This window comes from Hippoglossus hippoglossus, chromosome 12 (genome assembly GCF_009819705.1).
Source record: "Hippoglossus hippoglossus isolate fHipHip1 chromosome 12, fHipHip1.pri, whole genome shotgun sequence".
Lineage (NCBI taxonomy): Eukaryota > Metazoa > Chordata > Actinopteri > Pleuronectiformes > Pleuronectidae > Hippoglossus > Hippoglossus hippoglossus.
Genome location: NC_047162.1, coordinates 6,630,817 through 6,770,000, shown reverse-complemented (window position 1 = coordinate 6,770,000; position 139,184 = coordinate 6,630,817). Strand labels below are relative to the sequence as shown.

The following is a 139,184-nucleotide window of genomic DNA, read 5'->3' as shown; positions in this document are numbered from 1 at the left end:
GTGCAAGATATTAAAATTGAAATATGTTTAATAGGTGAGAGAGAAATTATTCCAGTCTACACTTGGGAGAGATAATGCTGAGATAATACAGATTAAATTAAATTGTGGTCGTCATTAATCTGATTCATAATTAAACATGCATAACTACCAGTAAAAACATGTAAAATAACCTTTAACGTAACGTTAACACATCATCCACACGAGGAGGTCAGTCTCACAGGCACTGGATTAAAATTGTTTAATTCCCAAAATGTCAAACTTTAACTTAAAGCTCCTTTAACTTTGGTTCATAGTTTGTTGCATTTAAATTCATAGATGTGCTTCTTCCCTCTGCAGATGTGATTAATGACGCCAGACAGTCGTGGAAGACATGACTAATGATAAGAGACCGGGCGCCATTTTTTCTATTAGCGGTGACATTTCCAATCAGGCTGTATCAGTATTATGTCACATTCATCTCTAGTGCAATGGTTCACAGCTGCTGCAAAACACACCCACAGAAAGGCCGCGGCGACCTGTGATGAGTCCGAGTTCATTAGTGTTTAAAGAAAATAAATGGAGACAGAGTGAGAACACCTGAAGTGTCCTACAGGTGGAGTCTGGGGAGTGTGGAGGGACACATGGATAATTAGACGACAGAGCGAGGGGATGGAGGGGCCGGATGTGTCGCATGTTACGGACATCACTCAACCTTCAAAAATGTCCTTTGCAAGTTGAGCGTCTCTTCTATGCCATAGTGAATCTTAGTGTCATTTCAAAATTTGTTTACATTACTCTTCATCACTTAAAGAATTAACCACACTTAAGATCTAAAGTCTCTGAACAAACAACAAAATTAAAGGATTTCATACAATTTGAGGAATGGAAAACTTAAGATGGTCTGGATTTCTGTGATGAGATGATATTTTAAGAAGAGTTCTTCATGACCTGATATCCTTTTTCAGCTGTTGTTCTGATTTTTTTTCCCATTATTAATTAGATAATGATGGCACTCAGACTTGAAATGTGACATTACTTTCTGTTGTATAGTTTGGTCCTGATAATGTGTGACATTCTAGTATATACATAGATTTCTTCTATGAGACAAAGTGTTAATCAGTGGGTGCAATTACTTATACTGTAATTTGGGTTCTGATAAACTATAAATACTGCACTGCGGTTGTTTGCCTCCGCCAACCACTGCAGTTTCTGTGTACATAATATTTTTCCCAGACTCATAAAAGGTCATTGTGACCTTTCTCTTTAACCACTGAAATGTAATCACTTTATCTTTTAGTACAAGTGACAAATGACCAAAGGTTGAAGAAATTCACTCAAGGGCGGTCTTGAGACATCACATTCAAGAGGGCAAAACATGTGTTGTGAGGTCACCCTGACCTTTGGCTTCCAACATTTAATCAGTTAATCCTTGAGTCCAATTGAATTTTCCATTTGAAGAAGTTTCCTCGAGACGTTCTTAAGGTATCGCGTTCACGAGAGTGGGACGGACGGACGGACACACAAACCAAAAACATAGTGCCTTCAGCCACTGGATGTCGTCGGCTCGGAAAAATTAAAAAAAATTAAAAAGTTAAATAAAAAATAAAAAGCCAACACCATAGCAGTAGTAGGAAGTTTGTTTTAATTCACTAATTCATTACAGGATGAGGATTCACATCAGAACACACATTATACACAACCCTTACAGCAAAGGACACACAATACAATTCAAAACGGACAGGTGGGTGGACAGCTTTGGACAAAGAGAGCAGTGTTTTTACGTCTTATTAAACCGTGTAAGAGCGAATGTGTGTGTGTAGTGTCAGACTGTAGCATATCGCTGGTGTGTACTTGGTGTTTAACCTCTTGTGAGCACAAACATTTAAAATGTTTTTCCATTAGCTCTGGTAGGGTGATAAGTCACACTGGGTATCATATATCTATGATCATACGCCACTTTATTAACTGTATCTTTACGCTGTTCATTGTCGAAGTATGTCACCTGAGAGCTGGTGGTGATGTGCGAGCAATCCACCGAGTCACTGACCGGCCAGTAACAAGACATGAGCAGGAGACAGCTGTAAGAGGTATGTGTCCACACTTATTCCTTGTTATCGGCAATACAACAGAGGCAAGGCAACAAAACAACACGAACACAACCTGTATATTTGTCGGCCACTGTGTTACTCATTTGAATGACAAAGACAAGCTGTGGCTGTGAGGATCGGGTGGGATACACACCAATTAGTCCCTGAATCAACTCACTACCCCTCATTCAAATTTAATGGTCATTTAATGTACTAATTAAGACTCATAACAAAACACAAACAAATATTCAGGAACTGAATTGAAAAGGAAAGAAAAGTACGACACATTTTTATAAAAGCCAATGAAATAAGCGCACTTTCCTGTTTTTCAGACAAAATCTGCAGCCACATCCTGGCTACCGGCTACTCCGACACGAGCAACCGTTCGGAAACAAGGACCCATGCACTGAAAGCTCTTAATGAAATTCCCTCTTTTCAATGCTACCAAAGTTTAGTGCAGCGTTGCTTTAACTGAGCTTATACCAAAGGGGGGAAATAAACATACGAAAGCACAAAATAAAACTAAACTTTCAACTTTCTGTGTCTTTGGGTTTACCAGATACATTCCCTGATGTTCAAAACATCCCTAATGCCCGTATATGTTCATAAATAATTTGAAGCTGCAGTTCAGAGTTGTATGTGTGCAGGGGGTGTAACACTATAACACCAAAATCACTCGGTTTGTATTTAAACTTCAGAATTGTCATTTCTAAGATGCAACTCTCAGGCACATAGGGTGGAGTCTGCAGAGTAATTCCAAAGATGTTTAAGGAATCTAAAAACTGGTTTTTCGATGAAAGTGAATTCTACTCTACAAGTGTTACTAGTCTATATGCAGCTCTGAGTGTGTGTGTTTTTGTGTGATTCATAATTATAAAGCTCAGAGGAAATTCTTAAATCAATTATTTCGCTGTGATTTTGTGACTAAAAGTCATTTGTCAATCTGCAAAATTTAAAAAAACAAAACGTTGATTTCAACCAAACTGGTGATAAAGTCTTTTTGACATTATTCATAGATTCTAGAAATATACACTTCGATGCTATTTCTACTGGCTGCATAATCTGTGCTAAGATAGGTTTAAAAATACTACAATCCAAAATGGAAACAGATCATTTCTAGTAGTTGTCTTCATTGGGACCTCAACTAACTTTTAATACAAAAACAGTTTCTCTTCTATTAGGTCATTTTCACCAAAAGGAACATTCCCCTGGGACCATGAACCTTTTGAGGAACTCAGGGTCTAACTCTGCATTTCAACCACAAGACTTGGGGACGAAGGGCGCTTTCACACCCACCTTGTTTGTTCCAGACTTTTAGACTTTTAGTTTAGTCTGAACCCAAATAACAGGTGTGAGACGTACCTTGGACCATGGATCAGGACCAACAGACCATAATTTAGTCCGACAAAAAGAAGTGGTCCTGCACCAGATCAAACTGAACCATGGCTCAGATCATGTGATAACAATGTTTTGGGATAGTTTGGACTTTCAGACCAATTGAGACACCATTACACAATCAAAGATAAGAAAGAAGCAGAACCGGTTCACAGGTTTGCATAAAGTTTTCGCCTCAGACAATATAATACTTGAGTGAGGAGTACTGCACCTGAAGTTGGTGATGCTGGTAGTGAAACCATGATGACATTACAGTAGCAAGGAAATCAACCACATGAACCAGTTCATTCATTCTCAGAATTCAAACAGTGAGACTAAAACCTGCTAATTGGACAACACCCTGACATCAGGCGCTTGCCCATCTACAAACGCATCAATGTGAAGTGAAGGTGATGACAGAAAGTATGTATGTCATACAAAAGTCTGTAGCCCTAAATTACAATGCGAAATTAGACCTAACTGGATCAAATGTTAACGATGTAACAAAAGAATTGAACCATGGTTTTGTCTTTCAGGTTTGAAAGTGTCCTAAAAGTAGTTGCTGTACAATAGTACCAGGCATAACAATACACCTTTATGATTTGACATACATTAAACGCAGATGGCCCAGTTTGCTGGAAACCCCCCACGGTCCCCAACTCTTTGCGATGATAATAATGTTAGACAAGCTGGTATCAACATTTGGGTTGTGCTGCCAAAAACATGAATCGGAACATCTGTGGATTTTTGGCTTATCTTTACCCACCGTACATCTCGGACAACTCTGAATCACAGCCTCAAAGTCATAGTGAACAACCTGAAGTCAAATATTTACATTTTACAATCACATTAATTACTATTCAGATTTCCTAAAAGGCTCTTGGGCTACAAAGAAGTTACTCACGTTTCCTGAAAAGAGGGTTCACAACCAACAGCAGCAACAAAGGGACTAAGTAATAAATAAATTCAACCCATATGCAGGAATAGAAACATGAAAACAAAACTTTACATTTTAAGAGATTTGCACACCAGGTACCAAATAATGGACTGAATCCAACATCATCTTATTAGGTCCAGATAACAAGAATGCAGCAATTTTAAAGGGATTATATAAACTCAATACCTTTGTTATGCAGTGACAGAAATGATAGTGGGGGAGGGAGGAAGAATGGAGGGCAGGAGCTGAAGAAAAGAAGAGGGGGAGGTTGGGAAGGTAGATGCCTCACTCTGGAGCGCCGTTTTCCGTCCCTGCCATCCTCTCTTCGTCGCCCTGTTTCTGATGCTGCAGTCTGGCATAAGACACCGCATCTCCCCTGAGAGAGAGAAGGAGAGAAAGGGAGGGCGGGATGCGAGAGAAGGATGGTAATAGGAAGTTATGAGGAGGGAGAGATGAGTGCAAACAAAGGGAAAGCAGGTATGACAGGACAGGGCGACAATGTTAATCGTACGGGTATAACACCGCTGACCTTGTCAAAAGTTAATTTGCATGAATAAGGAGGCTCATTAGAATTGTTACAACTTTCATGGATACAATAAAAACCTTATTAGCTGATTTCAATGAAGCATGATGCCTTTTAATTAGGGAGTCTGTTATAATATCACATTTTAGAAGAGTGTTTTATGGGTGAGACATTAAGACGTATGAGTAATTTAAAAATGCACAACTTATATTCAAAATTATACTGTAAATAAGTTATATAAAATATCTGTGTTCTTTGATGCACGTCATCACAAGTTACGAACTAGTACCAGGCAGCTTACTTTTTGCCTAAAGATGCGAGGCCGTACAGAACTCCTGTAGCAAAGGCGATGGCGTTCCCAAACAAGGTTGTCATGGAGAATTTCAACACTACGGGAAACAGAGCCATCCTGAAAACAGGCGACCGAGGGGACAGCAACAAGAGACAAAAACAAAAATGAGTAAATCATATCAAGTACGTGCTGTAGATAAAAACAACCGCATTCTCTGTGCAGGATTTTCCCCACCTTTTATAAAGAACAGATTTTGTAAAACGCTTCAATAGCCCCTGCTTGTACTTAGATTTGCTCTGCTTGTGCTCAGACTGTGCACCTGCACTCAAAGTATTTTGTTGCGGGGACAGATTTCCTGCACTTCAGCTTCAGCTCATGTTAGATCTGTGTGCACACACGAAATGTCTGCTCTTCGATTTTTTTCATCTGTGCTTGGATGTTGTGTGCAACAAGTCTGTCAAAGCAAATCTAAGCACAAGCAGGGTATATTTGAGTGCAAGCACAAGGTTTTGCGTGACAGCTTTATGAAATCGGTCCTGCTCTAACAACAGTCTTTAATAAAGATAGGTACAAAAAAAAACATAATTCCCAAAAGTGTCCAACAGCTTATGCAATGTTAGGCACTGACGGAAACTCACATTCTAAAAATTGTACAGTTCATATCGTGCAGTAGAGTCTCCAGTGATATAAACCAAGTGCAATGAATAGTTGTTCTCACCCACAGTAGAAGAGGGCTTTCTGCCACGGTTTGAGTTTGTCTGCACGAGCTGCTATTGCATTAGCAAACTCTATGAACTGGCAGCAGAATGGCACTTCACACAGGAACAGCACAAAAGCGTTCAACCTAGAGAGGGGAGGAGAGGACAAGAGGAGTCATCCTGTGCACTTTCATCTCAACCACGGCACAGCTCAGGCTCAAACGATGGCGGTCAGGAGTTTAAACACAGTAGAGGAGCAGAGAAGGACCATTATACTGTTAGTGTCATGATTCAAGGTAACATCTTGATCTGTAGCCCGCACGTTCATGTTTGCTGTCAAAGAGAACCAGATAGAAAGTTTCTACTGTGGGTTGTTTTGTGAAATCAGGGCTGAGACTAACAATTATTTCTGACAAGTTGAAGGAATGTGAAGCACTCAACAAGGTGGTGAGTTACCAAAGTAGGTTTTTGATCAACATATATTGTTTCAGCTCTAAAAAAAAAAAATGTTTTACTCTAGTTTGATCTGGTGTAAAGAATAAACCTGAAAAAATGTCTGGATTGTAATTTCCATTTATCAAACATTTAAATTAGTCATTAAACTATTGATGCAAATATGTTTCTAGCTGCACAAAACCCCCCCAGACACTGCAACCTGTATCAAAACATGTTCACACCGAGAAGTTGTCTATGCCTTGACTTGAGCAGTGACGTAGGTGTGGCTGCATGGCAACATGAGACTACTGTTTACTATTGATGTAAGATAATACTGTACATACTAATAAATAAATGATCTCAATGAAATAAATAATCTAGATCTTTAAAAAGTGTTTATTACAAAACTGGAAATCTGGACGGTAAAGGTCTGATCAGTCATTTATGTTTAGGATAGTTTGTGCTTCAGAAAACTTTAACAGCTCATGAAAGGCAGGTTGACACCTTAATCAAACTGTAACAGAGACATTTTAAAGGATTGTCTTATTCATTTGATACAATTATCATCAACACTTTTCTGTAAATATATTCTAAAAGAAATATATTTTTTATATATATAGTATGTTGACTTACACCATCCACACTCCAGCAGCAATGTTCAAAGGGTTCACGGTGACGCAGTTCCACACTCCTGAGACGGCACAGGCTGCATGATTTGGACAAAACAAAAGACAAAAGATATTAGACCCACTAGCACCGTACAGACTGAAATTTCCCTCTAGGTTTAATAAAGTACTATCTCTCCCTCTCTTTCTTCATATTTGTCTGTCTGTCTACATTACATTGATGAAAAATCTAAGAGGACAGAATAGATCTTATGGATGTTGCTGCTACGTGACACAGTTCAATCACTTCTATTGTGAAAACTATGATAACTACATACTAACGTTTCATGTAGATTATATGCTGTGAGTGATTGGTGTGTTAACGCCTGTAAACTATAACCAACAATGAGGAACATGTGGATTTTTCTACATTTGAATGTAAATTAGGCATCTATATACTAACATGGAAATAGATGCACACAGGCATCACTGTCTTCACACTTTGGTTTTACATTGCCTAACAGAAAATCACTTTGCAACCACCTGAGAAACTTCAACAAAATAAGGTAATACATCACTGATATCTTGATTTATAAGCTGTAATGAAAGATGCGCTGACAGGAAATTAATTACCCACATCAAATCTGACACAAATTACCATCAAGGTAATTACAAGATAATTTGTTTCACATAAGCTTCTGCTAATGATAACTCTGGGTGTTTTCTACATAGGCATTTAGAGAATTTGCCATGGAGTTTTACTTTGATTAACAAACCAACAAAAAGTAAGTGTTAAATATAAACATTAGTATTTATGAGTCAACACCATACTGTACTACTGCTACAGGCAAGAAACCCCACAGTGAGAATGAAGGGTAAATGAGCCCGATGTGTGTATGAACTGTCACAGTGTCACAAACAGTGGAACAACTACATTGCACACCCTGCTCCTTTAGACCTTCCAGCCTCCTCAATAATACAGAGCCCATTGGATATGCAGTCACCCGGGTGGTTAACGTGATCCAGGCTCTGGTGTCACTGTGAAGGGGAGACGGGTGGGATGGGGGGGAGGCAGGATGGGTGGCAACGCTGCTGGATCACTGCACAGCAGCAGTCAAAGTACCTGCTGGGGGACACGGTGTGTGCATATCACCCTGTTAATCCAGGAATGACAAGCTGTTGTGGTATGAGACAGACACACACACACAGAGGCACAGGCAGGGCTGGGTGGTGGCTGCTGCAGTGATGGGGACAATGGGCTGGAACAAAGCTTTTGTGGAGCATGGCTGAGCAGAGGAAATGCAGCATGTACACAAGAAATAACCTGATTTCCAAAACAGCAATCTGATCCTGATCTGTCCTGTTTATGATTTGACTCTTATTTTAACACAAGGGCTGAAAAGTCAACACAGTGCACAGTGTGAGGTGTGCAGGCAGGAGAGGACATGCACTGGCAGGTCCCAGAAAACACCCCAAATTAAACCTATATCATTGGAAACTGGTGCACAACACATTCAATACTTGGATTCACTGCACATATTTGGCACATACACCGTTTAAACTCCTCATATGACTGAATAAATGGACTTTTCCAAGTACTTACAGATTCCTCCCAGAACCCCAGCTATTTTACACAGCCATCGGTACCACCACGTCATGCCGTCATCGTCCGGGGCGGCTTTCGTGGCCGCTGCGGCCGCTTCGGAGCTCATTGTGCTTGTTTGGCTAAAGCTACACACACAGCCAGTGTTTACAGATGTCAGCTAACAATGGCTAAGCTGAAGTTAGCTAGCCCGAAACTAACTGCTAACTCGCTAGAAACAAAGCGACACTCGCTTTCGGTGATGTATTTTCACTTTTAAGGATTTGTTTTGATCAAATACAAAGTCTTTCCTTTCGTCTGCTGCAGTTGGGTCCAGCTGCCCGATGCTACCAGCGGCGCCCCCGTCAGTCAGCCTCAGCTAACCAGCTAGCTGATGCTAACAGCACCGCCCCCCGGCTGCCGCTAGGAGCAGATGTCAGCCAGCATCCGTCCTCCACTCGTAAAGAAATGAAGCACATGAACTTAAACGCTTTTATTATTTAAAGTTAAATCTATAAAACTCCCGATCGCTTTGTTTGGGTTCAAGCCTTTTTTTTTTTTTTTAATAAAGAGTCTATGGTCTATGGTTTTAAACAATCACAGAGCTGCTCTCCTCCCCAGCTGCTCAGCTGGTGTGGGCGGTGCATTGTGGGAGAGAGTTCCTGCGCGTCAGGGTTTGTTTACATCTGCAGCTGTGGGGGTGTCAACTTCATACTTTGTTGTTATCATCCCACTTAAATCACAGAGCAAAACGATCATCACTCAGCAAAACGCACAACCTGCTAAAGCTGTTTAATAACCTTTAAACCGACCTGAAAGTTTCAAGTCAAATATCATACAAGTCAAAATATATCTGATATTAATGATAGTTATATATTTGTAAAAAAGAAATATTTGGTTAAAAACATAATAAAACTTTTGAGTCTTTTCCCCTTTACCAACAATTATATTTAAACTGAAGAACTAATTTCTGAGTACAATAACCTCATATATCATACATATTACTGCTATTTATACTATCTCCTTTTATACTGCACACTTCGTGAAGAGCAGATTTTCGCTGTCTTTAACAATGACAATAAAGAGCTATTCTGTTCTATTCATCACACGTCATCAGGCTTCGAAACTCATTATTTAATTCATGTCCAATAATCCTCTGCATATCTGTTACCTGCCTGTTGTTTACTTACCTGCTAAATTAATAATTATTACTGATCCAGTAATTATATAGTAAACACTTTGGTTTTAAACTTGAATCCTCAAATGTATTTCACATTTTATTTGATTTTCTAGGTCATGTAGTTTGAAGGTTTCTAAAGGAAATTGATATATTTGATGTTGAGGAGAAATGAATGGATGCTGAGGGAAGGGGTCGAGCTGAAGATGAGTCTGATAAGGTGGTCTGGGGGGGGGGGGGGGGGGGGGGGGGGGGGGGGGGGGGGGGGGGGGGGGGGGGGGGGGGGGGGCACTAGTGACAGAGGGAGACTCAGTGTGTCTCAGGCATCACTAAACTTGAGCTTATTACCCCCAGCCAGTGACTAGAATGAGACATGCAAGAGGTATGCACCAAACTGGATATGAAGGGATAAGGGAGGGAGAGGGAAAGAGGATGATGGGGGGGATGTGGGTTGGGATGAGGTAGAAGGGTGTATGATGAAGGGAAGGGAAAGGGTGGGTGAGGAAATCTGAGCCAGAGCCTGATGGGTTGGTTGGGTATATGGAGACTGAAAGCTATTTACAGGTGTGGTTGAGGAATGTCCCTGCTCCTGAAACTTGGTTAACCTCATTTTAAACTAAATTAAATTTTTTATTTATCTTTCTTCAGCCCCATTTTTTGTATTTGGTCCTGGCACACATTAATAATTTATCTCTTGTCCCAACACAACATTGGGTATTTTTCCAGAATCCTTCCCCTCTTCCCTACCTACCTAGCTGACAAAAAAATCCTTTGTTTGCCAAGCTGCAAGTGAGACATGTCCTATCAAGTATCTTAAAATTACATTCTCATTGATTTGTGCAAGATCTAGACATTTTTTATATAAAATACAAAACACTGTACTGTGACAGTAGGAAAGATAAATATAACTGAAAATAAAACTTAAAATATGTTCGATGTCATACAAATTAAGATTCTATATGTAACTTCTGGCTACCTTTTGTTTGGCACAATTTAATAAAACTGTATAAACTTCTGTACCGCTGTGAAGCAGATGTGATTTGTTCCCTCTCGTTATTTAGAAGAGTCTTTGATTGTTCAGAAAATACCTTCAGGGCTTTGTACGCTAATATTTAAGAACATTCTTTGTTTATCAATGGCTACCAGGTATTTATTTTACGGAGAAAAGATGACTGGCTCTGTGACTCGACTGTGATTTGTAATATATGAGAGGCACAAACTGGTGGCTGCTACCATGCAGGTTAGATAAAGCATTTATATCAAAAGCAGAACAAATTATGTATTTTTTTTATTAAATATCCGTTTCATCTTTAACACTCATTCACACTTTTATATACAACATATTCTTACTAAATCACTCACGTTATCCATATCAGATCCTGAAAGGAAAAGTCATTAAGATGTTGTTTTTCTTAAATGCCTGCTGCACAAACCTGGACTGTGACCTTTTTCGTTAAATGTAGGATAGGGACAAAAAGTAGGAACAAAGTCCAATCTGCAGATTGTCGACTGTATCTGTGTTTAGGAGGTAGATCATCTCGACAAAGTCATCTCTGTGGTCAGATGATTGATAATAGTGAAAGCAGGCGTCTCATTCTGACAGCAGGGTGGACTGAAGTGGCCTCAGAGTCCTTCTGCTGAACCTCCTCTCCTCCATTATTGGCGCTGGTTTCCTCTTCCCTGTGGGCGTGTGGCACAGCATGTCGTCGACGGTCTGCTGAGTCACCTGACCGGCTCGTTCAAGCCGAGTCACTATCTGCTCCACTTCCCTCATGTGTGATCCGCCTTTAGTCCGCAAGCGCAGCAAATCCACCTGAGAAAGGCGTAATGAGAGACTCCTTATGAGCAGTTTGTTTTTTTACAAATCTATCTCTGTAGCTTGCACAAGATATTTTGAGTATCCTTTCCTGATCATTCTAATCAAAAATCAAGTGAAGGAGCCTTAGGTTTTATACTATTCTGTTCAAATGATAAATTGTATAGGTTGTAAAAACTCCTCCACCAGCATACAAGCACTAATTACCACACATTTATGTTTTTGTCAACATTTGTCCATTTATTCAGATGGATTATGCAAAATCTTTGTGGACGGATTCCCACGAAACCTGGTGGAACAATGTGGTATGGGTCCAGGGAGAACCCCACCCAATTTAGGTTTCCCCACTTTCTTTAACATTTTGTATTGCCACATTTTCATTGAGAATAATTCATGGATCTTGATGAAAAAAATAATAACACACATGTGCCTGAGTGTGCAATTTGGTGCAAATCCAAATAAAAATCTGTATCTAGTGGATTTAAATGTGGTTTCATTAGGGGACTGTGAAGGGATACAGAGGTATGTGCTCTCCGAGTGGCCTTCAAGCTATTTACTATTTTGCTACTATGACTGAAGATACAGTGACTATGTGACTATGTCACTGTATCTTTAGCTATCGCTTCATTGTTGTAGCATCTGTGTCATTGAGCAAACATTAAGGAGTTGAACTCACCACCTCCTGTGAAAATTCAGGCTTCTTGACAAAAGAAGGGCTTTTAGGTAACACGGCTGCACACAGGCTGGAAATGGCACTTTTCACTGCTCCTGACATGGCTAATATCACAACCTAAAGCACAATAAGAAAACATTAACAAATAAAAAAATTATAATAATTATAAATGTACAACACAACCATAACATGCACACTTACTTTCAAATTTTGACACAATCTGCTATCTGTGCTCATGATTTGTGAATACAGTGACTGTGCTTTCTCAACGTCACTCTGGAAGAAAAAAGAAAGAGAGAACAGATGAGTGATGATAGTTAAATATTTTCCATGTGTTATTGAATGATAAAAGGTAAAAGAAAGAGATAGAACTCACCTGCCTGAGTGCTAATGCTACAGCGAAGCAGTAAGCATGTCTGGGGATGAAGTGTCCTTTGGTCTGTCCCTCCTCTATCAGAGACTTGCAGATTCTGTAGGACTCTGTAGTGTTCTGAGCAACATAAAGCAGGACATAAGTCTACAGCAAACACATGATCCATACAAAAAATAAATTATCCCATTTATTTAAATTGTAGATAAAATAATTCAAATGTTACCAGTTTATAGCAGGTGCCGGTTGCCAGTGTATGTGTGTCTTTGTTGAATGGTATACCTTGGTTCCTCATGGTTCTTAATACCTCCAGAGCATCTGTGACAGGCAGCGTTTACAAAATTATGAACATGTAGAAACAATTTTAGAAAAAACACTAGAAGGTTAAATTGTCACTTACTTTCATAAGAGCCTTTTGTGAACAACATGTCTACGGCGATGTTAAAGGACGTTGCATCGTTGAAAAACCCTTTCATGCTCTGTTTAGAAAAAGTTGGAGAAAATATATATGTTTATGTATAAAATTCACACACAACTTACAACTAAAACAGTTTGTGAAAAACCAGTGTAGTGGCTGATATAATATTTGACCTTATCTGTAAGTGCAGCAGCAGCCATGTCCTCCAGACCCATTTCATAACACAGTCTAACGAAGAGAGGACCAAACTTAAACTCCCCATACGCCATGTTTCGGTTCTCTGTGTGATACCTTGTGAGAGAAAAATAAAGGCACGGCACTTTTATTTATGAGGCACATTTCATACACGGAGGTGGATTCAAGGAGCTGAGCAGGGAAGTTAAAATTCAAAAATTCAAAGAGCACATGTCAGTTAGTTAAAGGAGCACAATAAAAGAGATTAATGTGAGCAGAGGAAGACATAGAGATTTAAAAAATATATAACAAGTAAAAAAGATATATCTGTATAAATATGTAGTTTAAAGAGTAATATGTTAAAAGTAAAATAGATAGAAGAATACAAAAATAAAGGATCATCTGTATTGAATTAAGATACTTGACATCCTGACAGTCAAAGCCACATTGGAGACATATTTTAAAAATGTCTTGCGCAGCTTGTTTGTGTGTTACAAAACTTTCAATAAAGGTTGTCTTTACCTATAGATTGCATCTCTGGCTATCACCAAGTCGTCCCCAGACTGGCACAGGTGAAGGAGAAGCTTCAGCTCATCTTTCAGTATCAACTCGTTCCTTTGTAGCTTCTCACTGAACAGCTCAACATAATTCCCTTAAAAAAAAAAAAAAGTTGTATTATGATATGAGACAATTTACAGCAGCTTAGAGCTAATGACAGGAACTACTTTACCTTTGGATCCAGTGGCGAGGTGAGCCACGGTCAGCTTCTTTTCCTGAAAGTCCTGAAGCTTGATGACATCTTCTGACAACAGGTGCCTCTTGGCTGCAGAGACAACAGTTTGTAAGATGTCAGTAGATATAAAAAAAAGAAGCAGCTGAGTTGTGCAGTACTAGAAATGAGGGTGGTATCATTTTTAGTCAGTGTCATCACTGGCTAAACAACCATCATAAATAAACAAAAATCAAATCAACGTGAGAGAAGCTTTCTCCCTTGACAGACCGTGATATCATATCATGGACAAGTCTGCAGAGCAGCTTAATGCCCAGGGGCCACAGAGCCCAAGCCTTATTTGATATCGTTTAAGTGTATACTGAGCATAATTGGATTAATCTCAACACGATCTAAATCTTTACTACTGTAAGAACAATATCTAATATGTTGCATCTGAAGAAGAAATTATTTCATTTTATTTCTTGCTCTTGATATTTTCTTCTTAGCCCTTAAGGAGGTTTATGACCTTATATTTAGCCAGGTAGCTTAAATGTTCACAGCTTTTACAAACTTTACTGTAAAGCAACAGAGCAAATTATATATATATATATAAACTGTTACAGCAGCGAGAGCCTGGTGATCATCATTAATGTGACATTATTACACAGTTGGTGTCAGATTAGTTTAAACTTGTGGACGTTGTAGGTTAATAACAACATGCTAACGGAGCTCGTCTCTGAGAGGGAACCAGACACTTCTAATGGGGATCTGAGTGTCAGACCTGGAGAACGACAGGAGCTCGAGTTGGTCTTTACCTCCTGAACATGTTTCCAACCATCCGGACGGTAAAACACGGAATAATCCTCCTTTACCGGACTCGTGTGCTAACGACCGACAACATCTACCGAGTCTCCTCAGCGCCATACTGCCACCGACTGCACCATTACGATGCAAACAGGGGGGGTGTTCTCAGAGATATTATAGAAGTTTAAAAGTCGAATTGACGCCACGAATAGCTCAACAAAGTTTTAAATGAACTTTAATCATACCAATATTTGTTTTTTACATTCTACAAGGACGGTCTGTTTAGATTTTGGAATTAAAGTCGTAATACCCGGTTTGCAGTTGATATCGTCCAACATGGCGGCCCCCAGCAGGACAAGTTGATTAATCTAAAAAACTAAACACATTTCAGATTTATGACTTTTATCTTTCCACAGAATGACTTAGATCACGTTTTAACATTAATGACAACAAGTGTTTAATTTGTGCAAATGACATTGAATCGACTGGACATATATTCTTGTATATATATGTAGTGTGATACATTCAATCTGGGCTGATATTCACAAATGGATACACGTTTTTTTTTGCAATACATATATTCTATATCTAAAGATAATATTACATTTTAGTTTAATTTTACAAAACAAAAACGATGAACTCTGTTGTAATGCAATTCTATGTCTGGCAAAGCTTTTCATACACAAGGAATAGGAGTCACAACTCTGAAATGTTTTGGTTGGTATATAAATCATTGTTTTTAGCTCACGAATTGAATGTTGATCAAATTCGTGTAAGATGTTATTTTTGTTTTTTGTTTTTCCTGCGAAAAATCATTTTAAGTAAGACAATTCCTTTTAAAATAATTATTACATTTGTTGTCCATGATGAAGATTCTTTGATTATGAGAGTGGGGCCATTTGTACTTCTATGGGATGGTTTGCCAATATATTTTTTGTCAGGAACACATATTCATGGGGAAGTGCTTTATGTAATTTAATAAAGTCTAATTAACAAAGGTTTAAATTATGTATGGTGCAGAATAGCTCATAATCTAACAAATTACCATTATCATCTTTTAAGTCAATGATAAAATAGGGATTTATTCCTGTGTAATTCATCTATTCTGCATTTCTACAGCTAACCAACCTTTTATATCTTGTCCAGCAGGTAGAGCTGTCTCCCTGCTTTTTAAACAGGTCTGGTGAAGACTTTGGAACTCACTTTAATTGTTTAATAAATATGACTCCTCAGTGCTTTGTACGTCCCTCAGGAATATGTTTTAGCTCTGAATGAATCTGTTTGTTTGTAAAATAAATTAAAATAATACTTGATTATCAAAAAATTTGGAAGTAAATTCTATAAAAATCAACCAATCAGTTAATCAACAATTTGTTTGGTAAAGCTCTTTCCACAGAATAACACCAGACTGGTGTTTCCATTATTTTGTCAACTCCATGGATAAAATAAATATAAAACAATATTTAATAATATATAATAAAATAACAAACACCTGAAATTATAACTCAGTGCAGTTCAACAGCACCAAACATTGCATCCTCCAAAATAGACATGAAAATGACTCATAACCTTTTTAAAATAAATAGTGTGGGATATTATAACCTTCATGATTATATGATTTATTGCAGGAATGTTGTTTTACAATGCATACATTTTAGCGTACTATATCTAGTAGACTGACGACCTATTAAAATGAATGTGCAAGTAATTATTATACTAATTTTGTTGTTATTGCTGGAGCTTTTAAAATCTAAATTTTAAGTTTAAGCATTTTATTTTAAGTAAGTTGTATTGACTCCTCTACTTCATTATGGTAGGCCTCAGTGAGAGCTGAACCCTGCCACTAGTTAGTGAACCCTCTGACCTCCACGGCATTATGTAACCAAGCTCTGACATCTTTAGAAAGGACTGCTGCTGCATTTTCTCCTTAAAGGACATACATTTGAAATTTACCATTAAATATTAAAGTATTCAAGAAAAAAAGGAAGCAACTATATAATAAAATATAAATACAAGCAAAATTAGTATAAAATAAAGTTTTTCAATGAGCAAACACAAGTCAAGAGAGTTCAGTGCCTGAAATAGTTTGATAAACAATATAAATGGTATGAATATTCTACATTGGTATGATAAATCAATATGGAACATAATACCTGATATTATAGATTCATCTTGAACTCTTGAAAATGCTCTTCATGTTTAGATTTATTGGGTCAGAGTCTTGATTATAAAAAGTGTTTGAAAGACAAATGTGTCATTATTATTGTTTCCTCACACAGGATTTAATAGTAAGATGTGAGTTATCACCAGCTACAGGATGTACTGGCTTATATGTGAAACAGAACTGCTGGACCTGCAGACATCTGGAGAAACAAGGTGGAAAAAAATCTTTCAAATGATTAAGGTGCTTCTTAAATTAATCAAGTCAGATCATCTTGCAGGAAGAAAATAGGGCTGGGACAGGGAGGTGCCCCACTGTTGCCTTAGCAACAAGACCTCAGCCCATCCAGCTGAGATTGCTTGCTCAGCCAATCAAAGGCAGGGCCCTGGATAATTTATGGTATCTTACAAGGTGTATGCATCTCTGAGGGGTTCTCTCCTCCTCTCTGCATATATGTATGTTTGCATGCATCTAAAAACAGTATTTCCTACATTCAGCACCTGTATATCGACAGGTTGATCGCTTAGTGTGGTGACAGCTCGTGGCAACTTGCTTACATAATGCAGTGCTGGTCTTTTTTTAGCATTTGGACTCAGCCAGGTTCTGCCCACAGATAGTAGCTCTTACATCTTCTTTGATTTATCCCTGCATGCCCTTCCTTTTAGTATTGGAAAGTGCCTGGGGTGTCCCATCATCATTAATAAATGTCCCTGCTGAAAGAGGTTTGGCACAGGAATAAAAAAAACAAACAGCTGGTAGTGATCACTGCGTCAGCCAGCGTGCCAGTTATAAAGGCACTGTCCTCGAAAGACAATTAAATAGGTTTGCTTCCATCTTTCCCAAGACATATGACATTCATTTATATTCATGCCTCTTCAATTCAGGGACTGATTTCCCACTAAATCATAAACGTCTGTGGCTGCGTGTTCGGTTCGGAAAAGTAATAGGGATGTTGTCTCATTTGCATAACTTGTGTATAATACTATAATTCTACATGGAAGGAAATGCAAACACTTTCCAGTTACCGCTGAAAACCTCTGAGAGTCTGGTTCAGCCGCTGATTGTTCCCTTGCTGAGAGACATCAAAGATGTGGACTTGTGGTCGTCCCACTGTACAACAAAAGGATGCTGTGGAGACATGTCCTCTTATCCTGCTCGGCTCCCATCCTCCTCTGCCTTCTCACTTAGTATCCCCGGGGCCTCAGATCCAAGCCACATTTCAATTGACTGCGGACTGGAGGAGATAATATGCTTTCAATTATTATTTCGCTCATATGCATTTGGCATTATCCATATTCTAGATATACTTATAGATAATCAGAGCTACAAATATTCTATTAATTTGTTATTTTCACCTCCACCAAGGAGGTTGTGTTTCCATCTGCGTTTTTTTGTTGTCTGTGTCTTATTTAGCAGCATTGTGCAAAAACTACTGGACAGATCTCCAAGAAACTTGGAGGAAGGATGTAGTATGGGTCAGAAAAATCCCTTAAAATTATTGCCTATCCAGGATTTTTACCCCCAACATAAGGCCTTTTTCAACATTATCCTTGATTTCTCAAAGAAAAATTCATGGATCTTGATGAAAATCACACGTTTAAGGGACTGATATTTAGGAGTGTGTGTAATATGGTGCCGATCCGTATAAAAATCCAGATGCAGTAAATTCAAATGTGGTTTCATAAGAGGTTGTTTTTTTCCCCTGTTGCAGTAGAAGGGGAGGCTCAGCACTGCTGCTTCACTCCATGCTCCTGCTGACTGCAGCTATTACATGTTCTTCCACTGCAGGTGCTGTATCTGCACTACAAAGGATATGCATGTTAGGCACTATGATAATACTTTTTTTTATTATTGAGTCGTTCCAAAGATGCCAAGCTGTGACCACACCCTACTGTTTTATTGATGGGATGAGTCAGGGCAAATTACCTACAGGATTTAATCAGGAAATTAGGCTTAAGTACACTCCATGGTAGTTTGATTAGTCTGCTCTTGTCATTGCCTCTGTCCACACCACACACATCTCTCCATGCAAACATACATCCCCCCATCTGTCCTGTCTGGCTCTCGGGGACACTTGTAACCAAGGAGACCAAAAAGAATGACTTCCCTCCTGGGCCACGATGACACTAACAGCCAATCATCTGTGAGCATATCACATTAGAGCTACAGTTATGTTCTCTTTCATTATCATTTTCATAGAGGAATTTGTTTGTTGCCAGTTTGGGATGTCTATCTAATTAGCACCCATAGGTCATACAATATTTCACTACAATACCAGTCACTACAATATTGTAAATGGATTGAGTTTTTAACGAGGATACAAAATAAACATAGGCTTAAAATACCAACAAACAGATGAGATAAGAAGTCAAATATTGAGTCTATAAAGTATTTGTAGCCAGATGACAAGCTCAGTTATATCTCTCTGTTGCTCCATTACGTTTACAAGCAATAAAAAGCAATGTGTAGAAGCACTTTCACCTATAATGAGAACACACTACCTTACTGTTATACTACCATAATATAGTACACAATAACACAACTGAGCTGTATGAATTGTTTAGAGAAGACAGACACATCCTTCTTGTTCACGTCAGATTTTATTGTGGTTGTTTTTGAGTGTTTGTTCTTCAGCAGTAGCTCCTCTTACATCAGATTCGCCATCGAGGGAATATTGCACACAAATATTAGAAAGCACTAAGGAATACTCACTTGAAACTAATTGCTATTGGGGGGTTATATGAGTTTTTTGGGGGGAAAAGGGTGGGAGAGGATGCATGACCACAAGACAAATATACCACACAGCTGCAGACAGACATTAGTAAAGTTCTCCCGAGAGAAAGATAAGGAGAAAAAGGCAGAGATAAATAGACGGAGAGAAGGAGTGTAGAGAAAGGAGACGGAGAAAAGGAGAAATGTCAATTCAAGAGAAATGTCAGTCCGGAGTTTTGTAGGTTTGACAGCTATTACTGTAGTGTTGTTCTGAGGTTCCCCTGCAGGAGAAGTCATCCGTAGTGGTTTAATGAACACCTGACATCATTTCAGAAATATCTGGTGAGTTTGGTGATTGGTTGATTTAATAACCCGAAGTACCAAAGCCTGTATGTGCGTCGATTTGTTGTATATTTCTACAGAAGTTGGCCGGTCATGGTTGATCTCTGGCCTCTGTTACAGTTAGTTTGTGTCACGTTTGTGTTTAAAGTGTCTAGTTTTTTTTGTGTTGTACATACTTTCATCTGAAACACACAAGTCACTCACTCTCATCTCTGTGTGCTGCCCCTCTCAAAAGCTTTGCCTCATTCCAGTTCCAGAGGAGAAACTCCATAAATGCTCCCGTTAACCTGGAAATCAATCTTTGATTGTGATACAATGCCACAGGCAACCGCTTTACTTCCTGTTCTATACAATGTCATGGCACAACTTGCAAAATAAATAACTAAATCATGTAGCCCTGTTGTTCTTAATGCAAGTTAGAGAAAAATCCCAATTAAAAGAAGAAGAGAAAAACCCTAACACATCATAACTCATGCACGTCTTTCAACCATCCCGTCGGCTTCAAAGCTATTTATAATTATAGTACAATGCTTTAGAAAAACAAGACATTTTAAGGTTTAGGAAAATATCCTGCCTCACCAGCTATACATTGGGGAAAGGCTTGCTCCCCCATAGCTAAACGATTACATACAAAAACAAGTGAAGGAAATAAAATATTCAAATATGCAAATAAAACAGGCGATCTGAAATGAACGACAGTCCTCTAAACTGCATGAAAATGATTTTACAAATGTGTCAAAGGCAAGGGGAGAGATTTCTGAAGCAACGTTCTGCTGCACACTGTAAAATCTAGACAATCACAATAAATTTAATTAGAAATAATAAATAAATATTCATTAGCAGAAACAGAAAGCAGACCAAAAAGACATATTCATGCTATTCACCCCTAATTCATATTTGCCATCATTCAACTATCATTTAACAGTCCTTTTAATGAGAGTTACCTCCAGTGTGTAGAGTTTCCCTACTCTTCCGCTACTTGCACCAGTTCTTGTACATTCATTGGAACTTCCTAAGGCAATAACAGAAAACATACTGTTTCATCCTTTGGTGTGGATAACAGCCATTACTTAAGAATGCACCATATGCAGGGATGTTGTGATCTCACTTGTTCTCCTATATTTTGATCTGGGGATTTAGAAGAAACTCGGGACATAAACAACAACATTATACTTGAGCTCTTAGCATAATTGGACAATCATGGCTATAGGCTGCTTTTTATTTCTTGTTCCCTTCAAGTAAAATTCATTCATACCTAAAACTCAGATAACACCTTAAGGATGTCAAGGGTCTATTACTTTATCGTGAAATCATTGTACTTTGCATCGAGCCCCTCAACGTTAATTTCTATTAGGTTATCCTCAGTTCAGATATTTAAGGTTCAATGATTTAGGGCACAAGAAGTATCATTCTAGCATATGCTGTATGTTAAGTGTCTGCTTGGGTTTTTATGCTACATAGATTTCTCATTATCACTTGGTCTCCTGCTCCACAGATCTCGTGCAGAGCAGGTCTTACATCTCTATCTTACAAGCCGGGAAGGACTCATCCTGCATGACGACGGTGCTGCTGCTGGCCAGGACCATGATGTTCAGCTCCTGCTGCTTGTCGTGGGTCTCCTGGTACCACTCCCTCATCACATCAGTGTCGTGGGTTGGAATTAGGGTGACCTGACATTAGGAGAGGAGGGAGGTTTCTGAGCTCAAGCATTAAACAAAAATGATCTCTGCATGTGCATCTTCCTCTACGTCCGTTGTATCAGGTTATGCCACATAATGTGAACCGACTATTGCAGAGTGTCTGACCCACTATCCCCTTTTAAAATGTCCATTATTTAAGCAATTTTAAGTAATAACTTTTTTAGCAGGGTTAAGTAAAATGCAATCTCTGTGTACACTATTTAATTGTCATATCAATACTTGAAAGCCTACCTGCATACTGTTTCCCCACTGGGCCTTTCCTTCCAGCAGAGCATCAAGGACAGCCCTACTGGGCTCCTGAGCAGTCTGATCATTGCCACTGACCACATAGTAAGAGGAGCGCACCCGCTTAAAGAACTCAGCATCCACATTCTTGGCATTGCAGTGGTTGGGTATGTAAACCAAATCCATGAACATTGGAGGACAGCTTGGCTGAGATGCCGCACCTGATGCCTTTCCACTGCCAGCACCTGAAAGGGGCAAAAACAAAACATTTCTCAGATAGGTAAGTTCTTAGAAAAAATTAAAAAGTAGCAAAGTGATATATGATGACGATGGGTAAATTGTATTTACCTGACGTGGCACTTTTCACACCTCTGGACGCAGAGGTGTTTGTTGCATTTTTGGCATCTTTTCCCTCTCCGACACACTTCTTTGGAGAGGCAGTCTTGGTGTCCTTGATTTTTGTCAGAGTAGTCTTCCTGGCTGGTGATGAAGACTTTTTTGTGAGTTTTTTCTTCTTGGCTTTTTCGCCTCCCTCTGTGTTAGCATTGTGGAGATTTTCTTCAGCCTTGAGGGCTTCTGGGTCCACCATACAGACATCATGTTGGCCCGAGGATGGAGCGGAGTCCCTGAAAGCCACTGGAGGAGGATCGGGATGTCTGTAGGTCAGGGTTCTGTCAGTAGGCAATGTCTCAGAATCATCTTCAGAGTCAATGTTAGCATCTGCTGTAATAGAGGGGCACTCCTCTGTCCCTGGTGGAACATCTGAATCTGTCTGGGAGGGGGCAGATTCACTGATGGATGTTGGTGGGGTCTCCTCACATTGCTTGGTGGGAAGCTTATCCCCTGGAGGTGGGGGCCCTTCTCCTGACTTGGCCAAAGGCTTCTCCTCATCTGAGACGTTCTCTTCATTAATGAAGTACTCCACAGGGTTAGGGTTGATAAAAGATGGGGATAGTTCTGTCTTGGGGTGACGGTATTCACATGAAGTGACTAGGCAGAGGTCAACATCTGTCTTAGATGGAGCGGAGGGGCTTCTCTTTGTGGTGTTGGGGTCCCTTGACCCACAGGCTGAGTTATAATTATACAGATCGGAGGAGAGTGGTAGGTATGATGGGGTAGGAACTTTGGGGCCAACAGGGGATTTTGCCTCGTGTATGGAATCATCACATTTAAAGGGATTTGTCTCCTTTGCTGGGGAAGGTGTCTCCTCTTTTGGGAGGGAAAATGATGAAGATGGAGAACCAGCTTTGGGAGGTGAGGGTGACTTGTCGTATTTCTGCTGTGTGTCAGATCTAACAGAAATGCTCTCCACAGATGGTGAAATTGGGCTGGTGCTGTCCTTAGCAGGGGGACCTCCTAGTACTGGGGACGGCTCAGTGGAATGGGGAGACTGGGTGAGAGAGGATGCCTTGGGGGTGAGTGGAGACCTGTCTGTCTGCTCAGCCATGGTATGTAGTATCTCAGCCATTTGACATGGGGTTGCAACAGAGGGTGTGGACTGAGATCCATCTGATGGGGTTGCAGAAGTGGCACGGACATCAACGTCATCAAAAAGTAAAGGCTGCTCCACTGGGGAGCCAGGTTCTCCAGGTGGTCTCACATCTGTGCCCTCTGAGGGGCTGTAGTCAACCTCAGTTGGGCCATTCTCTGTAGCACGTGTGCTGCTGCCCAGAGATGGGTGCTCTGGGGATTGCTTGCTAAAGTCCAGGGCTAAGGAGTGGTCAGGGGATTCCTGGCCAAACTCTATGGACATGGTAGAGTGCTCTGGGGATTTCATATCCTGATTTTGTGTTCTGCTTTTTGACTTCGGTGAGATGTCTGGGGAGATTGACATGGGCCTGGGGCTATGTTCCTTGGATGGAGACCCCTCAGCCTCATGGAAGGGGGTTGGTGTCTGAACCACAGAGACAGACAGTGAGTCATCCACTTCTGTCGAATGAGGAGAGCCTACCTCAGCATGAAGGGAAGGAGAGTCGGTGGTCGGCTCTGGAAAGGAGCTGGTGGCCAGCGAGGCAGTGGATGCTGAAGCTAAATGTGAGAACAAGTCTTCTGCTACCACTTCTTCCATAGGGGATCCTGATTTGTCTGATGTGGTGCCCTCTGAAATAGACATTTTGCTCTCTTCTTTGGCCGCGGTAAATGGATTGGTGTCTAAATCATGTTTGGTCACCGGTGCCGAGGTCAAGATTGAATAGCTGTTTTCTCCAATCTTCTTATGGTCTAAATCAGATGGTGATGTTTCCTTCTTTGTTGGGGAATCGGGTTCAGTTTGGTCATGTTTGGTCACCGGTGCCGAGGTCAAGATTGAATAGCTGTTTTCTCCAATCTTCTTATGGTCTAAATCAGATGGTGATGTTTCCTTCTTTGTTGGGGAATCGGGTTCAGTTGGAGATTGGCTTTTTGGAGATGACGCCACCCTCTCTACAGGAGAGCACATTTCTTGTTCTGGCTCATAAGGCTCTGGGGTAGCTCTGTTGGAGGAATCTTCTTTATCACTTGTGAGCTCCACAATTATTGGACCCTGTGCTTTGTCTTCTGAGACAGGTGGTACACCTGCTGCTTTTTCATCTACTGGTGACTGATAGTAAGGAGTGTGACCAGAGGACTGAGGCGAGTTAGCTCCTTCCAGTGTCTTGTCATCTGGGCTGACAGATTCTGCTGTTGCTCGGGTGCACCCTGTCAGTGTGCTGGACAATTCGATTGGAGCAGCAAAAAGTGACAGGGAATCCAATGTATCCTTGCGGTCGACTGAGGGAGAGCGAACAAGAGGTGTTGTTGTGGAGGTTGAACTGAGTCCTGTTAGATCTGCATCATGCTTCTCAAATGACTCTTGAACTGTGTCATACCGCTCATCTTTCCCTGCTGAGGCAAAGCCCTTGCAGAATTTATCCTCCTCTAGTGGTGAAGGTGGAGATATCGTGGAAGCAGAGTGGTTGTAGTCCTGGCCTTCTGTGGCATCACTATGAGAGCGATCTGATCCTGGCATATCCTGGAGTGGAGAAATATTCTTCCTATCATACTGTCCAGTTACGGAAGTCACAAACCTGTCGCTATCCTGTGGAGGAGATTCAGCCTCCTTATTGGCGGTTTCGTTGCTCATAATGTCCCTAGGAGTCAACATCTCATCCATGGTAGTAGGCACACTGGAGATCTTGATGGTGGACTGAGTGACGGTGTAATCCTCGGGGGCTTCATCTTGGTTCTCATCGTCTGAGGCCGTTGAGCTCTCGAAGCCAACTGGAGGTATTTCATCATGGATTGATGCGGCTGGAGAAACAGGCGAGGACACTTTGGGTAAGGCTGATTCAAACAGATTCGGTTTCTCTGTTTGTCTTTCACTCATGAGTGAATCCTCTATATTTTTATTCATCACACCATCATTGTCTTGAACACCGTCCCCTGGTTTGACTTCATCGGGTCTGTCTCTGTGTTCCTCTTCACTGGGAGTAAGTTTATCTTTATCCATTTCCATTCTCTGGGGTTCATGAACTTCCTCTGTCTCTCCCTTCTCTTCATAATCTCCTCCTTCAGACGTCTCCTCCATCACAGTGCCCTCATCTTCAAACTTCTCAATTGGACTTTCGTTGAGTTTTACCTTGAGAACTTGTTCCTCTGGGGTCACTCCACTGTCTCCCTCAGCCTCTGTTGTGGTTATACCCTCGTCCAAAGACTCCAAGGCCTCAGGTGACTCTTTGGTCTGTATTATTTCTTCATGGTGGATCATCACAGCCTCTTCTTTCTGATTTTGTTGCACCGTTGCATCGTCTGTTGTCAACTCTTCAGTTTGGAGCTCCTCAAAGTCCTTGGTAAGGTCCTCTGGTGTGGACATCAGAGATCTTTCTGCTTCAGGATCATCTGCAACAGCAACAGCAGCAACAGCAGGAACAGCAGCAACAGCAGCAACAGCAGCAACAGCAGGAACAGCAGCAGCAGCAGCGCTGGCTGCAAGTTTGCCACTACCAACCTTTGTCTCTTTCTTTGAAACCTTAGGCTTCCCTTTCTCTTTTGACTTTGACGGTGTCCCTGCAAATTTGTTTGAGGCATCGTCTTTTTTCAGGGGCTTTGGTTTAGGTGCTGCAATCCTTTCTTCAGGCTTTTTTATGTCTTTTGAGGGCCTTTTGACATCTTTCTTTAGCTCTTTCTTTTCTTCCTTCTTCTCCTTCATAGGTGACTCTTTTCTGAAGTCTTTTTTTAGAACTTTCTTTGCGTCCTCTTTCTTCACTTTTTCTTCTTTTTTACTTTCTTGTTTGTGAATATCATCTTTCTTTGCCACTTCTTTCTTGACCTCCTTTTTCTTTTCCACTGAAATTTTGGCCTCCTTCTTAATGGTCTTTTCCTTTTCAGCCTTGGGCTTTATTTCAGGCTTCTTCTTTTCAGGAGTTTCATTCTGTGCTGATTGCTCTATCTTTGCTTTTGATTCTTTCTCAGGTGCCTTTGCTTTTTCCTTTTTCAGGGGGACCTTTTCTTTTTTCTCTGTCTTTTGTGTTTTTTCATGAGTGGATTCTGCATCTGTCTTTGCTTTCTCTGGTGTTTCCTCCTTTGAATCCTTTCGGATGCTCCTGCTTGGTGATGGCTTTGGGGTAGACTTCAGGCTCTCTTTGCTGTCTGTTCTGTATTTCATCTTTGCTTGCTTTAGCGTCGGCGTTGAAGGCATATTAGAAGACATTGCTTTTTGAGTGACAACTGGCTGCTTCAAGAACTCCAAGTGCTTTAGCTTCTCTAAACCTTCAAAGACGTGGTGCTGGGTGGTATTTCCCGGAAAGAGAACACGCACAACCTTATCTGAGGGATTAGCAGGGTGCCACACAATGAGCGAAGAGATAGACGTCAAATTATTGACAGGGAACTGAGATTCTTTTCCGTTTGGCAGTAAAATAGAAGCTGTGTCTTTTTCACTACCTGTCCACTGCTTCATAAAGTGCTGCATCTCCTTGCTATTCTTTGAAGGATTAAGCACATACATCTCAAGCTTCCCGACACCCATTTTCTGAAACAGTATGATTGGTTCTATTGTGTTTCCGACAGGACTTTGCAAAGGCTCTATCCTCAAATTTAGCTTGGTGAGGAACTGTTGGGTCGACGCTGCCTCCTCAACGTTCCTCCGCATTCTGTAATTAGGTGCAGGGTTATCCAGGTTCTCAGGGAGATTCACAAACACAACGCCGATATCTGGGGAAATCATGTTCTTCACCCAGTCACTGGTAGCTGTGGAACCCTGCGACTGTTCCTCCTCGGCCTCTACAATTTTCCTCTGCAGCATACTGTTGATGCCGGGCAGGTTGTCGTCACCGATGTGGGTGAGGAGGATGGAGTCCACCCGGTCCAGATGTCTCACCAGTTTCCAGAAGCACGACTTCCTGTCCGAGCCGCCATTAATGAGCATGTTGAAGCCATTTACAGCAAAGAGAGCCGAGTCACCGCGACCGCCGGGGAAAATGTAACAGCACGGTTTGGAGAGTTTGAGGAATCCACCAGAGGTCGGTGGTTCTAACATGTCGAACGGAGACGGGATCTCTACTGACTCGGACAAATACTCGGTGAATTCTGAGAGGCCCTCCATTTCAGGGAGTATGAGAGTGGAGTTTAGTTTCATGTTAATGAAATCCTGCAGGTTGTGTTTGTCCAAGTTGGAGTTTTTCCAGTCGCCTTGTTCGGGGCAGAAGAGTGTAAGGACAGCTTTGTTCGCCGGGTGAATGGTGCTGAGCAATTCACCAATCTAGACATGAGAAAAATGAATTGACTTTTAAATATTGACATACTGGAATCAGACAAATTAAAAGAATAATGCTGTACAATGCAGTCTGTGTCAGTACAATACAGTAAGTCTATTACATAATGATGATGATGAAGAACTCGAATAAACACTGAAACCTGGCCTATATATATATATATATATATATATATATAAACACAAACATTTAATTAAAATGATATTAGAATGTTATAATTCATATTGTGCTTATATTTGCTCACCTCTTGGTCGGTGAATATGTCAATGAAATTGGAGAAAGAGAAAGATCCAGACTGAAGAATCAGCTCTCCTGTCTTTTCAAGGCATTGGCCTGAGAGAACCAGCAGCTTGTGTCTGGAAGTGTCTGAGATCATCAGACGAACCTGGGAGGAAAAAGAGGAAAGTAGGTTACATGGTTTTCTATGATTGCGCTGAAAGCAGAGGGGAAAAGAACTGAAAGAAGTGATGAGGAAAGCATTTATGACCCTTTAATAAATAAAGTGTATTACTTATTCATTGCAAAAGCTTTATAAAGAGAAGAACACTGCTTACTGCTGCAGCAATCAGCTCAGCGAATCTATTGTATTTGAAATATCTCCAGTTTCACATTATCCAAATCCATTAGCTAATTAACTGATCTGTTTTCTTGCTGCCCACTCTGCTAAGTTCCCTTTCATCCCTCCATCTCTCTCTGCCTCTCTTTTCTGTTGGGCTTTCTTTTTTCATCTCCTGCACCATCAGCTGTTCTGGGCAGCAGGCCAGTTCCATCCTGCTGTGCCCTGAGATATTATCAATGCACAGTTTGACTAGAAAACGTGGCTGGAGGTCGAGGCAGCGCTGAAAAGGAGCAGTGACACGGGAGAAAATCTTGCGCCATCTGTACTCCCCCCCGCTCTGTTTCGTCTTTCCCATTAAAAATGTTAGCATAAGAAAAAAGGTAAAGTGCTGCGCTTGTTATTCTAGATGTAAATGAGATATTAGTGTCGTCCCCTGAGCTTCTAATTGCTCCTTTTCTCCAATTAACAGCAACAAACAGCAGTTGATATTATCAGAGTGGATAATTGGCCCAACATGGGTGAATAATAATCATCCTTGTCGAGCTGTATTTGTTTTATAAATGGGATATTTTTGTATCGATTTTTTGCATCATCCCTCTTTGACAGGAGGATAGAAGATCAAATATGATGTTTGAGATAAATAAGGAAAAGGATATAACAATATGATAGATTGTCAATAACAGTTATAGCTCATTTTACCTCAGTACTGACTGCTTCGTCTGACGGGTTGATGAGTACCACTGTTTCCAGGACATTACTTTTATGGTGAAGAATTCTCTGGCCTGCAACACAATAGAAAATAGTTGCAAATGTTAATACAAAAAAATCGTAATCACATAATTTGATCATACCAAGAAATTGGATTTTTAACGTTATCATGTTATCATGTCGATTGTGTCTTCTACAAATGCCAAGATCCCTCTGTCAAGTTAAAAACAATAATAAATTAATAAAATTAATCAGCAACATTTCTCATAATTCACAAATGTTATTTTTCTTACAAAACTCCCAGCTTCTCAGTTATGAAAATTTGCTGTTTTACTTAGTTTTATGGGATATTTAATTGGAAATATCTTTTTTACAAAAAGAGACATTTAAAATATCATCTTAGGACCAGAGAAGCATTAGAGAGAGTATTCTCTGTTTTCTAAGGTTTTTTCAGAAATAGGAAGGAAATAATAAAAAATAAAAATAATCATAAATAACAGAAACATTTTCAAAATCTCTCTAAAATCATGATGCAGTGGATCAAATTTACTTCTACAGATGTAGAAGAGTAGAGTCTGAGTCTCCTCAGGAAGGACGATCTTATGTCCTTTATTAGAAATATCGTCTCCTGGGGTTCATATGAGGGGCAGGGCTCAACTAATTCATCAACTAATTCATCAAACACAGACGGTCTGACAGATCCAATATGGCTGTGTAAATGTTAATAGTCTCTGCAGAACAGAGCTCTTCATCACTAAGATGGATGAAATCTCTGGAGATGGAAGTACGACATATATCCTGAATCCCACTGCTCAGCATCAGAAGGATATAATTCCTCCTCCATCATCCGTTGTTGTAAAACATCCTCTGCAAACTTAATAGTGCTTTATTTTGAGTGACAATAATATGGTTTATTGGAGTGTGGTCAAACAAAAGCATTATTTTTCATCATATTAATTATTCTTTGGTAACCCTTTTTCATCAACACATCAAATATTTTTCCAGGAAAATTGTGAAACAACTTAACTTGAAGCAGCGGTAATTGACCTTTTGGCCACATGGGGGCAGCTCTGTACACAACGTTGACATTCATTCTTGTCACTTGTTGTGAATTTGTTTCATATTTACACATCCAGCAGATATGAAGTGATATTATATTCAGCTGAGTCATGTTTCCGTCCACCACAAAAATCTAAGTCCAATATTCACTTTCATTTTGGTTCTGCTTTGGTCTCCACCAACTCCTGCGCGAAATATCAGGCTCTTCAGCGGCTAAATGCTCCACTAGTATAATCAGTAATCATGATTAATCATCAAACTATTAAGATTAAGATAAGATTAAGATACATTAATTCATTTTATTATTTTATTATTGGTCTATATAATGTTACAAATAGTAAAAATGTCCGACCAACAACCCTAAGGCTGAAGATGTACGTAAGAAACCATTAACAATTCATATTTCAAGTTCTGGAAGGAGGACAATTCTTGAATGTAGTCTTTTTTTTATTATTGCAACTTAATTTTCTTACAATTAACAAATCAATTAATAAACAAGTCATTACACCTCAACTTGACTTCTCTAGTTGAACTTTGATGATAAACAATACAGAACATATAATTGTTTGGTCTTTATATAATGAGGATTCTCTATATTTGCCCCTGATAAGACAGAGCAATCAATCATCCTGGGTTTTGGATCGATCTTGATCGATCAATTGATTGATCGTGATAATGACTTTGATCCCACAGTGTCTCTCTGCGTGATCCTCTGGTCCACCTGACTATACATTCACATCTTTAGCAACATCATGCATTCTACACATCAGGCTTTACTCACTCAGCGACACTATCTGTCCTTTTTTCTTCTTCTTGTCATTTCATTTCTTTTCAAATAAACAAATGAATTCCCTCGAGGCAACTGACAAAAGACATTTAGTTTTATTTTATTATTCTGCAAGTTCCCCTGGTAACAGCAAAAAGAAATCCTGCAACCCCGAAGATTTAGAGAAACAAGAATATGTTCCCTGTGAGGTTCACTGAGGTGTTGCAATAACAGCTTTAAATTCAGAGGAATATACGAGTGAAGACCGAGCGTGCCTCGTCCCTGGAGACGTGATACTGCAGCAGTTATCTGACTGCAGAGCCGACTCCTCCATACATATTTCATATAGCAGATTCTCATCATAGAGCACAGAGCCATTAACCCTTTGCCTCCTCCCAAAGGGCTGTCACTCCATATGGAAAAACTCCTGCATTCACTGTTAATAGTCTGGTTTCTTCTGTGCAGTGTGTGACGGTGAAAGTAGAAATAATGACTCTGGGTTCAATTATTTCTCAGGTGCTGGTCAACCCTGTAGCAGCTCCAGTATCGCACTCCATTCGTTTTATAGTCAGTTGTCTGGAGGGAAAAAATATTCTTAATATGACTTGAATTTTGAGCTTTCCCATGAATTCAATATCAGGACAGATACTTAAATGGCAAAAGAGGCATCACTTTCTTTGAATGTTTTGATGTTTTCTTTGTTTTACTCTTTTCTATGCACTTGTAGCACAATCTCTCATTATCTTATTTTCCCTTTTCACGTGAATGTCATTATTTAATCTGTTTAATTAATGCCAGTAACATGAAAATTCACATATCACAAACATACCACTGACTCTAACTTGATTAAAAAGTGAAGGTATCACATGCTAATGCAGCAGATATCTGAGGTAAAACAGTGGTGGCTGATATCTTTTTGTTATTTCCTGCTATTAGTTATAATATATATAATATACATACTGTAAAGAAATATAAATAATTATGTTTAAAAGCTATTTGAATGTATTTGTTTTCCTTTTAAATAAACACATTTGAGCTACAAGTAATGATGATGTTTTCTTGTTTTCAAGATGTTTACTTTGGCTATGGATGGTGATGTCTCTCCCTTGAATGGATGGCCATGAAATCTCACATTCTTGATTCCCAGACGATGAATCCTAATGACGTTTCTTGCCACATTCAAGATGACATTTTAGTTTTTTGTTGAGACATCCTGATCTGCACTGAAAGCACTGATTCAGACATTTTTGTTCCACTCAGGATGAATTGAAATCGCTCATGAATGTTTCTTCTGGAGCCTTCATCCGGTCAATTTGTGGAATACAAAATCACTGTCTGTATGAGCTGGCTCCAGACTGAAAGGACATTGCCATTCTGTTTAACAGAAAAAATAGATAATAACGGTGAACTGCACTTTTGCGTTGATTGATTTAGATTTTGTACATCTCTTTTTTATTTCAGGAAGGGAACATCGTGTCTGTGATTTAATTACCAATGTACTAGAGAAGCTGTAAGAACAAAATGTCATTACATGATCAGATTTTTAATATATCTTTAATAGGTCCTGAGGGTTATTCCCTTTGCGTGAGCCTTTTATTAGCTTTACGATGTAGAGAGCTATGTTGGTCTTATACCAGAATGATTAAAACTACAGTTGATTCTGGTAGAAACCAGTTTTACTGAGCTTTAAACCCAAAAGCAGAAGTTTGACACATAACCGGAGCTCTGAGAAGAACAAGTGACGGAGGAAACAGTTTTCAGTCTGTGAAATGAGTCAATCATGAACATATCCTGCTCGCTGTACATATTGTTAATAGAAATCCTGCAATGATGATGTAGCATACAATGTAAATTTCCATCCCCTGTCCACATATTTATACAGTATATATTATATTTTTTACTTGCATTGTTTACATGCAACATATGGAACCAGTTGACTTGTATATATACTGTCATGGTGTATGCTGTTATGTGTTGGTCATCAGTGTTTCCAATACACTGCATATTCTCCTAGTGGTGCAGTACACTGAGAGCAATGTAAAACTGGAGCCAAATACCTTGTTTGTGTACATGTACTTGGCCCACGAAGCTGAATCTGATTCTGAATGTCTGTTGTTCATCCTGCTTGTACACGAGTCACATGTGAAACTGTAATAGGAAAGCATCTTGTTCTTTGTTTCTCCCTGTGGGTAACGCCCCTGCTCACACTGGCCTTTTGTGTGATTAAACTGTCGTCTTTACGGCAGTCCCTACACTTTACGGACTGGTGGAGCACAAGGAAACCACCATCACCACCACCATCAACCAGCAATCACTGCGTGTTCAATCCAACTTGTCAAAATAAATTTTTTTAAAAAAATGACAGATGCACTGGTGCTTGCTTGACCCTGACAATTCCCTCGATCGATATAAAAATCCTTAGTGCAGCTCTGTCTCAGTGGGAGGGCGTCGGTAATGCGGCATGCATCACCGAGCATTCTCCTTCTGGCTGAATAGAGTACAAGACTGGGATAGCCTGCCTCCCTGCCACAGACTGAACCAGACAGGGGAACATCAATGTGGATGGCACCGCACCAAAAATAGATCAGTGGAACAACTACTTTCAGTGCCGCCTTCCTTTTTGCACCGCTGAAACCAAAAGGAAGGAAAAACCTTGCATGTATAGATTAGAATTGAATCAGCTGAGGTGGTTTCCGCCTGTAAGTGTCAGCACCGTTCACTTTCCAGTCATCTCATTTTCCATCACAACACAATAATTGACCCTGGTGACTTTCAGCAGCAAAGATGGGGGGCCGCCCTGAGCCCAGTTCTCAATGTCACATGTCCCCACACCACTGGAATAACAAGGGAATTAGAACACACAACATCTTTGGTGTATGCACTGAATGACACTGCGACTGCATTAAGCCTATTCACCCACAGACCAGTCACGTGTGTCCTAGTATTGATGCCTATCAATAACACTGGGATTTAGAGTCGTTACACTGTCAATCCGAATGACTGAACATGATCCAACAAAGACAATGATCTCTAAACAACAATGTCTTCCTATAGTCTGTTTCCCGACCAGCTTGACAAAATTATGACTAATCAATCAAATCTGCTGATTTACAGTCAGGATCGATTATTTAATCGACATCTTGATCCATCTATCCAGTTTTTATACAGGTTATCCTTTCATGCCTCAAGGTCTTTATCTCTGTTTAGAAATATATACGTGTAAAAGAATCTTTGAAGGTTATGGCTGTTGAGGTCGTCCTAAGTCCACAGAGATGTGAGATCAAACACCTCATGGAACGAGAAACCTTTTAGATTTTCCAATTTACGGCCAAGGTGTATTCTCGGGTTTAACTGAGAAAATTATTATTCTCCATCCCTATATCTTGATTTGTTAGGATTTGTATATGTCTGTACAGATTTTACTGGATCTTTCAAAGTATTTTTTCTCTGCAGTCCAATTGGGATTGTTTTTCTCTCATTTGAGGGACCTGCTCTGACTATTGTGATAAAAAGCTATGATGTCAATTATTGAAATCCCCCAGGCCTATAGATAATTTGTTCATTGTTCACTTGCGGTGAGAAGGCCAGCGTGCCGCAATGCATATAGGTGCTTTTCCGTCTATCTTTGCCATGCATTAGTCACTCTAATAAAAGCTTTTTCATTTTCCACAGCAAAAGTGCCCTAGTTTACTTTCCTTTCTTCCTTTTTGAGTCAACACAGTGAATTGATCACAAACTGCAGTGTGGTCTTCAGCAATCTCATAAGCGAGGGTCTAGATTTGCGGTCTGGCAGCCTTTCAACTCTCCAGTCGCCTTTAAAGCTTCAGCGTGGTGGAGTGCTGGGAAATCCATACATAATCCGATTCATCAAACGTCTATCAGGGACTCGTGGGGGTCTCCTGTCCTGCCCCTTTTTTCCCCCTCCCTCCTCCTCCTCCTCCTCCGCCCTGTTGGGTCCAGACTTCCTGTGCGCTAACATGTGATGGATGGCGAGTCATCCACCAGCAGACAGATAATTGCATTCGTCCTCCTCCAGTACCACCTGCTGGTTTGTTTGTTACAGCGTGATTGATGTTTTGTGCAAAAATTCCCAGATTTAAAAGAATAGTTTCCCATTTTAGGAGATGGGCGTTTTTTTGTTGTTGTTGCAAGAGTTAGAGGGTAAATGGAAGGATACATTAAGCAGCTGATTGGATTAGCTTAGCATAAATCTTTTTTTCCCCAGAATTAACGAGACAGCCTTCCTTAACATCCCAAGAGACGCTCTCGTTTAGCCAAGAGCGTTAAAGCACAACACGCCCCGCCTCGGTTGTTTGATCCAGTTTTATTTGACACATTTTTAGATACTTCTGTCTTGAAGTAATATATATGGTATTGTTATTAGTTTGTCTGCTTTGCACAGGCACCTCAGGACTTAGTGTTATTTTGAGTTCTCGTTAATTTTGAAAACGAGGGCAGATTCTTTTTTGTCAAGTGGACATTACCACAAAGTATCATTTGTGCATTTTTAACATCTGTATTTCTGCATTTCTGCTGTTTCTCCATTACACAAAATGATCGACACTGTGATATCAGGGTAATTTAGCATTTTTCGGATTTTCAGTGCCAAGTAAAAATCGTGACTCAGTGCAGGATGAAGGTCCTTTGAGAACATAAAAGCTCTGCCACTGTCAAAGCAAACACTGTAGTATTCTAGGGAGCTCTTCATAACGCAGTTCATTTATTAAAACTTCAACAGACATCAAAATCATCCCCTTGAGGCTTGGAAAAACCCAAGGGCAAACGAATATTAGAAAATGAAAGAGTTTTACTGTTATTCAGCATTAACTCTTAAAGTCTCTGCTGTATAAACTGTATTTCTATCTCTATGCTTATCTACGCCTCCTCATCATCCTCCCTTGCTCACTCCCTTGTTTGCCTTTCCCACCATCCTCCTTCTTTTTCTCCAGTCATTCCCCACATCACGCTCTCTGCTCCCCTCACTCCCTCTGTTCCCCTCCCTTCTTTATTTTCACCAACACACACTTGCCACGGGGGAGCCGACACTGCTAATTACTCCCAAATCAACTGTGCATCTCACACTGTGTTGCAAGGCAACAGCACACAGGAGGAAGGACGAGAGAGAGAGAGAGAGAGAGAGAGAGAGAGAGAGAGAGAGAGAGAGAGAGAGAGAGAGGGAGGGGATGGGAAAATGGCACAAACAAGAAAGGGAGAGGGGATTTGGAGTCTCTTTGAATGCCATTGTCAAAAAAAGGCAGTGTTTTAGAGGGAGTCCACTGAGGAGTATTCCACTTGCACGTCTGAGGTGTGATACAGGTATTTAAATAAACCTGCTGATTCAGTCGACAGTAGCAGTTGTTCAAGATGGATTCTTGCCTCAGTGTGACCGGCCCTGCTGCTCGCATCCAATATGGAGCCGAGCCAAGCAGAGGCTTTGTCTGCTGCTGACCGTCAAGGCCACACTGCCCACTGACACACCACGTGTCCTGCACGTCCTGACACACTGGCCCTGCTCCATCTTTACAGGGCCACTCCCTTACCTTGCGTACGATACAGTGATAAAAGCGACAAAATGCTGAGAGGATGAATCCAGGGATATAGGCAGTAAACCCCCACTGCTTACTGCAGGGGAGTTATAGCTGACGAGATATGACAGTGTTAGGTTACCTGAAAGTGCTGCTCCACTGCACTTCAGAGATAAATACTGCGCTTTATACTCAACTACACTTTCCTGACAGTAGTTACATTTATATTTTACAGGTTATGTTTCATATAAAATATATACTTTTTCTTTTACAGACAATCATGACTCCCTTTAAATCTTTATAAGATGACATTTAAAACGTACTTTGGTATCAACAGTGAACAAGACAGAAGGAATAGTTCAACTAATTTTACGATATTCAAATATAATTTTTTTTCTTATTTTGTCTCGTTTAGATAAAACACTAACCTTTCCAAATTTTTATAAAAATGGTGAAAATCTTCAGGCTGCACTACAAAATTATGTTTTCAAGATTCAGTTATAAACCAAAATGTCTATATGCCTTTTAATTATTTCAGGACATTTGGCTATTAATGCTTATTCTTAAAATTTGGAATACTTGACATATCTTTACAGTGTTGCAGTTTTACTCTACTTCAGTAAATCTGTTTATCTCAGGTGTTATTTGATGGAACCAAAGCAATAAGAACCATCAAGGCCTTAATCATTATCCTATTTCCAGTTTACCTCTGACGTCTGCGGAGAAACGAGCCGAGTGTCTGGAGACAAACAGCTTGAGCTCCTGGTCCAGGTTGCAGTCGATGAGGTTGGTGTCCCATGAGCGGATCCCTGCAAGATAAGTTAAGTTAATAAGAAAGAGCAAGAAAAAGGAAAGACACCAGTGTATAAAAGTGTGTTGGTTCCACTGAAAATGAACACATAAACAGAGTTAAGACACGGCAGAGAACTTGGGAATTGATTTTTACCAAAGGTGAGAAGGTCTCACCCCCACATCACGTTCACTGATCCTTTATCTCCAGCTCATGGAATAAATCTCTGCGCGAACATGTATCGATTTGTTACTTGGTTGTTATCAGGCATCTGTAATAGGAAATCTATGGCCCTTTTTGGGTTTTGCCATGGGCCACTCCACTGAGCTGAGTCATGGTGGCATCATCCTCTCATCCACTATGATGCAGCATGGAGGTCTAATGAAGGCCTCAGCAGCGTTGCTGATGAAAGGTACTTAAAACTAAGAATAAAGGGTTCGAAACCGCACATTTCATTTCACTCTAATGCAATAATGATCGATGAACAGTGGTGAAGATGATAAAATGTAGCTATTTTTGTCTCCAATCAATTATCGACTGAACAAACAACAGTAATGTTACATGAATAATTCAAATTCAAAACAGGACAAAAAAGATTTGATGATGGAAATTGAAAAACAAAATACAACTTTTTAACTTTATTTTAAAGGATAAACATTTATCCTCAACTTTCAAGTCAATGTGGATGAGAAGCTAAATTATGAACAAAATAGCATCTAATTACAGAAAGGTTTTAACCTACATCTGTTGTGCAGCGTCATAGATACAATTAAAAGCACCAGACCAGCTACTAAATGAAACTGTGGTTCCAACAGGTTAAAGACGGTTGGTTATTGGTTATTCTTTAATGAAGTGATACACAAAAGTAAACAATGTAAACAGAATGTATCTTTTTCAAATCTCTGTATAGAAACTTTTAAAACCTTTAAATGTCACATTTTCTGTTCGGTTTTTTTCATTAGGGCAGAAAACTGAAAGAAAAGACATTCCCCTGTATACACGCTCTCCTTCTTCCTGTATTACAAACAATGTAACTGCGCCATTCTCTCCTTTCTACCTCTCCCCCTCTCTCTCTCTCTCTCTCACACACTCACACACACACTCACACACACACACACACACACACATACACACACACACACACACACACACACAGTGCACCATGCAGGCCTGGGAGGCAGGCCTCTATTCAGCAGCTGCACTGTACTTTGAAGATCGGTCCTTGTGGCTTTCCGTAGGGACCGCAGTGCGGACAGAGCCACGCCCACCAGCCGGTGTGGGGATGAGAGCTGGATGCAGGATGATGATGATGATGATGTTGATGATGATGATGATGATGGAGACATCTTCCCACAAGATTGACGGGGACTTTATTTATGACTATTCATAATGTTTACAGTCTCAAAACACAGAGCGGATTGAACCCGCTTGAGTCGGGAGAAACAAAATGTCTTCCACGACATCACGGACCTATAACCTCATTGTCTTTCCCTGACAGGGAATCGACGTGCGGGATTCCTCGCTCCACAGAAACAAAAGCCGGACGCACCCGGTTAAAGGCTGCGTGGCAGAGATGCTGCGGGGGAAAAACGCCACCAGAGAAATACGAGACGATGCGTAAATGACGCATAGCCCATGGTTAAATGCTGAATCACTGCTGTCAGGTTATTCATAGGAGCTGGCCCACGTGTGTTGATGACAACAATTGGGCCCAAAGTGGTATTTATATATAAATATAAAACAATCAGAATGAGATAAACCGCTCATAAACAAAGTGGGTGGGTGGCGGGGATGGGAAGGGACCTGTGGGCGGAAAGATGTGGCGAGTGTGACTGTTGGGCAACAGCTGATGGGGATGATACTGGGAGGGGCTGCTCAGCAGTCCTGTTATGGTCTACATCTCTAATAGTTATATTTACCCAATACATACCGGAGCTTCTGATATATTAATATGCGTAATCTGCTTAAAAATATCGTGCGTAAAGTTCAGCTCGAGGTGCATCCACAGCCTACATGGGTTCTAAAGCTTCACCATGAACTACCAAGATAAACATCTTTGTTCAACTTGCTATGAAGGTGTTAAGTTCGGCTCTCGGCGGCCTACACCCACCTCCCACAGCCCCATCTCACCTTTCTCTATGTCCGCAATGGCACACTTGAGGTGATCCTCCCCTACGATCTCCCCGATCACCACCAGCAGGTAGAATTTGCCGTCGTTGAAGTGCGGCGAGGAGCCGGCGGGTGTCGGGGACGTCCCGGTGTTGCTCTGACCGCCTAAGGTCTCCATTTCTGCGGGTTGAACCAGCGTGGCCATCCTCTCCTCTCTCCTCTTCTCCTTCTCTCTATGTGTCTGTCTCCAGATGCGCACAGGCAGGATCCCAGCAGCAGCAGCAGCCTCCTCCCTTTATTCTCAGCAGAGCGCCGGGGAGCTCTCTCCAGACATACAAGTGGAGACCTGGTAGGAGTGGCACTAGCTTTTTATACCAGCAGACATTGTGTCATCTTCGGTAACCGGGGAGAGAAGAGGGCGCCGGCTTTTTTTTTTTTCGCAAACTCACTCCGCAGCTGATGTCATCCGCAACGAATCAGACGCCTCCGGAAGTCACTGAGATTAGATGCTCGGTGCTGAACATATTCATCAGGTTGCTACAAATGCAAATAGAATAACAATGTAGGTTTAATGGGTTTAATTTGAAGGTTGTCTTCTAGATCATTTTCTGTTGAGGGTGTCAACGGGTCCATTGTTAAATCAAACATGCTACTGAAAAGCTTTCCGAACTGGATTTGAACCCCAGAACTCACATTTCTCTTTTCTCTGTCAGGGTTTAAGAGGATTAAAGCTGTTGAGGAGCAGACTTCCATAGATTAACTTTGCATGCAACATTTGGACTTTGAAATTATACATCTGTTATTAAAGGGAAAATCTGCTTTGACATTTACATTCACTGAATTATAATTGTGTGTTTATCAGTAGCTGTTCAGATTTATTACAGCGAGTAGAGACTGTCCCCCTTTTATGAATGAGGCCACTAAAGACTGTAAATAAAGATGGAGGACATGACTGTTCCAAAAAAGTGAAGCCAACACGTCTCAATCGCCACCTGGTGGCTGGCTGCAGTATAATTCATAAATCCCACCTCCTGAATGTGCCATGGGCCAAACTCAAAAGTCAAAGTACACATCAAATATCTAAATGATGGTTTTAGTCATTTTAGGTTTAGTTCTTAGACTGACTCGTGATTGGTCGAGCATGTGTACTGACAGGACCCCGCCCCTGTGGCTCCATCCCTTGATTTCTACTGCACAGACTCTAGCATTTGTATCAGGGATACTTTGATGTTTTCATTTCTGGATAGTGGGAGGAAGTGAAGACAATTCGGCCATCTTTATATAGAGTCTATGGAGACAACACAGGTAGCAGTTTATAACAAACTGAATAGCTAAATAGTCAGATGACCTCTAGTGGCTGTAGTAAGTATGTCCCATTTTAAACCGTCATTCATGTTTCTTTCCTCCATGACATTTCACAACCATAACTACATCTTTATTTATGTAACCACGACAAAGTTAACCCACTTATTTGAATTCAAACAATCAAACATTCTGTCTTTTTCTTTTTTAATGTAACTTTGTATTTTTGGGGCCTAAACTTTATTAACTCCTGTGCATTCAGCCATTGAGTTTTCTTGAAGTCGTGGAGCCTCTGTCAAGTATCACAAGCTCACGCAGTTGATATATACAATTATTGTCCACACACTGTTTCTGCTTTATCAATTTACCTGTTTACACACAAAGTGTTTGGTCTCTAACCTGACCCGTACTCTTCAGATGTAAACGTAAACATGAAGGTCTGATCACAGCGTTCATCTTTGATTTGACTGGTTCCTCACAGTCGAACGGGGAGTTTTGAGAGATTTATTAGAAAATAAAAATCTCTTTGATTGTGCAAAGCCTCCATATGAAAGAAAGATCTGATCAGAGTGGGGGTTAAATTTGGGCAACTACAAATGAATAGCAAATGAAAGAAATGGAGATCACAGCATCACAGACTGTCATATTTTACCAGAGAGGAAACAGTGCGTATAGAGAATGTAGATGTTAAGTATAGCTGGCAGTGAATTGTGAGCCATCCTGTGTTATGATAGGAACATTAAAGATGCCCAGTTTTCCCAGGAGAATAATTTAGCGGCTGAGATTTTGGCCTGTGTGAGAACAGACAGACTTCAGAGCTGCAGCCAAGAACAAACATCACAGATCTGAGAGGATGCACAGATACAAAATGTGCGCGCACGCACGCACACGCACACACACACACACACACACACACACACACACACACACACACACACACACACACACACACACACACACACACACACACACACACACACACACACATCATGCTGGTGTTCCCCGATGTGATGCACTCACTGCAGGTGCGTTACTGACTTCAAAAACCAGGCCATCAGGAACAGGAGTACACTCAGCAGCTCCTCAATGTGAATATTTCAGGGCCTTTGTGGCCTGGTGGGCTGGGATTGGTCATATTCTCCTACGGCCATAGGGGGACGTATCAAACATTCATCATTCACTGCTGGGAAAGACACAAGACATTAAAAATACAACAGGCTGCAACGAAATGTCTCCGAGACACAGACATGGGTGAGATGGACGTGTATGTATGGGGGTGACTGTTTGTGTGCTGTTTTTGGGCAAGAGGATTGATTGAAAGGACTGCCAGGACTTTTTTTGCACATATCTCAGTATGTGACAGTTTGTAGACAGGCCGTTCAAAAAGGAACATGGATGGATTTTAATAATTCAAAACTCTTAAAACCTTATGGGATCAAATCCTGTGATGCCTCAGGTCACAAACAACAAAGAAGCGGTGCTCTGACTGTGACTGTAAACCAAAGCGATCTATTCAGTGCAGAAACAAAACCTTTTTCAATATCCAAATATAAATTTTCAACCCATCTATATACTACATATATCTTTCACATGATTGTTTATGTGCCTGTTTGTCCTTTAAATATGTAATAACCTTGCAGCTTTTTTCCTCCTCTGTCAGAATTCTCTGTATTCTCTTACATTGTTTATAACATCCATCCATCCATCCAACCATTTTTCTCCCATCCTGGCTAGATTGTCTATATCTAATATTGTCAGAATCTCCTCAAATCTTGGTTGTACATGGTAATCTGACTCATCATTTGACAACCAAATTTGCAGGGTAGTACAATCACTCTTTCTTCTCCTTAAAACAGTTGCTAAAATCATTTTGAACAGTTACCGATTTTGAGAAAGTAATCGATGCTTTTATTTCCTCTCTCTTTTACTCCAGCCTGAAGTCAATATCTCGCCTCCTGTGCTTCAAAATAGACAAGCTCAGGGAAATCCTATCACATTGGCTTCACAACAGATTTTGATAATTTGCCATTATAACATTTAGGTCTTTGTCAAAGTCAAGGACATGGTGACATTGCTCAATTATTCATTTCTCTACGAGCAGCAGTGCAGCCTGACATCCTGGGGGCAGGGGTCTCCTGGTGGTTCACACCCTTTGCTTTGTTACTCATTGTGCTCTTCAGTCCAGCCCCCTCACTTTTAATGTCTTCCTTCATATTACATTTTATTACTGTTTAAGTGTTTTATTCTTTATGTTCTCCCTTTAAAATGAAAGGGTTTATTTCGGTGATTTGTTGGCATGGAGACAGTCATCCGCCCTGAATTGGTATGAGGCTATAATTAAGACCTTATTGCCATGGTGTTGCTCAGGGGAGAGTGGGCTTGTAAAAAACTATTGGCACTCCATATGTGCAATAATTGCATTATATACATTTTTTGCTATGAATCAATGTATATATTTAACATAGGAAGTGTAATATATTTAATTGAGATGTCACATGAGAGCCAGGATGCACAATACCAAGGCCCAGCAGTGACACAGCCAACAGCCACCATGTGTAGTTCACCTTGAGGAAAGTCTGTTTTTATTAGAGAGATATCTGTTTGAATTATAATTGTTCGTTAAACTTTGTAAAAATTATTATATTTGTTATTCAGTGAAGGAAATTAAGGCAGTAGACCACTATTTGTGATTCTACTACATCTCAGAGGGAAATGGCACTTTCTACTCCACTGCTTTTATTTGTTCGCTATTGTTACAGTGGAGATAAAAATTTCAGATGTAAAATATTCAAGTTATAGATTATACTACCCAACCGTGTTTTGGCATTGGGATCGAACCGGTTCACCAGCCAGGCCTTTCTGCAAACATACATCTGCTGCTCTAGATATTAGGACAAAGGCATTCAGCCTGGGTTAATTCGAGACCCCCTGATTGCCTGATGGTGTGAATGTGAGCATGAATGGCTGTTTGTGATACGCTGGCAACCTGTCCAGTGTGCACCCTGCCTGGGATTGGCTCCAGCACTCAATGACCCTCAAAGGATAAGCGCTGCATATAATGGATGGATGCTCACATGTCAGTGTATCACTTATAATAACAAAATATAACACATGATGATATAATCCTGACAGAGGCGTTTCGCATCATGTGTACTTTTACATTTGACAAAGTGTATTTTGCTGAAGACATAAAACTCACTTTAGTAACGTGATCTTACCACTGACATGGACTCCTCCATCACGTCTGTGTTCCTCTTTGTAACAGCTAGTCTTTTCCCTTTTGTGGTACACATGGTTCATAATCTGAAAACACATGCACACAGATACCATGACTGCAAAATTCAGTGGAAAAACGGTCAAATCTAAAATAGGATAATAAACTGGTCTTCTTCACTTATGAATGGCTATGAAACAAGCAAATCATTTTTTATTATCTCCATCACTGAAGGGTCTATCACCCTTGACCCTGTCTGGTATCTCTGTAGTATTTCTCTGGGCTAGTCAGCACCCTGCTGAACTGACAACACCAATGTGTCACCCCAGTGTGAGAGTGTGTGCGTGTGTGTGTGTGTGTGTGTGTGTGTGTGTGTGTCTATGTCTGAACACACAATTGACTGACAGAAACAGGGAAGCAGAGGGGAAGTGATTCAGAGAGTTTCATCAATCAAAGGTCATATGAGCGCACTGGGAGTTTTATACGCTCTTTCCCCATGTGTAGAATGCTGCTTATGTGAATGGTATACACATATACAGCATTCAGTATATCACAACTATAATATACCTTTCACTGAGTCTCAGAGATTATTCCGTCCAGTATTGAATCGATGGCGTTGAATTATTTATTGTATTATATATTCCGGTACCCAGCTGATGTCTCCCAGTTACTTTGTTGTTCTCTGTTAATGCAACTATGAGGTTGACATTTGTGATTTTGAGTGAAATATCTCAACATTTAGGCGACATTAGTATTTACCTTAAAGCACCACTGTGCCTTTCATAGACTGTATGTAAAGATGGACGACATGACTGCTGCTCAAAAGTGAGGCCAAAGTGTCTAAATTTCCCCCTGGTGGCCGGCTGCAACACAAGTCATAAACCCTGCCTCCTCTATGTTAATGGCTGGGACATGGACCTACAAAAAAGTCAAAGTACACTTTAGAGGTTCAGTGTGTAAGATTTAGTGACATCTAGTGGTGAAGTTGCATGTTGCAGCTGAATACCCCTCCCCTTTCAAACATGAAAGAGAACCTGCGGTAGCCTTCAGTTGTGATAAAAACTCAAAAGCATGGCAGCCTCCATAGAGAGGACCCACTCCTGGTGTAAATATAAAGTATTCAAATATAAAGAGCCCATTCTAGGGTAAAGAAAAAAACAGCAATTAGTACATCGAGATGATTACACATTAGTGAAAACATTACTAGGATTATTTTATATTCAATTTCTGCCAATAGATCCCTTTCACCTAAATCTAACACACTGAACCGTATTATTCTAAATGATGTTTTTTGTCATTTTAGGTCATTCGTATCACAGATTTATGTTCGATCCTGAATTTTCCAGCAAGTTAGGTTTTGGGTTAGGGTTAGGGGTTAGCTGTAACTGACTCACGATTGGTGTAGTGCATGTGTCAGCAGGACCTCACAACCGTAGCTCAATCTCTCGCTTTTACAGACTCCTAATGGACAAGATGGCAGCGTTGTATCCAATAAATTTTGGCTTCATTTCTGAATAGTGGGAGGGAATATACAGTCATCCTATCCTGTCCTCCTATCCTCCCATCCTCACAGAGCCTGTACTCATTCTGTCGAGTCATAGTTCTTAATAAATCATAGCATTTGCGGTAAAATGTACAGGTTGAGGTCGCTGACTTTAAACTTTAGAACAGCTTGTCAGCATACTGACATCTATCCTTCGGTCTATCTAATCTGCTTTTATATTCAGTAGCACATGTCTGATACTCAATCTTTTCTCTAACCCTTTCATATATAAAGCCAACCATATTTTTTTAATGCTGCACCCACAGATGGGGAGAGTGAGGAGTAAACACACTCCCTCCATGACCCACTAATCTGAACTGTACTAAGTGATCTCCTGCTGAGACACAAAGCAAAAGGTGTTATTGGCTGCTGCCAGGTTGGATTGCTTTTTGGTAACAATCCCAGGAGCCATTAGCTCTCGTCTTGACCAACACCCAAATGTCACAGAGGTTTCACAACTAAGATTAACAACCCAAGGTTAAAAAAAAAGTGGTGCAACATTCTCTGAGGACTCAGCGAAAAAAAACTAAGAGTAATGTTTTATAACGTCACCTGTTTTTAATATATAGAGTTTAGTTTAGTCCATGAGGCAGCTGTTCATTCTAGAGAGCACAGGAGAGGCTTTGCTGTGCTTGGACTGATAGCGCCCTCTTGTGGTGATCCTAGTTACAAAGAATCCCACTCTTCTGGTACAGTCACTCCAAATGATTTCAAGTGCAGTTTTTTTCCACAGTAGGTGAATATTCAGTTTTTCAGATAAACATAATACATTCTGGATTATACTATAAAGGTTCTCTTTACTTTAGCACAAGAAAGTGACAATAAACAACATATTGAATATTTCTGGGCCCATTCTTGTATTAGTTAGAATATTCAAATAATATTTTTATTGTAGCTACTTTTGCTTTGTCGGAATTATCTGGTAATAATGATTATAAGGGGGGGGGGGGACAGCTGACACAGATCCTGATGACTAAACTTTGGGTGAGCTGTTTACATTGTTATTCACTTTTCATCCTGCTGCCTCCTTCACAGATAAAAAGTTTCCTGTAACACATAGAGAACATTTCACAAGATCAACAAATTGACCCTGATAAAATGTTCATCACAACATGTACATCCACTCTGATTCTCTCTGTTTTGAACGTGTATTCACAAGCAGAGCAGAGATTTGGGTTATGACCTCTCCAGAAATTACAGAAAGCACAGAGTACAGAGTACAAACTGTGAGGTCTTGTTTTTCCTCTTTTGCTTTCATAATCTGCCAACTCCAAGTCAGCTATTTACTCTCAGTAGCAATTTAAGGGAGTCATACCTGCACAGTCAGCTTTGTAATTAAAATACAACCAGAGAGTGGAGCTGTGGTACCACGAGGTGGAGACACGACACCTGCAGGAGGAACGGAAATTACAATATCCTGCTCTCGTGTGTGGGTATCCACAATACCCACAAACTGTGGTATTTGAAGTGACTGTTTGTGTGCCAAATTCCTGGTAATTGCCACAGGGCCACGTGCCGGTTAAGGCCGCAAGTGTGTGTCAGACACAGTCAGAAGCTGAGAGGAGCAAGTAAATAAAGTGACGTAGGTCCACATAATATCATTTTGAATGATTTTTGAATGGTTTCTATCTGATGAATGTTGATTTTTGATTAAAAAAGGGATACAATGCTATTATTATGTTCAGTGTCAGATATTGAATAACAGAATTAATATTAATAAGGATGAATTAATAAGATAATCACCTGTGGAGGTTCTACTAGAACTTTAGCTTGTTTGGACATACATTTTGTGAATAAAACATGTCAAACATAAACTTTCTCCCTGTCTGCTGATTATTGTTGTTCCTAAAACCAGTCTATAGAAGTGCCACTGTCCATTACAGGGATGGGGCATTAAACTGTGGTGCATTGTGGGATTGACAACTCTGAATACATTTTCCAAGTGGTTTTACAAAAAGTGCACATGGAATGCAGACATGTGCTGTGTGTTGGATTTTTTCAGACGTAGGAGACACTTGTAATGCCTGGTGGTGGTGGATGTACCTAAGTGATCTAGATCACAAGTATGGGAGGATAATGGAGAAAAGGACCCCTGGGCACACACATACACAGGTTTGTGCAGCTATCCTTATAAAGACATTGCATTGACTTCCATTCATCCTTAAGCTTGACCATGACCAATTCATGCATAACCTTAACTTCACCTCAATTCCAATCTTAGCTCGAACCTTAATCAGCCCTTAGAAATGACGGCCCCATTAAGTCTACTGGTGACATGACATAGTCAGTGTTTCTGGCTAAAGCTACATATGTAGCATACATATATTAGAGTAGCTTTGATCTTTTTATCCAAAAAATGCATATTTCTTCAAATGTGGAACTATTTTATCCTCAAAGGAAAAGGTTGAGATAACATTTGGGCCTGAGTCAGTTCATGGATTTAGCGCTGATGATTAAGTTTTGGCTTAAGGAGGTGGGGGAATTAACATACTTGTGTGTGTGGACTTGAAAATACACGTTCGCTCTGCCGTCCAGTGCCAAGCGTTTCCATTTCAACGAGGGCATTAAGACAACATTGGGTTACATTAAGTTCACTGTCACCATTTAGTGGAAATACTTGGCACCTGCAGCACAATAACACGCATGGCGAGTGCCCTTCCCGACATCCTGCAGTGTGCTGGAGCGGTGGACAGAGCCAACTCTGCTTAGTGATCTAAGTAAACCGAACGAAAACACTGGGACAACATGTCACAGACGTTTCTCAACCAACACTACACCAAAGCACTGGCTGGTGCTCGTAGCCGGGCACCGCCATAAAACACATTTATGCAGAAAGACGTCTAGTTTACCATCAATCAGTGTAAGAGGTACAAGTGATGAAAACCTATCAGAAGTTTTGAGGGATGGCATGCAGTGAACCTTTCAATATTCTCTTATGAGCCAAACAAAGAGGCTTCAAAGGTAGAAGATCGACTCAGTGTCCTCCATTAAGGAAGTGGGGATAAACAGTCGACCTCGTTGTTGCACCATAGCTACTCATTCCCAGGGAAATCCAAAGGCTGCTTATTTATCAGCCAGTCCTTCCTGTGGTCAGCTCTGTACATTCTCAGCCTCAGGTTTTTTTTTTCATGGTGAAACATGTTGTTCTGTGTCAATCAGGGCAGAGGAAACTCTCTCCTGTCCACACCGAGCTGTTCTCTGCTCTGTGGCTCTTTGTTCTGGTTTCTCTCAGTTTACTGGCTTGATCACTGCTTATATAATAATGATAAACGTTATTTATACAGCACTTTTCAAAATCTTTTTTGAGTTTACAAAGTGCTTTGACAACAAAGCAAGAAAAGTAAATTACAGCTTGAATACGTAAAAGCAGTAAAACGACAATAAAAATAAGTGAACAAGTCAAATAAAAGGCGAAAGGAAATTGATAAAATCACCTTATCACATGAAAGGAAGTCTATAAAAATGGGTTTTAACAAGTGATTTAAAAGTGATTTATCTGGACTCTTAGCAGGACCTTTATCTACTGACGGGCAGACTGATTCATCCAATGCTCTTAAACACACCCACACGTCTACAAGACTTCAGATGTCATGTCTTCACGTTAAGAATTATTGGCATCTATAATCAGCTTCTTAACACTTCTTAAATGTGTAAAACCATAAAGTGTGGAACAGCTAAATAATCATCATGAACACAGTATGACATGTAGCTGTGATCATGTTTGATTAATAAACACCACTTAAGAGCCACTTACTGGCTTTCAGACATATGAAGGCCTTCATCATTCTCAGCTGTCAGTTAATCAGCACTGACAGCTTCACATATTATCAACATGTAAATATATATATATATATTTGACTACACATTTAATAAGTTGCCAGTCGTTAATTTAGACAATAGATTCGGAGGCGTCACATGAGGAGTTAATATACATTAATAGAGGCTTCACACAGCAATTAGGTCACAACTGTACTGAAAATATAAACAAAACTGACTGACTTAAATTGTATTTTATTTTTAGTAGGAAAAAGGTTCAAACTGCTCAATTAGTGGGTCCTAACGAGAGCAGCCAAGAGACCGAAAATATCTGCTTAAAAATGAGAGGGGAATGGTGGGATTTGGTGTTTGATGTGTGCACTCTGCGCAGACAGGGACATGTCTTTAACTCACATGACATGTTTCAAACACCCACACACACACAGACTGTATCGCACAGGCGGTGCTACGGCGGTAAATCAATTCGGCACAGTTTTTTTTTTGCAGCATGTGCGACGCATATGTCACACTGTACAGCCCGGGCAAGATACTACTGTACTTTGACTTGATATTCATGTGGCTGTAATCGGACCTCATAGAGCTAGTATTTAGCAAGCAGTTTTAACACCATGTATTTCTTAACATTCATATTCAGTATCTGGCCGGTCTTTTTTTTCAGACAACATGACTCTGTGTCTGTAGTGGTAGCTCTGATCCTCACGGTGTATGGTGCATGCATGGCTTTATTTGATGTTTGCACTGTATGTGGTTGTTATTAATATACCATAGTTGAAAGAGAAGTGCTTTAATGTGTCACATGGCCTTCCAGTCTCTCTACATATACATTTTTTAATGGTCTAAAGTCAATGTGTGTGTGTGTGTGTGCTCTCCAGCGTCTCAGCACAATCTGAACCAGACCTGCTGTGTCTGCTGAGTGTAATCTGCTCTGTGGTCAGACCTGGCCAGTGTTACTGTCTCTTGCCGACGGGGGTGCCAGCCTGTTACTGTACCGATCCTCCCTCCAAGCCCCAGGGTTTCGTTCTTTTTCTTTTTTGGGGCCGAGTGTTTACAAAACCAAGTAAGGCCAGCTTTGAAAAGGCCAAGGGACAGGCATCCTTGGGAATGTTTCTAGGAGATGCTTTCTGAAATCGTCGGGGCAAAAATCAAACGGGCACAACACGCTCATGGGAACAAGTGACCTGCTGTGTGCAGTTTGCCAAGTAGGTCCCCACAAGGAGCCACCACATCGCTTAATCTCACTTCTCATCGAGGCTCTTGGATACATCTGCGTGCAGCCACAAAGGAAATTACTTGTAATCTCCTGTGATGAACAACAGTTTTGCTATGCAGCTTGACCAGAATGTTTCATTTATTTATTCCTTAGGTGAGAAATGACAAGATTTATAAATTCAGACCAACTATGAAAACATTTCAGAAACAAATCTCTGAGTTGGTGCCTTTTTAAAAAAAAAGTCAAATACTTTTTTATTTATCCTGGTCACTGCTGCTTAGTATCTAAACATGAACATTAACTCTTGGTGCATTAATGCCGCACAGATCTCTGGATCTCTTCTTTGCAGGAGGTTTTAAAAGAACATTGCCTGTTAGACGCTCCATGTGTTCATGTTCATGCACTTCTCTCTTGTATTAAACAAAGCTGTTTGAGACTTAGAATTAAACATTAAGATATGAGAGTTACACAGGCAAACACACTCACTACGGTTTAGTGTTTAGTGTTTTCAGTGGACGGAGATAACAAACTATATGGTGGACAGTGGGGTTGTTTTTTAAAACCGATGCATCTGTGAGATAATGCAGCTGACTCCTGATCCATCATTCCAATGCCATTACTCAACAGCTCTTGACAACTGCAGGGATGGAATGAAATGCTCATCCGGCGATCCCAACCAGGGATCCCCCACAGATTTTCACTCCTCCGAGTGAATCCATCATCACCCGTGCCCACAAACATGCTCACCCCCCCCGTGGAATTAGAGAGGCATTAAATGTACTTGCTTTCTCTGGGAAAGCATTTGTCGTCAACAAATCACGCGTTAATTATTTTCCCAGTCCCTGTTCAGAGTGGGACACGGGAGCTCGCATCCCGATAACAGACGTAGTCCCACCAAGGGTCATTCAGAATGCCGCTTGGCTCCGGTTCCTTTCCCACGGAGACAAGTAACAGTCCATCGAGAAACAGCATGACTTTGACATCAGTCTTTTTATACACTACTGGTGACTCATTCACATTTTACCATCAAGTCTGTAAAAATATAAATATATAATACTGTTTGTATATTTATATAATATGTAAAACTGAACGGTTTGACATTTAGTTAGTAAGTTAGCTTTATTTAAAGGTTCAGTGTGAACGATTTAGGTGAAAGGGATCTATTGGCAGAAATTTAATATAAAATAATCCTAGTGATGTTTTTCACTAGTGTGATTTTCTTTTCTTGAGCCTTTCACATCGAAATACTTGATATCTACCTCTGGAGTGTGTCCTCTCTACAGTAGCCCAGACTGGACAAACTAAATAACCTTTTGAGTTTTTATGACAACTGAAGGCTACCACAGGTTCTCTTTCAGGTTTGGAAGGGGGAGGGTGAGGTGAGGGGTATTCAGCTGCAACATGCAACTTCACCACTAGATGTCACTAAATTCTACACACTGAACCTTTAAGACTCATAGGTCCATATCAGTATGAAAAATCTAATAATTTCATTATTGGCCACCTGCAGCTTTTTCAGTTTTGCACATGTGTACATTTCTGCAAATATGTGCTCATTCGCTTTGTTGTGAGATGAGAAGATTGATAATAAGCTCATGTCTGTACAAGGTACAGCCAACATCTGGTTAGTTTAGCTTAGCATAGTGTATTGATACAGAGGGAAACAGGTTGTTGCTCTCTAAAAGTCCCAAAATACACCTATAGGTGTAGTATACCAGCTCCACTAAAGCTCACTGATTAAAATGCCATATCTCCTTTGTTTATTTGTACAAAACCTGTATAAGTGAACTGGCTAGCTTAAGCTTTATTAATGATCATAACTATAAAGGCCTTTGCACATTAGTTTTTTTCTTGCAGTAAATCAGAATTTAGCTTTGCGACTTTTGGCTTTTCTTTCCTCGGAACAAGGTCGATTTTTCCAAGGTTTTGCTTCCGGCCATTTTCAAATCTAACCAGTGTTAGAGTGTTGCTGGCAAGTGAAGAAGTACAAGAAAAACATTGTCCTCTATCCAGTTTGATTTATTTGTTGTATATGTTTTTCCTCACATATTTCTGTCTTTCAAACAATGTGATGTAGCAGACTTAAAGCTGTCGGATCAAGCCACAGGCGACACACATCCTGTCGAAGAAATGGAATGAACCGAATGCACACAGCTGGGACTGACAGGACGTCCATCAAGTTAGATTCTCAAGAAGAAACTATGAACTTGGTGCCAGCTGTTACAGCAGTTCTCCAAACTGTCTGACGGACATCCTGAACTACGTCCTGGAGCGGCTGTGGCAGAGTTTAAGCTCTTGGACCGAGCAGTGACACTCAGCATGTTCTCCTCTCTCCATACATTTCATCAGTTTTCTTTTTACTAAGTAAAAGGAGCTCATCATCGCTCAATGTAGATTCCAATGATTTTAGTATCGTTAGAAATTTAATAGCTAAAACGCGCTGCGCTTAATGAAAATGATGTAAATACGTGTCGAAGGTTGTCTCCAAATTTTCCCAATTTTGTTCCGTTTATTCGCAATTTTCCTTTAAATTCGCAACTGTTTAAACTTTGAGAACTTATGACTCCTTTACGTTTATAACAGTTGCCTGTAAATGTGTGTTTTGTCTCTTTTTTTTGTCTCAGTGTAGAATCATAGGTATTATTCTATTTTCCAAAAGCAGGCAGTTGATATTGTAACTAAGCAACATAAGGTGTCACATTCCCAAGGCCTGTAAGCCTTGAATGTATGATGTTAAAAGTGGGAAGTTCCTTTTCATTCCTTATCTTTAAATTGATTTTGAGAACAGAAGCAGTAGTGTGGCTTAATTAAAAAACGATAGATCAATTGCTCTGACAGTATAGTGCTGTAATAAGAAGCTTTAAAAATAAGACCCCAGACATGGTGTCCTCAGATTTCTTGCCTCAAGACAAACCACACTGCATGTTTCTGCTAAAATAATATTTTCCCACTGTTATATATTCCATGAACATGAGAACCACCATGTATTTCTGGGACAAAGGCGATTACATCTCCTTTGAATCGTAAACAAAACAGCCTAATTTATAGCTGTTACGCAAACTTTCAAAATGGATCCTGAATCTAGATCTAATCTGAAAGCACTAAAGGGAAATCTGAGAAGCTTGTTCTTACACAGAAGAGAAACAGTCCCTAGTGGACATTTGGTGTCTTTTCACTCCTTAATGAAACCACATTTTCTTCTGAACGGAAATAACAAAGAAAAGGATTTTATTGTGATCAACTGACTTGGTGCCAAAAAAGGAGAAAAGCATTCAATCTTGTATTTTGGCAACTTTTAATTTAAATGATGCTATTGCAGTTAACGAATCTTAAAGCGGCACTATGTAACAATTAACGAGTAACAGCGCCCTCTGCAGGCACACATTAATTAATTCAGTTGGTCTTTGTGTTTGAATTATTAAAATGTTTTCATGTAGAGAAAAAAACTGTCTATCAATGTGTTGACTGTGAAGTCCCACTCACTGAACTAAATTATATTACCCATGATCCCCGGCTTCATATTTAAAAAAGTCCTTGCTTAATATTGGAGATAAACTCTGTTCTCAATGACTTCTACGTCTTTTAAACTAATCCACAGTTCAGCATTACTCTTTAACTGGCTGGGCCTGATGCTGACACCTCAAGCTGCAACCATCAGTCAGTTTCTCATATAAGCAATGTTCACTGAAGGTACACAGAGCAAGAACAGGCACTCGGAATGAGGAGCAGGAATGAAAGCGGCACCATTCTCCCTATTCCAAGTCAGTGAACCATCAAAATAATTGTGAAGCTGCTAATTTTAAAAGGTAAAAAAGTGGCATAGTGTTACTTTAACTTGCGTCATTTAACACATTTTAAAAAACTGCAAACGCTTGACGAGCACGCAGCAACATATAGCAATGTTGCACATAGCAATATCATTTAACTTCAGTGATGCAGTTCATATAAACACGACCACAAAAGCAGCTTTTAACAAATAAGTCTGGGCATTTTCCTTTCTTACACAAGAAGTTGTTTCCCTGGCACTTTTTTTTACAAATCTGTCTCTACATTACATTCATAGATCATCTCCACGACAGTTCTGCTTACATATTAATACTTTGTCACATAAATCTGAGGGATACATTCCACTTTCAGGTTTCAACAGGTCATGATGTTGTAAGACTGGGGCATATAGAAATACTGCTTGAAAACAGTATGGATTTTTTTTTTGTTGCCCCACATAGATCCTGCCAGATAATCAAAAGTGTTTTATCATCCCTGCAGCAATCAGCAAAATACCACAAATGGGTTCAACAGAAGTTTATGGTGAAGAAATACTGCCGACTGTTTTCACGCTACTCTGGAAAGTAAACAAGAATGTTTTCTGATAAACCTGGAAACTTGGGTAATTTCCTTGAGTAAAAGTGTTTCTTTCCGCTAAATAGAACTGACCCTGGCCCTCTGTCGATCTTGTCCGATATGGTGTCAGTTTCCATTTGTTCATTTCTGGCACCCTGCTTGTGCAATATTTAATTTTCTCTTCATCTCTCTCTTTTCCGAGCTCAAATTCTTCTTCGCTGTAGCTTCTTGCTGCTTGTTAATACAAGTTACTGCTGTGAAGGTACGGAACAAGCGCCACTGAGACACTTTACTGCTTTAGCAACTCCAAGTTAAGTTATTGGGCTGATGTAAGGAAAAGGCTCTCAGTGATAAGATCTGTCCTAATTACCTGTCTGAAACTCAAAGTCAGCAGAAGTGGCCCCCGTGAATTTAGATTGGTGAGCTACATACTGACAAGATACTCTGTGTTTCAGTCTGTTTGAGAGCAAATCAATTTGTGGACTAATCTAATCCGCCAACAGGCCCCGCAGGCAGTGTCACAGTTCTCAAGAAAAAAAGGGACCCTGGGAGCATGACTGAGGAGGCAGATGTAAAAGTAAGGAAACAAAAATCCAAGCAGGCAAACAAAGTACAAAGACTTGTGCTGAGGCCAAATCCCCCAAAAGGCAGGCAAGGTCTAAAAACACGATCAAAATCAAAACAGACAAGCATAAAACAGAGCGCTGGAAAGTTGAGTCACATGGCACAGATGAAGCTGGCAGAGCGCACGTGGAACAGTATATATAGTGAGGAGCAGATGAGGGAGTGAGGAGCAGGTGAGCAGGTGAGCGGGGAGGAGGAGGAGGAGGAGCATGTCAGGTGATCCCACTCACAGGTGGGAGTGGCACAACAGGCCCTTTTTCACTGCAGACATTTTGGCATGTCACATAGTAGGAAAAACACAGGTGCAAATGATAAAATGAATGATGGCTGGATTCCATTTCGCTGCTCCAGCTTTGAGTCCTGGTATTTTGTACACACAGTCACGTCTTACTGGGCCACTTGAAGGGAACAGAGCCATTGTTTATGTTATGGGTAACACCTGTCCCCACCTACTCCGACCTGTCAAAACGTCGGCTGTGAAGAAGGCAGATGAGAACATATATGAATGAATGAAAGGATGAGTGAGCAGATGGACAAATAAATGGCGAGAGCTCAGAGGGGCCTGTGCTTCCATTTGTTTTGAATGTATTTCACAACTGTTCCAAGTAAACAAAAACAAAAAAACAAACACGACTGAACTGGTAGACCACACTATAAGGATATTAGGGGTGCTTCAAGGGAATTTGGGGGCCCCAGGCAAAAGAGACCCAGGCGGCCCCACACCGTACTAAACAGAACCATCACAAACCAAATTAAGAAAGCTTTTGGCAGAAAGTCTTTGGCACAAAAAGCTAGTGGCATGTGGCATCTTCACAAAAATTGTTAGTGCTGTGGGCTAATGTAATCAGCTGTTCTTGGGGGCCCACCTCTCTGCTCGGGGGCCCCAGATAGTTGCCTGGTTTTCCCACAGTGTTGTAATGCCGTTGTAGGATATTTCACATGAAAGTCTATATTCAGATATAGGCTAGATACAAATGCACAATTTCTGGATTTATTTAAAATTCTAAAAAATATCCAAAATAGCATAGACAAGGCCTGAAAGAATCAAAAGAGTGGCATTCATGTTAGGGTATCTCGTAAAATTCTGAGAAGAAACATTTAAAACTGCATCACTGCATGATTTCATGGCAGTAAAGTGGCTCTCAGCTGTAGATTGAGTGAGTGTAGATATATTGATAGTAATGAAAGACACAGGGCATGGAAAACACTGGGGACAATTTCCAAATTAAACAAATAATAGTCATACGTCACTGAATCCAGCACACAGTGCAGCTTAAAGTGTAAAAAAAGGGATTTTGTTTATCTCTCCAGATTACCCCCAAAGCACTCCTCATCTAAAATGTTATGAATCCCATAGTTATCTGTAGACAAGTAATATGCAAACAAACCATTATTATATTATCATGTTTGTACCAGTTGTGTTTGTAGGCTTATCAATTAATCTTTTCAAAGCCCTGTTGGGGAGCTGTTTTTTTTTTTTTTCATTCCACTCTCGCTAATAAACATTCACATTCTTTGAAAGGATCCACTCCAAGGGTTAGCAGTGGGTGGCCACATGTCTCTGTGTTTTAAAAGCACATAAATAAAAAAGCACAGGAGATGCAATGTGTCAAGAAGAAGCTGGCTTTCATTCACTCGCTTTCACACACATCTGTGATTCATCATGGATTGTGCTCACTTTGTGCCACTGGGAAACCATATGGCGGCGAAGCACTTTGGGGTTACGTGTCCTGATCGCGAGTGACCTTCACGTTTGACGCTCACGTTTTTTAAGATATACATGTTTTTTCCTATTTTTCCAGGAGTCAGATGAGACGATTCTCAGAGGTCTTGTGTTTGTGTGGTGCATATTAAAGCAGAGCCAACGGGCACTTAGCTGAGCTTAGCATAAAGTTTGGAAGCAGGAGCAAAACAGCCAGAATCTCTAACAACAACTTCACTGATGAACACAGTATATCTTGTTTATTTATTTCGTACGACAAAATGTAATGTAAAACCACCCAGTTGTGGTTTTTACAAAGCATTATGTGCTGGATCTACTTTTCTATCCATTGACTTCCTGCCTTTCAAACTACGATGAAGTTACTCCTTTTTTTCTTAATGGTCGAAAGAGCTAATTGTATTTCCTTTGTGTGTTTTGGTTGAGATTTCGATGATATGATGAGCCACAAGATTAAGAACTAGGTTTTCATGCCCAGGTTTGGATTTTGGACTATGGAGCAGTGTTGGGTCTCAGGGGTGATGACGTTGAGGCTCAAGCGCGGACATCAATAATCCTAAGAATTTAAAAAATTTAAATCGCTGTCACTTACTACTCAGGGAAAGAAATATGGGCAATGCCTTTTTCCCAAGCCACACAAATATGTCTCAGTGGCCTGGAATGTATCACATCTCCAAACTGCCAAGAAATGAATATGGTGGCACCGTCCACGGTCTCTTACTGAATTCACTAGCGATAAAGAAAGTAGAACATGGGAAAGTTTGCAAGATGCCATTTACCTTGGGTGTACTGTAATAAGACAACTACATAAGGAACTTGAACAAGAACACTTGAGTATTAATAAATAAAAGGTAGTACTTCATTAATAATTTAAGAGGAATACTCTTAACAAAGAAATAAATGAATGATAGGTACAAAGAAATGTATAAAAATGTTACCAAAATACAAATAAAAAGGCCTGGACAAATAAATAGAAGAATATTGTACATGTTTCTGTATTAATATATTTTATAAATTTATTTAATCTTCACATTATTTGTTTTATTTATTGATTTAAGGTGTCCATATTCAGTTATTCATTCAATTTATTTATTTCCACATTTCCACATTGTCTGTATGTAGTACTGTGTAAATAAATAAACAAATAAATACTGTGCAATTATGTTAAATAATATGAATAAGTGAGATACATGAAATGAAGTAATACATGAGGAAATAAATTAATTGAATTGATCAAAACATTTAATCGTAAATGCATTTGGATAAAGTATATGTAAAAATACATAAATAGATACATTCTGAAATATGATTGCCTATTAATCTGGTTATGCATTATTATATTTGGGCAACACTTAAAATCTTTGTTCTTTTTATCTATCATGCTCATTTTCAGGCTGATTCTTGATAGTTTTTACATGATGATCACTAAATTAAAGAAGCTCCACTGTGTTGCTCACGTCTGTGCTGTTAGTTCAACTTAACAGAGGACTTCAAATGTGTGAGAATCAAAAAGGTTTAAATCTGCTGTTTGAATTAAAGGTTACTTCGAAATTGCAAAACAACATTACGCACATGATAATGTTTTAGTTTAACTTTGCACATTCTAACTCTAGGTTATCCGGGTCAAATGACATATTGACTCATTTAGATTCATCTACACTGTTGATTTAACCAGAGGCTAACGACACAAGAGTTTGCATGAGCAGCGATGTGGAAAGAAGAAGGCAGCGCCAAAAGCAAATTGGTTGACACGGTGCTCCGACTGAGGGTCTTCAACAAAAAACAAAGTGTCTCACTCTTTACAAATACCTGTCTCATCACTATCAACCTCTGGTGCTTGTTCTACAAACTTGTTTTGAATGAGATGCTGAGTTTGGCACATTGGGAGCATGAGCTTGTAAAGCTTTTTGCTTTTTGCACTTTGGTCTTTTCAGGTCCACCTTTTCTCTTGCTATTATCCATCTTGTCTTTTAATCTCTCTTCTTTCTCACTCACATCCCCTAATAACACATTGGTGGTGTAATCTAATTTATGCTTGATGCCCAACATCATCAGAGTTTAGGGCCCACATACTGTATCCAGAGTTAGTCAGGGTTATATCACCTACTTCTGCAATCTGTGGTATGATTATCAATCTATAAAGTGTGTTTACCGACCTAGTCACCAGTCCATATGGCCCAACAACCAGCCCAACCCACCAGGAATCAGGAAGCTCCCGATAAGCCACTGCAGGCCTGGGTAGTGGTCATAATTTTCATGTAATCTTCACAACATGACAAGCACAGGGAAAACTTTCTCAAATTACTGTCATTTTTCATTTATGTCAACTGAACAAAAATGTGATTTTGTTTCATATAAAATGTTTCGGTCAGCGTCCTTCATTCCCCAAAGCATGAATCTCATAGTTATCTGTAGACAAATAATGCAAGCATTATTATTTATAAAGACAGGCGTATATCTTATCTATGGCCTTGTAAAAGATTTGAATTCTCTCTCTCATTTTGCACTGAAAATCTTGAAATGATTTGATACGAGCTGGATCGACAGGCAGCAGCTGCTATGATGTCAGGACAAACAGGATCAAAACACATCTTTCAAACCTTTACTCACCTCTGTTTATGTTTTTTCGCTTGTGCTATTCACCAAGCTGTTGTGAACTTTCCCATCATTCATCATTGTTTGGTTTGGAGTCACAACAGTGAACAAGGTAAATGAGCGGCGGCGACAGGAGAGAACAAAGAGCTGGAATTGTTTCCAGTGGCTCTAATCATCTGTTAATAGGAGTCTCCTGGTGCTGATAGAGGAGATGTGGAGTGAAGAGATCAAGCAATGTTTTAAAAAACGAAACGCTTAACTCTGTACCTACCGAATTGTCCGACTTTGGAATTTGAACTTAATAATACACATGGGTCTGATTTTTGTGTTAAACAAAGGAAATATTTTGGCATTAAAAGGGTAACATGTAAGTATTATAGATAGCAAAAAAGATCTGCTAAGATTATGAACAGAGTTTGAAGAAATAACCGTTTTTACGTCATGTCAAAGACGGGCATGTGTTGTGCTATATACAGCTATATGGTTTGGATGCATCTACTTAAGTTAGCATGCTAAACAGTTAGCCCTGTCTGGTTATACCACTTTGAACCTCAAGAGGCACTGTAGCTTCCACTCCACCCTCTGTGCAACATGAGCCGATGAAAAAAAAAAAGTAAACCTGTTTTGAAGCCATGTGTGAAATTGCACCGTGGACTTCCTCAAACTGCGTGACAGTCCGACCCAGTTTTCCGACATGCCGGAAATCCAACAGATCGTCACTGATCCGTAATCGTTCAGGTGACTAATCGGGCTCCATGACTCAAACTGCGCATCAAACAACAACCGCTCTGGAAGCAATTCAGTCTAATTCTTAAATTAGTCTGAGTCGACCCTCTGGAGCTCAAGTCTGACTTAATCTGTACATTCTCTGCCCGGCTTTATAATTAGCTGTTGGAGTTGCCAGGATCTTCACTGCTGGCGATAAATTAAACCTTTGAGGGACAGTTACAGATGTCACAGTACTTTTATGTTGTAACGTTAATGTTGCAAAGATGCACAACAGAATAACTGCCACGTTACGACTCTGATTTAGCTTCAGGCTCAAACAGCAAATATCAATAAATTTGTGCCACACTTATACCAAACCTACAAACAGCCAAGTAAATGTGTTCACCATGTGTTAGATTTGGATTTAATTCCCACTGTCTAAAAGGACAAGAGCTCTGTAGACTTTCACTTCATCATGAGAGGTCAGCCAAGTGCCACAGTTCTTCGCTAGTTAAGTCAGACATAGTTAGTCACATGAGGTGCAGATAGGGCTGTGGCACAGTTGGCAGAGGTGCGTAAATATATATTTAAAACAACAGAGAAAAATGTTGCAATCATAACCGAGGCAGTGAGCGTTTTGATAGGGCGCCATGGCGTGCAGCTCAGCCGCCAGCTTGGGACACACATGGATGCCAGCACACAGTGCGCTTTCACTGGGGCAAGACCAGACTCTCCTTTTGTTTTCACGAATCCACCGTTTGTTTTTGTAACGCCTTGAAGCTCCATGATGAAGATGGATGACATTCTGCCCGGCCTTTCCGTCTTGTGTTCCTGTCATTTTTTGAGCACAACGTGGCCGAGTTGGTCTGATACTCAGGAAGCCGCTGTGCGAGCTGAACGGTTCCAAAAGGAAGTGCTTTTTTTTTCTCCCCTACAAATATTTCCTCACTTTGCTTGCAGGCCCCAACAGCCCCCTGCCATTATGAAACACACACATGAATATACACACACACATCTGTGTCTTATATGATGTAGCAGTTTGTCTTCCACTAGCTTATTTTTTGGGGGGCCAAATAAGGTGAATGAATGAATGAGCCAATAAGAACTTAGTCTCATTTCCAAATTAAGTCTCATTTATTTAGTCTCTTTTAATAATGGAATGCTTTATTACTATTGATAGAACTATTCTATTTCACACGTGTGGTCCTTCACAGTTTCATGTCTAAATGTGTTGCATTGCTTTGTAATTAAAACCAAATCCACGTCAGTCAGCCACACGCTGCTGCTGACTTCTCAAATGCTCCAGAGGAAAAAAACGAAATGTCCTTTTGATGAAGAAAATGACTGTCTTGTACTGACCAATAGTCCGTCTGCACAGTAGATATAAGGGAGTGAAGTTTTCCGCATGGACGATGTGGGTGTGGACACAATGGGGTTGACTGACAGCTCCACTCCTCAGTTCATTCTGTGGCACCCGTTTAGACGGGATGAGTTATTGACCTGCCATAACTTTTATAGGTAGTTAGGGTTTTAAATCCTAAGGTAGCCGATATGATTTGTGTTTCTTTGGTTTAGTCAAAGTTCAGCTACTGTTGCAGCCACGACTTCTGCTTGACCTAAATTGAGGATTGCAATCTTTGCTCCATCTCTTTTAAAAACACAACACTATCCTCTAGTTCCACAAATCTTAGTTCTGTCTGGTCTGTGTGTGGAAAAACGTTTCTCGAGAATCATTTGATCTTGTTGGCTTCACACTTGTGTATCGTTACGGGCCCAAAGGCCTAAGTGAACAGGTGGTGTTTAAGTAGTTTTTTGAAGCTGTCCAGAGATGTAGCGTTGCGGATTTCGGCAGGGAGAGAGTTCCAGAGGGTGGGGGCTGCGACACAGAAAGCTCTGTCTCCAAAGGTTCTCAGTTTGGTGTTGGGGATGGAGAGCAAACCTGAGTTTGAGGATCGCAGCCTTCTGAGCAGAGTGTAGGGGGGGGGAGGAGGTCAGTTAAATGTGGTGGGGCTAGGGCGTGGAGGGATTTATAGGTGAGAAGGAGGAGTTTGAAGTTGATGCAGGCCTTGATCGGGAGCCAGTGGAGGCGAATGAGGGTCGGGGTTATGTGCAGCCAGGCCTTAGTGCGGGTGAGAACTCTGGCAGCAGAGTTCTGCACATACTGAAGTCTGTTCAGGACATTGTCTGGTACACGGGACAGGACTCCATTACAATAATCCAGGGGAGAGTTGATGAATGCATGAATGAAGGTTTCTGCCACGGAGTCGGGGAGTGCAGTGTAAAATTTGATGCAAATTGGATTTACAATATGTTCAGTAATAATCCAATTTGAATAAGCAGGAAAATAGCATCTTACAGTGCTAACAGGAAGTCTGTGGACCGAGCTGAACGTCTTCTTCACACGTGAACAGTGTGAGAAACTTGAAAATGAATCGGGTTTATCATGGACGCAAAAAAACAGCTTCATTGCAGATGAGCCATGTAGGATGAACACAAAAGTTTTCTAACTTCACTCTGCACCACAGACTGTTTATAAAAAGCTCTGCACACAATAACAACAAAAAGTGACAGTATATTGAAGAACTGTTTAAGGAGGACTCACTTATTACAAGGAATAATACTGAAGTAGCTCCAGGGCATCACCACAGCCCACTCCAAACAAGCAGTTTAAAATCAATTCTCAATTTTTAGCATATCAACATCAGAATTTATTAAATCAGTATTTATCCACAATCTATGCCACTTATCTTTTAAGGATCGCGTGGGTGAGAGGCAATCCCAGGTGACATTGGGCGAGAGGCGAGGTAGACCCTCGACAGGTCGCCAGCGTATCGCAGGGCACACATACAGAAACAAACAACCAGTCACGCTCACATTCAGGCAACTTCGAATCACCAGTTAACCTAAACTCAATCTTTATGTATTTGGACTGTGGGAGGAAGCTGGAGTGCCCACAGAAAACCACACGAAGATGGGAACAACAAACTCCTCACAGAAAGGCCCCGGCCAAACAGGGATTCAAACCAAGAACCTTATTACATCAGTGTATTTATTTCAATTCAACTTGCTTATAGATGTAATTTTAAAAGTGGGCCTTTTATACTTATCCTATTTTTCTGGCAAAAGTTTTAAAAAATGAGGTAAACATATGCCATGTAAACAAATACAGACCACAACTGCTGTTTTGTTTCATTCTCATGGCTCTGAGCAGACAGCTCTTATAAACCCACTGAAATCTAAATGCTCAGCACTATAACACAGGCGGACTAAGGTTACAACTGTAGCTTAAACATAGTGGAGCATTTAGCACCTAAAGACGTGAGGTGTCAATATTGGACCTGCATTTCTACGTGGTCAGATAGATAAATTCAAACTGGTAAATTAACTAGTGTTGAATACTCAAAGCACTTTACAGTAAAGTTTTACATTTACCTATTAAGACACACACACATTCATGCAGTGCATCTATGTGCAGCACAATCTCTATGAGAGGGGACAATTTGAGGTTCAGTATCTTACCCAAGGACACTTTGGCATGCGGAATTGGGAAGACTGGGATTGAACCGCCGACCTAACCACTGATCCACAGCCACCCAGTAGTGTCTTATAGAGTCGTATATTCTCTTATATTAATGGTAGTGTCTTCCTTGAGCACGAGAGATCAAGTTAAAATGGCCACAGTAGAGCGCATACCTGCATCAAGGCCAACAGTGCCCACATGAAACCCTTTTCAAATCCACTGGATTTGAAATCATCTCGCAATGTTAAAGAAAGTGATGAGAAATTCCTAGGTCTGAAAAGAATCGGTCCTCTAGATGGGCTTGATTTGGTTCATCAAGATCCATGAATTATTCCCTGGGAAATCAGTGAAAATATCAAAAAATTCCAAGTCTCACAATGTTAAAAAAAGTGATGGCGTATAGCTCACCTGGTAGAGCTGCCACCCCAATGAGGCAAGGCATCAACCCGCAGATGCCCTGGTTTTATTCCGACCCGAGGCCATTTAAGCATGTCCTCCCCCACTCTCTCTCTTTCCCCATTCACAGCTTACTCTCTGTCCTATCCATTAAAGGCAATAAAAAAAAGCCCCCAAAAATATATATATATTTATATATATATAAATATATATATATATAAAATAAATTACTGGATCTACTCCCTGATCTGGACCCATATCGCAATCACCATTGTGGTAATCCATCCAGTAATTTTTTGCATAACCAAATATACAAAGGACAAGTACGAAAACATAAGCTCCTTGGTGATAGCAGTAATGTCTGCCTGTCACAGAGGTTACTCTGAAAATCCAGAAAAACAAGAACCCTCTTGTATTCTGGACGTCAACATGAAACACAATAGCAGGAATGAGATCACTGGCCTTAAAATCCTACTGAGCTCAGTGTGTTTTACATCAAAACCTATACTGCCTGAGCAATCTTTCTCCTTGGCATTCAATAACTTATATTTGCTGTCTTTTTCTGCAAAGCTCAGTTAGGTTCAGACAGACGTAAGAAAGGGGTGATTTTCACTCTTTCACTTTGATCCATCTTCTCCTCCAGGGAGGCTCATGTCCTCAGATTCAACAGCTTGGGTAATAACATTGAATGATGCAACATGAATCACCCTATTTATCATTTCTACTCATCATATTTCATCTGCAAAAAGACTGTTAAAGTTGCAATATTTATCTTTTAAGAAAGACACGCTGAAGTCATTGGATCGCTGCCATTTTAATTTCATACCCTACCTCTGGAATCCATTGTAACTGGCATTCATATTGGAATGCAAAACAGCTGGAGAATAATAAGGGATAGGGTCAGTGTCAAATCTTTTTTTACTGACATCCTTTTCCTTTTTTGTTTGATGGAGTGTCAAGGATGAATTTCTGTCCAGAAGTCCATAGTTTTGGACAGATGGACAGGAATCGTACCTGTGTGCAAGGATGTGAGGCCGACGAGAGCAAGAACTTTACTCCTCGTTCCCACTAGAACAACTTTCTGTGACCAGGTAGGGCAAAACTCACCAAGCAGACATATCCTGTTCTTAGAAACACACACATAATCACACGTGGACACACTAATATTGACATTAAATAGCGGATGCTTTGTCAAGGAAGAAAGATTAAAATCAACAATGGATTTCGTTCTTCTGGTTTCCTCATCAGACATGAAACCAATAGCCTTTGTGAAGTGATGTCATTAATAATTAACTGTAAAACACATTAACTGTTGAGATTTTTCTCACTCATGCTAGATAAATCATTTAGAAAACCTAAAGCTGCATATGTATTTTTTTACATTTATAAAGGAGAAAAGAGGTGGTGTGTAAAATGAAAGTTGCTCACCTGCAGAGAATGATCCCCTCCTCTGCAACACACTTCAGATGTGTTAGCATCTTTTAGCATTTAGCTCATTGTTTTAGTTTTATGTCCTTCAACTCTCTGGGTGAGGTTTGCCTCTGCTTTCAACCAGGCTCCCTTTCATATATGAGGAAGTGGTTTTAGTGAAAAACGAAAAACTGACTCTAAACCACTGGTCCAGCACACAGATACACAGATACACAACAGAAAACAGATAAAGTTACTGACAAGTGAACACACTGAAGCAATCAACAGCTACAATACAAAGCCCCATATTTGCCTCAGGTGTTGGTGGAGACCAAAATTAGAGCTGAAACTCATATTCATCAGGTTGAAACAAGTCTCAAAATGAATAATGTTGCTCTATGTGTTTCAGCTGGAAACAGCACAGCCTCCGAGAAAAGCAACACAGCTGTGTGCCTCTAAATTTAGTACAACATAATTTCCAGAAAACCGGGAGAAGAAAATTCAAATGAATGACAATTTCCATCCGCTGCGTTATGTAAATATTAAGAGTTGGGCTCAGTCGGGGGCCACTGATGCACCTAAAAGACTGTCAGTTAATATTCAAATTGTACAAAACTCACATTTCCAAAACATGATGGAAACATGTCATCCATGTTTTGTCCATGTAATAATTTAAGGATCGTTACGGTCTCCTCATCGGTCCACATTGTTCGGTCTGCAGTGGATTTTAGTCTTTTTTAGAGACATTCAGTAATGTAAGTCATGTTGTGATTATTTCAGCACATCTGTTTCCATTGAACTTTGCTTTTATGAATTTTTTGTACTTCAGCCACAGATGCAAATTTAAAATCTGAATAAAAACAGGTGGTTCGAAGACGCACATTACAGAAAAACCGACAGGATTTCTTCGTGCTGAAACGCACAAAGTTTTAGAAATGCCGTTAGTGTTATTGGATTTTAGAGGAAATCTTGGAGGTTCTACATTCTCTGTGAGTTTGTCCTTGAGAAGCAATGTTCTCCAGACTTATCAAGGAGGTTATGTTTTCACCCCTGTTTGCAAGGTTTTTCCACGAAACTTGGTGGAAGGATGTGGTAGGGATCAGGGAAGAACCCATTCAATTTTGGTTTGGATCTGGATCACGGGGAGGATCCAGGATTTTTTTTTTATCACATTCTTTAACATTCTGAGGTATGCAATTTTTTTAAATTCATGGATCTTGATGCAGCTTGATTGAATCTACGGCCACTGTCTGGCCTCAGTGAAAGTACAGTCTACTGAGTGCCACTTTAGTTAATACTATAAATTTTAATATTATGCCTCTGTGCCAGTGCCAATTGTAAAAATGCCCACTTCATCTTTTGTAACAGTTTGGTCAATAAAATCTTTTCAAAACTATGTGTTTGTTATTCACACTGCAGCTACCCAGGGGATGCACATGATGCTTTGCCCATGTGCAACCATCAGGCTGCAGTGTCCAGTCTGTCTACGTTTGCAGCATAAATATCAACCGTATGTTTCTCATTGTGATGTAATTTCATATGAATGCAATTTCAGATATCTCACTCAAAAATCCATATTTAGAGTAAAAGACGGGGCCTTTTTAAACACAAGCAAAGACCATTCTCAACTTTGGCTCAAATGTTATAATTATTGAATTGTCAGTACTCTGACAACCCTCACAAACATGTCTCTGTTTTGCTAATTTAATAATGCAACAGTAACCTCGGCTTGAGCATGCACCCTGTGGCCATCAAGCAAGGAAATCTACTTTGTTGACTCAAATACAGTAAAATGACTCCACTCGTTTGGTTTGGACATTTCTTTGTACGTATGGCTCATCATTCCGCCTTAGATTTGCATGAGTGCATCTACTTACAGGAGATGATAACCACAGAGTCCATACCCATTTCACAGAAACCACAAAAATCCCCCAAACAAAACAAAGCGAAACAGCCAAATAAAGTGCATTGCTTTAACACAGCTTGTTTGCTGATAAAAGGCTTTTTATTTTTACTTGCTGGTTGATGAAGGTGTGAAAAGAATAAGCGCCCGAGGGAACTCTGGAAGTATCTGAAATTAAAGTGATTATTTTCCACGGTATATCTGGCATGCAGATGAGTTTGATTGCCAGTTTATTTAGACAAAGGCTCTTTTGTGTCCCTGAAGGCAGCAGCAGTTATTTTGTTTTGTGAGCTGCAGGATGCCTGAGGAGTAAAATGGTGGAAAGCACCAATAAAAAAAACATTTCCACCGTAGTTAGCGAATGCTTGCGTTAGTGAGGGAAAGACTCAGAGAGAGAGAGAGTGTGTATGTTCATGTGTGTGCGTTTGTTGAAGCTGGATCTCAGTGTTTATCTCAACCTCACCACATGAAGCACAATGACCCAGGAACATGTAAACAACATATGTTTAGTGCAGACATGCTCACGTGCATACATACATACATACATACATACATACATACATACATACATACATGCACATTTGTAAACAGTCTAACTAGCATGGAAGAGCCCAGTTTGGAAGCATAACCATCATCACCATTACAGTCATCCTCTGAACTTTTAAAGTCAAGGAATGCAGCAGAGGACAGGTGTGGCACTGTGGTATCATAGCAGATGCCAGTATCGGCTGCTGAGGACTAATACTTGTCTTATTAAACTTTGATCTGTGACACATCTGAGTAAATGTTTCCCAGGAATAACATCTGTTGCTCAGCTTGGAGGGAAAATACACCCTAAAAAATAACATACAGGCTGCTGCTCCAATTACAGAAGCCCTGAACGGACATGGGATCATACATTTTATTTCCTCTGTTTTCCCACGGTAACGACTTAATTTTAGTTGTTATAACGGGATAAATATCATTTAGGATAAAACATTTATAAAGCACAAAACAAATGCAGAAATAGGCTTACCCGTATACATGAGTGTTCAAGTCATCCATCAGTCATTGATTGACAAAATATTAGATTGTGATCTCAAATTAATTATCCCGTTACCTCGGGAAGACAAAGGTTCGTTATCTCAAGATAACGAGGTAATTAACTCGTTATCACAGGAAAACAGAGGAAATGTATGATTCCATGTCCGTTTAGGGCGTCCGTATCCAAGGACGTTTCCTAATCTCATCAATATGTAATATGTCAACACAAGCATCGTTAAAAGGGTTGTTTTTATTTCAGACTTTTTTATTTTATTTGAATGTAGAGCTGCCATGAATGTAAAATGTGCTGTCACAACATCCAGCTCAATGATTTGTGAATGGTGTTTATAAGCTATTTTGCATTGGTGGGTTGTAAAAACAAGCGAGTGTAGGTGAACTGGATCTACAGTGATGCATTAAAGAAATCAGATTACTTTATTTCAGTACTGGATTACAGTTCATAATCCAGTAATCATGTTTAAGTTACTTTTCCAACATTGTTCTGAAACTTTGGGCTTTGGCACATGTTTGCATGGCACAAAGGCTGAAGGTGTATTTACTATTACTGAGTGTAAATAAAGATGGACGATATGACAGCTCTCCACAGTGAAGCCAAATCATCTTGATTGCCACCTGGTGGCTGGCTGCAGTATAAAACTAATCAAAATTAAAAAGTAAAAGTACACGTTAAGCAATTTTTTTCCAAACATGTTTTCCAATTGTGTTTTCTTTCAATTTAGGTCATTCTTATCACATTGATGTTTGTTCAAGTGCTTATGTTTCTGGTTTGAATCAGTGATTTGAAACACCATGAATGGCTGAGAATGACTCACGATTGGTTGAGTGCATGCATCGGTGGAACAGAGATTACACAGCTCCATTCCACGATCACTACTGTGCAGACACTGTCTCCAAATGACATCACCAGTGCAAGATGGCTGCACCCATATGTGGGATATTTTATACATCATTTTTGCACAACAGAAGAAAGTGGCAATGCGTTGTTCAGGACAACACTTGACACTCCAAAACAGTAAAAATATAATGTTTGGCATAAATTTTAAAGCAACCGTTCTTTTCGAGTTAGATTTGGCCACCACCAGTAACACCAGATACACATATGATCATAACCACGATCTCTTTGCCATTTAACGTAAAGGGATAGTTCACCCAAAATCACTCATTATCTACTCACCACTAGGTCGAGTGTGAGAACATAATGGGTGAATTTTAATTTTTGGGTGAACTATCCCTTTAAGGACGAGAAAAAACACTACACCACACGTCTGACATGTACAGTCTGTCTTGGGGTGGATTTCCTCTCAGATATTTGCTCAAAGCCAAATGCTTCATCACTTATATCAAATGCAACACACCATGAAGAATGACGGGCACGCTCCGGCATTGTCAACAGCCGGGTCAGACAAGGTCAACCGTTCACATAGTCGGTGTCTGCCGAGGCCTGTCATATTCTGGGTCAACCCAGGTGAAGTGCAGACACACAACCCTTGGCTGTTTTTGTTTGTGTACGTATTAAAAGGTGCATGAAAGGTTTTGGCATGCAACTCAATTCGGTAATTATACAGTACATATGTATCTCTTCGTCTCTGTCTCTCGCACATACAAAAATACTGTGAAGGTTGTGGGACATCAAGTACCTGATGTTTGCTCTTCAAGCTGCTGGAGGGACATAGTTTGCAGCTGTCGAGACTTGTTCCTGTAAAGCTTATGTTAAAACCGCACCTGAGTTGTGGAGCTGATGAACGTAATTACAGCCATAAGTGTCTGAGGTGCTCTGTGAATGTACTGATTGAGAGGGAGAAACTTTGGGGTTTTAAAAAAACAATGTCTCAAAGCAAACACAAGTGGAGAAGCACACGCAGAGACAAAAGACGATGCTGGAGAAAAGCTTGACGCTCGCCACACATTTCCCCCACAACCAGGAAGTCAGGGAGGACCCGTCTTGGCCCAAGACAACAAGTGGCGGGTCAGATGTGTGACAGGTCGACTTGACTCCTGCTGGATCTTTATCTTAAAACACACATCACACACAGAGAGCGTACACAACTTCTTCATTCAGCAGCTGGCAAAGATAAAACTCAGTGGTCCTTTCAAGCATGTGCTGTCAAGACAGTAGAGAACAGGCTGTATGTTCGGAGTCGGTGCCATTAGGCGATGAGTCATGACACTGAAACATTACATCTGTTCAGGCGTGGGAATAACTAATTACGTTTATTCCTGTTTCTCCAACTGAACGGCCTCATAGTACAATCTGTCACTTTTTGGAGAGAAAATTAAGAATGGAAATTGTATTAAAACTACAGGTTGTGGCCGCTCCCTGCCAACACCAGAGCCCAAAACCAACAGTGGACAAATCGGTCAGTAAAGACGAGTCATCTGGCTTCACTTTGTGCTCAGTGTTTTGCAGTTTCTCATTCCTCTACATTCCTCTACTTCGACTAACCAAATACATAATCTCCAAATCAGCTTGGCGATTGTTTACATTTTTTTGTTTTTTTTTTCTGTTTCATTTGCGACCACTGTGCTTTAATCAAATTTGTTCTTTTATGTGAGTCCAGCTCTTCTGGTGAATTATTGGTAACGTCTTCTGTTTGAGAATAGTTAAACATTAACATCACGGGTTTTCCAGGCGTTTCCTTTACTTCGATACAGCAGATCAGTTTCTCTAGGAAAAACAAGCAGTGGATTTATATTTTGTTATCACACTTTTGTGGGTTAATCATTCACCTTTATCTTCCTTAAAAAAAACCCGACATATTTGCTTTGGTTAAGGACGGACAGCAATAACTGGAAGTTGACATCCTCGCACGTCATCTCTGACCTTGTTAAAAAACGTGTCTAAGTTGTGTCACTCCTCGGATGCATTATAACCAGATTCAGCACCAAGATTGTTACGTTCACTCAGCAGTTAATCAAACTATTACCAATAAACTAAAATAAACACTAGAGAAAATAAAATTAGGGAAAATCATCAAGAGTCACTGGATTTCACCAGAAGATTCACAAACCCGGGCAGCGTAAACACACGGCTGCTATGTACTGCACACACACTTTTAGTTCATCCATTTGAAGAAGTGACAGAAATGTTTTGATCCAGACGCTGTAATATTAAGGAATTTACATATCGATTGACAGGTGTTGCTAATGTCAAAAATGCATGAAATGTTATAATGTGTCTTTTTATTTTCAAGTTGTAGCCATTAATGGATGGGATTGGGACAGATGTTTATTACCTCTGCCAAGGTGCTTCTGTTGGTTTGTTAGTTTGTTTGTCAGCAGGATCACACAAAAACCAATGAACACATTTTTGAGCCATAAAAAGAACCCATTCAATTCTGATGCGGATTTGGACAAAGGGGTGAAACCGGGACTTTTTTCGATCACTTTCTTTAGCAGAGAGATTTTTTTCACCAATTTCCCAGTGAGTATAATGCATTGATGTATGGATGAAAGAAATCAGGCATATTTAGAGGACTGATATCAATGAGTGTGTGCAATCTGGTGCATCTTGATGGAATTTAATGGGACAGTTGGGCCTTGGCGGAGGTATACGCTCTGCTGAGCGGCATTCTAGATGTCATATGCATTGAAATGCCGCTGCTGTGTTTCCATGCGATGGAACACAAACACTTGGTTAAAGTTAAGGAAAGATCTGGTCTGGATTAAAACAGAAAAAAACAACAACAGTGACTTCAGACACGATATGTTTTCTTACATTCAACAAAAACCATGATTTTTCCATTTAACTTCAACCAACATGTCAGAGTAGATGCCGTATACAGCCACATATGGGGAATAGTATTGTAAAATATAAACAACATGATATCTGTTACCTGATTGTGGCAATAACACTGTACAATTTGACAAGGTGTTCTTACTTAAAGAATCTGGGGAACCCACTGAACAATATGAGTAAATATAACAATAAGTCTTAAGTTATGTCCCTACTTTATATCTACTGGTTCATTTCACTTAAAACTCAGCCGTATCTACTCAATTTTGTCCAGTTGTTTCAACAATAGCAAATAAATACAAATTGTCCTGTGCACAGCCCGGTTTCAGTCTCATCTCTCTGTTCCTAACTGGACTCTGCTGTACTCATCATTCAACCCCGGTGCAGCTGAAGGTGCTCTCCTGAGCCACCTCCACCCCACACACACTCTCACCCCACGCACACTCTCACCCTCACGTCCTATCACCCGAGTTGTGCAGCTGCTGTTCTGACGTCAGTGTGTCCCTGTGCTTTGGAGTCGAAACGTGGAAAAGACATGGATGCTTTAAACAAAATGTGTTGTATTTGTGTTTAGAGCATTTTAAACAACACCCTCTTTCCGATATTTGTATTCTGAAGAGCAGAAAAAAAAGGATCAGGTGTGACAGGCATATGAATAATTTAATAACGTACGCTTGTTAATTAGGAAATGTCAATAGTGTCAATATTCACCCACCCCTCCATAGTGGTGAGTAGATAATGAGTGAATTTTCATTGTTCGGTGAACTATCCCTTTAATACCAGTTTTAGCTCACATCACATGAGTTGAATCAATTAGATAGTGAGAAATAAGTAAGTAATGTAACATAAGTAAGTGCAGGAAATGGCCAGAGTGAGTGTTATTTACAACTTAACTTACTTTGCAACAGACTCAGTTTAAAAGTTATTGTGTGGATATTTGCATATTACAGGGAGACTGTGGCTCAGGAGGTAGAGCGGGTTGTCCACTTACTAGACGGTTGGGGGTTTGATCCCAGTCTACCCCATTCCGCATGCAGAAGCACACTTGGATTCACTGTATGAATGTGTGAATGGGAACAGTTCTCACAGATGGCTCACAAGGTGATGACGATAAGATAAATGTCGTCTGTACTAGAATGGATAAATTCACTGCTTTCATACGGTGTCTTCCTCACCACCTGTTTAAGCTGTGTTTACTTTGTACATGTTCGCCTGAGGATATATCATTCACCTCCACATCCTCTTAGCACAGATGATGCACAGCTGTACCTGCCAATTGAACTTACTGCATTGACAGTGACAAACTCCCAAAATGAATTCTGGGGACACAGAGGTTATGATCATTGGGCCAGATCACCTCTCAAAACACAAAATGCAGCCACTCTTTGAGCTTCTCTCTCCTCGTTACATAAAGTCAGACACAAGAGAAATCTGAGTATAAGCATCGAAATGACTTGAGTTGTGTATTTAATCAAGCTGGTGAACAAATGTTATCATTTCTATCTTTAAGTAACAGAGAAAACTGGAAATTCTCTTCGGCCCTCCCATTTCCAGTTCACTGGACAGAACAAAACATTTCACAACAATAAACGCTTCATCATGCTGCTCCCTTTCTTAACCCATTTTTAAGAACCATTAATCACATTCAAGGCCAGAACAAATGAGCTATTATCATTGTTTTCTCTTTTTTAAATCTCATTTGGAAAATATTACTAATCTGATGTGGTCAGGGAATGATTTTTCCCACGGGGGCTCCGAATGGACTTTAAGTGCCCGAGCTTCCGAGGAAACAATGCGTCTCAAGTTGAGATCAGATTTCACAGACAACAAAACTTTAATCACGACAGACAAAACAGAAATCAGACACCTTGTCTTTTCTATGTGTGGATCTGATGCTTCGTTATTGCTCAGGAAGAAGCAGAATGGTGTTGTCGTGACTTGTTTCCCACTTTAATAACAACATTGACACATGGTTGTGCAGATGACTCGGTTGTCTGTGCAGTAATGTAATATGGACTCATCGACCACCAACCAATATGACTTTGGCAAACCGATCCGATCGTATGCCCAATATTGTCAATCCATTTTATGGGTAATTTCATCTGAATGCTGCTGTGTTGTGATTGTGGTCGGACAGTATGTTGCCTCGGGCACCTTTCCCTATCACTTCAGCAGTTTTGATCTGGTTACATCCTCGCCGCATATTTTGTGCGACCACATGTCAATGTTGACATGTTGCGTTCGGATTCAGGGAAGACTTGTTTCAGTGCTGCGTGTGAGCAGGACGCGAATAAACAACTGCGGGGTTCAGAGGCATTTTTTAGGGTTAAAGCAATGACGTCCGGTGAAGCCTCCTGGTTCGTTTCAGAGTCGCACAAAGAAGCCAACACAATTAATTGTTTCTCGACTAATGTTTATCTTAATTTGTTGTTTATGGATTCTCTTTTAATCTCCTGCGCAACAGCTGATCCCACTGCTGATATTACTTTCGGAATGTTCATTGGGGTTAAATAGAGACGACATCCTTGTCCCACGAGTTACTGGGGGAGTAACCTGACTGCCCCAGGGGGAAGTTTTAATCCTTATTAACGACATGGGAAGACTTTGTGGGATGTGTGATCAGCTGGAAACAGACATCTGGCCGACTCTAGGCTTTTCTAGACGTTTCAGATGGATGCAATGTCATTTTTTTCCCTATGGAATCAGTAATATTAACGGATTTGACAGAAGGAATTTGAGAATTAACAGATGAGAACGGACGAATCAGGACTTGCCTATCAGTGATCTGAGGTTCCCTTATTTAGAACAGAGAGGAGAAGAGTTTTTTAATAAGGCAGTTGGCACTGAAGACGGTCTGAGAGCAAAACATGCACAGTCATGGACTGCAACAGTAAAATAAACAAACTTCAAAAAACACAAATCGGCACTTGTGGGAAAAAAACAAGAAAATGTAATACTAGGTGGGACATCCACACGCAGATGCACAGAAGCTGCTTTCACACATTAACTGGACACATTTTCTTGAAATTGTCCACAGGGGCTTCTGTAGGGAACCCAAAGGTCTGAGTCAGGTGCTCCGGACATTTTCTGGAACAGGTAAAGAGCCGATGTGAGAATAAGGCAGGAAAATGTTTAAAAACACAGCGTGTGGCCGTGTTGATGATGACAAACACAAAAGAAATGTGAAAGGCAAACTCTGATATTCCGGACATGGGAGCATACACTCACGTAAACTGATAATGACGACAATCTTTTTAATCTGAATAAAAATAAATGATTTGGAAAGGGCTTTCTCATAGTTTTCAGGAGAAATTCGTTTTTACGATTAGTGGTGTTTTGATTAGATCCTCGGGGAGGACCAGACTTCCAGTGAGGTTGAAACTTCTCTGGTATTCCCAGGCAGGCACATAGTTTCTTATCACTGTTTAACTCCTGCAGAGTCAGCATTTATTCACTTCGTATACAAGCATTGGTTCTTTTTTCTGTAACGTTTTGGACGACTAAAGCAAATGAGCTCTGTATATTATGGATATTTAAATGCTGTTCTGCACAGGACTCCACACAATTGTCAGTCTTACAAAAAAAGACCAAAACTTCAGACCAACACTAGTATTTAAAAAGTGCTTTTCTTTTTCGATAAACAAAATGATAAATCCAAAGACTGCGCTATAAAACTTCAGTACAAAGCTATAAAAAGAACATCAAACCAAATAAAAGTGCATGTTTAATTGATTATTATTTCTTAACAGCATCCAAGGGAAGGCATGTTTTTAATCACGACATTGAGTCATTACCATTTAAATAGTTACATCAAATTATTTTATTTTGTTGTTCATTGTCTTTAAAATTTATCAGACGTTTACTTCATATCTCACTTTTTCTCAAATAATTTGTGTCGTGCTGGAAACAGCTCTAATAAAACTTTTATTAGTTTTTTCACTTCCCATGGATCTTCACTGTCTGCACTTGTCACCCCTGCACTAAATCCTCCTTTTTACAAGATTCCTCTAGTGTCTTCAGCAGCATCGTTTCTTTCCGGCTCCAGTCTTTGGTGCTGTATAGTGAGTGAGCTCATCGTATCTCAGAGTGTATTGTGAAAACTATACAAACGATGGCCACTAACCGAGCAATACATACCATCATGCATTGCCCTCGTGGTGTTGACAGGAAGAAAAATGGCGGAGAGACGAGAAGAGAGAAGGCAGCACGTCACCGCTGAGTGATTTCAGAGTATGTCCCTAATATTTCTGATAGCGTAGTTTGTTTTTCTGATAAGTACGAGACACATCTGTGAGTTGTGGCGATAAAATATGTATTATGAGCAGAGCGGTTTATCACAGCACAAACTGAGGCAAACAAGTTAATTTCTACATTTAAACATGGTCATTCAACATGCTTTTCACCTACAGGTAGTCATACTAAAGAGTAAAATAAATGTTTAAAATGGATTACGGGGCTTTCCACTGGCTGACGTTGTTACGTCATAATCCTGCGACAATTACTGTAATTACCGTCGAAAGAGAAAATGCAACAAGTAGCGTCCGAAAGTGTGTTTTTTCTTCTGCTGATGAACTCACTATATAGAGGGTAGTGAATGAGTGGGTCATTCTGACACAGCTCAGATGTGAGTTTCAAAATAAAACAGGAAATGAGACAACAAACTTGAGGGGGTGACTAAAAAGGTAACTTAACTTAAGTCAAGGAACAAACAACGAGACACAAATCCCCAAAAAACAAAAGCCCAAACACAAGTAGATACTGAGTGCATGACATGAATCAAAAGTTCAAACACTAAAAGTCTCTAATAAGGTCACAACCGAGCAGAGTCACGACAAGCAGCCATTGGCACTTTCTTCCTCTCAGGTTGTGGCGCCCGATGACCTTTTTCTTCTTCTCCCATCAAATTAGCTTTCTGCTTTATAATGGATATACTTGTAATATCAGGGTATCACATGACACAGTGGTAGGGCATTGCTCATTGTTTAGCAGTTTCACTCCTGCCACACACTCTTCTAATTTGAATGATGATGTTTTGCATTGTGGATTCTTGGCTTTGCTTGTGTCGCCTGCCGTAGAAGTTGAGAAAGGCTGGCAACAAACGCACCGGCCAATCAAATGAATAAATACTCAAATATGTGAGTAATTTGTGAAAGAGCCACATCAGAGATTTGGTTATTCTTCTAGTATTTTGCTACATTTAGGTTTTTACACCCTTGGGTGTTTGCAATTACTCTCGTGTCTCAGCAGTTAAATGTTGCAGCTCAACTTATCATCGTGCCAAAGCCACATCAAGTGTAAATCAGAAGGCGCGTCCTAGTTGGTCATTTTGTTTGGGGCATAGTAAGGTAGCTGCTGCCCTGAGGTGAAAACCATGACCCAACCCAGACTGGCATCATGGAGCAGATGTGAGAGTATTTTCTAAATAAAAAAAATGTGCATAATGAATAACACAATGAAAAGAAGGCTGTATAACTAATCATAACCATGTATAGGCACAATTTCAAGTAAGGCTTCCACTCTGAGATAAAACAATTCTCATTTGTACAATGACAGTGTAACTGGACGCTTCGACTGTTCCTCTTGTTTATATGAAGAGATCTCGCTCTAATACGGTTTGGATGCAGGATAAAAGCCACAGTTCATGTTCGGTGCATAATTATCTTCTAAAGATGAGCTGAAAGCTGATATAAGGCAGTCTGAGGCAAATCAAGTTGGTATCTATCAATTATGGTCATTTTTGTAAATTCCTTTGTTTTCTCTTAATGCAACGCCACCGCAACTGCAGGAGGAAATTCTGTCCGGGCATTTTAGGACTAAAAATACTAGATCTTTGGAGGAATTTGCAGTTAATTTGTCTAACTCAGACTGCGGTCGCCTCATATTTGATTCAGCTGAACTCTAGAACCCATTTTTATAACGAACAAAGAATGCAAAGTTTGTCCCCATCTCGTAAATCACATTGAGTGCATGTGTCTGCAACCAGTTTTTACCAAGGAACATTTAGATCAACTGAAAACTGTGTGCACATATGTGTGTATTGCTTTAGGCCACACAAAATAAGTTTTCACACACACGTAGCGAAAACAATTATGACAATGGTATCAAGAAAGAGTTCCTGTAAAGGGAAGGTGTTACATTAGAGGAAGTTGCAATTTAATAGAACATCTCCTGACGACATAAAGCAGATGTCTCAGCAGATTAAACCTTTCACTTCCTTTTCTCGTGTGGAAAAACAAACAGTAAAAGAAAACTTGGTGACCCCACGAGTTAAATCTTGAATCAATATATGTGGTGATTGTATTTTCCTCCACTGAGGACATGTAAATTATTAAATGTAACTGAATTATTAAACTGAAGAGATTTGCATGAAACTTGGGTGAATGATGGATCATGAAAGAACCCATAAAGATTTGATGTGGATCCAGACATGAGGATCCAGTATTTTCTCTTTCTTTTTGTTTTTTTGAAAGCTTCACAGATTTCCCAGGCAATAATTCAGGAATCTTGATGAAAACAATCCGGCATGTTTAAGGGACTGACATATGTGTGCAACACTCGTGCAGCTTGATTGTATTTAAGGCGACGGTTGGCTCTTGGCGGAAGCATACGCTCCACTGAGTGTCTCTTTGCCCTTTCGATTAATCTGAATTGCAGATAATGACATCTAATAAGAGCAGCGCACATTCCTACTGAGGTTCAGGTGCAGGGGACTGGCACTGCTGATTCTCGGAAACCTCATAACACAAGGTCGCTCTGTGGAGAATCTGATGCTTGGGAGGAAAAAGCTGTCAGCTGTGTGTATTCACAGCTACAGAGATGATTACTCTGATAACAATACAGATACGATTCAGACATGTTTTTTGCCGTAAAGGAAATAGAGTCGGAACAGGTGGTCCGGAGGAAAATGACGAAAATGATGTTTTGATGAGAGTTGTGTTCACAACTGTGGCTCTGGCTCTGCACAGGCATTGTGTTATCTTTTAAGCTGAGTGTGGTTTTTACATCCGCAGATGCACTTTTGAGTGCGTTGTGCGGCGAAGGATTTCGTAACAAGTCAAACATGAGAACACAACCCACTCAGGGTGTGTGTTACTTTGCAGAAGTCTCTGTGCATGAAAATAAAAGGGTCCAAGAAAACCCCTGTTTGTGTCGACGTAAATTTGACTGCAAAGATGACGTGCCTCCAGATTTGGACAGGACGCGTCTTCTGGCTCACACCAGCCACCTGTTGCTGCGCACACATGATCCCACAGATCACTCCACCTCTTGTAATGGTGTACTAACACTAACATCCTGCTCTAAAACATCATGTTTACAGGCCACAGACGACATAATTCATTCGTTAGTCACCCTCTGTTTGATTCAGTGTCGACTTCCTTGTTGACTTGTGTCCAAACAAACATTTACATATTTATCGGCTGCAGATGTTTTGGCCGACCACAATCCAATTACCAAGTAAAACAGAATGAGGACCAACATAAATAAATAAATAAACGTAATGTCAGACATGCATTGAAGGCGCATGAGGATACGATGTTTATCCTTTAAAGTTGTGCTTGTAGAATAATTTCAACAAAAGGTATTTGGTTTTTACAAAGTGTGGTTTTATACTCTGCAACTTCACAGAGTCTCGAGACGACTCTGCAGAAGATGTACAAGCTGGAAACGGAGACGTGCTGTGCCCACAAGTTATACATATAGATGATGCATTTGCGTGTTCTCATGTTTCTGTCCTTGAGCTAAGAGTGGTTAAGCTAAAAGAAGTGATAATGTACTAGTCACGTTTATCTGTGGTGATCTGCTTTGATGCTCTCAGAGCTACACTCAGTGCGTCACTGTCATGTCCTCAGCATCACACCTGACACTATCACGACCTTTCGATCTGATCTCTGTTTTAGATGATGAGCTGTGATGTGCAGCTTCAGGTGTCTTTCTTTGTACTGTATACATGGACTAACATGCATTGGTAGTATAAGTACTCAGATCTTAAATGCAGCAATGATGCAAAGAAAAAAACGAGTACAAGTGGAGTTCCTTGATTTAAAAAGTCACTTTAGTAATGCCCACACGTATTAACATGAAAGTTTCAAACACAAAAACTGCCCCTTTTGATGATGTAGTGGTAACTGTAGTTTATTGATGGCTAAATCTACTTGATTACTTGAGTGCTCCCACTTTGTATTTCTTGATTCTAGTAATATTTGTACATATAAACTTTATAATGAGCTTAAAAAATATGACCTGTTGTAGATTAAACTATCCAACAAAATATACAGTACCCCAAAATTGACCTCCACTGACATAATAAACATAACATCATAAAATGTTACCAGTCAAGTGATTTTGAATTATTCCATCAAATGATTGGAGGTCTACTGGAAGATGAAAAACAAATGTTTTGTTCTATTTTACACTTTAATGTAATGAAATTATTTAACTCTACTCAACTTCTTGTCTCCATAGGCTGCACAACAACCTCGAAAATATAATAATGATATGTTAATGTCTCAGTTAATTAGAATCCCATAATATAAAATGACAGAACAGCTGTGACCTGGAGAAGCTGCATGAATACTTTCACTTTTAATACATGTATATCTAGTTAATAACTTGCTTTAACTTCAAACAAAACTTTGAACATAAGCTTGACTTGTTTTACCCTGGGATATAGTTGTTTTTTTTTACATTTAATGCAACTATAAGGTACCTAAATGAGTATTTTCAACTTCTATTGGACTAAACCTCAGAGACAAATATTTGACCTTTTACTCCACCATATTCATCTGACAGCAGTCGTTGTTATACTTTGCAGATTTTGCTGACTTTTCTTTTAAATGCATTTTACTGGTCTTTGAATGAATCACTATACCATCTAATTTTTGCTGCTGACTGGGCGGATGCATCAATGTGCTGGCAGCCTTTTACACCAGTAACAGCAGAAGTGGAGCTTTGGCCAGTTCAGTCTTTAACCATGCTTAAGAAACTCTTGCTTTCTGAAAACAAGTGAAATAATCTGTGTGACTTGGTGCACTGTATTAGAATGAAGAAACTGAAATATAAATTAAAACAGGCTGGATTATTCACTTTCTGAGAAAAGAAAGGGTTTGCACTCGATTAATGACTAAAATGACTTGAGAATAGGGAGATTTCTTTCAGGGAATAAAATGCATTATAATTAAAAAATGTTTTGAAAGAAATACCTTTATTGCTACACACCTGTTAAATAAAATGAAATGCAATTAAAAAAAGTAAATTCATTTTTTTTGATGTAGAGGAATATGAGATAATGAAATACCCAAGTTAAGAAGTGGAAAAATTGTAATTAGGTTGAGTACAGTTCTGGAATAAAAGTGGTTTGTTACTCTCATCCCTCACATTTTAAAAGAAGGTTTATTACCAAGGATTCGTCAGACATCTGTTGGTGTTGATGATCGTTATATGGCTGTTCTCTGACATGATGATGACGTTGCTGATAAATTCTGAGCTGAGACAAGGTGTGAGAAATGCAGTGATGATAAGGAACTGAAACTGGGACTGTGACCTCCAACACTAGCTGCTGTGTGTGTGTGTGTGTGTGTGTGTGTGTGTGTGTGTGTGTGTGTGTGTGTGTGTGTGTGTGTGTGTGTGTGTGTGGTGCTCGGCGGCGCCAACAACTCACTGGCTGCACGACGTGCAGAGGAGGAGCTGCAGCCAGAGGCCCGAGAGGAAACTTCCCTGTCAGTTGAGAGTGTGACAGCAGCGTGAGGTGCAGCTCGTGGTCTCGGAGCATCGTTTGCAAACAAATAAAACCCCACCAGAGTAAATATCTCCCGTGGACTCTCCTCGTGTTCACCAACTTTTTTTGCGGAGTTTGGGATTTCACCTCTGCGTCTAAAAGAGACACTTGGACACAATGGATGTGTTTGTAATTGGAGAACTTTGGAGATTATTGGAAAGTGTCACTGCCTCGGACGCGAGAGGAGAGTCACGGCTCAGTGTGAGACAGTGAGAGACCTTCCCCTGCAGGCATGGACACCACCACGGCACCGCCACAGCACAGATTTCAGCCGCCCACCATCCCAGCGATCATGTTCATTTTCGGGGTGGTGGGGAACGTCATCGCCATCGTGGTTCTGCGGATATCCCGCAAGGAGCAAAAGGAGACGACTTTCTACACGCTCGTGTGCGGCCTGGCGGTGACGGACCTCCTGGGCACCCTGCTGGCCAGCCCGGTCACCATCGCCACCTACATGAAGGGCACCTGGCCCGGGGGCGAGCCGCTGTGCCAGTACTCCGGCTTCATCCTGCTCTTCTTCTTCTTGGTGCAGCTCAGCATTGTGTTCGCGATGTCAGTGGAGAGATACCTGGCGATCAACCACGCGTATTTCTACAACGAGTACGTGAACCAGAGACTCGCCGCGCTGACTCTTTTGGCCGTTTACATCTCCAACCTCGTGTTCTGCGCGCTGCCCAGCCTGGGGCTCGGCAAGGTGGCGCTCCAGAAGCCGGGGACGTGGTGCTTCATCGACTGGCAGAACAACCAAACCACGGTGGCCGCTTTTAATCTCATGTACGCAGGTGTGAACTCGGTCATCGTGCTGGCCACCGTCATATGCAACGTGATGGTGTGCGGGGCGCTCATCCTGATGCACAAGCGGTTCATCCGCCGCACGTCCCTGGGCACGGACCAGCGGCGCATCGCGGAGCTCCGGCGCCGACGCAGTTTCGGACGACTGGCTGGTGCAGAGATCCAGATGGTGATCCTGCTCATAGCCACCTCCGCTGTGGTTCTCATCTGCTCGATACCTTTAGTCGTGAGTATTTGGAAAAAATGCACCAGCCACATTTTACGCATGGCTCTGTGCGTAATAGTTTGTTTTACGCACATATCTGTGAGGCATAAAATGCACTAGAAGGAAACAAAATTAAACGATATTGAACAAATAGGGATTTAAATAAATTAGATTGCGTGTCCTAACAGCCAAGAGGACGTTTCACATCTAGAATTTAACAACAACATACACTGTGGCATGAGGCTGATAATGATATGCAAGCTGAACTTTGTGTTCCAGGTTCAGATCTTTGCGGTTAGATGACACATTTCTCGGAGGCATGGACGAGATCGTTCACGTTCCCTCATCGTTTCAGCTGCTTACAGAAACAGCGATCACGTAGTTTCGATCTTGACACAGTAGGAAACGACTCGGTCTGCAACCGATTAGTTCATAAAGCGCTCGTGTGTTGTTTGCAAACAGTTTCCAAAAAGACAGTTTGCGCTCTCGCCTCCATGCACAGACCTCAGTGCTCAGCGCAGAGGATCGGTGGAGACTTGAGATTCCTCTGCCACGCAGTGCAGACGCACAAGCAGGAATTCCTGCATCTTTGGGACGACGCCAGTAATAGATAGGATGAGTTAAAACCCTTGTCAGAGAGGACTGTAACTCTGCAGGATGCAATCTCAATTTTGCTCATGCTTCATATTCACTTCAAATTAACTTTGGGATATTTTTTTGAGCAAAACAATGACTCCTCCATTTGAAAAGGCCCATCTTACTGTCAGATGCAGAGGGGAGTGATTACAGCCAGCACATAGCCAACCCCACTTTTAATTGACTAAGTCTTTTGTGCCTCTTGATTGGTGAAGAGATGTTTATGAGACTATGGGGAAACCCAATGGCCAAAGGCTCTGGCATGATGAATGACAGTGAGAACTGTTGCTTTCATTGGCCTCTCGCCACCTCGACACTGCCATGGTTGCACAGAAGTTACATTCAGCCAAATGTCTATTTAGATATGACTTATTCATGCCAACCTTTCTGGAATATGTAAACTAAACAATTATTTTACCCTTGAACATGAAATGTAAGCAAGTTTGGGCTTGCGCACAATTTTTTTTCCTCTGATTTTGAAATGTTGCTCCATGTTCCTTTGTGCGACATCCAAACATTTGTGGATGCTCATTAATCTAAATTTATCTAACACTGTTTCCCCCCCCCCCTCTTCTATGCTGTCAGTTGAGGATCTTTGTGAACCAGCTGTACAGAGACCAGAAAGAGCAGCCGCTTGGACTGAATAAAGGCCAAGACCTGCTGGCCATCCGCATGGCCTCTGTCAACCCCATCTTAGACCCTTGGATCTACATCCTGCTCAGAAAGACAGTGGTCCTCAAGCTAATGGAGAAAATTAAGTGCCTGTTCTGCAAAATGGGCGGACGGGGGCGAAGGGACGGCCGGCAGTTCCGCTGCACCAATGGCCCCCTCTCCTCCTCCATCATCTCCCGGGACTCGCCGTCTCTGTGTTCGCACGAGCTGCGGGAAATGGTGAGCACCTCCCAGACTTTCCTGTACCTGCCTGAGGGGAACACCGAGAGGCCCGGGTCGTTTCAAGCGGGGCCACAGGCCGGCTCCAGCGCACCAGCGGTGCAGACACTGACATTACCGGGCCCCCAGGAGGTTGAGGGGCCACAGAGGGAGCTTTCACCGAGTGATTTACAGGACACAGCACCGGGCGGGCCACTGAAAGAGGTGCCAGTGTGCCCCAAGGACCCGGCTCTACACGTGACCTTCACAGATGAGACTGCAAACACACAGGAGAAATGCATATAGTGGTCAGCATTAGCTCAACAAACATTCACCACTGTAATAGGACTGTCTCGGGACAGAAGATACGGACTAACAAGAGCACTGCAAAGACAGGATTGTAAAGGAAAAGCCTCTGAAGACTGAATAATCATCCATCGATCTGTAGATATCGACTGCTGATGAAATGACAGAGATGTGTAACTTACCTAAACACCCATTATCAATGTATTACTCCTCGGTCGTAGCTCACCACAAACACCACATAACTACATACACGTCAGCACGGTCTGAACAGCTATATCAACACACCCATAGAGAACAACATGACATCGTAGAGGAGCTCTTCTGTTGCACTTTTGAATTCTGAATCCACTGCGAGGGCTGTACGTAATTTCAGTTTCGTAGCATTCTGACAACCTGCACAGTGACTGTAAAGAATTCATGCTAAAATGTGATGATGTTTATTTATTCAGAGTATGAAATGATACTTGTATTGTCTTCTCTGTGAGAAGGTCCAGATAGTTTGGAGTCACTTTAAATTGGTACAAGATGGACATGTTCAAATTTTTTTTTTCCTTTTTCTTTTCTGTAGGAACATTTGCAAAAAATTGGGTCATACTGGTTGACAGAGCAGCTCAAACATCAAAGCTCGACTCGTACCAGCCCTTGTGTTTCGAAACAAAAAGGCAGCTATACTGTGGATTTTTTCACAGCTCAGATACTGGAGGACGTTACGAGGCCTCCCACAGTAACGTGTTAATATTAAATTGTTTTTTTTTACTTCAATCACCATTTACACTTTGAGGATTATTTCAACGTAATCTCATTTACCCTTAATGTGACGTACAATGCCTCTCATCTAATCAGTTTATACTGCGGCGTTATTGAGAACAGGAGACACTGAGCTTCCTCATTGGTTTTTCTTTTTCTTAAAATGTATTAAAGGTTTCACACAAAACTGATGCTATTGTTGCCATAACATAAATATCAAAACGTTTTTCAGATTTCAATGTTAAACTTTTTTATTTTCCTACATCAAATTCAACATGGCATGTTAATTGTCTTCTGAACAAACTAATGTTGTACCAAACTCAAATAAATTGAAATTTCAGTTGCTAAATATTCATATAAATCAAAGAATCTCTGTCACTAATTTACATAATTAGCCTAAAAGGTTGAATATAACAGTGAAGTGTGTTTTGCAAACTGCTGGTTTATGATATTAAGCTAAATATGTATGGTGAATATGTGATGTGCTGCGGGACATATGTGTAGAGCTGCAATGCTCAATCGGTTAATCAATAAGGAGATTGGACAGGAAAAGAATCTGCAACTACTCTGATATTTGATTGAACATTTACAAAAGTCTTTTTTGAAGCAGTCATGCTAAAATTTCATTTTCTGCTTTTATAACCATAAGCCATCTTTAGGTCTTTGAATGTTGGTTGGACAAAACCCAGGAATTTGAAGAAAACAGCGATGCATGTTTCTCGCTAATTTAGACAAAAGGTTAATTGATTAAATCTAATATTTAATCAAGTAAATAGTTTTGATGTTTATGAATAATGCAAGGCATCCTTCATTAATGTGCTACATGCAGTACATCTGCACCTTTGATTAGTAAATCAATGTTTAGGCCTCGACCAGCGACCGCCTCTTTGAATCTTTGCTGAAAAAGGAATATTAATCTTTCGTCAATAGAATGAAAATGTATTCAATACTGCTCATGTCAGTATCATCTTTATGAATCAAAGCAACTAAACATACTGGAGATTAATGTGCAAAGAAATGCTGCAAAGCTTTTCATGACAACACTAATTAATAGAATTTACTGTTTAATTCATTTCTATGTACAAATAGGTCTAGAGATAGCATGAAATCCAAACCTGTCTGAATACTGTTCTTGAGCCAGCATGTTCCTGTCAGTGACGTGTATCTGACCAGAAAATATAGGTCAGACTCCATTTCATTCCACAGCAGCGCTGATGGCTAAAACATTTCTGACCAACAGATGCCATGTCACTGCTCACCTGCGCACAGACACTGTCTTCGCCCCTTTCCCAGGTCCCATGTGGCCGCTGTCCAGAGCCTTCCCAGAGCAGTAAAAGCTCCCGCCAATAACAATAAGCCACAAAGGAGAGCTGTGACCTCAGTCTCAGAAATCTGTTAAAACTCTAGAGTCTCTCGGGAGGCAGGAAATAATGATTGACAAAACAGTGGTGATGGGAATTAAACGGAGGGCAAGAAAGAAAACCAACTCTTCCTGGAAACTTGTCCCCTCTTTCCTCACCTCCTCGCCTCTCGCCAGAAAAACACAACAGAATATCAGACTGGCTGCTCTAGAAATTCAAACGTCTGTAGTGAGAAGCATGTGAAAACAAAAAGCTTGTGAAAAGAATTGAAGGTGCCACTTATATAAACATGGCACTGAAAGCCAGAGTTGAAGCTGAGGCCTCATGGCACTGCAACAAGGATATTATTGATATTAAATTGTCAGGATCAAGGTTAATTTTAGGGTGGAGGTGCATTCGGATAAAATGTCATTAAAACCCCCCCATTCTGCACCAATGTTCATGGAACCTATACTAACAGTTCAATATATTTCAGTAAAAAATAGATTGGCACTGATTATTTCTCATCAAGATCCATGAATTATTCTCTGAGGAATGTTAAAAAATGAAATTTGAAAGAAAGTGAAAAGACAAATGTTGTATTCCTGGATCCGGATCTGTAACTAAATTGAAAGCATTCTTTCTTGGGTCATGCTCCAACCCTCCACAAACTGTCATGGAAGTTGAGTAGTTTTTTGCGTAATCCTGCTAACAAACAAATGCAGACGAAAAACAGACCTCGGCGGAGGTAAGAATGTCAACCTCGTGGTGGAGGAAACGTCAGCTGATTACCAAAGTCTGTTTCTCTGGGGAACATCAACGTCTTCACCAGATTTCATGACCATCCATAAGTTGTTGAAATGGCGTCAGTGAAAACATTGAGTGACTCCATTGAAGAATCCGACAAGCCAGGGCAGAAGACATTCCAGATATTGTCAGACAGGTTCGTTACGAAGCTAACAATAGAAACCAAAATACAAATGTCATACATAGGCAGCTTGTAAGGTACGGATGAGTAAAAACAGTCGAGGGAGTAATAATCATTTCAGTTTCCATAGATGTGACTGACTGACTAGTAGTTGGACCATCCCGATACATGTGTATTTAACCTAAATTCCCTTGGCACACCGTGATCACACACAGAAGCCTCCCATTTATCGTATTATGCAACTTCCAAAAACAACAACCGCTCCGGCAATGACTTGGGCGTGTCACAGACAAGGGTGCGTTTATGTGTAATTATGTTTTTTTTTGTCTGATATTTGTTTTTCATTTAGAAACATTTGTAGAGATTTGTACTTTTTGTCTGTGACATTTAAACGTTAAAAACATAAATAAAAGAGCAGTGGCACTTTTTGTCAGTTGAGTCCAATTTACTTTATAACAATTACGTTTATGAGTCACCTGCTCAACTGCCACAAGACGACTCAGCTGAAAGAAAACCAAACCACTGCTGCTCTGCGGTGGGGTTGAAGGCAGGATTGTTGTTGGTCTTTAGTTTGTGAAACACTATTGAAATCCCCTCCAGTTCCGATTGTCATCAATAAATAAAGTTGTCTGTGGTTCGAAAAGGTTTTTTTAATAAGCACGACCATTCTTGGATCGAAATAAATAATTTAATAAGCACGACCATTCTTGGATCGAAATAAATAATTGGCTGGCGTTCCCGTCTGTTGCATAACAACCTGCCTGCGTGAACCCTGCCCGTGCTCTCAGTCTTCAGCCTCAACGGGGGGGGGGGGGGGGGGGGGATGTATCGACTGCATTTCTTTCAAAGTGTAGCTTGCTCTTGCTAACGTTTCCAGGATTACCAACCCTTGCTTAAACTAACCAGAGACATATACATGTTCAGTTCCAGTTTTTGGACCTGTGTCATCTTGGGACTTAATGACTCTTTGATAGAAACCAACAGTGACATTGGAGGGCGGGCGGATGATGCAGCACAGGATTCAAACCCAGGACGCTGCAGTGTGATCTCTCCAGCTGAGTTACTAGGACATCCAGTTCTTGTCATTCCAAAGACACAACAAATATGCCTTCAGTTGAATTTGGCTGTTAATTGCATAGTTGTGCAACGTGCATAACACATGCATCTACTTTGTCATGCATGTATTTTGTTTTTGGCTTGCAGCGCTGCATTGGATTTCCTCTGATGTGCGACAAGGAATGTCGCAGTGACTTTAATTTTTCCTTGAATGCTGCCGTTGGGAAAGTCTTATTTGCTATCTACACGGTTCCAGGGAGGATATTGGATGTACTGTCATGAAATCTTCTGCAGACACAGATTGCCTTCTTTGATCCTCCGACGTTTCCTCCGGCGCCACGAAACAGTTGGCGTTTACTCGACTTCCCAACCCTTACACACAGTTGTGGTTTTGTGAGGTTCAACTTCGGAAAACCTTCAAAAAAACTGTTAAGAACCAGATTGACAATATAGACTCAAAGAAAAACACATGAAAAAAGGCCAAATATGACACTTGATTATTTATTCACTCACTGACAATTTGTTGAACAATGATCTGGATGCTCCTTTTAAGCAACACCCTGTTTCACAAACAGTTACACACACTTGATGCACAATTGATGCAGCTTGTTTGAAAAAGGGCCTTCATCCAGACATTTTCGGGATTTTCAATTTTCAACCGTGAAATGAAAAGGCAGCCAATTTCAACCAAGCGCTCTTTGAAATCCTGCTTTTATTTTCTTAAAAAGCAACAGAGACATCCGATATTTTCTGCATCGTAAAGTAGATTCTAAAGTAACCACAGAGAACATTAGCAGCTATTGTGCTACTCGGGAGAAACACTGTTTATTTTACAATAAATGTCGGCATTGAGAAGAAACAGATGTTCAAGTCTGTGTCAAGATGCATCTTTGCAACGTGTGAGTCATTGCCTGTTGTTGAGTGATGGATGGATGCTAAAAATATCTTTAATCTTTGTGTATGCATGTAAAAACTTGACATGCATATTGAACCCAAACAACGTGGAAAATGTAAAACAGGAGAGCACAGTTGTCAATTATTTATTGCATAACCCTTTCACCAGAATTTGTGAGTTATCATGTTGCCTCTTTCTGTTACAGCCTCACACACCCACAGCAGTTTAAGGAATAATCCAATTCAGTGCTAAAATAAAAATAAAATAAAAAAAACTTGAACCAGGACGATGGATTCACACCGGGATCAGATTAAAGTCCTCTTGCTTTGACAAACTGTTCGTTTGAGGGTGTGGCCGTGTCCTCTGATGCCCCTTCTCCAGTGAGTACGTTTCTAATATTCCCCTCAGAGTCCACCACCACCGCGGTCTTCTTCATCTCCTCATAGCGCGTCTGTCGCTCAGCAACGGCCACGCAGGCGGCCAGCACCTCATCGGACTCGAAATCATAGTCCTGCTGGAGCTCGGGGGCATTAAGGATCTGATTTTTGGTCTCCTCCTCTTTCCGCATCTTCTCCTCGGTCGCAACGTTTTGCTTCTGTAACCTCCAGGCCCATGCCAGGTCTTCTTTCCACAAGGTGCTCTCTGAGGGGCACAGGTGGATCGCAACCTGGAAAGACCTCACAGCCTGCAGGGACAGTGCCGCAATCGGCAAAGGATTTAAACATGAGATGAGATGAGAGAGGTGGTGAAAAAACGGGAGCACTTAATCTGTCAGGAAAGAGAAGTTTATTGTCTCCCACAAATTGAATAGTTAGAGCTCTTCCGGGCCTGTTTGCGGGTTCATCGTAATTCTCACAGATTGAACCGTAAAGACACTGGCACTGGCGCAGCTGAATAAGCAGGTGGCTTGTTTCATCATCGTGTCAACAAGCGAGGCCATAATCTTCCTCGTGCAGTTTTGGAGGCCGATTTATCGTGTCATTAAGAAGTCGTCAATATTTCTGTGCTGACTTTGCACTTTGGAATCAAATTGAAATTGATGATTATCTCATTGAACAGAAATAAAAAGGGTTTCCCAGTATTTTCGGGACCTGATATCAACCTATCAACGATTTTCTGTCAGTGAAAAGGAGATAAATTCTCTCCTGCACCCTATTTGATGTGAGTGACGAGCTCGCGGATCGGTTCTGACAGGTGTCTGAAACCAGTCGAGCAATTTCAAAAACCGACAAGCTGAAAAACTGTTTTGTAACGTGCGGTTTGTGTAAAATGGTAATTGAAGCCAATAAAGTAAACTTGGCTCCATCGTAATTAGAGTGGGTTCAAATAGTATAATTTCATATTCAGTACGTCAGAGCGCAAGGTGATTCATCATTTATTCAAAAAGAAGTGAAGGGGAACCTGCTTTACTCATCGGTATTGTCTAATAACTTGTCCAGGTTTGATTTAATACTTTAAGGACATTGTGTCACTGGTTTTTCTTGTATTTATGACACTTAGATTCTAAACTGATTTTTTCGATCGCTCTGAGGATGGTCTGTGGCTCTCATACACTGTACAGAACTCTTTTGCTGGGAAAGTCACAGTCAAAAATGTATCTCAAAGAATTGGAAATGCTCGTCTAGCTGCTTGTAAATTTTGCTATGACAGAACTGGCTCTGGTGAAATGGTTAACAAGATTTAGGGACAATTATTAACAGGCCTGGATGAACTTTTTTGGTTTTCTTCTTGTTTTGTTTGGCAGGATTGGGTTGGAACATGTAATCTCTTCAGAAAAACCTTAAAGGTTCAGTGTCCACCTCACCCTCCCCTTCCAAACAGGAAGGAGAACCTGTGGTAGCCAAAACAGGGCGGCCTCCGTAGAGAGGACCCACTCCCGATGTAAATATAAAGTATTTAAATATAAAAGGGCCAATTCTAGGGTAAAGAAAACAACAATTTTTACAGTTGGTATTATATTATATATATTAGTACGTTTGCTTTCATTCCAGTGATACCTCCAGGGTGAAATGGAGAATTGGAGAACCCACGACCTCCATATCACTTACTAACACTTTTTAAATCTTAATGAGTTTAAGTTAAGAACTACAAACGAGGAGATAGATCTTCATGATGAGAGGTCAGCTTTTCAGTTGCACCTGTCCTCAGTGACACAATGAGCCACGCCGGTTATGAAAATCCAGTCCAGTGTCAGCTCCAGAACAAAGCTTTGTGGCAAACGTGTGGTTAAAATCATGGCTAGGAGGCGTGACTGAGCCACCAAACTCAACAATGGCATCAACGATCTTGTCTGTCTGGCACTAAACAATGTTTTTTCACAAAACAGGGACATGTTACTACACAGCAAACCTATCCTCTTCAAGAAACATTTTGTTCTAGATTCTATTCTATTTATCTTCTTTAGAAATAGGAAATAAATTGCATTAGCCTACTGCTTTCGCAACAGACTTCTCATTCACCACCTTAAGGGAGTCTCACTTTAAGCAACATTGATTACAACTTCATGTCCCCACCTGCGACATAAATAACCTGCACAGTCAAGTTAAACTGAAAAAATTCTTTGACACATGAAACGTTACGGATGTCTGACAAATGTCTGTTCCCAAAGCAACACCATCAAGTTTAATCTTGAACAGAACCGAGTGTTATCGAGGGTTTATATTCGAAAGTACGTAATCCTTCAAAGGACAAAATGCCGCTGCGGGCTGATAACCAGCTTGAGGGAAGAAGAATGTTGTAACGTTAATGAGAAGAAGATAGATGGGAACACAGCTGTCAATGTCAGTTTCCAATATTGTTCTCACAGAAAGAGAGGTGACAAAAAAAACAAATCAGAAGCTACCACTTGGTTTTCTTTGGGTATTTTCCAGTTTCTTCGAGCGAGACGGACAGGAGTGGAAATTTCAAAAGAAGACACTTAACAAAAGAGAACATAAGGAATCACTGGAGTCACAATTGCGATAACAGGCGCTACTAAAACATGTTGATGCACACAAAACTCTGAAACTGGACTGAACAAGCCTGGCTAAAAATAGATGTGCGTTTCCCCGCCCCCCCCCCCCCCCCCCCTTCCTTCTCAATGGTTTCATTACACAAGGAGGTGTGTCTATATTTGGGTTAGTTTTAGGCTTAAGTAACTTTCAACACTTCCTATTGTCTTTGGTGCCGTAGGACAGTTCTATTGCTCCAGGACATGTAGCATCGACACACGGTGCCATGAGATGAAAGCTCTCGTCAGTTCAGTCTTGCTCGCTTGGCTCCGAATGTGCGAACAGTGGGACTGGGATCCAAAGTGTTTCGCACAAACCCACACGTCCCGGCATGTTCTGGGGCAATTTAAGCAATTGTCCCAGCCCCAGGCACCTGGGTGTGCTTTGAAAGAGGCACTTCATCTCACAGGCAGGGAGTTTGCAGGGAAGTAGTAAACAGGCTGACAAATCTTAACGGCTCCTCAAAAACAAAGATTTATCGACAGCTACGAAAACAGGTGTAGTTTATTGCAGAATCAAACATTTGAATGTGAACATTCCATTGAAGGGCATTAATGACGGATTGAGCAAGACGCCATCAATCATTAGCAACATGACAGGGTGAATGTTGGTACAGCCAACATGTGCCAGCTTAACTTTTGATGTGTTAGCTTAAGCAAAGTGGCGCCTTTTTGACTATAGCCTAACACTGTACTTCACCACAGTGAAAACAGCCTCAGCCGTCCATACAGATGGGATATGATTTGAACCCGATATATGAGGATCAATACGTTTGGTCAGCATTACTCACCAGGTCCACCTCACCCAGGTTGAGCTGGGCGCGGCCCAGCGTCTGCCAGCCCTCCCACCACAGTGGGCGGAACTTGACGGCCATCTCTGCAGCCTTCACTGCTGGGAACACTTCCTGCAGAGTGGTCAGTACCTGTGGAGACACAAACATGGATACAGACTCTATGGTGAGCTGTGGTGAGCATGGAGCTACGTTAACAAAACAACAATGTGATCCCCTTTGTTAAAACTGTCCTTGCAAAATAAAGAACACAATTATATTACATAACTATTCTTCGACTGGTGGAGTAATGTTTAAACCTCCACATTGCGGCTGTGTAAATACTGAATCAGAAAAAAAATATTTTGATATCCGCAGGGAAAATTGGTCCGTTACAGTTGCTCAACAGAAGGTTAGAAGAAAGAGGAAGTAAAAACCTACAGTATCAGTCTGCAACTGACCTTAGACTTTCCTTCAAAAGGATGAACACAAAGACATTTATATCTGCTAAAGCAAAAAACAAACATCCATCCAACCATCTACATATGAGTGTACAGTGCATCTAACTGACAGAAGGAATGTACTAAAGCCTACGACCAAGAACTACAGGAACTCTTGAACAGGATATAAAATAATCCAGTAAGCATTAGAAATGGTAAAAAGTACTGAACAAAACAGGAGCAGGTAATTTTATATATATTATAACATTATATTTTTTTTAAATACAAGGCCAATTTAATACCTCTTTTGATATTGAATGTTTAATAAATTGTTTAATTCAAAATGATTTAACAAAATAATTGGAAGAATAACAAATAAAGAAATGAAGTGTTAGTTGTAACCCTGAACAAGACATTTGACATTACTCTTAAATTATATAAAACAAATTGTTAACTGATAAATTAATCACAAATTTAATCTATAATGTAAATAGCTTGGTTGCGTCACTGCAGGCTGACTGAGAACGTTGCACAGTCATGATCACAAGATGACTCTTTTATTTACTTGTTCACTGATCTATGCTCACATTTAACAGCATCATATTGAACTCATTAACCTTTTCAACCTTATGAATAATCTTTTTATTCAGATGCTATAATTTGTAGGGGTAATTTTGCTTTGCTGTTATGTAGGAAACCAGCTGTCAACAGCTGATACCACTGTGCATAACAATCTGTGGAGAAATTTTTTTTTTTATGGACTGTTATTGTTGATTATCGGCAGCGCTGGAGTTTTTTTATTTTTATTGTCCAGTACAGTGCAGAATTCTGCCCGAGGCTGCGGCTGCAATATAAGTGCCTGGAAAACTCTGTAATGTAGCCAGAAGATTATAAATGTGTTAGGTTCAAGTTTTTGTAAAGGTAGTATACTTTGATGGAGCAGCTCTCTGCTGGAGTGAAAGTCTATTACATTTATAATCAGAGAAACCTGGACACTTTGGATCAAAGAAACCACAGAAATAAAGGGAATGGGACCAATGCCAACCTCAATAACACTTCAACAAGAAATCAAGAATCAAAAAATAACAGCACAGTCTGATGTAATTGAATTCACAGGGGTACGCTGCACCCAAACCGGGTCTGGAATCTTGGTCGAAGCTTTATCGTTGCTTAAATACCTCTGCATGTCCAGTAATTAGAATTTAATAGAGCAAAGATCTCTGCCTCAACACTCAAAAGCAAAACCCCATGAGATCTAAAGCTATTGATATACATGAAGGATGAAACCGCCATCTTTTTCTTCATTTCGAAGGGAGATAACAATTATCAGAAAAGCCCAGATAAGTATAACCTCCAGGACTGATTTGACCTCACGACTTTACGACTAAATCGGCGACACTTTAATGACCAACAGAATCCTTTCTCACTCTCAGCGAGCGCTCCTTCATGTTGAAATCGTTCACATAGGCAGATGGATGTGGTGACAGTTTCACAAATGGGGCAGATTTCCTCCAGAGCTCACTCCAGTCTGCTGCGACTGACAAACAGACAGACAGACAAAAGCTGATTGACTTAAATTGGGGGGAAAGTGATGAGGGGGAAGTGAACGGCCAGCGTCAGCGTGACCACCCTCGTCATCTGGGCAAGTGATGGGAAAACGATGAGGTCAAGCCTATTTTCAGCCTAATGATTGAGAATAACATCAAGCCTGATAATGGACACTAATAGCTTAGATGTGTTGTAGTCACAGCTGAAACTTAGTAAAAACAGATGTCTGTGCGTATGTCATATTTCAACTCAGTCATGGCATGGAGCTAAAAAAATAAAAAAAACGTTTGTGGTGGTGTTCTCCAGGCCTGGTCCTCTAATGATTTCCTTCTCAAATATCCTACACTGGATACTATTATATTAGGCATACAATACTCATCATGTGATGTAAATGCTGATGGCTACAAGCAGCTATTTTATTGTGTTAGTTGTAGTAAACGGATAAAGGAGTAATGGAGCGAGCTCTGTTCTTCTCACTAACTTGTCTGGCTTCTCCGCTCTTCCCACATATAAAGGGACTGTTTTCTCAAACACGTCTACTGCATGTTAGAAGACAAGGAGAAGTGGCAGCCGAGGAACAATGAGACAAGCAGAATCCATCAACTCGCAGTGAAAGGAACGAGAGAAAAGAAAAAAAGACTATTGAGCTAAATCTCTAAAACATTAAATCTGTTGGAACCATGCTGCAGACGTTCTGCAGTGTCCTCTCAATTCTGATACCACTTATCGGACTTAAAAGCATACCAACATGAAAGAGGGACTATATATGTGGCCATGATGTCTGATAAATAATCGCATACACACAGTAGACATATATACACAGAACTGTGGGCTGTGATATTCTTGGTATATCCTGAACACAACCCCCCCCATTCAGATATACAGTATTTCTCCGGCCAGATGTAAAGCAACTTCCCCGAACTCTGGAGGCAGCTGTTGGACTGCATCAGGTTTTAGACACACTTGCATTGTACCAAAAAACACAGTGTTATATCAGCCATGAGGTCATAGTCCATTTGAACGACATTACCTAAAGACTGACTGTTTAAAGTATAGGTTTACATTTTTTCAGTTTTTTTTTTTAACCCTTTGGGGCCTGAGGATATTATACTAACAGTGACATCACTTTTTATTTAAAGCTGAAACGATTTGTTGACCTAGAGCTATTTTTTTACAATCGATTCAATGTACATTTTCAGGCAAGAATTGTGAACAAATATGTGAAGATTTGAACTTGTCAAAAGAGAAATTTAGCTACTTGTCTCTGTCATATATTACAGTAAAATTAATACTAGGGTGTTTTGGGGTTTATGTTGAGTAAAACATGACGCCTGACAACATTTTTTGGCTATTTCTTCCAAAAGAAGAATAAAGAAAAACAGATGAAAATGCTTAAGTGGGGCTATCACACAGTATCTTATTCATGTACCATAAAATACGCCATTAAAACAGACAAACTAAACAATTGACCTATCCGCCAAAGGAATGGTTGGTAATTTGTTTCTGAAACAGTCTTTATTGTACTTTATGGACCTCTTCACGTCCCGATAGCCATCAATAGTTGTCAGAAAAGAAATAAAGAGAATAAAAAGCAGATGGCCCTCGCAGGACTGTAATAAACACAACACCATTGGCTGGTGTACATGTCTGTCAGTAAACGACCTGCGTGCACCCTTCAGACAGAGAGACATACACAGCCGAAGCAGAGACGATAGCCAGAAGTTTGCGAGTCATGGAGAAGTTGGCTTCTCACAGTTGTCAGGTAGTGCGCGTTCATATTATTCTAAGTGCGTAGGTTTGACCAGAGGGCTGATGGGAGTTTGTGGGATGTATCACTGTTTGTAGCCTTTCTTGCTAGCTTTTCAAGAATTACCAACCCTAGCTTTAAACAACAAGAATAGTAGAAATGATACAAATGGTGTGAAAGCCTGAGTAAACGATAAAACATAGGTTTATATTATACCTGAGACTTCATCTCATACAGTAGTGGGTTGTCTGGGGTTAGCTGAATGGCCTCGTCCCACTTCTTAATGGCCTCCCAGTGCCTGAAGAAAATACACAGGGTTAAAAAAAACAACAACACATAATTCAAATCCGCCTCAGAAGACTGAGGGACTGATTAAACAAAAAGAAACCATAATCTGGCTGCTCCAGCTACACTGGAAAAGAGATGAAATGTAATGCACTTCTAAAAAGCTAGACACATGAATTATATTTAGTACATAATTGTTTGTTGGCTACAGTTTAAGTTACCCGGAGCAATCAACACCCAACACAGAGAAGCAGGGCACCCACTTATATTGTCTCCACCCTGAGATTTGATGTAACCCTACATGGCCCAACATGTTTGCTCAGTGTATAACATGAAGATGTTTCCCCCTGTTTATTTTGTTGTTGCTTAATAAAGAGACATCACTCCTATGACTGGAGAGCCGCCCTGATGATGTTTTTCCATTCTTACATACAACTTCTCAAAAGCAGAGGCTACCAGACTTTTATGTAACATATCTGAGTCACATGTTGTTTTATTCTTATTTACTCTTTATTTAGTCGGACGGGCTCACTGTGATTAAAATATTTTTTTCCGAGAGAGACCTGGTAACGCAAACCAATCACAACAACACAATCAACAAAACAAAGACAGAACAAAAACACAACGCAAGGAACTAAGAAACAAGGAATTAAGAAAAAATTGTTAGTTTGAGGACATGTTACAGTTCATTCCATTAAGATGGTGCATTGTACCCGAAAGCATTTCTGCCAACGTGCGTGCGTACAGGGGTATCTGAGGTAAAGTAGCTGCTGGATCACATTCTGTTGACATTGGATTTAACTGTGAGAAAAGACGTGAGGTAGTTTGGAACCTTCAGCAGTAGTTTTATAATTGAATAACTTGGGATGGCAAGACTGAAGGAAGGTCCAACCCACTGTGTGACACAGAGTAGAAGGAAGATTACGATATTTGCCATTTATAATAAAGCATAATGTACTATGATACACAAAGTTTAACTGCTGGCGTACCTATGGGGCAGCATGGCAATAAAGAATATGTCCATTTCTGAAGTTCACTGTTTTACATTGGGAAGAAGTTACGTTTTTGCTTTTGGAATGAATTGTTGTATATGAGCCTTGAACTATAGTCCCTGTCAAGTATTTGTATGACTCAACATGAGCAACGTGGGAGTCACTTTAAGTTTTTCATGGCAGATGGGTTCGAGTAAAGGTTTCTGTAATGACTTGAGTGAAACCACTGATCTGTAGCTTTATCCAGACGAGTGGTTGTCAAACCTGTTTCTGGAATACGCCTCTTCAGGTCTTTTTTTTAAACCCCTGACCCCACAATTTTTTATCAATCATTAACAATAATAGGGGAAGTTAATAGTGAAAAGATTCAAATTGAGTTGTAGTGAGGTAAAGGTCAGCACGACCGCATCATCAAACCTTTTTTGTTTATTTTTCATACATAAATCATATCAATGCAACTTGGTGTTACGCTACATTTCTTTCCCTGGTCATCCATGCCCCCCCCCCTTGCAGTGGCTCTACACCATCCAGTTTGAGAACCACTGGTCTAGACCAACAGAATGTAGTTTGTGAAGTAGAATATTATTATTATCATATGATTATTATTTCCCTTGAGGTTTACATCACTATTCCCATGCCATTTCTGCACTACACTTTGCTTCCTCTTTTGACTAAAATAAAGAGAAGAAGGAGTTAAGTTGCAAATGTACTCAACAACACCGCTCCACCTGAGCGGCAGATTGGCAACACAGGCCACAGCAGGTTAAATAAGCCCACGCAGGTACACCGAGGTTAACATCATCAATCTGTCGTGTCTTAAGTGTCACTGCAGCCTCACTCCAAGCAGACGTCACCAGCGAATGGCCGCTAATTTGCTCTGCATAGATTCGTTTACCTGGTTTTAACGTTCCTTATGTTTTTCACAAATAGATCTTCACCCATTTAACACAGTGAATAGACTCGTGAGTATGTTCATGCACTCTCCCACAGCCCCTCCTCCTCAAGTCAATATTGACTCAAGAATCGGTCCTGATCAAGACAAAGATTCTGAAAAGATTATCAGGTGAAATCCTTGGTTTGAAACAATGTCTGTCATGTCTACATCTTTTATAGCCTGATGGAGGAGGAGCTACGTAAAAAATCGAAAGTAATTAAAACCAGACAATGAGAGCATAAACAGAGATTAGTTACAAAACTCAGATGATAGATGATGAGCACCTGGATCAAGCGTGAGAAAAGACATAACATATAGTTCTGCTATTTAACAAATCAGAGAGTGGGGAAATGGAACCGTGGTGAGGAAATCTTAAGAACAGATGAAGTAAATGACACTGCCAAATAATATGAGGAAATTAGGCAATAAGAAATACACCACATGAAGCCTGGAAGATAAAAATGGCTCCACTACAGTTAAAACAACCCTGTACATAAGTCAGCAGCCAGGACAGAGACTGGAGGAGACAAATCAAGGACGTTTAAAAAAAAAAAAAAAAAAAACACCATTCAAGATATTTGCAAGATGTTAGCGAACACTCATGTTGAGTTTGAAGACAGAGTAAAGAAATATGAAACTAACTGGGATATCTGAGGGACATTTCTGTCCTGAAAAAGTAGTATTGGGACATTATGACCACGTCACACACTGCTGTCCAAAAGAAGGGAACATGCCCAACACATGGTTTCATAAACCAAGTGTAACAACATTAAACCAATAAAGTGAAAAAGCTAATCTAAACCACAAATCTTAAAATGCTGAACATTTAAAATGCACTATTAATGCCAGATTTCATCTTGCAAGCTTAATTTTAGTCAAAAAAAAAAAACGACTCAGCATGGCAGCTGGAAGCCGGACAAATCAGTAAAATATGTGCAGTATGTGGATGATGTGACTTGTTGCCTAACAAAACCTCCCACACCTCCCAAAACTAGCCAGTCAAGATATAAAGTGAAGTGCAACTCAACAAGCGTATGACCTATTTTTGACCTCTTCTTTTTTTTTTTTTTTTTTTTTTAAATAGGATGATAATAATTACAAAACAATTATCATGTTTTCCTGGCTTTTCATAAAAGCGCTCATGCTGATGTCTGAGTGAATGTGAGAACTGTCAATCATCTTTTGTGCTTCCTACAAACGCCTGTTAAACCTTGCCAGAGTCTTTGTGAGGCTTTATTGCAAATGTGCTTAAGTCTAAAGACTCTTTCAGTTTTCAACTCTCATTTCAAAAGCAGGCAGCAAGTAACTTTACTAACTATAGTTGTATGTTACAAGTGAATATGCAGCCCACATTTAATAATGCATTTTGTTTTTGGTTTGCCTTATTTAAAATTACACAGACAGACAATGGATATGTCTGATTTGCATTTCTTTAAAACAGTTGATGAATGAAAGTGTGTTATGGCATTATGTCTGAGAAAGACTCATAAAAGGCTGATAAATCTGTTGGGCTCTGAAAGTAAGGCTATAAATTCAAACAGCCACATCCTGTTAAACATTGTCCAACGTCGGTAAAACATTCTTTAACGTGGGAGTACAGGAAACTGTAACTGGCTATAACTTGTGACCCTGATTCATTCACAAAAAACTATATTGGTTGACCTTCAAATGCATAAAGTCACAAAGAACTTTTCTGCACACTTTTAGACTGGGGCGAACACCTAGTTTACAAACAGGCTCTGCATGAGCTCTTCAGTTACATCAGAAACATTTAACGTTGATAATGACACACTGACATCAGAGGTCAATGTTGTTAGAGGAGAAAAACACCCTCCTGGCTGACATCCCCTGCCAGACACCATCTCAACCCTCTAAACAGCCATTATGGTGCAGCAAGACATCATTTCCCCCGGCAAGATCCACTTTCTCCTCACAAACACAATTACAGGCAGTAACTGAGGCCAATGGCTTTACATCTTCTGGACTAAGGGGTTTACACAAAGTGATTGTTGTTTGGCTGAAAAGGTCAATTTTCATGGGGGAAATATCAGGTAACATACTCTCCTGACGGATGTCTATTCTGTTTTCTAACAATGGTGCCTATAACAATATACAAACGTCACGCATAAGCAAGCATGCCACATGTGTTTTAATTCAAAAGCAGAAAAATATCAGATAAAATCAAAGTATTGGTGACCATTAACCAGGATAACATAAACTCTCCAAGAGTTTACTTTAAGTGCTAGAATAGACTGTGGGAGTAATGTAAGGCTACACTACAATTAAAATATATCCTTTCAAAAACTTTCTGTTTGAAAAGCTTTTATTAAATTGCTCCATGTGTTGTTAATGTAATGGTAAATACAGATTGACAAGCCTGAAGAGCAGCTTCTCCCATGACCAAAGTATAAAATGTGTTTTTTTTGTTTTTTATTAACTGATCTCATCCTGAGAAGGATAAAAGCTTTTTGGCTTTTGAAATGGAAATCTATACAAGGCCATATGATTACAGACTTTCAGAGAAATTAAATCAACTAGAGAGAAATGGAGGGAAAACCTCAAGGTTGGATTGCTCTAAGTTGACTGTGTCGTTGAAATATAGGATTTCTTGAGTGTTTATTTCCGTGAGCATGTCAGAAGTCATCTGTTATTTGTGTTAGAAAATACATGTGTGCTCTGTACAATGGCGCCCTCCTCTGGAGAACTGCGTAGATAAATACACCTTTGGACAGATATGTCAGATCCTGACTCTGCTATCCCATCCAGCAACACACCAGATATTAAACCCCTCAGAATCACACAATAAAATGAGATTAAAGTTGTAATCGTGCTTGCTATAAAACTGAAATCGAGTATGGAAGCAGTCAATGGAAATTTGAGTGTGTACAACAGCTTGTTTGTGAAGCACTGGTCGTTTTTGTTTAAGTGACAGCCGAGCAAATATCCAATGCCTGAGATTTTAAATTACACTCTGTCTCTGTCCATTACTGACACAATAATTATTTTTCTGTTTATATCTGCAGGCAATTCAACAACAAAGCTGCATAACTCACCCTGTAAGTGAAGATGTTATGACGCCGTTGGCATGATGTGCACACAGTATTGACACTATTGACAGTACTGGTTTTTCCTGAAAGATTATTATTTGTTGATTCCCTATTAAACGCTTGCTTTGAATGTGTGCTTGTTTGAGTGTGTGTAATGAGTGAGTGTTATAAAGTACTTTATTTATTTAGCACATGTAAAACAACTTGGTGGTTTACAAAGCAAAAGGTATAATAAGATGTTAGAAGAATTGTATATAAAATTATCATGTGCTGAATGTACTGCTGATACAAAGTGTGACAGTCTGACTCAGAGGTGCAGTCTAGCACCTCTGTACACAATAACCGCAGACAGTCTTGTTGTTGTACTGAATTATGTTTCCTGCAATATAAGGAAATGTACCCAAAAACAGGGAAACACGCCTGGAGAGCTGTGACAGTCAAGACGTTTTGCAAATGTAACCCCACCTATACTTTGTAACTGAGCTTTTGAATAAATACACTGTACACGGGAAGTACCGTCAAAGTTGGCTGCGACCTACTCAGAGGTGCGGACTTCCCTTGCAAGTGAAAACTAAGTACTTGTCTATGTGTGGTGTTTGATTCAGTGAATTCTTACAGCATTGTTATATGTCTGGGTGAAATTCCCTCGACATAAGAAAACAGCAGTACGCATTATATCATAATACTTTGGATAATAAAATAAAATCTGCTGGGATAATAATGTTCTCAACTGGAAAAGAAGGCCAAAGAGAAGAGATGTGTCTTTAACAATGATTTGAAGTGAGAGGGGGGGCAGATGTAATATGGAGTGGTAAGCTGTTCCACAAGTTTTTGGGCGGCTGCTGCAAAGGCTCGATCGCCTCTGGTCACATAGTTTTAGGCAGATCCAGGAGCAGCTGAGTGGCTGACCTCAGCTCTCTAACTGGAGTGTGAGCATGAAGAAGTTCAGCTTGGTAAGGCGGTGCCAGTCCATTAAGAGATTTAAAAGTTAACAACATTTTGTGAAAAACGTGAAGCACTTCGTCTGACATTGTGTTTGTTGGAAAAGTGCTGTGTAAATAAAGTCAGTCTGCTGGATTGATTGACAGATCCCCAGCCCTCACCTGCCCTCCTCAGCCAGCAGTGCTCCCTCGTCCTTCAGCCTCTTGCTCTTTGCAGAACAGTCCTCCAGCAGGATCTCCCGCCGTCGTTTGATGGCTTGAAGCCAGTCCACCTCCTCCTCCTCCTCTTCATCGTGACCTGGTCTTTTATCCTCAGCCTTCTCCGCCTCGGCCACAAACTGTTGCACCACAGCCTTTGACACCTTCTCACCGACTTTCCTCTTCCAGCCAAATGAAGCCATCCAGTGTCGTGGTGATAGACTTTTTATATTTAAAACAGAAAACTAGCTTAATGTTAGCATCGTTTTGATCAGATATTCATGTTACCAGCAGAGTGGACGGGGACGTTTTAGCACGTCTGCTAAATTGGGTAAATATCTTTTTTAAGTAGATGACATATTGATAATTATCCAACAACTACAACTTTAGGACAATTAGTAAACATAAACAAACTCAGTCACATCAATACTACCTAGCTAGCTAGCGGTGGTTATTTGGCTAGCTAACACGTACATACTATTTTAACACTTCACCGTCTTTGCGCACACAAAAATGTCCATGACTTAATTGTAACATTACAGTTTGACATATTACTATTTAAGGACAGCAGGGGACGGTATACGCACAGATTCCTGCAGCTGAACAAGACTCAAACAGGCTAACGGAAGCTAACGGTTAGCCATATTAGTTGACCCTGCACGCTGCGTTCAGGACAAATGCTTAAATCGTAATTTGGGGCAACCGAGTCGGGGAGGAATTTCCCCCCCTTTGACAACACATGTATATTCCTAAAGGTGAAAAGTTCTCGAGTCGTTGCAACAATCTGTGGCTCGTTTCATACAAACTACACCTACACTGCTTGTTTGTATCTTGTTTTCAATTTAGTGGGCACTCCAAAGTCGGAATAGGGGGTGGTTTTCATACCATTTTGCCAACAGGACGTGAATGCAACATAACCCGGAAACTGTGGAGATGTTTACATGATCTCTTAAAGGAGTACGACCCCTTTTAAAGTTCAGAGTTTAGTTCAATCCCCTAAATATCAGTATTTCTTTTTCTTTTTATGGGACATCCATCCCTCCTTTCATCACATTAATATAATTTAACACAGACATATACCAGTTTTGCCCCACAATGATCTAATTAACTAAAAAACACAGAGGACTTCATATTTCTAACCCTTTCTGATCTGTTTGACATTCCTGGATTTGTTTACAACTAAACAAATTAGTAAAAGTAGTAAGATTAATGAGTAATATTGCTTAGTATTGTTCCTAAAGCAACTATAATATTACATTTGTACGTCTTGAGGGTTTGAACATCGCAAAGGACTGCAGACATACAGAGAAGCTTTGGCAGAATTGTGTGCAATTTAGCAGTTTATTAGGCAGTTGTGTATACAAATGATTTCAACACTGTCCATTCAGATTTACACTGGTCGATCTAGTAGGGTCCCTTTACACACCAAACAAAAATAGAACAATATTTCTTTGAAGCAGTTTGAACAGACAGACTGACAGAGTTCACCTGCTAACAGTCCACTAGAAACTACTCTGTAAGCTGTCCAAAAGGTCACCGTTTCACACATTCATCTTTACCACAAAACCCATGTCAGCCATGACCGAGCTCTGTAATCAGACCTTGCAACTGCCCTTCCAAACTAAAACGGTTTAGTTTTTCCAAGATCTTCCCGAGACCATAGTGTGCATTTCTTTCCCAAAATCTCTGTGTCATAAACTCTGGTTTAAAAGTGAAAAATGAAGGTCAAATATCAACTAAATATTTAAGTCCAAACCAAACCTGTAGGACAGCAAGGAGACAACATGATCAATGTTATAGTCACTCTTTTTTGTTGTAATATATCTTTGAAATGTAAAGTTGTTTAGGCAAAGGGGATATTTTGGATTTTTAAAGCTGTGGAGAGCGAACACTGGAAACTTAAGAGACTTCAGCAAACGCTCTTGATAAAAAATAAAAAGGGTTTTTTTAAGTATCTGATATTACAATGAGAACATACTAAGATCAGAAACAAGGTTTATAATTTATGAAAAGAAAGATGAAATAAGTTTGATTGGTTTTCTCCTATTGTGGTTAGTTGGAAGTAGTTACTGATGTCTACAGCATTTAGCAACATCGAAACTTAATTTCAAGTTTTACAGTCAAGATATTATTCTTAAATGTCAACACTTAATAATTTGTGTATTTAATACCGTCAATATAAATTGTGGAGGGGCCAATAATTCTGATCAGCACAGAATTTATAACTTTTACGGACATAAAAACGGATGAACAGTACTGATAATAAGGCAGCCAAACAACAGACACCACTTCAAACTTTAGGACTTTGGACAGGAAATGGAGGGAGACACTTCATACTTTTCAGCAGACTTTGAGATTGTAAACAAAGTTCTGTCTGATATTTTGTTAAAAACTATAAATCGGCCACACATTCATGATCTCAATGCTTGTGTGATGTTTTTTCATTTGTCAGAATTTCAACATACCCGGCACGACTTAATAATTACAAGCTCACAAGTCTGTTTAAGGTTTAAATATATGTAAACCTTTTTCACCCCAATGTCAACTTTCAAGCGAATAATCAAAATCAAAGACATATCAAGAAATGACAATATTTAGGATGTTTTCTCCTGCCAATAGACACTGTCCATGCATTGTATGTAATTGCTGCTACTCAAATTGAGCGCCAGGGCCTCCACACTTGTGATCGATTGGCATTTACGAATTGAATGTAGGCAAAAGGCATTTCACTCAGTAATCATTCTGAAATCCTAATAATTAATCCAAAAAAATAAAGAAAAATACAGCAAAATAAACTCGTTATTGTTATACGTGATGCTGAAAGTGATATTTCTAGATTTTGACTGTCATGGCAAAATATTTCTTATATGGTAAAAGCAGGCTATATTTATCTGGAACGACAATCAAGTATCAGAATAATTGTGATTGAAGGAAACAAAACTGTGATATTGATTTAAAAAACAAGACAGTAAAAAAGGAAAATATATACCATCCAGCAATAGATCTTAATGCAACAAAAGAAAGAAAAATCCATTTCCGACAGAACCAACCGTCTGTCCACTTAACGCACTGATAAATATATTCACCTCTTTATATATAAAAATGTTGGGGACAGACAATTTTCAAAAAAAATGTTTACAACAAGGACAACACTATGAAAATTTAGGTTTTGACAAGTCAGATTCACAAAAAGAAGAAATCCAAACATAAATCTGATGATGCATTCTTTTATCCCTGACACGAGACAGAAATACAGGGGTCATTGCACTTCTTCTAGTCCAATGAACGACGGGCATGGTGACCCCAGTTATAGCCAGTGCAGCACCCCGATACATCTGCACCACCTCTCTGATCCCTACTGAAAAACAAGAGCAGCGGGAGAGAAAAGGAATTTGTGCAAAAGTGCTTCCTGCATCCTACACACACGTGTCTGCCACCCAACTACTCCAACCCTCAACTTGTGGCTTTCTTCTCTGCAGGCAAAATCTTGGTCTTGTCCTCTGCACTGGAATGCTCACTGGCTACAGTACAGAAAATTCAGTGTAATCACTTACACATTTATGTGTAGGTGGGACATGGACTTTTGCTTTTAAACTGGTCAGGAAACTGTTGCTCTGTCTTAGCTATTACGTAGCTTGTCATTCATCTTTTTCCAATAACCCCTTACATCCCCTGTCAGCTCAGTATACATCCCTTCAGCTTAGGGAACATCAACCTGCATCAGTGCCATGGAACAATCACTTCATCCTCAGCAGGGATGAATTGAGCCATGAATCGGTTGCATGCTTATTGCTATAAAGACACTCAGAGAGGATAAAAGGCTAGCGATTGTTTTGCAAGTTATCGTGCAAGTAATTTAATAAGATTCGCGCACATTTCAAAGAACTCGATGGTGTGGCTCCCGGGTCGTGGGACAGGTGCGATGTCCCCGCCTCCCGCTGAGTCAATGGATGAGGTTAGCGACGATGCTAAGGAGGCCTCTGCCGCCTTGGTGGGGTTCACAATGCTAGATGTAGGTGGAGTGTCAGCCCCGTCGACATCGCTCTTGATAGTGGTGCGGTAGTTGCCCACTGACCCAGAGCGGAGAGGGGTAGCAGTTCCAGATTTTACCTCCAACATATCATCTGAATGACACAAGACACAACATGTTTTCAGAATAAATTACACAGCAGTTTACGACAAACAAACTGTTATTTCATTCCAGATCAATAGAGCATAACAGTGACAGCCGCACTTTAGAACAGCTCTGGTTCTGGAAGTATTTTCTCAATTGGCTTTTCAGAAAATCCTTATAATCCAGGTATGAGATGAATTGTGACCATGAAACATTTGTTTCAGAGATAAACATTTTGGAAAACAGAAAAAGAAACAATGGTACAAGACTGTGCACATCAGTAACTATGCATCCCATAAGCCATTGCAAATGATCCTTATCCAATGACTTCCCGTGCTTCTTCTTGAATTTAACCTAGTCTTTTTGTTGTTTTCACCCCCATTGGACTCTTTCCCTCATCTTTAAAATGAACTGCAGAAAGGAAATCACGGTTGCTCTCTGGTTAAATGTGATGTAACACAGATCGTAGCCTACATGATTTTCACAGTTGTGGTAAACATTTCCATGGTAACAGCGAGCTCCACCAATCAGAGGTGTCACTATTACACCTGAGAATTGTGGGTATTGTAGATTTTTTCCTTGACATTGAGAATAAGACTCGTTGTTTGATATCATAAAGACTTCTGGCTTCAGCAGGAGCAAAAAACACAAGAGCTCGTAATTTGTGGTAAGTCTAAATGGATGGTTACAATATTATGGCTGATAATCAAAATATCTGTTCAGAAAATGAATGGATGAAAGTCCAGAACCACGCCTGGTAAGAATGCTAGATATTAATTTTGAGAAATTAATGTATGTAATAAATAACTATAGGCCCCAATAGATTTTTTGAATTTGACTCATGAAAAATGTATTTAGAAGTCATTCATGTGGTAATAATAAGCCTTGTATTTGATTTGGTTAGTTGATAGAAATACAAGGTCAGAACAATCAGCTTTCACTTCTGGTGAAACCGACTTTGCTTTTACAGCCCACAAATTTAGTCTCCCACCCTGTATGTAGCATTCCTTTGCTACGTTAAATGGCCCATAACAACACTCTTATCTCAGATTCTCCTTTGATCTGCCGCTCCGTACCGACACAGACTGTGCAAAAAGCCAGAGCCCTCCAGTCTGAGTCAATCATTTATGAAGTCAGCACTGACATTGAACTTCCTATTCTACAAGACAGATTCCAGGAAAACACATCCTAGATACGAGGAGTTGAATTCTGGTCTTACTAGTATGTCTTGCCAATTTTAACAGGTTAGTGTGGTATGAGACCAGTTTCGATGATAGACCGTTTCTTTTCAATTTCAAGTTCATTGGAAAAGTGATTTTACCCATCTTCCTGTGTTTTTCACACATTTAAGTCAGGGAAATCCACACAGTACTTGTAAAACTTACCGTCTATGCTACGAAAGTCAAGGAGGTAGGTTCTACTGTCCACCTGGTAGAGTTGAAGGCTCATCTTGGTTTGCATCCCAGTGATAGGGTTCTTCCTTCTCACACGTAAATAATATGGATTCACTACCTGAAACCAATGAGTGTATAAAGCAACATATTTACTCTGATATCACAAATAAACTTCAATTACAGATAATCTTAAACCATAGAACCATGGAACTGAAATCTCATGTGTCTGGAATGCTAATCAAGGAAGATTAACAGTCAGCTTAAAATCATGATTCCACAAATGTTGTATTTCTTTGAACACAATATCTAGAGGCCTGAGACCCCTTAAAAAAAGACTTATCACTAACTGCTGTTCAACAACATCGGAAGGCATCAGTAATGTGATGTCACTTCAAATAAGTCATATCTCAGCAACAACTCCAAAACCAAAGACCATACTTTATGGAGGTCTTACTGACCTTATAAATTTAAATTTAACCGTTATATTCACTCAAAAAGCGGTTATTTTTTATATTAAGCATAGTATACTGCTGGAAAAGTTCAGCTTCTTCCTTACCTTCCACTCGTAATCCAGCTGTTTCATGGCACGACACACCTCTGACATGATATCATTTGGTCTACTCTGACTGCGGATTCCCAGGTGCCACTTGGCCCTCCTGACACCCTGGTGCTTGGACTTCTGGGGGTTCAGTTCGTCCAGCGTGTGCCGTGGCCTGGGAGGAGTCTCTGCCAGGAGGAAGGGTACGCGCTCTGGGTGGGGCTTGATAATGGCGGCCACAGCCCCACCAGAAGAAGTCAGGTGCTGGTCGTCTAGAAAAGAGTCGGGTGGGCTGGACGCCAGGTAGAAGTCCTTGGCTTCATTCATGATGCGACGATTGTCAATGATGAGGTGATACGCGACGGCCAGCGGGTCCTGATGGTTGCGACTGTATATGCAGGTCAGGACCTCCTCCTCTGTGCACTCAAACTTCTCACACACCTCCTTCAGGGCCTCATCGTCAATCATGTTGTTGCTGTAGGAGGGGTCCTCGGGGAACAAGTACTTGGGAAGTTCCTGTTTGAACCACTCGTCCTCTCTGTAGGGGAAAGGGACATTATAATGTAATGCACTTGATTTACATCTTCACTCTTGTCTTCAAAAAGACAGGATTGTTAAAACAGTAATATGACTCCTTATGTATTAAGTCTACGCCGGCTCGCCTGATTTCTTTGATGGTGGCTCTTTTCATGGGGTCCACCTGCAGCATGTGTTTAAGGAGGCTTATTACGGAGGCGTCCAGATACGTTGGTGTGAAAAAGATCCCGTCACAGATCTTCTTAAAGAGTGTTGGCACGTGGTCGTCATCAAAAGGAAGAGTCCCACACAACAAGGCATAGAGAATGACCCCACTGCTCCAGATATCTACCTCCGGACCAGCATATAACCTGAGGACAAAAACCAAGAAACAATTCTGTATTCATGAAGGAAAAGTTTTACTAAGTTAATTCAGCAACACACGAAGAAAAGAAAAACATTACCTTCCTGAGATGACCTCAGGAGCAGCATAGTTTGGAGATCCGCAGCTTGTTCGCAGGAACTCTCCATCTGACATCATGTTTGATAAACCTGCACAGCATTTTACACAGTTATAGCACACATTTCAAAGTATTTCAGTTGAGGTTTTAGAGGTCCCCTCCCCACTTAAAGAATTATCTGTCATACAGCATTTCAAAGTAAAAACAAATGAGAATTTCTTGTGCTCCACCCTGTGATGCTTGTGCCACTGGAATTCATTTTTGAGTCAGTGCAAGATGCACATAAAGAAGCAATTTACTCTGTTTGATTTGCTAAATTATTCATTACAATCATCAATATCATTCCCACTATGTCGTGTCTATTTCAGCTTCTATGATCTGGTCACTGCAGCTCAAACTAAGTAAGGGGGAGATGCTCTTTTCTCTCAAATCAAACGGCTCAAAGAGAAATCAAACTGCTCTGACAAAATATAAATGAATGGATCCCATAAAAGATAACAAATATTATATTATAGTACTTTTTAGTATTAAAAAGAATGTGGAAAATGTACACTGAAATGGATTGGCTCTATTTAAGACAACAAAATACACTTTGCATAAGTAAATGCGACATTCTGAAAATAATTTCTTCATATGTGCTTGAGGGGATTTATGCTGTAAGCTAATCTGTTGGGTTTTCTTGTAAAGAAACACTTGTGTTTAAATTGAGTGTTTCTTAAGGCTTATCAAACATTGATACGTTATGTAATTTCTCCTTCATAAAACATTTGAAGAGCTGATTTCTGAAACCTCGATTGGTTACATCAATAAATACATAAAAGCATTCCTCCCATTTGAGCTGAAAAACTCCAACACTGACATACAGCCATTCACCTGTCACCTGCTGAGGCCCCCTCGGTTTAGGACAGAGGCACACTCACCAAAATCGGCGATCTTGGCATTCATGTGTGCGTCGAGTAGCACGTTTTCAGGCTTGAGGTCCCGGTGCACCACCATGTGTCTGTGGCAGTAGTCCACAGCTGAAATAATCTGCTGGAACAGCCGACGACTCTCCTTTTCATCCAACTGTCGAGGCAGAAATGATCCGTTAGGTGTGATCTCAGTTAGCACCTCACAGCTGACTAAGCTGCAGTTCCTGTGTTTTCATTTCTGTCCCAATCTCTGTTGGTTTTTGGTTCAAAGACTCTGCACAAGAGGCTGACAATGAGGCTGAGAACACATTACACTTCTGTCTTCTGGTACCCGCACTGATAATAAAATATACATGTGCTTCATACAATACGGCAAGACAGAAAGAGAGAAAGTACGAGGGACATTATTAAACCTGACAAGACATTTTGTATTACCTTTCCATTTTTGCAGATGTAGTCGAACAGCTCTCCTCCTGAGACATATTCCATTACCATGAAGATATCTGTAGGGGTGCTAATAACCTGATACCTGCAGAAGTGAGCACAAAGTTGAAATTATGATCAGAGCAAGTAGCTGATATAACACAATATTAACACAGAGAAGCATCTGTTATTTTATCAAAGAAACAAAGAACACAAACAAATAAATAAATAAAAAATAGGAATGTGAGCTTCTTCATTTCCTGGATTTAACTGTGGAATACTGGGAAACATAAAAATGTGGACAGAGGACAAATGCTTGTGTTCTCCATGTCTCACAAACAGAAAACACATCTCGGCCCATGACGTGAGTGTGGCTTTGCATCTGGTAAAATATCAGAGAATAACAATATAACTAAAACATCTTGTTATTTTCAGCCTTGATAATATAAACAATACTCCTTTAAGAAAAGCAATGTAAGGCATACTTTAGAAAAAATGTATTTCATTTCTGTTCATTGTTCTCATGCAAACCCGCCCTCTCCCTTGCCCTCAGTTGTTCAATACTGCACAAATGTAATTTTTAAAAATCCAACCAACAAACTACATGCTTGGTTTCTGTCTATGTTTTCCATCCAAGGCTTAGTTACAAATTCTTGCATTTGAAGCCAAGTTCACGCCACATGATTTTCAGCCCGATTTGCCAGTAGCAGATGAGTTTTTGCAAAGCCCCTGATTGGCAGTCGCCCGCTGCCATGTGTCAACTCTTCAAAGATGTAAATACAGAGGCTTGCCTAAGAGTCACTGACGCGTCAAAGACTCCGATCAGATTTCAGACTTAATTTTGCCAATCAGAGTGCAAGGCGGGTTACGGTGGTGATGGCATATATTGGGAAATCAAGCAATAACCATGTCAGGTACAAAGCAACACAAACGTATTGCAGCTTACATTAACTAAATCTGGCTCAGATGGATTCAAAGACAAAAATGTGGCCCGCTCTCTATTCTTCACGACTGATGGGTCAGTCTGTGAGCAGCACCCCACATCGCCAGTATTGTCCTGTAGTCTGAACTCACAATGACTGCAAGACTCTCAATCACAAGACAGCAAGTTGTGTAGGGTTAACTGCACAGTGATCTGTGGACTCAGCTTTAGTATCCACACTGGCACCTATCAGCCCCACATCTATTTACACTACAGTGACTGTGTGGCTTAACTTGCAAATAGGTCACATTTGTCCCCATGGCTGTCATGTACAACATCAAGCAGCAGAATAAGCTACAAGGACTGACCTTCCTGTCGGCTGTACAGAAACCACACTGTAAACTCTGCAGCTCACAATCCATAAGTTTCAAAACAGTGAAATGACAATGTGACAATGCCGACCTATTTATCCACTAGCATCGGCCCACTTATCACAAAACCAAAACACGTTTGCCTGAAATTAAAAGCCACCGTGGTTCCGGTGCAGTTTGTGCGAAGTCGGGAACAAAATGCATCTCCAAGTTTAAATTGCCCAACTTTTATCAGATGTGACAGATGTTGACTAACTGCTCATCTCTTGTGTCACAGTTGACACAAACATCCTGTAAAGCAGATGAGGCAGTGTTGTGTTACATTGCTACATCTGTCTTCACTCGACAGTATTCAGACGAGACAGGCGGTGCCGTTTTCTCTGCCCCAATATTTGTGCACCGTGTAAAAGATGGCTTTCACAAACACAAACACATGCACACACACACACACAGTTTACATTTTTGTGCATGCATAACATGGAGCTGGTATTTCTGGCAATTAGCCACACCTGCTGGTCAGTTTAATGAGCCCTTGCCGCCCGTGGACATTCACATACCAGACAGGAAGTGCCTCTGCAATTTTCAAACTATATTTTCAGACCGGTGACAGTTTACCACTGCAGCGATTTAATGTTATCAGATGGAGTGTTTATTTCAGGCCAGCGGGTGTTAACTGAATAAAGCACCTGTGTATTAAAGCAACCACAGCGTACCGAGCTGGCCTCTAATCAGTATTGACTCAGTCAGTTCATATGTGTAAAGTTAAACAATGATTTGTTCTCCATTTTACAACTATTATCTCCCTGCATCAACTGTGTAGATGTTATCTGCACTGTTATAAATAACTTGAAACGAGACAGACACTGGGTCCGCTTTGACGGAAATAAATGTGGACAATTACTCTCTGCTGAAATGCAACTGCGCTTTCCAAACTACATTTGGTGGTTACTAAAATTTTCTAGTTGCTGAACTGAAAAAGAAGAGGTTGTATAGCAAGACAATGATGAAGCACTTTTGAACACAGAGGTCAAAAGAGGGGGATAAACAGACAAAGCAATAATGCGGACTTGGCAGAGGACTGATGGGAGTGGAGACTGGCTCAGGCAGATATCGTCCTAGATGGATACAGTCAAAAACGTACCATTAAAAGCCTGGAAATAGAATAGTGGGTGGTGTTTATGTGGTAGGTGGGGGGGATTATGGAGCAGCGAGCAGGGTGTAATCTAGGACTTACAGTTTAATTATGTGAGGATGCCTGAATAGCTTGAGGTTCTGGATCTCCCGGCGAATCTTTCCCACCACGTCCAAACTGCGGATCTTCTGTCTGTTCAGGATCTTGACTGCCACTTGGTGTTTGGTCAGCTCGTGTTGGCCCACTGTGGGATAAAAAAAGGATGAGAGCACATGAGTGACAATAGTAACAACCCAGAACACGGCAAAGATGAAACATACCACAGCTAAAGTAGGAATATTACACAATAGTGCTAAAATACTGTCACAAGGAAGCAGGAAAAACCTTGTATTTTTTTCCGGGAACTTAAGTGAACAATTTTAAAACATGATTTAACTGATTTGTTTGGCCACTTGGAGGCAGAATGAACAAGTTACACATCTAACAGTGCCTTGGTATCCTCGACTTATAGAGTTGATGTGGTGAACTTGTTGGAAAACAATCAAAAGACACTAAAAATGCTCTGCTGACGTGACTGGAACTGTAAAGTTACATGATAATTATTACCTCCGTCAACGAGGTTATGTTTTCTGTTTGTTTGTCTATTAGTTTGCAGGATTACGCAAAAACTACTGGATTCATTACCATGAAACTTGGTGGAAGGATGCAGTGTGAGTCATGAGATCAGGGTTGGATCCAGGATTGTTTTTCACTTTCTTTAACATTGTGAGATCGGGCGTTTACCAACTTCCTCATTGATTTATCAGAGAATATCAGACATGTTTAGGGAATGATATTTATTTGTCTCTATAGAGTATTCTTTCCAAATACAAGTCTCCATTTGACCTGCTGTGGATATAAATAGATTGACTATGACAGACTTAAGTGTAAGGTGCTGTCTGTAAGTCGTGGAGTGGTGAACAAGCTACAGGTGCCTCTGCAAAACACGGAAATATACATGCAACTGTAACCTATTGCAAAAGACCCAGTTCAATCTGAGCTTGTTTTTACCTTTTGGTTACCACGATTTGGCCAAGGGCTCGTGAAGTTTGTTTTTAATCTGAGCCCGAAAGTGTTATCCTTCAGCTGAGGTGAAAACAACCTCAACAGCAGCACAGTCAGGAGAAAGGTATGCAAACATAACCCAAACAAATCAGGACATACTGTACGGGGAGGAATACATATAACATGGGACTGGGTGGTGGGAAGACAGAGCTGTAGTACAGCACGGGAGTAAATACCGGGCTGCTGCAGATCTAATTTAACTACCAGTTGTGATAGTAGTTGCATTATTTACCAAGTTTCCTGCAATCAAGCCCATAATGATACAGCAAAAACTCCAGAACTGGGTGGTCCTTTTTAACAACAACAACAGCAGGGAGATGACTCACAGGGAACAACTGCGTGTTAACCAAGCTACTGGCCGTTCCTAACTTTTAGTAGAAGGTCTGATTTGGTATGTTGACTTGGTCGTATATTCGTATGAGACAGGATGTGCTGTGGCGTAAGAGCCAGCAGCCTGTAGACAAGGTGAGACAAGTTCAGAGAGAACGCGAGGAAGTTTCCTAAAATCAGGTATTTCATCCCCATGATGATTCACATAAACTGGTGCATATATATATATTGACATTAACCATTCCTCCCAACGGAGTGACAACACAGGGCGGCTGGGGTTTGTCTCACTCCCTCGCTCCTCAGCCAGAAGAACACTGCCCCCTCTCACGGGTGGTAAATACAACTCACACGGAAGAGGAGTTACGCCCAAATATGACACCAAGGTGTAGGGACGTCCATTTAACGTGTTTGAATGTGCGAGTCGGAGAGAAGAGGCAGCTAAAGCTAGCACCAGTGGGGATGGGTTTACTTCCCGGTGTCAGTCTTGACAAGCGACTTGTGGCTCTGTGGTTAGCTCGCAACGCACCCGACGCTAACTCTCCGCTCATCGGCAGCGAACGAAGTGTCAAAGTGTCGCAGCGACGCGCCATGTTGGTTTGAAAAAAATGGAGTTGAGACGAACTAGCGGGACAACAAGTGTGCGCTTCCGTCCCCGGCGCTGCGACAGGTTAGCCGCGGCGGCAGGCTACGCTAGCAGCTAGGCTAGCAGCTCCCACTCAGCCACCATCTTCCTGTCGGCAGGATACACACACACACACACACACACACACACGCAGGCAGACATTACCTTTAACCTTCCCGAACGTGCCCACTCCCAGCGTGTCTCCCAGGATGTAGTGTCCGATCTTCACTCTTCCTTCATGCTTCGTCTTCTCCGTCGCCATGTTCCCCGCGGTGGCCTTGCAGCGAGGTTAGCGGGCTGCGGGCAGAGACGGGCCGGACTCCTCTGTGCTCCGGCGGCTCGGCTCCGTGCGGCGGCGGCGGAGGGAGGAGGCGGAGGGAGGAGGAGGCGCGGCTCCGGAGAGACTCGTCACAGGCGTCTGTGACGTGGTGTGATGCCTTCAGGTGCACCCGGTAAACTCCTAAATCAGACCGTGAACACCAACTTCTCCTGCGTACGACTTATTAATGAAAATATTATCTATACAGCACATTTCATATGATAGTACATGTGAAGTGGAAATTCAAAATATTTAAATTAGTTTAAAAACAAATGTATATTCTTTATATCTATCTATCTATCTATCTATCTATCTATCTATCTATCTATCTATCTATCTATCTATCAAACAAATACAAAAATATATGTGTGTGTGTGTGTGTTAAAAAGTTTTAAATGAATAAAGTTGAATAAAAATAAATAAGACCTTGTAGTAAAGAAATGGAGAAAGATAGAAATACAACATTATTTAAAAGGAACTTGATTCAGATTGTAATAAAATGGAGGGGTGCTCTTTACCCACACTCTAATTAAAAGCTCAGGAAAAAATATGTTTTGGTGTGTTCTTAAAAGAAGAAAAAGTTTGCAGCAGACCTGGTTCTGGTCGAGCGGTGAGAGCTGGTGTTTAATGACTGAAAGCACCAGGATGTATTAATCAATATGTGACTGACAGTAAACTGCCATTGCATTTTATTAGTGATCTACAATAAACTGCTATATCTGTCTAAATTCTTGAATTAATATCTTGCTGGGACATAATTTAAACCCTGACATGAAAGACAGATGTAATGCTCACAATCCATCTCCTCTAGTTGATGTCACTTGTCCATTCTCTGTCTTTTTACTTCTTTTTACAGAGCAGAAGACTCCAAAAGCAGCAAGAGCCTCCTCTGGTGCTCTCAGTGATGATTCTGGACTCTGCACAGAGCCGCTCTTACTGTATCACAAGACTCCACAGACTTAAAACCCTCATAGACACCTTGAGAATAACAATGAAGTGGTCAGCATGTGAGGAGCTGCTAAGTGGCAATAATGATTGACTATATTAGTGGATACACAGTGAGGAAAGCCACACATAGCTCCCTACATTGCTCCCTAAAGCTCAACGTCATCGACCTCACGGGATGTCCTCACAACTTTTGGCTTAACCCCAAAGTATGGTTCAAAGTACAAACTGAACAAACACACGTTTCACCCACTCAGTCAGTGAGTGATTATTAAAGAAGAGAGGCCTGGTCAACAGTTACCTAGACTCCCTTTAGACGTCTTGTAGGAATTAACAGTTGGTCCCAGTGATACTTTTCAGTGTATGTTCGTGTGGGTTTCTGTTTGCTGCTCTCTGTATACGCTTTGCCGTTAACAGGACCACAAGAATTTTTATATATAGTCTCCTTGTTTTAGTCAAGTTAAATCGGAGGGACATACAAACCATCACCAATTCAACATTTGAAATGAATACCCGCCAAACGACAGGGACAAAAAACACAGTACGTGCAATACAGGATCACTACATAAGGAGACACAGATGAGCCAAAGTCCAGTGTGTCAGGAAAAGTGCACTAGTCGCATCATTTGTGCAAATTCAGCATATTAATACAGCCAATAGGGGGTTTGAATCTCATAGTCTTATGCATAGGAACTATAGGGCTCATTATCACAACATAATTTTCAGCAATAGCAATATAACAAAGGTTCATTCCACATATTTCTTGTGCATCGTGCACAGTGAGGAGGTACAATATAGAGCTGATATACCTCAGTTTTGTAAAATGTTTGTTATACTCTGTCCATAAAAAAGAGTTTAAAACTACAACCTTCCCTCAGCAGCAAAAAGAGTCTTTAAAAGAAACATTTATCGCGATAATTATCAATAGCGACTTGCCTGAATATTTTTTATCGTGACAAAATTGACCATATTGTCCAGCCCTTTGTAAGAACTCTACATTCTTGTAGTGGCACAAACTCCCTGTGCAGGGTCTGGTCAGTACAATCCAATATGGCCTGGACCTTCCTTCAGACATGATGGTCAGAGAGGTTGGAAAAGCTGATGGATTCAAGTTTCCAAACCATGCTGGAATAGAAAATGACAGAAATGATTCAATAAAAGGTCTGTAGAACAGGGATACGGTTTTGGTGCACACATTAAAAGAGTTCATAAGAAATAAAGATGTTTTTCAACCTTTCTGGAAATAGCCTCTGCTTACGCCTGGAAGCACAAATCATTGAATATAATATAAGAGTAATTTTCAACCACATCCACGTAAATAACTGGTCTGGGAGAAGGCGCTGACTGCTTTAAATAAATGTTTCCATTGTTTTGGATACATTCAGTTCACAGCGCATGAAGTCAATATAGCACGAAATAAATCAGCTGTTAGTTTATATCTCCTCTTGTTAGCTGGACATAAATACAGTTAAATATATATACAGTCTATGATACAGATGTATTAACCTACATTCCCTCACTAGTGACATCTTGTGGCTTCTTGTGGATCATGCAGCTGGAATTTGCCCCCTCTGTTAAGTGTGCTTGATCTTTCTTGTTTGCTGTCCAGTAATAAAAGAATGAATTCCCCAGGATGAGAAGAGCCGCTTCATTCCCCCAGACAGTGAGTCAAAGATCTCTGTCTATAAAGTAATTGTACAAGTACAACGACATTTCCTGTTACAGTGGTTATTGCATTTATCACAGAAAGTAAAGGTTAGTCGAGTTGTAATGACTAAACTGTGACAGGTTGAAAAGTCAAGTGACTGAAGCAGCTTAGTGATAAACTGGACACTTACACCTTCGAGATTAGTCAATTGACTGGTAACTAGTTGTCAGACGTGGACGACGTATATTTGGTTTATGTGATATTTAAAAAGCTTCACTCATTAATCACAAAGAAAATCTTATAGATAGAGGATAAGTTTGATAAACCAACCTATACAAATAATTATTTATATTAGATTAATAATTGATATTACATAAATGGCATGATGGATTGACATGTGCCATTGAGTCCTCCTTGCAACCTCACCTGCCACCTTTAAAATCCATTCCTAAATTTGTTGTGGAGGCTTTTTGTTGAAAAGACCAGAGATGGAAGAGATGACTGATATCACTGAGATGCAATGATGGCATCATCAAGATGGTTTTGTTCATGAACTCCAGAGTGACTCAACTTGTGTTATGTTTTCACAACCTGAGTAATTGTCCTTATGATGATTAAAGTGAAGGAACAAAAATATCAGAGCAGTGCCCCTTTCAAAAATAAGCCATTTGTTATATTGAAATATGTGCTTTTAAATGGTATACTCTCTCAGAATGAATGTCCTCTTTTCTCAAAAGGCATATGAGCTGTTGTTCTATGTACCTTACAAACTACATAAACTGCTGATAGGGATCTGAATAAAGCCTGAGCTCTAAATATTAGGATTACTTGTGGAAAAAAACATATTTAAGGTTTTTTTAGTCTATCAGTCTTTCACTCGTGTCGTGACATTAAATGTCCAGTAGATGGCAGTGTTGACGCAAGAGAGGAGAAGAGGAAGATGATGCCCCAGGGTGCATTGCATAGTTTTACATTCACTGTTTCCACGTCTCTGGTTCCACTATTAAAGAGCAGTAAAATACAGTGAATCTACATAAATGACTCTTTAGAGCAGACTGAGCTATAAACACCCTGGTCACAGCAATAAAACAACAGAGGGACTGGGAAGGTTAATAAGGAACATTACTGTGAGAATCCTCAGAGTGGCAGCATTGCACCAGATACTGTAATAAGATAATCATCAAACAAGCCTGACACACTATCAGATGAAATGCAAAAAGATGGAGCAAACATAAAATTGATGTTGCAGAGTTTCTTAGATTAAATTAGACCTAATGTGAACCCCGAGGTGTCGCCATCATCCTGAGCTGGATGTTACATTTCTCCTTCCATCCAACTCTGTTATTCCTCCACTGTGCCATCATAAGCTCCTGGCAGTTTGTTACACGGGACACTGATCATCGTTTTAATTACAAAGCTGCTTATTATAATCTGGCTGGATCGGCCTGTTAAAGAACTACCTCCACACACTGCCCGCTCAATGAAACACGATGCAAACAGGCCTCCACGTTAATAAAACAAGACACAATCGAGCCCTTTCATGGGAATGTTTGCACTGAAGCAGCTATTTACTTTTTCATGAAAAACCACTTTATTGCTTCAGAGTGTGAATGCATACAGCTGCACGTACATTACACAACATGAAAATTTGATGACAAGAGTAAAACAAATATGGAATGAAAACCTCCACATAGGAGTTACAGCCGGATTTTCTCACACACGCTATATCTTTATATGAAAGAACTGGATGAGTGTCATAGTTGCTGACCTGCAAAATGAAGAATGCAAAAGGTTGTATCAAGGCAAATGTGCTGCAAGGGGATCTTATTAAAAACCCTGCAGCTTGATGGCCAATCTCACCCTTCTATACAAGACAAGAGGCTACAGTACATAACCTTACTGCATCTAGTCCCTCTCAATGTAGTGTGGAATCTGCTATAAGCACAATAGACATGTGTTTAGTACCTGACATTTTTCACCCAAACATGAAGTTACTTCGGTTTTACTGCGACAAACGATGCAGAACTAAGCACGTCGCCAGTGTTACAAGAATTTTAATTCCTTTGGTGTCTGCAGACAATGTGCACCTTAACAACACGAGTCATCTACCTACAAGACTGAAAATGACAAAAATACTTTAAAACATGTTATGTGTGTTAAAACTACTACAAGTAGCAAATTCACAGTAAATAGAGTGTGTGGGGGGGGGGGGGGACGCTTTAGACTGGAGAGACAAAACACTGAGGCACAAAATACAGAATTCACAGGACAATGAACCCAGTTGAACAGAGAGAGATGGAGAGAATGGATGGGAACAAATGAAGAAAGATAGTATACGAGTTGAAAGACAAATATAAGATGAACTTAGGAGTCATATCACCAAATGAGCAGGTTAAACGATGTAGTGACATAAAAAAAAATTGACAGAAAAAGAAGGGAAAGCAAAGAAACTGCACAACAATCCACCACATGTATGTCACGCACTCAAAATGACGTGGAAAGAATAAACATTATAGTCCGACAAATAACGTCGTAACTGTCAAAGACATAAGAAGACTGCTTGAACTGAACACCTGTGTGCACTCCCTCCTTTTTCAATCTGTGTTTAAGCTCTACAGTATCTGCATGTTGAGGCACTTGGAAAGAATATGATTGTACTGTGTGGAGTGTATATGTACATTTGTTCTGCTCGTGTGTGTGCGCCTGTAAATCACACTCCTTCCAAATCTAACATGTGCTTAACCCTACAGATGTAAAAGGGAGTCGACTTCCAGCCACATACGGAAACTGAAAGTCCCAGCATGATCGCTAATTTGTGTTTCTCAGCTAGTGCAAGTAAATATTCAATACGCATCTTTTTAAAAAATGATTTTCAGATCATGAGGTGGCCACGTTAACCTTCTCAACTGATTCCAGATCAGTATTTGGGCTCGAGGGGCCAGTGACTGTGACCCAGAGGAAATGGGCTGGGCCTGTAATCTCTGGCACCCGATCTAAAGTGAGACGGTGACTATGATTAGCCCGGCAGGAATCCATTCAAGACCACAGAGGACAGTGCAAAAAATGGGTTGGAAGAACTGCTTGGTTTTCCTTGTGCTTCTCCAAAAATGCATCCTTCTCTCACATTGTTGAAATGAAGTGCGTTCCAGAAAACGAAACAAAGAAACGAGGAAGGAGGGAGCGAAAGAACGATGACATCTGGAGAAATTTTTTTTTTAGTCTTCCCTTAAAATATAACCATGAAACACATACTACAAAATTTAATTTATCAAGCAGATTACACAAACAACTATAGATGCTACATTGTAATTAAGGGGGGAAAAAAGGATGATAATTATATTCACAGTCAAACATTGTTTAGTGAGTTGTGGTCTCAGTCTTCCAAATAACAGACACCTTGCACATTATTCACAAAAATAACCTCTTCAATCACTGGTCCCACACTAACACAACACTCCACATGTTATGACAACGGTTCAATTCCAGGCAACCGCCGATGGTCCCTCTGCTCCACAAGCAGTCCCAAGACTGACAGCTACACTTAAGGCAGGCTAGAGATGTCCCGCTTCGGAGGGGGTCCATCTGGCTTGCAGGCGGCGCCGTTGGCTTTGTCTTCAAAAACCAGGACTCTGCAGAGAGAGGAATCAGGAAATGGAAAAAACAAATCGAAGTTGAAAACAATGGTAACAATTAAAAATATACAATACTTATCAATATTTGTGACTTTTCAAAGGACCGGTGTGAAGGATTTAAGGGGAACCACAGGCAGGAATTGAGTTTCATACTCATATTACATGACACAGTACATTTTCATTAGTGTAGAGTTACCTGAAACTAAGATCTGATGTGTTTGTATTTTGCTTCAACAGAGCCCCTCACAGAATCAATGCAGAATCAATGTCAAGGCACATTGAAGCTTTTCTGGCAGCACTATAGGTGCTACTGCACATCAAAACTTCAACCTAGTTCCTTATCATAGTACACAGAACAATTTCTATTTTATTAATATTAATTAAATAATTAAAATAAAAACTACAAATGTGGCTGGGGTGTTACGAGGATCAGGTTGCTCTGCATTTTGGGGGGGGAGGGTGTTGCTGGAGCTGCTTGGGACGTATGAGTCCGTTGTTTTGGTGCATCTGGTTGAAAATCAGCTTTTATGCATCTGGTTGAATATCAGTTTTGATGCAGTGTACAGTATCTCTGCAGTGGTAACCCAGGTTGATATCATATGAAATCACCTTGTATCATTACTAGACAGCAAATACACCAACTTATAGTCCAACAGTCCAACTTACATGGACTTTTATGACCATAATGAATGAAATTAAAAACCTATATCAACTACAACAGATATGAAGGAATATTATGATCCCAGAATTACTTAGTCTTTCCCACAATTGATGATAAGGTGACGCATAATAACCCTTAATATCCCTCACAAACTACAGACATTAGTGACGAGTGTACAAGTATCTATCAGTTCCACATCGGTCTTGTTTGTAGTTTCATGCTAATAAAACATGCTTATATTAGTATAGCTGAGAAAAAACTACAACCCACTGAAACATCACAAACTAACAGTAAATTTCCTGTCAATCTACAAAAAACTTTTAGCTGGAAATATTTAAACATTATGTAATTATAGAAGCTTCCGAACAATGGAGAAAGGCATACAGAAAACAAAAAGTAAACATGGACCCGGAGGCTGGAGGACATCAAAGTAAAGAGTAAAAGAAGAGACGTGTGAGCAATAGAAGCAGGATGTGTATGTGTGAGGGGGGGGCGATCAGATCCTGGAGGATACAGAGAGCCACAGTTACAGACTGCGTATGAACTATCTGAGCTGTTAAGTGAGAGGAATGAAGAAAAACCACAAAGGGACGGAGAGGAATGGTGATTTAGTCCGCTCACAGTGGAGTGAAGGATCTGACAGAAGCTATTCAGAGCGAATGCCTGTCTTTAATTTCCTTTTTTGGAAAACTCCGCAAAGCTCCGCTAAGCCCATAAGGAGCAATGATCCCGACGACGAAACCGGCACTCGGCAACTCAAACTCTGACACATCTCTCTGGCAGCCGATCTCTTCGCACTGCCGACACCTCCTCCGCGCCACAAAGCTGAGTGAAGTCGGTCCAGTCAACCCCCCTGACAGACATCAATCAGCTACCACTGCTTCACCCACTAAGCCAGTGAAAGGTTAAATGTCTTGTTTTTGTGGATAACTTGAAATATGAGGATTAAAGATTTGAAATACATCGAAAGTGATTAGCATTTGCGCGTATCGCCAAACTAGGGTAATCAGCCCTATGTAAACAGAAGAGCGCAATAGATAAAGTGATTGAGTGACTTAATCTTGTTACTGTGTGAAAGTCTGACCAAAATACACACAAGCCCACACATGCACTCAGTAGAAATAAGTCAGGAAAGGACGCTGTGATAATCTAATTTAAAACATAATCCTGCTTTATGGAGTTTCAAAGCAAAAAGGGGACTTTTGGTTTATGTAAAACCTAAAAAATAACAGTTTTATCAAGAAAGATTAATCACAGCTAGTGCTACTTGACCGTAAAAACATCTAGCATGACTGACTGCATATTCCTTCGCACTTGTATTGCACTGATAGTGACTTCATTCAAAGAGCTTTCACAACATGATCCAAATTGTGCAGCCTGACCTCAATCATTTCACTCTAATTGCAACTAAAAACAATTGTTTTCCTGCCAAATGCTTTGAATAACACTGCTCTAAAGCGGTTTTGTTCTCCTCGTCTCTCCCTCCCCTCCCCTCCTCCTCCTCCTCCTCTCCTCCCGTGAGAGACAAACACAGCAGCACGGGACAGAGTTGTAGTTATCAGAGTGCAGGGGGCAGTAGGCTGCCACGAGTTTTGGAAAAGCAAAAAGTATTAAGAGACAGCAATATAGTAATTGTAGGAAGTAAATATAATGTGACCATGTGTTTTTTTTTTCCCAATCAGATTAAAGAATATACACAGCAACATTAAAACTAGAATGGTACAAGGCCAAGACCCAACAGTCCCCTTATGAAAGCCCATGTCAATTCACTAGATCACATAGAAGCTCACTGCCATACAATTTAAACAGAGACGTCTCTCCTGTTAATAATTTCTTAAATCTGAAACCATTTGCATAGCGAAACTAAAGTTTTCACCGCACTGATGAAACGTGTGTGCACCAGAATTAATGTTATCAAGATGAGATTTCAGCTTCAGCAATGATCTACCGAGCGGACACCTTAGCCAGGGAGAGAGTGTGACATGTATAAATAGCGGCGGTGGGATTATGGGACACACTTTCGAGAAATGGTCGAGGGCAAAGGCGGAAGAGTTATGAATTTTCTCTCCGCTGGGTGTTTCTGGGATTATGAGATTTATCTACTGAATGGTCTAGCCAGCCTAATCCAGCAGAGTTGAAATGCAGCAGCCAATACACTCGGGCTCCTGCAGCGTGACCCGGAGCAAGACTGCTTTAAAAAGGCTTACACCAGCTATACCAACCATTTTAAAAACGGCCTTAATTACTGTGTGTCACCTTATCCTCGAGGGGTCATCGAAATTTTTTTTATTATATTTGAAGTAGCGGTAGAACGTACAAGAGATATTCTCCGTCTTGTCCTATGTTCTGATATGGGACAGTGTTTAGTTTAAAAAGGCACAGAGGTTATGATGTCCTGATCTACTGAGCGAGCCATAGTGCTGCCATACAAGCCAGTAGCCAGTCGGATTTACCTTCAGCCTCCGCGTACCCTGAAGTTCGGCCTGTATTGTTGATTACAAGGCCACGACCCTTGAGGGCGCTAACGTGCACAACTGAGGTTATGTCCCTCACATCCGCTGGTGGCCGCTAACACCTGCTAAGATCTACTGGTAGTCGGTAACTTAATTTGTGCAGAAGACCTTCAAACGTACATTGATATTCACCATCTAGTCCTATATTCTAATTAAAAAAAATGTATGGTACAAGAAGAATTTTGTTGGAAGAATCTGATGAGTTCCGTTGTTTGTTTCTTGTGAGCGCTACCTGCTTGTCAGTGGTTACTCAGCCTATAATCAGTGATCTAAGCACATGATCCCAGCTAAAGATAAGGAGGGGTTGTCTATAGATAAGCTACAGAGATGGGTTTTGTTGCCATGGCGATTAACGACTAAAGTAGCATGTGGGTGGTTACATCATCGTTAGTCATCCCCCACACCCCCTGCTGCTGGATGAAACAATTGGCCGACACAGCACATGATTCACATCCTCTCTCTCTCTCTCAGACATGTGGACACACAATGTGTCAGCAGATGGTTTAATGACTAAGTGTATAAAATGACACACACATGCACAGAGGTGGTGTACTCACAGTTTGAGCACAGCTGAACGCTTGCCCAGCATCATCTTGACAAAGTCCCTGTAGTTGATGGTGTTGCTGCTGCCGCCCGTCACTTCCACGATCATCTTTTTCAACTCCAGGTGGGTCTTGGGCACCCCCAGCTTCTCCATCATCCGCTTCAGACCCATCAGCTCTGAGACGAGACGCACGAGTCAGTCAGATCAGAACGTGCACGGCCACACATACGCAGTTGTAGCAGTGGTGAGCCCTCACCTTCAGTTCACTTCCAATCTGAGCAAGCGACTTTGGTGAACTTTTTCTTCTATGAACATTTGCCTGCATTTGCGCATGTGTGACCATGCCTTAAAAATTGTTTTACTTAAAACAGAAAGAAACCGCAACATCATCTAAATACTTACTTTCGTATATATTAAGTATTTTAATGAGGCACACCGATTTAACACATGAAGTTAAGTTTATTCATTAAAAGGAGAAGTACTCGACCCCTGAAATTATGTGGCTCTAATCTTTCATGTCATCAGGGTTATCTCAACTTGGGCTTCAACCCTGAACTTTTGTAGGATTTGAAATATGGAAGCATTTAAGAGACAGGGAGGTTCAATTGAAAGGCTTGAGAGTTGCATTATGGGAAAAGACAGCTTTGGGGTATGACTGATATTAGGGATTAAAAATCTGAATCTCTCAGTCTCTGCTGGCTCAATTTAGACCATTGTTGTTTTTTACAATCTGTCTCTTCTACATGCATGTTCGTATCAAATTTCCCGGCAATCCATTGAGAAAATGTTGGGATATTTCAGTATCTCTACCGAATTCAATGCAATTCATCCAGTAGCTGCAGACAGAAGCCACATCTCCTGTCTGATCGTTGACTTCAGTTCGCCTCACATCTGCTCAGTCCTCTCACACTGGCGTACAGTGAGGTCTCACTTTACATTCAGGACGCGGACAAGACACACGAGCCCGCTCTAACCCTGTGCTCACACCGCTCAGACAATACACACACAGTATTAATTACTGTTCCCTCGTGTCAACAGCACACACAGGTCCGCTGACAGTTGTTATCTGGGGTGCAGTTGGTGCTTTAGCGGTGACATTACTCACCAATGTCTCCTTGGTCGTTCAGGTCAAACTCAGCATATTTATCTGCAAAGCAAACACACACGGGAGATGATTACCAACACTGGTATTCACACTCATCATCTTCCTGTCTGACACACTCACACAACTCAACTACTTTAACATTTTCATAAACACCAGTTCCAGCTGGCTACGAAGATGTCAGCAAAACACACTGTCCACTGATCTCCCTGACTTACGCTGCTGACAGCTGCACTGTCTGAAGGAAAGGCACAAGCAGATGACAATGACAGGTGTGTGTTCTCCCGAGTGTGTGTTTTGCGTGTCTGTTGGAGAGCAGCTGGGTGAGGCTGACATCAGAGACAGATGAAGAGCGAGAGGGTCAGAGAAGGTTAAAGGAAACTATAAGTTTAGACAGAGGAATCAGGAAGGAAAACAAAGATTCTGGGGCTGAAAATGGGAAAATGTCAGAATTCAGACCCTCACAAATCACAATGTCAAATTAAATCTGATTCTGCTCGTCAGGTTAAACACAGACAAGCCACCGATGCTTATTAAAACACACAATTAGTCATAGTTGGCACTTTGTTCTTTCTTATCTTTATTAATTGGACCAATTCTAAGAGTGAAAGGGGTGAGTGGGGAAGACATGCAGCAAAGCGCCGGGTTGAAACGCAACCTGCGGCCACTGCAGTGGACGAAATGTCAGTCAAAATTTAGGGTTCCTTTGGCTTTTTATTATCACAATGTAGAGAATATGTAGATCCATAAAGCATTAAGAAAACGTTTGCTCCAGAAGAGATAATCAGTACTAATCTCATATTAATCCAGTAATTATAAAGCTGGAGCCATGAGACTGGAATCAGGGGAAACCAGCAGCCCAGCTCTACCCAAGGGTTGAAACCAACCACACAGCTGGTCAGACACATGAGTTGCATCGATCTTCTCCACTAACTCTCAACCCTTTGGAGTCCTCGGCTATTTTGTGTGTTTTTGAATGGTTTTTTATTTTGCCTTTTTATAGCACATTCATTTTGTTTTTTTAGTATCTTTTTTTCAGCAAAAGCATTTCCTATATGATCAGAGAATAAATGTTTCACTTTGACAAAGTATATCAACATACTGGACTTAAAGACACAAAGGAGACATCAGAAACTCCTGGGAGTGTGTAAGCATGTGGAACTATTCCTTTAATGTCAATTGGGTTTTGCTAAGATATTAATTCATGACTTTTAAAGGTTAGCTAAAAATGTTATAAGCCGTGTTGTTATCGTGTGCAACGATTGAACCCTAGCCCTGATTTTAATGTTATTGCCCTTTATGATGTAATTTGTACAAATAAGACTCCAAAGGGTTACCACCTGTCGTATTGTACGATCAAAGTCAATTTAAAACCGCAGAACAATTTAAAATGTAAACATCAAATACTGTAATTTATAAAAGCTCATAATGAAGATGCTACTGTTATGAAAGACCAAAAGATAGACATTTTCCCGCCTTTCCCTAAATCTCACCATTCTCTGTTTTCCAGAAGACCTCTTTAGTCTGATTACACTTGCTATTTCTGTCCCACAATGGGAGCTCTGTGTGTGTGTTGGGAAGGAGGGAGAGAGCGAGAGGGAACTGTGGGAGCCTATTGGGAATGGGACAGGACAATACCAACACTGTTCGTAAACTCTGAGGAGTGGGCCTCACACACAAATGCGCGCGCACACACACACAAACACATAGTTCTTGAGTGGGCCACTTGTCGTAGCGCAGCCTGTTGATCATCTGCAGCCACAGAGAAAGACTCAGCTAAACAAAACTTGAGTCTTCAGCATTTCCTCCGGACCCACATTCCCTCGATGACTGATGTGACGAGACGACTGAGACAACATCAACAAGTTAGGAAGCGCCAGACATTTTCTGCTGACATTATTCATACACATTGATAAGGAGGTCAGTGGTTTAATCTGAGTTTGTCCATAAAACCTCTTTGGAGGCAACCCTATCATTTGAAGGGGTGTTCCATAGTTAAAATAGAAACCGGCTGATAAAGTAGTTGAAGGGGATGATAAGCGAAGAATTTCACATCCTTGAAAGGGCAGATAACAGTTTCACTATTAGGCTTCTCTTCATTCAAGAAACAATGTGATTTCTGTTCTGTTTCCTGTCTGTCTGGAGACGAACATTTTAAGAAAAGCAGTGTATTCCTGTGTAGTTACTGAGCTATAAAGCACCTCCAGCAGATGTTAAATGTGCTACATGAATAAACGTGTGCAATGAAAGTCCAACTCATCAATTGAATTGACGGCCGCAGGGAGACAGGCCCAGCTCACATTGGACGAGATAGATCGTCATTTACAAATCCCTCCATTAATTGGAAGTCGCTTTGGATAAAAGCGTCAGCTAAATGACATGTAATGTAATTTAATAGTAATCAACCATTCACACTGAGTTTTCAATTAACCTCAGCTTCATGTCTTTGTGGGAAGAAGCCGGACGCTGTGAGGTCAAAGTGCTAACCACTGTACCACCGTGCCATCTACATTCACACTATATGTCCTAGAATATTAGAAAGAAACCATTCACATGAGGCAAGTTAATTATTTATAAACAGGGGCTACAACCTGTTCAACTTTATCATCGTTTTCACAGTTACAGACGTAGAACTATAAAATGATACTGCATTATGTTAAATGCCGTTGTTGTTACAGTAGAACAACACTATAAAAGTAGAAGTAAACAACAGTGCATCCTCTAAAATGTCCATAAAGTTTAATAATTACCTCTTTAAAACATTAACAAGAACTGAACATTAAAAACCTTCATAACGGTAGATTTTACCGTTCACGTTGTACCTAATAAACCTGGGCAAATACTCTGCAAATGCAGGATTCATAAGTTAAATAATATATTCCATACAAATGTAATAATTTCTTCAATCAGTGGAAGCTCTCTTTATTTCAGGTAAGGTGGGGCCTGCTGTAGGAAACCCTGGTTTTTGGAAAAAATTCTCCCATAATTTTACACTCAAAGCTTAATGTAGAGACAAGCATCCATGTTGTGATAAATAACATCACAAAGAAAATTCTAATGAATCAAATCATGCACAAACAACGAACAAGAAACTTGCTGCAGGCTTCATGTGAACATTAACAGAGGAAATGTTTTTTTTTTATCCTTCAGCTACGAGTTGCATTAATGTGATTTGATTGGTGGTTTAGATGATGACCTCTGGGTCACTAGGACAGTATGGAAACAGGCGGGAAAAGAGATAAAAATAAATAAAGCAGCAATACTCCCAGGACCTCGGTGTCGGGTCCCCGCTCAGATTATGCATATCTGCTCCATTTCCTCCAGCAAGCACAGACAGTAAGTAGGACAGTGGAGCATATTTCTCATTTCAAGACATATGCCCCCCGTTAGAATAAACAGCTCTATATTGCAGATATAAAACTGCCATCAACAGAAAAAGGAAACACAACCGCGTGCACCCAGAGCAAACCGCACATGTAATATCTGATGGGGAGGAGTGCTTTGGTAAATCACGCAATTGTATTCTAATAAGCTCCAGCGGCCGTTTCTTCTATCCCCAGGAGGTTTGAGTCTGAGCAAAGTTGGGAATATTGTAACAACAAGCTGAGGAACGCCCACGGCACATTCCTCCGAGGCCGCTGAGGACTTGGCTTTGAAAGCCTCTTAGAAATCTCAGCAGTCCGTCTTTCCCACAGAGAAAAAAATGCTGAAGACTTATGTTGGTGTCTGCAGACTGCCAACAAATATATAAACACTGATGGTAAGACAAAAGCCAGGAAAAAGGAACACACCCTCCATAAAGCTGATTTCAGACATGAACTGCACACTTGATTCTCGCGCATGTGAAAACACAAATGTCCAAGTGAGAGGCTCCAGACTTTCTCTGGAGTTTCTCCGACCAGTCCCCTAGTGAGAACTCCGGAGAATGTCCGAATGAGCTGATGTGATGTTTTTGAAAAAACAAAAAGAATACAAATATCTCCGCACACGTAGGAGACACCAAGATGTGGCAAAGGACTAACGCTGGTGTCAATGTGCTGTAAAAGAAAACATGTGATCTCCTTAGCTATATACGTCATGTCCTGCCACAGCTCCAGAGATTTCTGTGTTGTTGAAGATGTGTCTGAGAAGAGAATCTCCTGCTGCCTTGCTAATGTGTGAAAGGCAAACTCCGGAGAAGGTCCGGAGCCAATTGTGCGGACATCCTTCAGAGTTCATGTCTGAAAACAGCTTTAAAACAACCACGTACCAGCAGGTACTTTTTAAGAGGAGGACTACATTTTCTTACTTTTGAGACCTTCCAATTTTTCAGCCAGGTCTTCTTCATCCCTGTATTTCTGGTCTTCCATGTATTCCTGCAGGAGGGAGAGGAGGATGAATAAAATGATCAGAAAAACAACTTTTACAGGCTTTAAATGAAACTGAAACTCCTTTAAACATCCTGAGCCCATTTCTTAATTTCCCGGAGGAATCCCAGCAGGCTCTACAGCATCAAAGAGGGAAGAGGCCCACACACAAATTACAGCTTTACAGACTTTAAGATGATAGTGTCCCGTCAAATGTGTCAAAATCTACTTGAGAGTGATGACTCACAATCTTATCATGTCCCCCCCCCCCTGGACTGTAATTACTTATCAGAGTGATCATTAAGTGGAACACCTCACGAGGGTGCAAAGCAGTGGAAAGAGCCTGCAGGCGGGAGTTGTCCTGATGAAATTATAATGACGCAATCTGCCGTGATGGGATCCAGCTCCGGTCAGAACAGAGAGGGAGGTTTTCTCCGCGCTGACCTCGGCGTCTCGGCCCGGCTCGTAATTAAGGGTGAAAAGGATAAACACAGCGGCCGGACGTGTATCAGGGACACCTGACTCACACTGCACATTCACTGCCTCAGCCTCTGCACGCACAGGAATGTCCTTTCCCCCTCACTGTGTGTCCAAGAATGTGAGGAGGTTTGAACAAGTGCAGGGCCAAGTATTACAAAGCATGAACCCTCTGTCTGTATCAAAGAATATTTCAGAGGTCAAACATTGTTTATCCTCAGCTGAAGAGTCAGAGTTTGGACGTATTTTATGTGCAAAATTATTAATTATTCAGCAAAACAGCAATAAACATTGGAAAATGTATTAAATTCATTTTCACCATCCATATTGATGTCTTCAGTTACATTTAGTTACATTAAACATTTCAGAAACTAACTTGGAAAAGGAAAGTGATAACGTTGCTGTATAACGTAACGAACATTGCAGTTCTCCAGTAGCAATGAACTAATGTATCTTTAGTTTTTGAGATCACAGGTTGACAACTTATACCACAAATAAACGTTCCCTTCATTACCTGCCTCGCCCCTGTCCATTTGTTTGTTTATTTACAAGATTACACAAAAACTACTCAACTGATTTCCATGAAATGTTGTGTAGGTGTGGGGCTATAGCACTGATGTAGTTTAATTCCTTGACACTTATTGGCTGGCATGACCACCAATAACAATACATCTGAAATGAGCCAATAACAGGCAATATATTGGTGAACTCTAGTACAGTTATCTGTGTAAAACGATTGTTTTTCCTCGCTAAATTAAGTAGTTGTTTGGTCCACATAACGTAAGGACATTTTGAATCTCTTTCCACAGATTCTATATGTGAATGTGCAGGATATGACGTCCAGGGACAAGATTTGTGGGTCAGAAGTCTTCTGGTTGTTGTTTCTAGTTTGACCAATCACAGTTAAACAGGCTTTGGTTGCCTGCAGGTAAATAGTCTGTGTGGAGAGCTAAAGATATCCACTGTCTGCACTGGAAGCCCCAACGTATTGGCCATTGCGCCCAGAGGCTAAATCTTCATCTGACGATAGCCGATGGGCTCCCAGGTCGGGAAATGGTGAACATGTGGTGTCCATCACAAATCACCGGAAAGGCCGAGCTGATGTTTAAAAGGATTCTATGATAGAAAATTCAGAAACTTGGACACATTTGTATAAGTGAAGCAGGAACCAGTGGGTTTTAGTCATTTCTTGCTTGATCAAAATGTACTGCTGGTTACTCAGTGTTGAGGAATTTATCAGAAGAACCATCCATTGCTGAATAACCAGCCTCAGACACAAATCAGTGCTGGGATCCACAGCTTCATTCCCACTGGATCCACTGATGCAAACAGAAGAGATGACAACCCCCTGCATTTCATCACAGTATGGCTGTTATTTTTAGCCCTATACCTCCCTAAAGGAATGTGGGAATCAGTTCTGTAAAAGCACGAATGAAAGATATCGACACAATGTGAATCTGAACGCGTGGAGCAGAGAGTGTTTTGGAAACGAGGCGTCACATGAGCTCCGGGCTGATCTCTTGCAGCGACCTGGTTTCTCATGTGGCCGCAGCGGGCAGCAGAGGCCAAGGGAGGGAAACACAGATTAGACACACAGACACGCGCACACACACACACGCACATGGAGACATCCAGATCGTGTGTGGGAGCTGCTGCTGCGGAGTCATCTGACGGAACGCGGCCTGCTGTGAGACAAAGGGCTCATTCAAACACCTGTGATCTGAGGGGGGGGGGCATCGTAAACACCAGTTAACCACTTTGACTCAGTTCATTGGTTTAGATGAGCTGCAGGTCAGTGTGACCAGAGATGGGTGTGTGTGTGTGTGTGTGTGTGTGACAGCAACAAGTCGTGACACGAGCCTGAGGGGGAAATCAATAAAAATGCACCAGGAGCATCACTGCAGTACACGTGTGCGTGTGAGTGTGTGTGTGTGTGTGTGTGAGGCATTTTGGGAAGCTGGTTAACCACAGCCCTGTTAAAGCACATACACCTGGCTGCAGTTAAAGGGTGAATCACTGATGCTGCGTTCACGAACAAGGCCAATGCCGAGTCAAGTGTGCTCCTGGGATTCAAATCCCCCCCCGAGGAGGCGTTAGAGACGCTGGAGGCGGGTTAATGAAGTCGGTCTCCTACCTTGTTGATTTCCTCCAGCTTCTGCCTCTGCTGCTCCTTCAGCACTCCGAAGGTTTTCCCTCCTGGAAGAAAAACCACAGTTATTTCAACACCCAGCTTGTTTACAGCGACACGAGCTTGTCTGAGCCTGGAGCCGCCGGTCGGCCTCTGATGCTCCATTGTACAGCCTCAGTTCTAAGCTAGCGGTGCTGCACGCAGCTAAACACACACTCAATGTTTGGTCTTCACCTTGGACGTTTTGACTGGCAGGCATTTTTCCGCGTTGTTTGAATCCAGGAAAATGAAAAAAATAAATATGTGTATCCGGGCCAGAGAGGCTGCCGCTGCCGGGCGATGCTCCTGTTCTCCGACACTGAGCGGACACAACGGGCCACGGCACCCGGGTCAAGACGGACACATTCACGAGAGGGACGTCCGCTCACCCCTTTCAAAATAAACGTTCTGATCCTGCCCAATTTGATCCATGGAGTGTGGGGGTGTGTTCATGAGGAAATGATGTAGCCTTTTTAATACTGGTTCAAATTAACATTAAATCTGAAGATGACAAAAAACGTACAGCTGCAACCATCTATTGTTTTACGAGCAATTCATTTGTGAATAAGTAAATAAAATTGCCAGAATGAACAAAGTCTAAGGTTAAATTCAACAGATTTGTTTTATCTAACCAACAAACAAGGGCTAAAAGTTCGTTGGCTTTACTGAGAACAGAAAAGTGGAAAATTCTTATTATGATGTTTGAGAGTACTATTTTGAAAATGTTCCTTGATAAATTACTGAGGCAATTGTTAAATTGTTTAAATTTTTGTTTTTGATCGACAAATCAAGTTATATTTTCAACCCTAAAGAATAAGAGAGTATGTAGGTACGTGTCAGGCCAGAGCTTATGTATAAAAAGGTAATTATAAGGTTAGCTAATAATCTCTAAATGATGTAAGTGTGCTGATGTGATTATTTATTTAATGGTTGAGTTTGCACAAGAGTAGTTTTGTTTTAAGACTCTATCATTAGTTTTATGTCTGTCTTTACAAACCCTGGTTAAAATATAAGATCTGTGTTCAAATAACATGTTCTTACTTTTCCCTGGGATTTCCCGCTGAAATAAAAAATGTCTCTGATGTTCTGACAGGAATCTAACAATCCATAAAATGATTGGTTTGTGGATGCCACTTCCCTTTCAACAGCCTAACCTCACATTTTCTCTGCCTTGTTTTATTCTGATGATGCAGCCTGATCAACTATATTTATGTATTCTGTGTCATAAATGCTTTGTCAAGTCACAACCCAATATATTTTAAGCACTACAGTACCAATGATAATTTTGTTTCTTTCAGCAACATCTCCCCATTGTCATATGTTGTAGTATCATAACATGCATGCACATTTAAAATAAGTAACATATAGCTGCCATAATTTCAAAAATCTATAATATTCACATATTTTCCCACGACACGTTATAAACTCTTATTTTGAAATCCGAAACACCCTTATTCCGGTATTATTGTGTAGAAACATCAGTGAATGATGCTGATGGAATGAAGCATTTTGTACTCGCGGCTGCCATCTAGTGGTTTATAAGTAAACTGCACACATTGAGAGTGTGACTCAGAGATGAGTGGACAGAGTTAACAGAAGTTCGTTCTATGACAGAAAGGTCAACAGGACTTATATATAATGTATAGTATATTAGTATTAATGAAAGAAAAGATTCCAGTTACTTGAAGTTACGTTCAAATTTCATCAGTAACTCAGACAATATTGAATGAGACACACATTTTAAAGATTGCAGTTTTGTCTTTATTCAATTGTAACTTAACATGAAACACATACAGAACTATACACAGAAATAAATAGAATCAGTACTGTGCTTCTGGGGGTAAAGGGGTTAGAAGGGGATTCTGTTTTGAATGTCCTCCGTCCACTGCTCTGGACACAGCCTCGTCTTAGGGCCAGTATACATTCTCTTTTTATTGAATATGTCCACTCACTAATGTTCTGAACTCACCAGTTTTCCTGGACTTGTTGTGCAGAACTTTGCACACGTACCTCTGAAGCCACTTTTTAGCTAACATATTTCACTCCTAAATGAAAAGAACAAAACAATAAAAGGTCTTTATGCGTGCACTTTATTTATCAACCTATTTAGAAGACTCTTGTCCCAATACGTGCATTAAATTAACATTAAAATACTTTGTATTGATTATTTATCCACAGAAATTCAAAAGCAGCTTCTCTATTCAAAATAGAGTACATATTTTGAATGCGGCTGTTGTGATATTACTACCACACCAACGTGAGTTTTTATGACAACTGAAGGCTGCCACTTGTTCTCTCTCATGTTTGGAAGGGGAGGGTGAGGGTGAGGGGTATTCAGCTGCAACGTGCAACTTCACCACTAGATGTCACTCAATTCTACACATTACATTCAAGCATGATTTCACTGTATTATATTAGTATTGATTAGAATTTTGCTTCGATTACTTTGGAGAGTTTTTCATATGCAGTCCATTGTTTTTCAGAACGAGGCTCCAGAGTTTCTTTCCTCTCACTGACAATGTGTGCAGCCTGAAGTTCACAGACAAGAACCTGAAGGCTGTTTAGGTTGTTTGTATTTTTACTTAATTTTTTTAATCTTTTTCTTGTGAGGCACACATTTGTATCTCAGCCCTGCTCGCTCTCCATCCCCCTTCTCGTTGGTCTGCTGTCGGAAAGTTCACCACCTGAGAGGAAGACTGAGGTGGAAGGTATGAAATCAATTCCTGTGTGAAAACAGTCATGATGAAGAACAGAGGGGGTGTCACACAGTGGACTGCAGGGGCTCCGAGCTGACACCGTAGGGACAGAGTTCGATGACTCACGGAGTTTTTGATTCTCTTCTTTATCGACATCTTGGGCGGATGTGGAATCGGCTGCTGTAAATGATAAATGTCAGTCGGGTGTTGATTGAGAATGTTGAATGTTGGACAGAATAGAAAGTGTCACAGGCCAGATGATTATCAGATAATCAATCGTCAATCAAGTTTATCAAATCAACCGACATTTTATCACTTCACTTGTTTACATTTTTCTTTTTATGTTGCTCTCAGCCTGAAGGCCAATTTCCTGAGATGATAAATGGCAATTTTAGCTTTATGAATTATGAACGACAAACGTAAGATGGAGAAAATGATGAAACACGGCTGTGTTTTCATACTACGAGTGTTCTGATCAAATCAGCTTCAAATTACTCAATAATTCATCACTCCATTTTCTTCCATTAAACATGTTTCACTGCTCTATTTTTCAATTCACACACATTTTATCACATCGATTCTAATCGGTTAGTTTTTGTTACTTCCACAACACATCTTTTTCTCATACAAATCCAGGGATCAAGGTTTGGTGCACATGGTTTTGGTTCAGCCACAGAGACCAGACAGTCACCAGTCATGTGCAGCCTCAGGTTCAGATCTGTGGAGACTCTATCTTTGCTGTCAGGACTCCCCATCTTGGGAATGACTGAGGTCAAGCCAAATCAATATAGTGCTTTGATTCACTATTTAAAAGATATTTTCAATTATTAAATTTAATGAATGATGCTTGATATGTTGGTTTTGTTTTACTGTTTCAAGTGTTATTTATTCATTTATTTTGAAGTCCAAACCTTGCCAAAATTCCATACAAAAATTCTGAATGACACTCAGTACAGCACATACCTCAGTCAAGGCCCACATGTAAATTCATTAGAAACTGATATTTATTAAGATCTGCGCCAAATTTCACACATTCATAAATATCAGTCCCCTAAACATGCAACATTTTTCATCAAGATACATAAATTATTCTTTGAAAGATCAAGGAAAATTATGAAAAATGCTGTATCTTGCCGTTGCATCCAGAGTAAGGTGAGGACCCAAATGCGGAATCTTAATAAAAAGCAAAGTCAAAGTCCGAAAACTCAAAAACGTGCAAAGCAGCAAAACCAAGCTTCAAAGAAATCAAAGGAAAACTCAAACCAGAAGCACAAGGGATAATAAAAGAAAGTGAAGCACAGAAGGAGACAGGGCTGACTGAACTGTGACACATGAGAACAGGTGCAGGCAAACACAGGAGCAGGAAGTCAAACAAAGACAGGACGAAAAGTGAGAGAGAGACACAAGGAAAGAAGTTTAAAAGTTTAAAAACAGGAAATACTGAAACCGGGATGAATCCAAGCTCCATAACATAAAAATAAAAATGTCCATAGTACAGAATGATTCACAAAGGTAAACCAATAATCCATCAAAAAGTCAGGATACAAGGAGTCTCTTAAAAAGTTCAAAACGGGGCAGAATTCCGACACTTATGTTAAAGAAAGTGAAAAAAAAAATCTTTTGTCCAGATCTGTACCAAAACAGAATCTTAGCCCAAGCATCATCCCTCCAACAAGTTTAAACGTAATCTAAAAAGCAACAACCAACAAACAGACAGGAGTGAAAACACAAGCTGTCATTCCCACACACTCACTGTCAGGTCACAGCTGAAATA

The 139,184-nt window shown here is 40.5% G+C and overlaps 7 protein-coding genes across 9 annotated transcripts; 1 reads left to right on the top strand and 6 right to left on the bottom strand.

The window, feature by feature from the left end:
* Positions 1-1,601: 1,601 nt before the first annotated feature.
* Positions 1,602-9,085, bottom strand: cacfd1 (calcium channel flower domain containing 1). 2 transcript variants are annotated; one of them, XM_034602202.1, is made up of 5 exons: positions 8,534-9,080; positions 6,959-7,031; positions 5,911-6,036; positions 5,202-5,309; positions 1,602-4,753 (listed from the first exon to the last, which is right to left on the bottom strand). In XM_034602202.1, the coding sequence occupies exons 1-5, from the start codon at positions 8,640-8,642 to the stop codon at positions 4,663-4,665; spliced, it is 507 nt and encodes a 168-aa protein (XP_034458093.1). In that variant the 5' UTR covers positions 8,643-9,080; the 3' UTR covers positions 1,602-4,662. The 2 variants fall into 2 exon arrangements, with proteins under 2 accessions (XP_034458093.1, XP_034458095.1); XM_034602204.1 differs by lacking the exon at positions 1,602-4,753 and adding an exon at positions 4,762-5,027 and having other exon boundaries at positions 8,534-9,085.
* A 1,877-nt stretch (positions 9,086-10,962) lies between these two features.
* ptcd2 (pentatricopeptide repeat domain 2) lies at positions 10,963-14,807 on the bottom strand. The gene is made up of 10 exons (XM_034603048.1): positions 14,668-14,807; positions 13,871-13,963; positions 13,663-13,792; positions 13,140-13,257; positions 12,949-13,027; positions 12,775-12,866; positions 12,555-12,668; positions 12,380-12,454; positions 12,182-12,295; positions 10,963-11,502 (listed from the first exon to the last, which is right to left on the bottom strand). Exons 1-10 carry the CDS (start codon positions 14,774-14,776, stop codon positions 11,281-11,283), a joined length of 1,146 nt encoding a protein of 381 aa, XP_034458939.1. The 5' UTR covers positions 14,777-14,807; the 3' UTR covers positions 10,963-11,280.
* A 4,591-nt stretch (positions 14,808-19,398) lies between these two features.
* On the bottom strand, positions 19,399-39,531 carry map1b (microtubule-associated protein 1B). 2 transcript variants are annotated; one of them, XM_034602213.1, is made up of 8 exons: positions 39,063-39,530; positions 36,850-36,951; positions 28,784-28,866; positions 27,770-27,910; positions 24,151-27,512; positions 22,145-24,033; positions 21,803-22,041; positions 19,949-21,541 (listed from the first exon to the last, which is right to left on the bottom strand). In XM_034602213.1, exons 1-8 carry the CDS (start codon positions 39,244-39,246, stop codon positions 21,386-21,388), a joined length of 6,156 nt encoding a protein of 2,051 aa, XP_034458104.1. In that variant the 5' UTR covers positions 39,247-39,530; the 3' UTR covers positions 19,949-21,385. The 2 variants fall into 2 exon arrangements, with proteins under 2 accessions (XP_034458103.1, XP_034458104.1); XM_034602212.1 differs by having other exon boundaries at positions 19,399-21,541; positions 22,145-27,512; positions 39,063-39,531.
* A 42,019-nt stretch (positions 39,532-81,550) lies between these two features.
* On the top strand, positions 81,551-85,773 carry ptger4b (prostaglandin E receptor 4 (subtype EP4) b). The gene is made up of 2 exons (XM_034602981.1): positions 81,551-82,874; positions 84,075-85,773. Exons 1-2 carry the CDS (start codon positions 82,089-82,091, stop codon positions 84,663-84,665), a joined length of 1,377 nt encoding a protein of 458 aa, XP_034458872.1. The 5' UTR covers positions 81,551-82,088; the 3' UTR covers positions 84,666-85,773.
* A 3,448-nt stretch (positions 85,774-89,221) lies between these two features.
* Positions 89,222-104,231, bottom strand: ttc33 (tetratricopeptide repeat domain 33). Its single transcript, XM_034602938.1, has 5 exons — positions 104,110-104,231; positions 103,487-103,726; positions 97,342-97,423; positions 93,412-93,543; positions 89,222-90,316 (listed from the first exon to the last, which is right to left on the bottom strand). The coding sequence occupies exons 2-5, from the start codon at positions 103,723-103,725 to the stop codon at positions 89,942-89,944; spliced, it is 828 nt and encodes a 275-aa protein (XP_034458829.1). The 5' UTR covers position 103,726; positions 104,110-104,231; the 3' UTR covers positions 89,222-89,941.
* Positions 104,232-104,847: 616 nt separating this feature from the next.
* prkaa1 (protein kinase, AMP-activated, alpha 1 catalytic subunit) lies at positions 104,848-116,717 on the bottom strand. The gene is made up of 9 exons (XM_034601976.1): positions 116,526-116,717; positions 114,407-114,548; positions 111,892-111,985; positions 111,466-111,610; positions 110,549-110,636; positions 110,231-110,455; positions 109,587-110,106; positions 109,022-109,148; positions 104,848-107,646 (listed from the first exon to the last, which is right to left on the bottom strand). The coding sequence occupies exons 1-9, from the start codon at positions 116,620-116,622 to the stop codon at positions 107,363-107,365; spliced, it is 1,722 nt and encodes a 573-aa protein (XP_034457867.1). The 5' UTR covers positions 116,623-116,717; the 3' UTR covers positions 104,848-107,362.
* Positions 116,718-120,844: 4,127 nt separating this feature from the next.
* aif1l (allograft inflammatory factor 1-like) lies at positions 120,845-135,092 on the bottom strand. The gene is made up of 6 exons (XM_034601977.1): positions 134,910-135,092; positions 134,682-134,743; positions 132,013-132,079; positions 127,728-127,769; positions 126,636-126,798; positions 120,845-122,901 (listed from the first exon to the last, which is right to left on the bottom strand). Exons 1-6 carry the CDS (start codon positions 134,932-134,934, stop codon positions 122,814-122,816), a joined length of 447 nt encoding a protein of 148 aa, XP_034457868.1. The 5' UTR covers positions 134,935-135,092; the 3' UTR covers positions 120,845-122,813.
* Between the last annotated feature and the right edge of the window lie 4,092 nt (positions 135,093-139,184).

Coding starts and splice junctions, on each gene's coding strand:
- map1b (XM_034602212.1), bottom strand. CDS start 39,246: ATGGCCACGCTGGTTCAACCCGCAGAAATGGAGACCTTAGGCGGTCAG. Junction 36,952..39,062: donor CATTGCGGACATAGAGAAAG/GTGAGATGGGGC, acceptor CTTATCTTGCAG/GGATCCGCTCATGGGACACC. Junction 27,911..28,783: donor ACGAAGCAGTCAGTACTGAG/GTAAAATGAGCT, acceptor TTTTCCTCCCAG/GTTCGTCTGATGATCTCAGA.
- ttc33 (XM_034602938.1), bottom strand. CDS start 103,725: ATGGCTTCATTTGGCTGGAAGAGGAAAGTCGGTGAGAAGGTGTCAAAG. Junction 93,544..97,341: donor TGTATGAGATGAAGTCTCAG/GTATAATATAAA, acceptor GTGTCTCCACAG/GTACTGACCACTCTGCAGGA. Junction 90,317..93,411: donor ACCTGGGTGAGGTGGACCTG/GTGAGTAATGCT, acceptor CTGTCCCTGCAG/GCTGTGAGGTCTTTCCAGGT.
- ptger4b (XM_034602981.1), top strand. CDS start 82,089: ATGGACACCACCACGGCACCGCCACAGCACAGATTTCAGCCGCCCACC. Junction 82,875..84,074: donor TCTGCTCGATACCTTTAGTC/GTGAGTATTTGG, acceptor CTATGCTGTCAG/TTGAGGATCTTTGTGAACCA.
- aif1l (XM_034601977.1), bottom strand. CDS start 134,934: ATGCCTGCCAGTCAAAACGTCCAAG. Junction 134,744..134,909: donor TGCCAGTCAAAACGTCCAAG/GTGAAGACCAAA, acceptor TTTTTCTTCCAG/GAGGGAAAACCTTCGGAGTG. Junction 122,902..126,635: donor CGTTCAGCTGTGCTCAAACT/GTGAGTACACCA, acceptor CTCTCTCTGCAG/AGTCCTGGTTTTTGAAGACA.
- prkaa1 (XM_034601976.1), bottom strand. CDS start 116,622: ATGGCGACGGAGAAGACGAAGCATGAAGGAAGAGTGAAGATCGGACAC. Junction 110,637..111,465: donor TGCCAAGATCGCCGATTTTG/GTGAGTGTGCCT, acceptor AATGCTGTGCAG/GTTTATCAAACATGATGTCA. Junction 109,149..109,586: donor AGCTGGATTACGAGTGGAAG/GTAAGGAAGAAG, acceptor CATTGGTTTCAG/GTAGTGAATCCATATTATTT.
- cacfd1 (XM_034602202.1), bottom strand. CDS start 8,642: ATGAGCTCCGAAGCGGCCGCAGCGGCCACGAAAGCCGCCCCGGACGAT. Junction 6,037..6,958: donor GCTGCTGGAGTGTGGATGGT/GTAAGTCAACAT, acceptor TCCCCTCTCTAG/GTTGAACGCTTTTGTGCTGT. Junction 5,310..5,910: donor AAAGCCCTCTTCTACTGTGG/GTGAGAACAACT, acceptor GCCTGTTTTCAG/GATGGCTCTGTTTCCCGTAG.
- ptcd2 (XM_034603048.1), bottom strand. CDS start 14,776: ATGGCGCTGAGGAGACTCGGTAGATGTTGTCGGTCGTTAGCACACGAG. Junction 13,258..13,662: donor GCCAGAGATGCAATCTATAG/GTAAAGACAACC, acceptor TTCTCTCACAAG/GTATCACACAGAGAACCGAA. Junction 11,503..12,181: donor CTGAATTTTCACAGGAGGTG/GTGAGTTCAACT, acceptor CGCCTTTCTCAG/GTGGATTTGCTGCGCTTGCG.